The 118,323-nt window shown below is 28.6% G+C and overlaps 6 protein-coding genes across 12 annotated transcripts; 4 read left to right on the top strand and 2 right to left on the bottom strand.

Moving 5' to 3' along the window:
- The first annotated feature begins 6,503 nt into the window (after positions 1–6,503).
- On the top strand, positions 6,504–8,904 carry LOC132918160 (uncharacterized protein KIAA1143 homolog). 2 transcript variants are annotated; one of them, XM_060979278.1, is made up of 4 exons: positions 6,504–7,004; positions 7,259–7,385; positions 7,483–7,658; positions 8,565–8,904. In XM_060979278.1, exons 1-3 carry the CDS (start codon positions 6,897–6,899, stop codon positions 7,638–7,640), a joined length of 393 nt encoding a protein of 130 aa, XP_060835261.1. In that variant the 5' UTR covers positions 6,504–6,896; the 3' UTR covers positions 7,641–7,658; positions 8,565–8,904. The 2 variants fall into 2 exon arrangements, with proteins under 2 accessions (XP_060835261.1, XP_060835260.1); XM_060979277.1 differs by having other exon boundaries at positions 6,512–7,004; positions 7,483–7,645.
- Positions 8,905–13,670: 4,766 nt separating this feature from the next.
- LOC132918039 (mucin-5AC-like) lies at positions 13,671–16,029 on the top strand. Its single transcript, XM_060979093.1, has 2 exons — positions 13,671–14,471; positions 14,511–16,029. Exons 1-2 carry the CDS (start codon positions 14,046–14,048, stop codon positions 14,787–14,789), a joined length of 705 nt encoding a protein of 234 aa, XP_060835076.1. The 5' UTR covers positions 13,671–14,045; the 3' UTR covers positions 14,790–16,029.
- A 5,937-nt stretch (positions 16,030–21,966) lies between these two features.
- Positions 21,967–70,692, bottom strand: LOC132931991 (uncharacterized). 3 transcript variants are annotated; one of them, XM_060998148.1, is made up of 7 exons: positions 70,589–70,692; positions 70,428–70,521; positions 31,751–31,902; positions 24,496–25,741; positions 23,944–24,401; positions 22,891–23,032; positions 21,967–22,221 (listed from the first exon to the last, which is right to left on the bottom strand). In XM_060998148.1, coding segments are annotated over exons 2-7 (2,082 nt in total). In that variant the 5' UTR covers positions 70,430–70,521; positions 70,589–70,692; the 3' UTR covers positions 21,967–22,139. The 3 variants fall into 3 exon arrangements, with proteins under 3 accessions (XP_060854131.1, XP_060854130.1, XP_060854132.1); XM_060998147.1 differs by having other exon boundaries at positions 70,428–70,685; XM_060998149.1 differs by lacking the exons at positions 70,428–70,521; positions 70,589–70,692 and adding an exon at positions 48,316–48,649.
- LOC132918495 (uncharacterized) lies at positions 35,330–36,572 on the top strand (the record flags this gene model as incomplete). The annotated part of the gene is made up of 2 exons (XM_060979746.1): positions 35,330–35,979; positions 36,048–36,572. Coding segments are annotated over exons 1-2 (828 nt in total), but the record flags the coding sequence as incomplete, so codon positions are not given.
- Positions 36,572–37,435, top strand: LOC132918488 (uncharacterized). Its single transcript, XM_060979732.1, has one exon. The coding sequence runs from the start codon at positions 36,572–36,574 to the stop codon at positions 37,151–37,153; it is 582 nt and encodes a 193-aa protein (XP_060835715.1). The 3' UTR covers positions 37,154–37,435.
- A 16,830-nt stretch (positions 70,693–87,522) lies between the features above and the next one.
- LOC132931661 (G protein-activated inward rectifier potassium channel 3-like) lies at positions 87,523–116,831 on the bottom strand. 4 transcript variants are annotated; one of them, XM_060997565.1, is made up of 8 exons: positions 116,067–116,831; positions 105,116–105,157; positions 94,053–94,167; positions 91,125–91,359; positions 90,611–90,885; positions 90,110–90,302; positions 89,224–89,442; positions 87,523–87,902 (listed from the first exon to the last, which is right to left on the bottom strand). In XM_060997565.1, exons 1-8 carry the CDS (start codon positions 116,300–116,302, stop codon positions 87,706–87,708), a joined length of 1,512 nt encoding a protein of 503 aa, XP_060853548.1. In that variant the 5' UTR covers positions 116,303–116,831; the 3' UTR covers positions 87,523–87,705. The 4 variants fall into 4 exon arrangements, with proteins under 4 accessions (XP_060853548.1, XP_060853550.1, XP_060853549.1 ...); XM_060997567.1 differs by lacking the exon at positions 116,067–116,831 and adding an exon at positions 105,532–105,699; XM_060997566.1 differs by lacking the exon at positions 105,116–105,157.
- Positions 116,832–118,323: the final 1,492 nt, after the last annotated feature.

Genomic DNA, 118,323 nt, shown 5'->3' with positions numbered 1-118,323 from the left:
TTTTTTTTAATTATAATTTTATTATTTCAATAGCTTTTTGATAAAATTTTTCACCAAAAAATAAAACCATATAAATATGGTAATATTTCCAGCTTTTTTGTTTTTCCGATATTATGGTGAATTTTTTTTATTTTATTTTAATATTTACCAACCAAAGTACCAAAAAGATCATATTTGCTACAAGAATTCATGGCAGACAGAAAATAAACTACATAATTGTAAAATCATTAAACATTTTTCGCTACATATCCAGGTTCTAAATTCTAAGGGGTACTTATAACGACTTTATTTTATTCTTGGCAATTTCATCATTAATGCATGATCGATAACCTTTTTGAACTCTCAGGCTACATTCACAAATTAAAAACAGTTTGCAGACCAGATAAAAATGAAAAGTTTATATTCTTAAATTATTTACTATAGAAAAAAATATTGTCTAGAACTTTGAAATAATAAAATATTAAAAAAAAGATTTCTAATAATAAATAATATGCTCAGATAATTTGCGATATTAATATATATATAATAAATGCATCTATTTATGGTATTATGCTATTGTTATTTTATACAGTCAAAATATTTTGAAAATTATAATATGTATAAGAAATGCAATTATTAACATTTGGTAAAATGTTCAAATAACTACAGTTATTCGTTTTTAAATTACTACAAAAAAACCAAAATCGGTCGAGCAAAAATAGTTATCACAGAAATATGAAATAAATATCTAATAATGCCATCAAAAATTCAAAATTCAGACAATTATAAAATATTAATGTGTCTTTTCGGAAAACATTTTATTTTTGTTAGGGATAAAAAAAACTTATATTAGTCGGGTACTTGCCGGTTAAAAATGAAAAATGCTATTTATACAATTAATATAAATATAAATTATTATTCTATAAAATAGATCTGGTAATATGACGATTATATATTTTCGGTCTCGCGTATTTTATGCATTGCGCGTTGGGGAATAAAATATGCATACGTATATACGTCACCCGGCGTGAATAGTAGAATAAAATATGTGCTTTCGTCGATTACATCGTCCGGGTAGCCAATTGTTCATATAAATGAATATATTTTATTTTAAGTTTAAAATGTAAATTTAATCCTAATAAAGAATAAGAAAAAAACTTACGTAATCATCGACTGTTCCCGGGAAACCGAGTTGTGTCATCTTCAGTCCATACGGAGTGGTGCACCGCTGCCGAAGAAACTGCAAATTTTCTTCATATGGATCTTCATCGTGATTCTAAATGAGAGTATAAAGATATTTTATGAAAATAAACTGCGCGAAATGAAAATGAGAATACGTGTCATGTACTGAAGACTGTTGTTTAACGACTGTTCATTAAGACTATTATAGAATTGTTAATCGTCTCCGACGAATGTCGTCGATTGTCGTATGCCACGGATGACGAATATTATAATATGATACATTTATATAGAACTCTTTGTGATATTATACGATCTATTTTTCTATTTTAGCTGTTTGACATACGTAAAATTGAAACATATAAACTAGACCAAATCTTTATAGATATTGCAAAGTATTAATATTTTATTCTAATGAAGTTGATTAAAAATTATTTAATTTAATCTATGAAAATAGTGAACTAAATAAAAATAATTATATTATTATATATATATTATAAAAAAAATAATTATGATTAATATCGTTATGTTTCTAAGTTATTATTTCTGCATTATTTTGCTTCTAATCACGCGCAGTGTTTTAACTTATTCTTACTTATCTATTACATTAGATGCAATTACCTCTGTCTGTAGATATTGTATCTGAAGACACCTATCATAATAGAAAAAATTCATACATTTCGTTTATTGTGGTTTCTTGTAACAAATAGTACCTAGTCACTAGTCAATGCTTTAGTTAATCAATTTACTTTTTAAACTTAAAATAAAATATATTCATTTTTATGAAAAACCCGCTACCCGGATGATGTAATCGATGTAGACGCATATTTTATTAATTAATTTATAAATTATATAATATTGAACTTCAAACAGTCATAATATAAGTTTCCAGTGAGCATTTTATTTTTGTTTTTGCATTAAAAAAACTAATGAGAATTCCTATAAAACATTTTAAAATTGTAGATATAAAAAGAAAATATTTATATGAATACTAATGAAAAAAATAATTTGAACATTTAAAAAATTCAGGAACACTGTATTAAATTTTAAATCATATTTGCTATAAATAATTTTTATCGGTTTAAAAAAAAAAAAATTTAATTATTTAAAATTGTTAAAATGTTTTTATAATTATACAATGCATAGAAAATCTTAATGTAGACAGTTGGTAAAATTGTCAACATTCTATGATTAGCATTTTTGAATTAAAACTTAGTAAATTAATTAATTTTGTCGAAATTATACAAGTATAAAGGTAGTGTAATAATTCCAGTTTTTCAATATTATGACAACATCAGAACTTTTTTATTTTATTTTACTATTAACCTCCCAAAGTACTAAATATATCATATTTGCTACAAGAAATCATAACAGATAGAAAAAAAACCAAATAATTTTAAAATCAATATAAATTCATTGCTACGTCCAGGATCCAAGAGGTAATATTGACGAATTTATTTTATTCTTGGCTATTTTTTAACTTTAACATTTTAGAACTCTCATGCCATATTCACAAATTAAAAACAGTTTGCGGACCAGACAAAAATAAAAATTTTATATTCTTAAATAATTTACTATGAAAAAAAATATTATCTAGAACTTTAAAATAATAAAATACTAAAAAAAAGATTTCATCGTTTAAGAATTTAAAACGGGTCGTATACAATAACCCGCCGGTTACCGGCTATCGGAAATAAAATATAGGTATAAGTAATCGGGGTGGCAGCTTATACAAGTCAATGAATATTTATTTAAAGTATAAAAATTAAATTTATTACTACCCTAAAATTATAGGAAAATTAACCTACGTAAGTATCCTTCGACGCTTTTCGACGAAATCAAGCTGTGCCATATTAAAATTCAAACGTGCACATCAGCCACAGAAGAAACAGCTAGCTCTTATTTCTTCATTCGTCTTCTTTGTGCTTCAGAATGAAATTATTGAAATTTTTTATGAAAATGAGAGCACTTGTCATGTACTGAAGGCTGTTGTTTGACGACTGTTCAATAAAATATTAGAATGGTTAATCGTCTCCTACAAATGACGACAATTGATGTTTGCCATGGATGACAAATATTATAATAATATGATAGATCATATGTTTTTTTTATAGAACTCTTTGTGATATTATAGGATTCATTTTTATATTTCAGCTGTCTTGCATACGAAACTTTTGGTATCTAATTAATTTCATACGTAAAACCATAATAATTGTATATCCTGAATTTTTTTTTAAATTATAATTTTATTATTTCAATAGTTGTTTGGTAAAATTTCTCACCAACAAATAAGACCATCTTCGACCAGCATAATTTTACATTGTACACAATGTATTAATGCATTATACATTGAAAATTGAATTCAAATTGTACAAATTCGTTATAGTGACATACTTAACCTAGTCTATATGTTGTATTGTAGTCACCTACTATAGTAGCTATACAGCAGTTTACGGGTTGGCTGTACTAAATGATTAATAGTTTTAAAAATATTTAAAAGTTGAATCATTCAATTAATATTACATACTAAATAGTTAATAGATTATGATCTACGTATAATAAAGAAGGACTTACAAAATCAATAAAATTAATTTCTAAATACAAGTAGTTATTCACATCCGACTCGTTATATACACATGTGACTATATCATTCCCGTTTCGGTACCGTCCTATTTAGGAATAATACATACCTACTCATACTATTTATATAGGTTCTAATGTTAATATGTTCAGATAATTTGCGATATTAATATATATATATAATAAATGTATCTATTTATGGTATTATGCTATTGTTATTTTATCCTATAAGTGTATAGTCAAAATATTTTGAAAATTATAATATGTATAAGAAATGCAAACATTAACATTTGGTGAAATTTTCAAAAAACTACAGTTATTCGTTTTTAAATTACTACAAAAAAACCAAAATCGGTTGAGCAGAAATAGTTATCACAGAAATATGAAATGAATATCTAATAATGTCATAAAAATTCAAAATTCAGACAATTATAAAAAAATATTAATGCGTCTTTTCAGAAAACTTTTTATTTTTGTTAGGGATAAAAAAAACTTATATTAGTCAAGTACTCGGCCAGTTAAAAATGAAAAATGCTATTCATACTATTAATATAAATATAAATTATTATATAGAATGGGTCCGGTAATATATTAATATGACGATTATGTATTTTTGGTCTCACGTATGCATCGTGCGTTTGGGAATAAAATATGCATACGTATACGTCACCCGGCGTGTAGCAGATTGTCCGGTGCAATAAGTATGTATTTATTTTATGTCTAAAAAAGTAAATTAAAGCTCTAAAAGTATAGAAAATCAAACTCACGTAAACATCGATTTTTTTTGTGAAACTTAGTTGTGTCATATTTGATGTCCACATGTTCAGTAACCACATCGCCGACGCAGGAACACCTTTCCTCGTCCGTCTTTACCACGTTTTGAATTGAAGATATTGAGATATTTCATAAAAATAAGTTGAACAGAACGGCATATGCGTGTAAAATATTATATATATTAAAGTACGGTTTAACGATTTGTACGTCAATTTTTTTCTCCGTTAAAATTATTACAACCGTCAATCGTCTCCGACGAATAGCGAAGATTGATGATTACCATAGATGATAGATTAATATGATAGATCCATATCCATAGATTATATACTGTATTATTATGTTGTAATATTATTATTAGCCAGACATTTAAATTTATTCGGGAGTCTGCCGTTCGAGAGACTCAATTGTGTACTTATACAAATTTTATACGCAAGGCGGAGGGCGGGGTAGATTGTATAGATGTTGTTCAGGACATTGAAACTAGACTCTTTCAAAGTTTCTGCCATTGGCATCGCATAAATTAGTAATTAGTTGTTGTTATCGATATTTTTTGCTCGTATTATTATTGAATGACACCCGTCTTCTCATTATTAATGTAAAAATATTATAATATTATCAATAATCAATATTAATATCGAAAACCATCATAATTATTTTCCAACAAAAATATTAAATTATAGGTACTACAATTTTCTTCAAACTTTTTTATTGCTTTACTACCTTTTTTTTATGGTGAGTTCGCCATCTCAAAGACCCCTGACGAGCCGCCACTGCAGGTGTTAATAAATTTATGACATAAACAGCTTAAAACTAATCTACATAATATTTTGAATACTTCTCTGTTAGTGTTAAATAATAATACACGAATTAGTGTCTTTAAATAATATTTTTGTAATAACTTAAAACAAAATAGATAATTATACCTATATAATCGTTATTTTTCGTTAAAATATACAGTTTTGTCAATATTAAAGTTTGGTATATGTACTAACAGTAGCGCCGAACACGGGTATGGACTGGGGAAAATTCCCCAGAAATATTTATGGGTGGGTGGGTGATAATCAAAAATAGTTTGTTATGCAGTATCTTGTATGTATATAGTTAGAAATAAATATAGTACCATTCGATCGTAACTAACTAAACATTTTTTTAGTAGGCGGGTCTAACACCAGCATTTTTTTTCCCTAACATGAAATATAGATCGGCGCCACTGGACTTACGACTAACCTCTGAGACTGGGTGTGAGAATATGAATAAAGTTAAAACTTTTAAGCAATAATAATAATATAATAGTAGCCATAGCTAGTTATATAGTTGTACTAATAGTTATATAGGTTTCTGATTAATATAAAAAAAACATAAGATGGTCACCAGACATGAGTTATGACTATTTTAACGGAGAATTGAAATGTTCAGTAACTTCAGTTACTAAATTTTAATTTTTTATTAGATGTATAAACAAAACCTAACGTTATGAAAGCTTTATTTATGAAATAATTTATGCCTGTATTATTAAAACATTAGGTTATAATAATAGAAAATATTTTTTAATTGTCTATTAAACAAAAATTATATGGTTTATGCTAGATAACAACTGTTATACTAGTTTTACTACGATGTAATAACGTAAAAGCATTTAAATACATTGATAATTAAAAATTAATAATACTAATTACAAAATTAATTAATTTGTAAAATCCTTATGATTATTTTAATTCCCCGTCAATTAGATCCTCATGCGTCATTTTAATCTCGCGTCTAATGGATCCTCTTGCGTCAGTTAGTCACCGGGATCTAGCTGTCGAGGGATCTATGTGACCGTTCACCGTTCTAGTCAGCGACATTATCACAGTTAGTGATGATAATGTTTATCATCGTCCATTGACAAGTTATCAATAACTTTCATAACAGACTTTCGTAATATACAACATGCAGCAAGCTACTTCATAATTAATAATATTATATTACTATTTAACAGTAAAAAGAATGTAAGATTCTAACGTATTGAGTGCTTCTATTTTTTATTAATAAATATTAATAGTTATTGCAATATAATAGTACAGTAGTTATAATATTGTAATCACATGATAGTGTGTTGTATTGTTAGACGATTTACTATTATTGTTATACACATCTTAATAATCAATTATTGATAAATTATTTATTATTCAACTGTTACTTTTCATTATTGAAACTTGACTAATTTTAAACAGTTTTTATTTATTGTGTTCTGTCTTATAGTAGGTATATAATATTTTAAACGTTTTTGAATTCTAATTTCAATATACTTCCCCACGTTATATATAGAAACTTTCTGCTCGAGATAAGGAATTTAATTACCTAAATATTATATATTTCTTATATTTAATAAAATCAGTTTTAAAATGTCAAAACGAAACAAGATTTCATATATTAAGCCACGAGAACCATCATTTTTGAGAAAATTAAAAGAAGAAGCCAACTATAAGGAAGGACCAACAGTTGATACAAAAGTGGGTATTATTATTTATTATTAATAACTAAATATTTCGAAGTATATAAGTTGAGGTTGATTATAATATAAATGAATAGTCGAGTAAATAGTTATTACCATCAATTATAAATACTACTAAATTAATACCTAAACAATTTATTTTGTTTTTATATTATGTAAGTACCTAACTTAACAACTATTTAGTTAATATTTTATAATTCATGTAATGTACACTAAAAAATTTTATTAGCGTCAAATTTTATTTGTTTTTAGAAAATCGAACTTCCAACTTATGAAGATGACGAATCATATGATGATGACAATCCTACTGTGGTAGTATTAACTGAAGGCGATTTAACTTCTGAAGAAGCATCCAAAGAGGCACTAGCCAAAGAACAAGGTATACAGTTATAAAATGTATACTTTATAGTTTATATAATTTTTCTTTTGAATATCTGAAAAATTTAAATGATATATTATATTTAAAAAAATTTCAGAAGAAAATAGTAAACCAGCAGATTTATCTAAGCGTATAATTTTCAAACGTCCAGCTAAAAGTACACCACAATCTGAAGAAAAACATAGAGTGAATAAAAAGAAAAAACGAACAGAAAAATTAGTTTTATCTTTCGATGATGAAGAGGAGTATTCTTGAACCGGGTTTGTTTAAAATGTATTAATTTATAAGAATAGTAAAAACTAGTTTCTAATAAGTTTATAAGCTCAAATTAAAAAAAATAATTAAATTTGTTTATTTTAATATTTGCTATTATGTCAATGTCAGATTTTATTAGACATTAGTTCTAATTACAAATTGGGATCAATCATAATTTTTAATTAAAATTTTGTTTATCTAAAGTTGCGCTTAAATAATTAAGAAAATGTTATAAACATTTTTTTTGTTTTATTTATATTTTTATTTTATATTTCTACTATGCATTGGGGGAGTAGTTTTTCTATTTTGGGAAAATTAAGTTTCTGTTGTGTGTATGACGTGTGTATGTCTATCTAAAAAATATTGGTATTTTATATCTTGTGTGTGTATATATATGTTATATTTTTAAACATATTTTAAGTATTGGTAGTGGGTACCTACTATTTTATACTATACAACTAGTCTGTACCATTAAGATAACATAGGTAAGTTAAATTAGGTGCCTACGTTATTCATTACATTATTCTATATAATACCTTTTTGATGCAAAATCTTGTTTAAAAGTTTTTTGTCTTATTTAGTGGGTTATCTTATATTAATGAAATTAGAGCAATGACATATTTATTGGGAGAGATTAGGGAGATATATCTTTCCCCTTGACCCACCTTTTTTTTAGCTATTTTTATATGGTTATAGTTGTGTTTTTTTCTATTTATCACTATCAGCAGGTAAAACAATTTTGAGCCGTAAGACAATTTTAATTATATCTCCTCTCTTAAAGAAATAATAAATATGCTATTGAATTAGAGAAATATCTTTTTTATGGTATAATAAGTGCAACTAAATTATTTTAAATATTTATTGTTACATTTAATTAAGTAATTATTTCAATTGATATAAATATAATATGTGTATTTTTTTTAGGATACTGCAAAATTACTTTTTGTTTATCAAGCTATGGTTGTCTCAATAGTTGTTTGTACCAATGACTTTTTCAAACAAACACCTATCTATGTATAGAATATGTATTTTAATAAAATATGTACTTATAATGGCAATGTATTTTTAAAACAAACTTTGATGACTTATTTGATTGCCAGATAAATTTTGTAATTTTATTTGATTCAGTAAAATATTTAAGGATAAAGTTATTTTAAGTTATTTAAATTTTGTATATAATTTTAAAAATGTTAATTGACCATATTATAAAATTTATCCTAATTATTTTAATTTTCAAACTATAATAAACAATATTTCTTTGAACTGTATGTTTTTTTTTTTTGAACAAGTGTCATAATTAATAATTAATTAAACCTAATAACTTAAATTATTTTTTAGATTTTTATAATGTTATACATTATATGTATCAATAAATTGTTATTATTATTACTTTTAGTTATGAGTAAAAAAGAAATGTTTTATCATTAACAAATTCTTTTTTTCTCAAATTTTGTAAATATTATAATAGTATTTATTAATAGAGCTATGAATTTAATACATTAAAAAACCTTATAAATGCACTCCAAATATTGAAGAATATACTGTTAGTATACTAAGAAATCATAATTTAAAAAATATGAAAAGCTATCAAGTTTATTTTAAATTAAAAATGATATTAGTTAAGTGTGACATGCAATAATGATGTGTAAAATATTTATAAGACAAAAATTTAAAAAATAGTGGGTATCGCTCTGCTGTATAGTAGAGATGGAGAGTAGGTCACTTTAATGGATATGTTAAATTTGAATGCAATGACAGGTATCATTGTATACGAAAAACGATTCTGAATGGAGATGATTTGTCAGTCTAGGATAATTAATAGGATATATTATATTATTACTTATATTTAAATTGTAATATATTGTTATTTTACTTGATTTCGTAAAAAAATAAAATTTATATGCTCATAAATTTTTTTCTATATTGACATTGGAATTTTTTTTTACAGTTATTTAAAGAAAAAGTTATTTAACCTCAGATATAAATTACAAACATTATATGAATTTTTAATTTCAATATACCTTACAAATTTTCGCGATTTTGACATATTTCGTAAACATTTGAACTTTTAATGCTTATAAACAAAAATTGTGACTGGCTAGGGGTGTGTAGTGCTAGGGGAAAATTGTGATTTAAAAATAAGTAAAAAATGTTGGAGTGATTTTTCTTCATCTATGGTGTGTAAACATGTATGTTGGACCACTTTTCAAAGTTGTTGGACACCAGAACTTAATATTATAAAAATACGATTTTTTAATAGGAACATCATTTAAATATGAAAAAACTAAATTACTGAAGATCGTATAAATTCAGAAAGTGTTTTTAGTATTTATCCAACAAAAGTCCAACAACGTTTCAAAATGTTATGTGTTTATTTTTACATCAGTTTTTAGAATTTTAATTAAATTTGTAGTGCTGGTTGTGAAGTTGGCACTACAAACTTTGAAATTAAATAATTTTTAATATAGCTTCCAACAAATTCCAACAATGTCCAACAATGTGATACGCGTATTGTTGGAAGTGTTTTAAAAAAGTTTTTTGCATTTGTAGTGCTAAGCATGTAGTTACTAATTACTAATTAGCACTACAAACTTTGAAATTGAATAACTTTTAATTTAGTTTCCAACAAATTCCAACAACGTCCAACAAGTCTGAGAAGAGTTTGTTGGAATGGTTTTAGTTTGTTATGTTAACACTTTGTAGTGCCAGGTTCACGTACGTAAATAATGTATTTATATTTTCAGTCAGTCATTAAGAGGACGTCATACCCGCATGTGTTGTCTCTGTCTTACGAACGCAAGACATAGCAAATTTGTGTTCAGCAGATTCAATTTTATGCTGTTAGCTTTAATATTAGAGTCAATTTACTTATTATCAAACTTAAAAGTAATAATATTATCTAGGGCATCTCATAGGCTTTTATTGATTTTTTTTAATTTTTAAGCTAACAGTATACAATTGAATCTGCTGAACGTAAATTTGCTGTCTTATGTTCGTAAGACAGAGACGACACATGCGGGTATGACTCCTCTTAAGTTAATATATATTATGTACATAATAATAAATAGTAATTTAATAATAAAAACGGGTGTTTTAGTCCGAACAAAATTATAAGTGTATAAAAACAGCAGTAACAATTGTATAAAATTATTAAAATTATTTTGGTTAGTCTGCGAGTTGCAATTTGTTTGGTGAGATATTGTAATATGCTTTCACGTATACGAATAAATATAAATTTTTATATTTATTAACTTTTTTCAGAATAGTTGAGTCTTAAAAAATGTTTTTTTTATTAATTATTAATTACTATAATACGATCTTGGAGGAAGAAGACCACCCCTCTAAATTACATGCCTGCCTAGATATATGGTTTTTAAAAATATCATTACCTAGCTAATATAGAAATAATTAAAAAAATTATTTATAGGTACTCTACCTTCATAGTCAGTGTTTTAAAACCTATAAAAATGAAAAATCATCATTAATTTATGAAAAAAATGTGAAATTCATCACAATGTATTAAATTAATTATTCATTGAATATTCTTGGTAAAAGAAGTAGGAAGGACTGATAAATTTTTAATTTTCTACAATTAATTCCTGAAAAAAAAAATTTATATCTATACAGAAAAAATTTATTTTTTTTTTAAGTAATCATAGTGTTATAAACTACTTTAACCATAACATTGTAAGCCTATTATTATTTAACGTTTATTTTAAAGTTTACTTGTATTATATTTTCATTTTAATTCAATATTTTTTGGAAAAACTCTTTATTATAATAGGTGTATTATTTTACACCTTTTTACATTTTTATGTTATAATGTAAGTATTCAGTGGCGTATATAGGAATTAATTTCAGTGGTGGGAGGGGGTATAAAAAATATATGTATTGAATTAATATTAAAAATTAACTTTACTTTAAAAATAAATTTAAAACAAAAAATTTAATTTTTGATGTAGGTTTGCAAAGTGTGCAACGTCTGCTAGCTGTGCCAATTATAAATTGGGAGAGTATTGAATCCCTAATCCCCCTATATTCGCCATTGTAAGTAAGTATACCTTCTTATAAAGTGGATTGCTATTTTTTTGGTGTGCAGCAGAAAAAATGGTTTGCTCCATGGTAACCCTTAATTTCGCTCTGGATACATAATATTATATTATATATTATTCGGCATGACGTTTGGAAAACAATCGCAACACACGCTATATAGCCTTGTAGCCCACAAATAATTGGTAGGTAGAATTTTACAATGTATGCCAGCTAACCGCGTATAATGTCTGCAGTATGTATAAAAACGGGTTCAAATAAAACTATAAATTCGTTTATCCGTAATATCTATACGTTTAGGGCTTAGGCGGCGGTGCAACAACGACGACGGTGCAGACGGAGGAGGTCATATACTTTTTGGCGCGCTTGCAACTTGGTCATCGTCGGTACTCACTACTCGGTATTTAATACGTACATACGTACACTTGCGTACAACGTGGTCACGTCTACGCGCAACAGTAGACCTAAAAAATATATACAATTAATAAAACAATGATGATTGTCATCCGTCCAAATACCGACGACGCCGAGGAGGTTGGCGCCGCGGCGGTAATAAGTCACGATGCGCGCTTGCTACATTATGTGACAATCGCGACGTCCATGCGAGGACAACGACCGCGACGATAGTTCATGTTACAACTAATATACTATAATATCATATTATATTAGTTTAGTAAAAGTAATTATTATTACGTATATTATTTTACGATTTTTACGGTTCGGAAGTCCATTGCATTGCGTATTTTTATCCGCGTTTGACTAATTTTCTTGATTTTTTTTAAACTTGTCAATTATATGTTCAGTTTTTCACCCATTTGTTGCTTCTCTAATCTCTTTTATGTATAAAGTTGAAAGATTAGTGAATCTACTATACACCATACTGGTGAGTGGTGTGTAACCAAATCTTAATGCGGCGCATTAACGAAAATTACTTTTCACATGTTGCTGATGAGATTGCTATGGTTATTGCAACTTGAATTAATTTGTAAAGGTTCGGACATACTTCTAGATTACATGCGCACATGAGAACTTCCAACAAATAATATTTACTGAGACAACTCTCATCTATGCTATTACACTTTTATATGAAGTTCCTAGAAAATCATAAAACTTCACCATTAAGACCTTTTTTGTTGACCAAATTGTGTTGTGGCCTTGTGGGATATATTATATTATAATTATATATACTTATAAGTTATAACAATAAATAAAAACCAAATTGTAAAAAAAAAAAATTATTAATTAAATATTGACAAGTCGATAGCTTATGATGTTTAGCCTGTTTAGGTCTCATTTCCAAAATCTAAATGAGGTATAAACAGCCAAACAGGTAACATAATAACATCGCAAACCCAAATACTTAATATTGTACATGTATTTTATGTAGGTAGGTATATAATATAAAGTATGTACGTCCGTGTCATCAATACATTACCAATACACTCATTAAATTCATTCTTATAAACGCAAAACTACACTTTAAACAATATTTTTAACTTAAAATAAACTGGGAATGCTAGTTTAAGACTAGGGGTGCAAAGACACCTCCGTATTTGCGATAATACTCCTCTCAAATACTTACCTAACTGTTTTTAAATTCTGGAATTTACATTTAATAATTTGTAAGAATTAATATTAATATTATATTTTCCGAAATTGCAGTGCTAAAATGTAAATTATCATTGTCGACGACGACGATGACGACCGTCATCCGAAATAATATTTTTATTGAGCACAACAATAATTATAATACGACAATATTTATATTAATGCCGCTGTAGTACGTTGGTTTTCGGGCAAAATTATTATCAAACAAAAGTCACTGTTTTCGAAACGCCGACACGAATGTTTGTGTACGCTTCGGCTGTCCCTGGCACGTACGATAATATAATATATATGCATAATTTATTATTATTATTATTATTATTATCGCCCAAGTCAAAGCGTTATCGTTACCCTGTGCACCGCAACACAGTTTAGTAATATTATTAGGCACGACGGCGACGAACGGGCTGTGCGAAAATCGTAATCCGTTTCGCGAGAACAGACTTGGCATTAAACGAGGTTGTTCGGCGGTGGCCGCGGCTCAGTCCGCGCCGGGCGTATAAAGAGTTATAAAAATAAACGTGGCGGCGGGGCCAATCGGCGCGCGTATAGGTAATATCAACGCCGCCGTCGTCGCCAATACACCTGCTTGTTATAGGCACCACCTATTTAATATCGTTATAATATATCGCGTGTTATCATATCGTTTTATTGTCGTATATTATTATATCGTAATATCGTTGTATTATTTCGATCGCGCCGCCGTAATAGTATTGTATTAACTCGCGGGGTTGTACCGTTCGAACGATCATGACGGCCGACGCGCGGCGTCACTGCGGCGACCGCGAAAGTGATTGTCGCCGTCCGAAGACGACGTCGACGACCCGCACCACCGCCACTTGCACGGCCGTCGTCGTCATCGCCGCCGTCGTAGCCGCGGTGGCCGTCACCGCGACGCGCGCCACCACGTTCGAGGGCGGCGAGACGGCCACCGTGCCGCCCGACGACACTGTGTACATGACCGAGGAGGTGGCCGCGTGGAACGCGACGGCCGCGGCTAATGGCGATTACGTGTACGACGATTACGACTCGTCCACCGCGGACGCCCTGCAGATGCCACCCGGCAACCATCACTATTCGCCCAAACCGGTAAAGCCCGTTACGCGCGTGGACGCCAGTACCGCGGTGCCCGCAGCCACCATCACCGTGCAGATACACTCCGCCGCCGTCACGGAGGTTCCCGTCACCAATGTGTCCTCCGCCGCCGTCACGGAGGTTCCCGTCACCAATAATGTCTCCTCCGCCGCCGTCACGGAGTTTCCCGTCACCAATACAACGGCTGCAGTCGATTCGACCACGACCACGGCCACCACCGAATCCGGAGTACTGATGCAGATCGCCAGTCCGCCGGGCTACGAAGCGACGACCGCCATCGTCGCCGCGACTGCGCCCACGCCGACGACTCCGAATTCTTCGGCGCCGCTGCTGCATTGCCGCCGGTGGACTGCGTTACTTTTGCTGTCGCTGGCCCTAATCGCTACAGTCGCGCCATAACGACGACTGCTGTTATACGGTTAGCAAAACCAGCTATAACACACATATATATATATATTTATGTATGTTATACATGAGGTACGACGATTCGTATAGCCAGTGCGCGTGCAACGATCGTCGCCACTGGAAATTGTAAACTATATATATAGATGAGCATTACGCTCGTTACGTTATAACGACATATATATATTATATATAAGGTCCGAACGGCAGTGTTTTTAGTACATTTTCGTTGTGCTGATTGTTGAATTTTTTCTTTTTTTTTTTTGCCAAGTAGGTATATCGAAAGATACGATGTCAACTCTCTCTATAATATTATACCATTTTTTCCTTTTCAGACATTTCAAATAGATATTTGCGGTTTGCACTGTAAACAGTTATAGGCGCATCTTTTGTTGCATTTTTCGAATTTATAAAAAAAATAATTCACCCCTTATTGGTGTACCTATTATCTATACAGTTGTAAAATATTATACCTTCCGATTTTAACTGTTACCTACCAAAACCGTTCAAACTGCAGCAACCATTTATAATAGCGATTATACGCGGTTATTATTGTATTATTTATGCTTATATAGATCGACGAACTTGTGAACATAAATGTATAATATTATTATAGTTTAGGTTCTCCGTGCACCTAATAAATAATAATATAGTACTTCGTAGATTGTGCTGTTTTGCGATTACGTTTCAAGAATTCTATCTTCAATTAAAAATCGAGATATAAAGTTTATTACACAATTATCTTTTTTTATGTGCTTGGATTGCCATTAGCCAAAACGTGAGACTTTTTCCCGATGTCTAGCCAAAAGTATTACAACACATTTTGTCGAGTGCGAATTCCTTTTGCTCGAACTACAGAACTCTTCTCTTTCAAATCTTTTTCAGTAGGTACCTACGTGTACAATTTATACGTATCTTTCGATTTTTTTTATAATTGGCACGACATTGTACGACAGAATTTAATTTTTACTAAAACGTAAATATTGTTATATCTAGTTGTTAAAATTATAATATATTTTGATTTAATTATATTATTTATTATAAAAGCTGTTAAAAATACATTTTTAAAATATATAAACCAATGTATATAATTGTAAATTAGCTGCAATGATACTATATTTGTTATTCATGATTAAACTATAAAAATGATTATTTTATTTAAAAAGGGAATTTATTTTTCAATATATCTGCATATCATCTACATAATAATACAATAAAGTAATATTTGTACGTTTAAGCTTGACTATATTTTTAGACTATTGAATAAATTTAATTTGCAAATTCGCAGCTTATATACTGCATGACATTTGCGTATTGATTATTAAAAAAAAAACTACTCCATACTTTTTCCACTGCATCCAAATAACATTGAATTATGTGTATACAATTTTTTTTTTGTTTATGAATTATAAATAAATGTATCAATGAGATCATTATGGGAATATAATTATATTAATCATCATTTGCTAAATGTACCTTACGAAAATTCCAATTATCTGATTAAAAATTAATAATAACAATAACAATTGGGATGGTCTTACGTAAAATTGACAATGTAAAAAAATGTTATTCTGCCCAAAAATATAAATATATATTTTTATTAAAACAAAAATACAATACAAAATTATATATTTTGATTTATCTACCTCATGGCTCATGTAAGCTATATTATGCTTGTGTTGGAGATAGAGAGTTTCAATTAAAATTAAAATATGAACTTAAATTAATATACAAATTTATATATATATGTTAAAATCTTGTCTTGAAAGATAATTGTTTGCACGGTTTGCATAGTTATGCACGTGCATCATAATGCATAATACGTATTATCTTTTATTGATTAACAATTCCACTAGAAAAATTCTCATGCAGTCAACAGCCATTTATATTCAATAACTATTGTTAGTAGTTAGTAGTCAAGACTGCAGATATTACATAATTAATGTTTATATATTATTGTGATTAAAATAATTTATAAGCAATTTACATTTTATTTTTTTCTAGATTTTATGATTAACGTAGAATGAATAATTGTTTTCCATTTATATTGAAATAGTAATACTGGCAATGGTTCATGCGTTTCGTTTATGTTTATTGTTTAAATATTGTATATTATTACTTATTTTAATTATCAATAGTGAGTATTTAATATATAATTATTTACGCCTAAAATCAAAAATTGAGAACATTTTACTTTCTTGTTTATATTATTTTAAGTTTTCTTTAGCATAATTAATAATTATATAAAATATAAAATATTTTATATATTTAATTTTTATGGGTTTGTTTATTTTAAAACAATTGGCGATAGCCAATCAAATCTATGGAATAGGTGGTTATTTTTAGAGTTTTTTTGTTTAATAAAATAAAGTACATAATAGGAAAATCATATTGGAGTTATGTAATTATATATAATGTATATGTGTATATTTGTTATACACTTAGAAAGCAACATTTTATATTGGTTAGTTTAGAAAAAATCATCAGTACTTAAAAATTTATTGATATACCTATGTAAAACGATTTTTTGAAGGCAATTAATAATTTTTTTAATAATATAATATTTAGTACTTATCACATAAATATTTTTAACTATCTTGTGTGTTTTTATTCAATATTGCAATAATTCATAACAAAATATGTTGATGTTTTATATAGTTTTATACGTGCATATTATGACAAATTGTTTAAATTGTTTCTTTTGAAGCGTCGTATATAAGTATGCCAATTGACAACTACTCTCTAAAAGAAGCACGTATTATAAACAAGATAATACTATGTTTCTATTATTTTATATTATGCAGATATGGAACTTGAATTCACAGAAACTAGAATAAGAAATTGCTCTTTCGGGATTTCATACTTTTGTAAGTATTTAGAGTTCAACGAGTTCTTATAGGTTACAAGTAAGTATGTAAATGCTGAATTCGGCTCTGATAAATGATAATTATGATAATAATATACAATAGTATGATCTGTAGTATACTACATTGACCGACGATGATCGTTGCAGATCAATATAATTTTTTATATTATATATAGACATGTAATTCACGAAATTAATCCCATTAATGGCGTACCTTGGTGACAAATATTATAATTATTTAAAATGTCGGGTGCCCGTAAAAATATATTGATCGAAATCATTGAAGTATAGTTTAACGAGAAATAACCAAGCTTTATATCCTATACTCTCCTATATTTTGGAAGACTGATAGGTAATAATTGTAGTCCTGAGATTTGAGAAAATATTTCATATTTTATCTTATAATTTTTAATTATCAGTCACTCAATAAGAATAAGAATACATACTACATAGGATATAACAAAATTATTATCGGAGTTTCGAAGCGCTTTATTGTAAACACTTATTATATTACACAATTCATAACTATAAACAGATTGTTTATTAATTGTACCTAATTATTATCTATTATAGGAATTATCTTTTTTTCTTGTGGTATCGCCACATGGGGTCTGGGGGGTGAACCGCTGGCAGTCTGGCACAATACTTACCCCCATGTGACATCGTTTATTGAACAAACTAGAAATTGTCTAATTCTGTTCAATATGCTACCTAATATATAGTAGTACTTACAATATTCAAACCATATTCTAGCAGATCATTCCAAACCATCTCCAACATATTATCTGTAAAACTATTGTAATTTCTCTATTTTTATTTATTTATTAATAACTCATAATAGCGAGTAGTTAAAATTGAAGCGCGAGTAAAATAATCATTTAGGCAGGTTAACACGATTTTATGATTATACAAATACTGTATAATATAAGTGTAATATAAATATAACATACTACTGAATTGCATCAGTAATTGCATACACACAGTATAACGGTTTAAAAGCGAGTGCCTTTATGTATATCGAAAGGCCCTATTTATATGCCATCATTGTAATCATCCTACATCCATATAACAAATAAAATGTATGTTCTAATCAGTAATGTTATAAATAGAAGGTTATGAGTGACTATTAGTGACTAAACAAACCTTTTCACATAATTCCGAAAAAGAACTCACGTGGAGTATAATGTATACTTTACATTGTAGAGTGATCCGAGACGTCATTGGAAAATGACAAAATCGTTATATGTGTGAAGATTTTTACGGTCACTACGGTGGTTATGAAATATTATCTTCAGCAGTTAGCACAGGAGCTTATAATAGAGGAGATTGGACACAACGAAGGTATCGGTGTTCGAAGCCTTAGAGATCGATGAACAGTCCTGTTTGGTGATTACCGTTTTGGCGACAAAATGACATTTTACGTAACTATACGTAAGCGGGAAGGTCAATCTCGAATGTTGGCAATGCGTAAGAATAATGATACCAATTGACTACTATAGTTACGTGTATATCAACAATATGTTTTAATTGTACATTGTATACGTTTATTATACAAGCATATACGATATATTATTATTATAAATTTATAATAAATAATAACTATAAATTCATCATTCATCTAATAATTAAAATATTTTATTAGAATTTATCAAAGAAAACGAATATAGGAATAAATAAGAATATTTAATTTGTATGAAATGAGAACGGGTCAATGTAACTATCGACTATATACTATAGTCAATAATATACTATATAGGCAAATGATATTAAATGCACATCTAGCGAAATTCTGATGGCTGTGTCTCTGGGAATCTACTACTCGTATATTATACAGTTCAAGTGTAGGCACCATGCGAAATCCCCAATGGACAGCCATGGACAGTGAAACAATAAATTTGCATACGAGGAAATTACGACGAATGCCCCGGACAATTGCGCGTGGCGCGTTGCGGTCATTTATCCATTATTTTTCGACAAGACGTAACTAGATAATTAGCGATAGCTTCCGGAGCTGTATAATACATACATTACACCAGTTTGTGTACGTATAAATACTATTATGAAGTCGCATCGTTATGAGACGTGCGCTTCGTGTTTCCGTCTAATGAATAGCGGAGATACCGATCGTGCGAAATCCGGATCGATCTTGTATATAATAAAACAATGAGACTGCCTATACCTGTCCATAACATACCGACCTATAACTAATTTGAGAACGAAAAATAAAAAACCGGCAACTCGTCTCCGTACTAGACACAATAGGCTTATAATAATATACTCGTATATACATAATATAGGTATATACATTTATATACGCATAGTCTTAAATGCGCGTGTGCGTGTGTCGTAAGCGAATATATAACATACACCGCATTGTGGTACATAGGCATAATTAAAACTGTTATATAATGCAGGTATATATATATATATATATACTGTGTATAGGTATACTTGATTTAATTTTCAAACATACACTGGCAGACGGCTGCGGGTAAAGCTGCGTGCACGCGATTATAATATACAGACGAATGAAAGAAAAAGAAAAATCGACTTCGCATTCGCGTACGTGACTCGATGCATTTTCCTTCTATAATATACCCTCTGTGATTTATCGTTATTCGTCTATGTTATATCTACACTATTTTTAATGATGATCGATTACGTTTTTTGGGACGGGCGAATACCTACGTATAGTAATATTCTTGTGGGCTATACGACTACTTTTCACACATATCTATCACTTATGTACACTCGACAGACAATAGTCACCTTTAAATATATATATATATAGAATTCGTTTACATTTCCAAGTTTGTAAATAAAATTCTTTAATTATGTGGCTGGTTTATTATTATTTAATCTGTGACTGTAAGGTTATGTATGTAGGTATACTTAAAAATATTTGTAAACAATTCGAATACATTAACAGAAGAATCGAATGCAGTAAGTAAGTACGTTAAATACGTTTTACATTTTTCTTATCAAAAATTAACTCAAACCCCTAAAATTTCCTCCATCATTTGTACGACTTAGGACTTTATTAATGACCAGTGAAATCGTACTTTAGTATGACGGCCAGGTGGGTCTTTAGCTTTAGATTAATCGACAACTCGATTGATGCATTATTATTATTTATTCATCATAACTGCACTAGCCTTATAAATTTATATGATCAAGGTCTTGTCGTCTTGATAACATTAATAATTACTCATTAAAATTTAAATGTATGTACTCATGTTACTCATCACACAATATTTACTTACTGCAGAAACCTTTTCTAATTTATTGAAACCAGTGGTATAATAGATATGACTATAATATAGCCGCGAGGACGAATAAAACCATCTCACATCTTATACAATTGTAGTTTAATAATATTAATAAAATGCATTATATTTATTTATCCATATTTTTCATTTCGAGTTTTATTTTTACTTTCACGAACTAACTAAACTTTTGGTTTCGAATTATATTCGAAAAAAAATTTCTATGCGTTACTACTAAAGTAACTATACTTACTTAAAAATTATAAATTGGTACCAATATACTATTATATCATTATAACTACTTCACCAAAATTTTTCAGTTTTTTAAAATCTTACATAGAACTAAACTTTCAAAAATTTGATATTTTAACAACTTTGCTAATTATCATGCTTTATGCGGAGGTGATGGTGAAACGTTGTGAGTTACTGAACTGCATAATTTTCTTGTTTCCATATTTTAATAGACAACTATACTTATAATAGTATGATTGACATACTAATTTTAAAAATCAGCTTATAAATCGGATAGTAGGTACAACTTAAATTTTATCGGGTATAAGTTATACGATTGGGGATTACTTATTTAAACACGTGACGATTATGATTTTTTTTTTTATTTTCTTGTGCAGTCTTCAAATTAATATTCCATAGTTGAAAACGAGGTAAAGATTATATTAGTTATTAGTACTTATTATACTTAATAGTTATTACATACCATTATATTACTTATACTACGTACATAAGTGGACTAAGGGTTTTAAATCTGTAGGGTGGCTTTCACGTTTTATGCTCGTTATGCTCGCTTTACCATTCAAAACTTTCCACTCAGCAATTTATTTTTAGTCTTGTGATTGGGGGGGGAGACACGGAATAATAATTACTGCCACACTTTAGGTATATACGTATTATACAGTTATACAATATAATGTATTGTTTAACAGAATTAACAGAAATGTTTAGATTAGTGGATGGAGACGACGCCCAATCACAAGTCCGGCGAATGATATTATTACACATCATATACAAAAAGCACATGTAAAAATATCAGAAACAACATATTATATATAATAAATGATATATATATATATGTAAAGGTACAATGTTATAATATATTAGATTACAATTTGTCACATGATGTCATGACAATAATATATAGGTATATACACACAAATTATAATAATAATAACAAAAGCATCAACTCCATGACTGAGCTCTTCAAAACGTTTGAGTATTTGTTGTCGTAGTTATCGTCGTTGACGCCACCGTTATCATGTCGTTGTTGAAACTACGACTGTCACTAGAAAAACAAATACGAATTAACCATAGGTAATACATAGAATTCTTTTGTGGACGACATAAAATTAATTGAGGCGCATACTGCATACTGTCAGAATGACCATAAAAAAAAATGTTACATAATTTGTTCTTTAGCTTGTTATTAAATAGTTATTTTTAGTTTTACATTGCTACATATTATTATGCCTAATATTGATTCGTAAGTTAAACACTTCTGACGTTATATCATATACCTATTTAAAATTTTATATTATGAAAAAAATGCTTTGCAGTACTGTGTTATCTAATTTTCAAATTAAGAAGATAAATTTAAGACACCACCATCGTCAACCACCCTCTGTCATTGTCTTACAGTATTACAATATAGTTATCGCAATTCAAACATATTGTTGCAATTTTGTACTTTATTTAATTATAAATTATTTTTTGAAATCCTGTTTTCAATTAAGTTTATAAGATAAAGGAAATTGTTTAAAAGAACCCTTAAATTTTTTTTATTTTACAAAATATATCGTTCGTGGCAACTGACATGTTTGTCTACTACCTCTATTAACGGCGCTACAGAGTTCTACTGTACAAAATATATAAAATGAATATTGGTAGGTTGTACAAAAAATGCTAAACGGTTTTCATACGGGACAAAATAATGGACATCGTTCGCGCAACTCACTTGCTACAGGTGTCTGGAATTATTTTTCTCCGGCATAATTTTATCTCCAGTGGGCCCTGACGCACCTTTTTAAAACAGTTTATGGCCAGCGCGTGCGTCATCCCGTTGACGGATTCGCCATTTACACTCAGTATTTCGTCACCTGCAAAAAACCCGAATAAACGAGAGTTATAATAAATATTATTATATCATACGCATGGAATGTGTATAAGCAGTACTTATTGACATAATGTATATTGTATATAGGGTGAAATATAGAGATGTATAAAATATTAGTTCAACGTAAGATTGTAAAATATTCGTGATACACTCAGTGCAACCGTGACGGGGACTCGGGATTGTGTGGGGGTTGACGAGTGCTTTCACGATTTTGAATTCCTCGTGTTCACTCTCGTATAATCTTTCTCCCTCTCTCCATTACCTATCCTACCTATTTATATTCATTGAAATAGTTTTCTTTTGTGTGTTTAAAATTATACGCGTATACACAATCATATTATGGAGTCGAACGAGTCGCTTCGTCGGTATACGGCGGTAGATTTACCACGTCTTGTTAAACTCGACATGATATATTATTATTCGAACTTTGACCGCTGGCAGTGGAATTTATTTATAACCTATTGCCTATAGTATATAACCCTTATTTAAAGGTAAATATTGTAAAATAAAATGTGTACCTAACCATTGGCCATTATTATATTATAGGATTATAGGAAGTGTAAAACATTTTTATTTTCGATCATACTAGCCACTAGGACTATAAAATACGATCGTGTGTCGGTTATATAGATTTTATAATCATTTACAAAACCATTCTACTCTAGGTAAACGTTTCTCACACTATCAGTGTCCACTGTCCATATGATTTTGTGTTACAATTATTATTCGTCTGTAGTTTTAATTAAAATCTAAAAGGTTTGTTAATATTGTTATAATAATAAAATAAACGTTTCATTAAATTTAACTGGTCTTTTCTTATTTGATTTACGCAGTGTTACATTATATTTTTTATTATATACGTTTCTAATTTCTATAGCAGTATAGCACACATACCTTCCATCAATGACCCGTTTTCGGCGGCTTGGCCACTTGTGAAAATGGTCTTTACAAATATTCCCATCTCGCCTTTCGGCGAATCTGACCCACCCACGATGCTAAATCCCAACGATTTATGACCGGTACCCTTGTAGAACGTTACGGACATGTACACGGTACTCATGCTCGGAGTTGGGGATTTTGACGAGTGACTGTTCATTTTGTTAGCCAGCACTCTATTGATGACGGAAATCGCATTCTGTTTAGACGATTCGGCGGCACTATGGCTATGGTCAAAAGCCATCACGGTCGAGTCCGGTTGTTCGGACCTAGACAGTACGATGTCCACGTAATACTTGTTTGCTATGGAAAAACTGTGATTCAGTATTTTCTCCACCTCATACATGTCGGTGATACCACGCAACAATTTGCCGTTGACGTTGATTATCTCATCGCTGACTCTAATCCTGCCATCTCTAGATAATAACATAAATAAAAACAATAGTAAAAAAAAAAAACGTTATCAATGTCCTCAACAATGGACATTCTTGCGTTGACGTATTCTCATACCTGTACGCTATTTTCCCTGGTTCTAGTTTCATCACGATGAACCGGGTCTCGTTGTAATTTGCTACGTGTTTGACGACCATTTTCAAATAAATGCCGATGTCGTCCTCGTACCGCGACTTGAGCAATCGGACCATTTGCATGCGAGATCGCAGGTTGTTGAGATCGACCGGTAACGACGACAGGTGGTCGGCGGTGGTACTGGGCGGTAACGAACGGTTCTTGATGAACATCCGACGGTGGAAGTTGGGCGTGTCTTTTGACGACTGTCTGTCCGACCTTATGCGATCGTTAATCTCGCGGTTTTTCTTGTAGAAAAGACACATGGACGGTACGTTGTAGTCCTTGTCGCTGTGGCGCCTAGTCGGCGGCTCCGAGTGTTCCTCGAACTCGTTAAGGCTGTCCGTGGCCAGCGATTTGGTGTCCCCGAACCCGCTATCCTCGTCTGCAGCTTTCTGGTGGTGATGATGATTGTGGTACGTGTCGGGCGTCCTGCCGGGACCGTCGCTGTCGTAACCCGACTCGTTGGACGAACTCATGTTGCTAAACACTCGCCGGTATTCCCTGTCGCTGTCCATCTCCCTGAACAGCTCCTCGGTGACCACTATTTCGTGCGTCGGCCCTCCCGCGCAGCTCCGCGGCCGGACGCCCGACAGTGCCGCTGGGCGGCCGCCAACCACGCCACCGCCACCCCCGCTGCCACCACCGCCATTCTCTTCGGGAAGTACCGATAGCCTGGACCTGAGGAACGCGTACGGAAAGTTGGGCTTCTTGGAGGTGCCCAGCTTGGATATGTTGTCGCAGCTTCTGGTCTTCAGCGGCACGTAACCGGGCTCGGTGGGTGATTCGATCTCGGCGTCGTGGTCGGCGTCGGCACGCGTCCGCGGTTCGCCGCGGTCCAGGCAGTCGGCTGGGTCGTCGCCCTTCATGTACGACGTGGCCAGATGGGACGTGGACACGCTCCTGTATAGCTGGCATTCCGCGTGTTTCCTGGACAGCTGCAACTTTTCGCGGAAGCTGTTGCTGTACAGCCGCGAGTAGCTCAGCATGCCGGTGGACCCGATGCGCGTGAAGAAACCCTTAAGTGTGGACGACTTGTCGCCACCAGACGACGGCTGTCCCAGCGGCCACACGGGCTGATGTTTGGTCGCGCTGTCCCTGGACGACAGGCTGTCCAACGAATCGCGAGACTCGCTCCTCCGCAACCCCTCCAGCCGCTTGCCCATTTTCCTGCCCCAAGTGATCAACTCTACAACGATAAAAACAAAATTAAAACGCGAATATACTCATCAAATAATAGTATTATCATTTATCAGATCGTGGTTTCCGGCAGACCGAAAACAACATTCTTGTTATATAGCTCATATATATATTATACTATATCGGTTGAAATTTTCTACGATTTCCGGGGGTGGGGCTGACAGGTGACTGCCAAATTGCTGTACACCTATGCATACATCAAAATTACATAATCCATTCACACCAAGGACTAAGTTGTCAAAAAATTATACTCTTTTTATTAATGTTTTAAATTAAATGTAGTATAATAATCTGTCATAATATTAAATACGCTATATGTTAAAGTAATATAGCTAGTGAAGTATTAATAATAAATGTCAATACATATAGGCATTTTATAAGTAAGGTTCGGATCGTTATAGTTATTTCATATACATTTAAATATAGAAAAATATAATACAAAGGAATGAACTAATTCAAATCCTAAATTTATTAATAATTAATTTCTCAAAGTATACTGAACCAAGTATTATAGCCTATAGGTATACCGTATACCTAACCTATATACGTATGTGTTAATTATTATAAATGTAATATAGCTGCAATAACTATAAAGTTATAAGGATAATCTGTAATTATCGTAATAGTTAGGCAATAAGTTTAAAACTTTTTGGGGGACTAAGTCCTCTCACGACCACGCCACGATTTCTGTCTATTAGTGCACATTATAATAAACGACTGTTAATACAACACCATAGTAAAAGAGTCAAATGTATGAGGTATGTATTCTTCTTGTAGGTATTTACCAACATTCGTGTATATAGGTATCTACGCTACAATGAGCTGTCAATTAACGAATGCGTACTAATCGCCTCTCAAGATTGCTTATACACGCATTGCGCCCGGTGTGGGTATACAACTATACACATGTGGCGTATCTATGTAGTGCGGCAATAATATCGTGACCGACAACAATCGCACTTAAGAAACCTTTTTTTTTTACTTTAGATTCCTTTTTCATAACGCTGCTAAAGTCGTCTTCTGATTTCCCTCACGTCCGCCTTTCCTACTGAGATCAACCACTCGAGTACCACTCAAGGTTGTCCGGTTTACGGTACGTCCGAAATTTCATTACCGCCGTATCCCAAGGTCGTTGGAACGAGACGACGTTGTTGTTTAGTGTTTCTTTCAGACCACGAGTGTATTTTATACGTACGTGCTACTGTCGCTGATATATAATAAAAGGGTTAACGTTTTGCCCCCGGGTCAAGATTTTTTATTTAAATTAGTGTGATTTATTTATAGACACTGACTGCAGGTATTAAAGACGGTTAGAACTTTGAATTAATTATTTTATTGTTATGAATATTGTGATGCGGTTTAATAGCAATGCTGCAGCAAATATACAAAAACGTATATGGGTTCTTTTGATTACACGGTTAGTTTGTTTGTTTAAAGTAATTTTTTTACGCACAACCACGTCTACGAAAGTCGTCGTAAAACTAGTTTCGATGGTCGTATATTTTGTGAATATATATAAGTACATATTGCGGACCAATTTTTTTTATTACGATAAAAAAAAGGTGCGGTTCTTTTTTTACAGTGCACGATTTTGATTATTCAAAAGTGTTAGCATTATAATTATTATTTATAACTTATCATAAGCACGTGGATAGGTATACATGTTTATTGTACTATAGGCGCCTGTGCTAAAAATTGAATATTATCAATCTTGAATGTATAGTAGGTATAAAGAATCGTTTGGGAATCCAAAACGTATTTAACATATTACCTATTGACCACTAGCTAGCTATGCCCTTATATAATATTATAGTATATAGTATAATATATGCATGACTTGAAAATTGATCAGTAAAAAGTTTTTATTAAAAACGTATACGTCTTAATCGTATATTTATTTGTCAAAATAATAATTAGATGTATATGCAGTCAATGAATGCATTATTTTTACTATGACATTTTACAAATATATGTCGCATTGATTAAGCCGCTCGCTTATAATGTAAATAATTTATCAAAATTATTTTAATTATTGTATAGTAAAAATGTTTAATGATAATAATATGTATATGTTTAAAATAAATATCATATTATAATTTATAATTGTTTGACAACGACGTACTGCCTATGTAAATAATACTATATGATTAAAATCAAATAGAATAAACGAAAGAATCATATTAATAGTAATTACATAAAATTTATCAACTTAATTTTTACAAATTATGTTTATTATTATCAGAAATATAATATTATATCGTTTAATTTTGTCTACAGTGTCAAATACATTTTTTAAATATGTTTATTTAACACAAACATGACGCACGGAATAACATTTATTATAATTTAATATAGGGTATTAATTACCACGAAAGTTGCAAATAACAATCGTTATATGAATAAGTCAATACTCGGAGGATTATAAAAATAATAATAAACATAGTAGGTACTAGGTAGTATATCGAATATATTAGAAAAATAGTGACTGAAATTAAGGATTGCCGATTTTCAACGCATGACATTCAAAGTTATCATGGCTGTAATAACTAATTATAACGATAATATACTATATATGTATAGTATATATCTCTAAGTGCTTTAAAGTACGTGTGTATTTTGTTTTATTAAACCATCATCACTATTAAAATATATCATAAGTTTAAAATTGTTAAGAATAGTTTTTATATCGTCTCGCCTTAGTATCAATCAAATACAACAATGTGACCCGTCGTCAGGTTCTACTAATTACGAACTACATTACTCAAATGTCAGAATTCAAATATCTTATATCCGTACAAAATATATTATAAATTATATATGTGCGTATAAACATAATATGTAATATAACTTTTAATCAGGATTGTGTTGGATCAGAATGTTCAACAAAATCAGGTTCTTTAGTTTTCCAGTCGGTCGTGTAGAATAATGTGTTTTAATATTTTAATAGCGGTTCGAACATTATAACATAATAATTTGCATGTTCTTATTATATACTATGTAGTGTGTATATATATATACGGTTAAAAGAAACTACGTGTCTATTTGTGTACATAATTATCAAATAATTCGATGTAAATATAGTAATATTGACAAATTCTTACGGTTTTTGTATTAAGATGTTACTGCACTTTTGAATAAGTAATTAGAGAGAGGTGAAGGAAAAACATGTTTATATTAATTTGAAAGGTGGTTGAATATGTGTTATAGAGGCACATGCATTTCAGGCGGAGCTTTATACCACATATGGTTATCAAACGTGTAATGATCGAACACCATGATTGTGAAACGACATAATCAAGTAAATATAGGAAATTAATTACGGGGCTCCGTTCCTCGCTCTTAAATTTGACACTTGGATTGTGTAATTTTTATCGATACTCGTTCACTCTTCAGGCGAGTTATTTTTATTAATCGTTCCAAAATCAGATAACTGACTTGTGAATAAAAATTATTTATTACTCACAGGAATTATTGAGAGGTTTATTACTCATAGAATTTATCGAGAAGTTTATTATTTAGATATACCTACACGGATACAAGCAAATCGTTTACGAAACTAAAAATGTAAGTATACCAGACTTTTTAGACGCTAAACACTGAACGCGAGGACGTCATAACCAAAAAAATGTAAGTCACTAGACAGACAGACTCATTATAATGTTATAGTGTTCGCAGTTAGGTATGTCAAATATGCGATCGAAAGCAGTGAAGGATGTTTACACAAGGCATTTTGAAATGTTAAATATTACGATAAATATTATGTAAAACGGTCGAGTAAAAAAAAAAATACAATTCAACAAATACATTGACTGGAAGCGTTTTTAACGAGTTTATCTCTTTATATAATATATACATATGCACATTATAGTAAATATAATATAATATAACCTATCTTTTCTCTCTTTTTATCGTTCTTAACAGACGTCTGAAGTCTGCCAGACTATATAGTTCATATTATGTATTCCCTCCAAAACCTATATACCTACACATGTTGATTATATACGATTACGAGTGTGGTGTACACATGCATATTGATCTACAGCAATTAAACGGCATTTCAGTAGTAATTAGAACGTGTGCATATAATGTAAAACGTGAGTTACGTGGCGTGCTGCCTGATGTGCCTCTATCTTGTGTGTGTGTGTGTATATATATATTTATAACAAGTTATACTATATAACACTATATAATATAACACACATACTATATAGGTACTACTGTCGTAGCCATCGTATTATATACATGTATGATATATTATTTCTTTCTTTCTTTCGTTTTATTATTGCCATTTTTTTGCATCCAGCCACACCACTACAAACCATATGTAATACCAGTAACTGAAGCCATAAAAAATGTTTAATGGTCAAGAATCGTGTTTTAGAGATCTACAGTCTAATGGCATTTAAACGCATATACACACTCAAATACGTGTACACAATATTATTATAGTCGGACATAGTGCGGCTGCTTCCAGTGAGATACGACGAAAACCACGTCAAATAATGAAAAAAACCGATCACCACAGCGCTTGTTACTTATTTGTTTATTTACATTTCTTTTCACGCCGCTACCCACTACACCACACCACACCACACCATACCACATCACACCATAATATAATATCTTACACACACTGCACTATGCGACGTATACGTATAATAGTAGTGTAAAATAATGTAATACACTGGTATATTTCACTTAAAAATCTACACACAAAACCGGAATGCTCGGAGGACATTGTAACCGATGGTATTTGAATGATATGTAGTGTACATATAATATATACACGTACAACATACGTAAAACATACGTAAAACACACACACACATACCCACACTTACACATATAAATATATAATATGCAATATATATTTACGAATATTTTAACGATTAGGTTAAATTTTAAATTTAAATGCCTATAAATATGTTAAATTTTCGACCATTCTTTATACCGCGATATCCCATATACCTCTTATTCTCTCAATATATGTCTATATATTTATTATATACATTATACAAAAATGTACTCTTAAAGTATGTTTGGACAACGCGTATGCTAAAAAAATGTATACAATATGTTTATATGTAAAAAGGGTTATAGAGAATCTTAACCTATAAAGGTTTATGACAAATTCGTATAGTGTAGGTACCTACGTGTAGTATGTGTCAACCGCACGGGGAGCTTGCCAAGCCCATAATATTGTGACTGGTGAATGTATTCTAAACGTGTTTGACGTCCTCTGTTTAGTGTTCAAACCACGGTCATTGTTACAAATAAAATACAAACAATTTATTGTATACAATGTAAGGAAGATATAGCGGATTGCGTATACGCACTCCATTTTTAAACTATTAATTTTACGAGAACATTTTATATCGCCAATTTACTGTCTTGTTTCAAAATATTGCTAATGCAATGTTATATGATTTATATCTCTTCGAAAATCTATATTCTTTTTAAACTTAATTCATCTCCGTAAATTAATTTTGCGGTACATTATTAATGTATCAGAATTCAAAATTCGAAAATCTAATAAAAATCAATAACTAACATAAATAACCTCGGAGTACGGTTAAATTATAGTAAATATACTGACCTATAATATTTTTATTTTTTGCCCATAAAAATAAGAAGTGACGGTAATAATGCAGTGACGGAAAGTAATTACTATGTCGAAACGTTGAATTTGGGTAAAAAAAACACAACGCACCTTTATTCAGTAATTTTCAGTTTATTAGTACCTAATTCATAGTTAAAATTTCGTATATAGATAATAATATATACTTTTAATGGTTATCCTAGAAGACCTTCGAAATGGAAATCGTTCAAGATTTACTATTATTGTGAATGTAATTTCAAAATAATTCTATAATGTACGCATTGGCATTAAACAACAAAAATGAGTAAACACAATGTGTCTACAATATAACTACTATATTTATCTAAGTATATTATGATCTAGTTATATATTATATTACAATATATACTATATACATACTTCTTTTGACTTCGGCAGATTTTGGACTCTCTTCGAGAACTATCGCCGGTACGGCGGTAACCGTTTGATAGAAACGACCGTCCATGTCCGGTGTTACCAACGGTTTGCCATTTTTTTCCACGACGTTTGTTTGTTTAAACATTCGCATGGTCCTATAACATAAAACAAAAAAAATTTAATAAATGTATAACACCTCAATCGAAATAAATCGATAACGAATATTATAATAACGTTAAGAAGAAGATGAATAATATATATATCTAATATTGTGTAATGAGATAAAACGCAAATATAACCGATAGGCGCAGCGGTACCCACACCACATACCATATCCCTGGTAAATATGTTACGAAATCGGGCTCATAGATATTTATCGATGACGGTATATTGTAATTATACATTATATATATTATTAAATATTATGTGGTGTTATTATAGCGGCGCAGCTGTGTCCGAAATTCTCGCGAAGTATGTCTCCGAGAAGAAACCTGCAGCAGCCGCGAGGTGGTCTTTCGTAATCTCCTTGACCGGAATATACCTACATAATATTGCCTATATCACATCGATTCGACGTTCGCCGCGTACGTATAATAATTATTACAAGTATGTAGTACATTTCAGTATATAGGTGCGACGAGACAAACTGATCGTCAGACCAAACATCGGTACTTCTGCAGACATACATAATACACATGATAAAATGTAATATTATATATGTATCGAATTTTTGATACAACGTGAATCAGAAGACCAAAAATCTAATAATTCGATTATTATAATATCAGTTCCCTTGTTATTATTTGATTCGCTGTGAAGTATGAGTACTCTTAACTGACCGCTATCGTTTTATTGTTGCGGTGTACATCGTACAAGTTGTAATAATAATATAATATTATGCGCGCGATAATTCGATTATAATATCGAAACAGAAAAAATAGCCTGCAGGAAACCTGGAAACGCATGGTACAGTCTGTCGAGTATATTTTTATTGTGTATGTGGTTTTTCATTTTTTGTTATTGATTTTGGAATTATTAGATTTTGTTTGTAAATCAATTCTCACGCGAATTGTATTCGAATGATCTAATATTAATTTTACAGTTTTATCGATTTAGCTATCCTCTACAACTCGTTATATACTAAAAACATTAAAAACCCGTAAATATAGAATTTTATGACAGTGACTCAAATATCTAATCAGCTAAAATACTGCAGCAGCAGAGAACTTAGCCTTTTTAGATGAACTCCGTCTGCTAATGTCATGCACAACTGCAAAGATATAAGTGCTGTAGTAGTTGTGTTTAGAAGAATACACACGCACACACACGTGTGTGTATTATATTTAATGTATATATAACATATATATATATATATATATATATATATATATATCATATATGCATATTTTAGTGTATATATAATGTATAGTAGCTGGACCGGAGGCAGGTGATCAACATCTGGCTCGTGACTGGCTTGGAGAGAAAAAAATAAAAATAAATAATAATCGTTACATTACCGTTCGTGTATATAATATAATATAATATCCGTATGCCACTCGCAACCCTCTTGGGCCAGAACCGTTCACATGAAACGATATTTTATATTATAAATTATGTATATATAAACCGGAGGTTTAGTCTATAAGACCCGCTATATATACACAAATATACATTATACATAATACATGACGATATAGACACACACCTCTGCTCCTCGCCTGACCGACAATACTCTAGTTTGTTTATAATATAATATACGTCGAACGAGACGCGTCATTGGTTGTCACTAAACTGTAGTCTGCAATAAAAATATTGTGACATATATATAATAGATAGTTATGGGTCGTAAGCTGTATATGGTATGTTTAATATATACAATATAATATATAGGATTATACGAGAACCAAAAACAGATTTTCGATAATTTTCACTAAACCAAAAGTAGAAAAGACCTTTGGATAAATAATGTTTCATATAATGAACTCAATATATATTTACATACTGAATAATTATTATGTATTAATGTATTATGCACATATCAGTCATATCATCATATAGTCGAAGGTTACTATAGTTACTGGTTAGTAGTTATTAGTTTTATTTCATAAAATTTTAAATGAATCTAATTAAATAGGCGAACACAATTGTATAACCACCCCATATAAACTTCTTTATCTTATAAATGTTTTTAGATATAAGTTTACTTTTTTAAAATAATACATATAATTATAAAACATGTAAAAATGACAATTAACAATAACCAAACATAGTATTTCTATAACAGAAAAATACGGAGAATTTTTAAACTTCTATTTTTCTATATTTCGGGATAAAATGAAAGTACAAGGTTGACAAGGGCCCTTTGGGGATGTTTGAAAATTATTTAAGAAAACTTAGCCTCCGTCACCCTGATTTTGACCTATTATTCCTAGTTATATTACGCTTATAATATAGTTGATAAATACACTTCATTATTCATTATATATGCATATATCATAAACATAATGCCTGTATTATAATAAACAGTACAACGATTTACAAAATTTCACCAAAATAATTCAATTGACAATTACCGTCTGCATGTACGTGATAATAATATATTTTATTAAGAATTTAACCCACGAGAATTGTTGTATTTGTCATAGTTCAATATCCGCTGTGGCGAGCTATCCCAGACGCCGGGTAAAAAAAACAAATTTTAAAATTAAATCCGGTTTGATTTTTATCGTTTTTTTTCACTATATAATACGATCGTGGTAACGGTTTTTTATTAGAATAGGTCATTGCGAAAATTGAAATTTCTTACTGAAACTAATTACCAAGAATGTGCAGGGGTTTATATACGTACGTCATTATCTCGCGCGTGTGTTCGTCGATCAATAACGCCGCCGATCATGTCGATTTTTGTATGCATTCTGATATTTGATCGGAACGCGGTAAACTGCAATTGAATATATTATTTAGCGAATTGGCAATAATTTCGCCACAACACGTATTATATCCAGACGAGTACATACTGTAAAATCATACCTATATTGCTGTTTAAAAGGTCGATTGCCGGTAGCATGAACTCTATATATATGTATTACATATGTATAGGTACATTGTACATGGCGTATAACACAAAAACCGTACACGATAAATTTGTTTTCAGTAATTCGAAATCAGCGAAGTTTGTATTCTAGATTCTTTAGATTGTAAATTTTTATTGGTTCGAAATCATTGTGCGTTATTTCACAATTTTGTACATAATACCTATTACAATCAGCCGACTAGTCGATCCAAATAATGCCTTTTATTACCAAATGATCCATAGCACGACATAGAAGAATATAACATAACATGCGTATTACCGGTGCCACTGGGGACGCAGACACGCAGTAATAATTTTTAAGGTATTTAAATAGTAGATACCTACATAATAATATAAATAGGTACTGAAATAATATGTAGAAATTCGCAGTGCGGCGCAAGGTACTCGGCATCAACTGCATACAGCATACTGTAGTTATCTAATCGACGATTGATAAATCGTTGGACATCATCGGTCTAAACGTGACCACTGACCACGTAGGTGTACCGTCAATTTATCGTAAACAATTTACCGCGCGACAATTGACCGTAAACAATTGATCGCAAACCAATTGATTGCAATTGCAATTTACCGCACGATAATTGATCGCAAACTATATAGGTTATTTCAGAGTTATTTTAAGGCCAATATTATTTTTTCGTAACTTTATTCGATCGTTAACGATCAAGTCTTATCTAACATTATATTCGTACCCTATTTTATCAGTCCGTATTTTTCCTTAAGTCGTATAGAATATAGATCACCATGAAACACTATGAAAATATATCAGTACTGACACAATCGTCAATCGGTATATACTAATAACTTCGTCTAGCTGAAGTACTGTACATAGAATATGGCTTTAGAGTACGTATTAAGCGAAAAAAATAAGTATATGCTTATTTATCAAGGTTTTTTACACGTAAAAGAACGAGAACATGACAATAAAACATACTGGAAATGTTCTGAATACAAAAAAATTCATTGTAAAGGTCGTTTACACGTAGTAGACGACAAAATAACTAAATGTATTGAACATAACAATCACGTTCCAAATGCAGCAAAAATCGAAGCGAAAAAAGTTATTTCAACTTTAAAGAAAAATGCATCACAAACAACTCTCAGCACACATTCAGTTTTAGGAAATGCAGTTATGCAGGTAATTCATATTTTAGTTACATATAGAAATGGAAAAAATAATTAATTATTCAAATTAAACTAAATTAGGTGACAAGTGCAGTTTCCGCAGAAATGTCAAGTGTTAATACATTGAAAAGGACAATTCAACGTGTACGCCAAAAGGAGGAAGCTGCACCAGCTAATCCAAGTAATTTTGAATTTATTATACCAGATAAATATAAATATAACTCCAATGGTGAATTATTTTTAAAATTCGATAGCGGTCCTACTGAATCACGTATTTTAATATTTACAACTCAACAAAATTTAGATTTTATGAGTGAATGTAATAATTGGTTTTGTGACGGTACATTTTCAGTGGCACCTCCCATTTTTGCTCAGTTATATACTATACACGGGGTATGTTATTCCAACGTTATTCCTAGTGTTTATGTATTACTGCCAGATAAAAAAGAAAAAACTTACCGTCACATGTTTGAAATTTTAAAATCACTGAAGTCAAATTTAAATCCAAAAAGTATTATGATAGATTATGAAAGAGCAGCTTTAAATGCAATCGAAACGGAGTTTTGTAATACCGAGGTAAAAGGTTGTTTCTTTCATATGTCGCAATGCATTGGCGTCATGTCCAAGAATTGGGCCTACAGACAACTTATCGAAATGATCCAGAGTTTTCATTACGAATTCGAATGCTACCAGCATTAGCTTTTATTCCAGAAGTAGATGTAATAAAATGTTATAATGCATTACTAGTTACAAATTATTACACAGATAATGAAGATCTACTGGCACCGCTGTTGGATTATTTCGAAAATACATGGGTAGGAAAATTAGACAGGAGAGGAAAAAGAAAGCCGCCAAAGTATGCAATCACATTATGGAACTGTTTTTCGAGAGTAATTCAAGATTTGGCTACCACAAATAATGCTATAGAAGGGTGGCACAATTGTTTCACATCACTTATAAATAGTATACATCCTTCAATTTGGCGATTTATAGATGCATTAAAAAAAGAAGAGAGCATTAACAGATTCAAAATCGAACAATATGTTGGGGGCAACGAGCCACCCAAAAAAAAAATTTACCGAGATAGAGCAGCTAAAATAAAAAAAATTTGTACCACTTATAACAATAATACAAATATTGAAGACTATCTTCGTGGCATTGCATACAATTTTCAATTGCAAATTTAATATTTAGTGTTTTTCATTATTATGTACCTACCTTGATGATTTATAATACTATATATATATACTGAACAATATTTTTTAAACATTTTTAATCTAAGACGAAAAATATATTTTTAACCATACATGTAACCAGAATTGTGCCAAATTTATTAAAATTAAATATATATTCAAAATATTTTTATATTACTGAAAATGTTATTTTTCGATCAATTGATGTACGGTAAATTGCAATTGCGATCAATTGGCTTGCGATCAATAATTTGCGGTAAATTGTCGTGCGGTAAATTGTTTACGATCAATTGACGTGTATCCGACCACGTATCATGTGCAGATATGATATAGCAATAGTATACAAAACGGATATTTATCATCCATACGCACGCGGCTTTCATAATAACATACATAAATGGATAGTATGTGATCACTGTAAATCGTGTAAATTTAATCTGCGTACACCGTGTATAAAATAATGCGTTAAAACACACACACACACACACACATATGTAATATGTAATATTTTTGTGTGTGTGTATTATCTCGTATCTGCAGACGACTTACGAGGAAGTTTTCACAAACACCCGCAAAGCCTATGTTATAAGTATGTAGCATATATACGTACGACGACGCTTGCACTAATATATTACGGTTTTCAGGACGCGCTCGTAACATTCTCGAAAGATAACCGCCAAACATTTATCAGTAAATTGATGATACGTATATACTATATATATATTTAGTGATTAGAACCAAGTATATAGTTGTTTTAAGCGAGTTTTCGATCGCTGCACGGTTGTCCGCGGTCGTTCAAATACAACACAATATAACTTGGATTTTCGAAGTTTCGTAATCTCCGGTTCGTAACACATTTATAGTAATATAGTATAACTATATAGATTATAGACTATAATATTACTAAATATAGGTTATGAATATGATATGTTTTACAGTTTTACACCGAAGATTTCAACCGAGAGTCATAAATTCGAGGCCTATTTTCAAAACAATATAAATATACGAACTCGTAAGTGTTATTGACTTATCGTGTTTACTATTACTATTTTGTCTGTTGACATTGGAGACGATCATCAGCATTTGAAACGTTTACGATGTTATACGCTCATACAGGGGTATATATTATAATATATTGTACATTTTGTATGACTCCAATACTCGTTCATTGCACAAGAGAAAATTACAACGATAAAACGCTATACCTACAGCGAATAACGTGATTTGATGCATTATTGTCACAGTAGGGAAATGCTTGGGGTGCAAATCTAACCTTTTATTTAATTTATCACCTCTCTCTAACCTCCGCATCTGTTGACTAGTTAAAAATGTTAAAAAGCAATAATATTTATTTTTGTCTATTACTATCACTAGGTACTTGATCGATTGTAATTTATTAAAATAATACCAACTGACTATAAACATGTATAATGATAATTATATTAAGAAAATATTAAGGTTTGTAAAAAAATCTGTATAAATTATACGCGGCAACGACTGAAAATGTATTATTTATATATATTACATACGATTTTATAAATTGGGGTACCGCGTTAAAGTTTACTTATTAAATTTTTATTAATTAATAAAACGCCAAGACGGAACTACAATTATTATAGTCACACAATTTAACCACAGTATGTCTGTATATAATAATATGTTCATCAGTTCATCTTTATTTAGTGAGCTACACCAGTGCAGGTTATCTCACAACAATTATAATAGGTATATTACGTATTTACATCGTTCTAATAACTAGTTTACGTTTATACAACGCGATATTATAATGTAGCGTGCGCGTTGTGCGCGTTACATAATTTTATAGATTAGGATTTTACCGTTTTACGAATCTTTACCTGGACAATGTTTAAATCATTTCACCCGTTCACTGCTATAGAGTATAGACCATCTATGTGTTTGTCGCGCGGCGTATACGTATTAGGTTTTTTTTTCTTTTTCGGAAATGATATTATACGATTGTCATCAATCGCACACACACAAACACACGCGACTCACGTGTCACTATATAGGTATATTACGACGATGGCGGCAGCAGCCGACTTGACAGACGCGTTTATCGTTGTATCGCGCCGACATTGTTACGCGTATCCGCGAGAACCGGACGAATTATTTCGATCATACCTATACCGCGATACGTCTTATACAATGTAATATAATCTCCATCTCCGTGCTGCAGTCTTCAAGCCAAATCGTTTTTATTATTATATTTTATACTCGTCAGTTTCCTAACGAGTTTGATTCCGATTTGATGTTTCTCATCATATTCTATATATATATACTTCTAGATGTGTTGGTACGTCCTGCAGTTGATTTATACAGGTGCAAATTTTTTTCCATCTTCATTTTTTTCTTTTTTGCTATTCGAATTGTTTTAAACGTACTCGCGCGACCAAGTCGACACCGCTGTAATGCTGCAGTAGTGGCGACGACTATAGTGACTACCGTCGGCGGCGGTTAATGACTTGGATACAATACGCGTTTCTTTGGTTCCCTTCACACCCACCTACCTTCGTCGTGGAGGCGCATATACAATTCGTCCTTACCATACTCTTTACCTCGCCGGTTGTTGCAGCGCGCACACACACTCAAAATAAAATAATATAATATAATTCTTTTTAACGATCGCCAGCGTGTGCTATTTGAATATTCCACGCACAAACTATGCAGTCGGAATGTGTTTATGAATGATCGGCCCCCGAGGTACGCAGTCGCGCGTGTGTGTATAAGTAGAAGTTTTCATCGACGACGACGACGACGACGTCGTAACGCGTTTCTCGTTATGTAAACCGGAGCGGTTGTACTCTCTTTCCGCTGCCGCCGTCGCCGCTGCCTACTGTGTTTGTATAGCCACCGCCACCGACATATTTTTCGATTCTTCCAAGTCGGTAGACGTAAATATTTTCCAAAAACCACCTAATATAAAACATCCGTTGATTTTTACTATCGATAAACATATCAAAAACAAGTCGTCAAAAACCCGCAGCGGCTGTGTAATTGCGAAAAAAAGGTTGATTATGATTTGAAATATACGTTGGTACGCTACAGGACACTTCTTAAATACCCCTCCCGGTAGACTAAGCCACCAAGTATGATATGTGGTTTATTACGTAGTTAAATTCGATTTTATTTTCCGTAAGTCAACTGAAGAATCTGCCGGACTATTCTACCACCACGTTGTTACGCAATAGGATTCGATTATATATAGATAAATAATAATATAATTATAACGAGTGCATGGTGAAATTAAACGAGCTGCATATTATGCACGCGTATACGTAAACTACGGTATCGCATCAGAGTTTATTGTATCAATTATGATGAATACATAATATAATGTAATATAGGCGTAAATAATATTTCGATTACGTCGTCGAAAGTCGTCAGAGACGAGTTGAGTAGAAAATAAGCGGAAAACACGAATTATATTATAAATTGCAGCCCGTGTATACTTATTGTGATTCATCAATTCGACATAGATATTAATTCGATTCGAGACATAAGTTTTGTGGCAATATAGTTTTAGCAGTATATTTCATGAATATCTTTGCCTCTGAGTATATACAGGTGTATTAATATTTAATACCGTAAATTCGTAAATCGCGAACGCAATAATATAGCAGTAATAAACTTGCGGCCATCTAAATAAACTCTGAAGATAATAATATAAATGTAGAAAAATATTATTTAATCTCGATGGGTTAAGAAAGGAATTCGAGGTGAAATCCATATTCCTAATATTAATGCAACAAACTGCAGTTTAGCGCATATAATAGCGCGTGACCATTATCAGTTATCACCTATACACGTTTATACTTTGTATATATAAATTAAAATGATGGCTAAATAATATAAAATGCCGCATACACAACAAACGACAAATGCGCAGTGATTTCCCTTGACCTCATGCACGTAAACGATGATAATGTTATATGTATCTCTACTACCTATAGACTATGTAATATATAGTATATTATCATTTGTCGCTGTCTATTTATATGTGTATATATATATAGGACATATAATATATATATATATAAAGTATATTATAGGTATTATGTTTAAGATCGTTTCATTAAGTTTATAGCGATGGCGCAGTGAGTGTAAGGCTTCAATCGCTGCAGTACACATTTAAACAGCTATCGAATTACTGGAGTCTACCGGAAGGGACATCATCTATATTGTTAAGCATGTATAAAGACTTGACCCATATATTATATATTTTGAACACGCTTGTTTCAATAACGTTCTCAAGTCGCATTCTTTAAGTAGTAAGGTACCTATATATAGTCTATAATTTTAATACTGCGTTGACTTACAAATAATTTAACGTCTGTTATATTATTATAGAGCTATGTATATATTATATGCATTGAGTATAGGCCATACTACTCGTACTCATACAGCGCACGTGTAACATGGGTATACAAAGTATAACATAATATACTAAACTAATATATTATTTTTAACATACCTAATAATTAATAAGTATACGATAATATAATTTAGAAACCGAATAAGAAAAATACATTGACCATTTGGATTATAGTCGCAAATGGACGAAACCATTCTAATATATTCTGTTTTCCTAATTGTATTTTTGTTTTATAAATTAAATCATACTTTGAGAAAGAAAACAACTATATCAAGGATACATTATACCGTGCTTATATAATTATTATGAATTCAACTTATTTCATTACCATGTTACATATAAATATATATTTAGTATACATAATATTTAGTATGCATAATATTTAGTATACATAATATTATGTTTACTAATATTACGTATTATTATAATTAAAAATGTACGTTTGCTGTTTGGTGTTTGGTAAGCCTATTATTAATATTATTATACTCGTAAAATCATAGATATATTATTATTATAAGTAAAATCTTGCAGAATTAATACTTTTGCCTGTTTGTGTACATATATATATATATAAATATATACGAGATTATAATTTATAGTTCTTATATATTATACAAATGTAAAACTGAAACTAAAAAAAAATCCAGTGTACAATCCGACATCCGTTATTAAAACATAATTCAATGAATAATATGTATTACACATATAAGCACGGCCTCGTTTTGATATAATTTATCGAAGCACGTAGTGACGTATACTGGACGCTGTGCGTATTAGGTTATTTATTGAAACATCAGAACGAATGCAGGCAATAAGTTATAATAATTGCAAAAAATAAAAAAATGAAAAAACAATATGTACCGCACCCGAGGCACTCGAGTGTATAATTTGGGTAGGTGCCTATATATGAATATTGTATATCATGGATTGCTGAAATGTGAACAAATTTAAAAATAAATTTGTGATACTCATACCTACTCGATACGCTAGACTCATTATTTTGAAATCGATACTTCAATTATTTTTTACGTGATAGGTATACTCAGTTATTCAATGCACTTAAGACATTATAATATGTTATAATTTGAACCGAATATTCCAAGTACCTATCTTACCCACTATAAATTATGAAATTTTCTAACAAAGTTGACATAGGATATTCTTGAAATAGTTACCTTTACGGCTATACCTACCATTTTTTCAAACACGTGTAATGTAAATGTATAAAAAACAAAATAATAAACAAATAATATTTCACCATTCAGACAATGTGAGTTTTAATAAACAGCGATTTGTTTGTGCAAAGACAATTTTTTTCCATTCGACATACGAGTAGGTACTTTATAAATAATCATTTCGAAATAGAAAATACCTATTATTTAAACACACAGTGGTATAACTTGAAAAATCTAAAAAAAAAAGAATCTACTCCATTATTATTATTATATATTATTATGTACTATCCTCCGTAACTAACTATTACTTTCGGTCATTGACCATATTGTGTATTAATAAACCTACGTGAAATTTAAAAGAATAAATATCATATATATATTATACTATAGTACTATACGTTATAAAATATAATGCATAATAAATAAAAGCAAATAGCAATAATTAAACAAATATTGTTTACCTAATTAACAAGAAATATACTGAGTACATCTACACAATATTATTGAAATGATTTAAAAGACAACATTTCGGTTACGTATTTCAGATGATTTTTTCAGTAAATCGTAAATAAAATATATTTTATATCTGCATTCGTAGAAATGTTTTGACGATTTTATTGAAATTACACTGCACGTGGTTTATCGTTTTCATAATAATATTCAATTATAGTATGGGCATAAAACTATATGTATTATCATAATATTATATGGTAATTGATTATTAACGCAAAAAAAAAAATCAGTCCCGTGAAAACAACTGATCACATAACAAGATTATCAAGAAGAGACGTAGACACTAACCTATGAAGTAATTTTTAACCGGGGGTATTCAAATTCGATTGTGAAATATTATAAATAAAATAAAATAACAATAATAAACACAAGGCGCATATAATATTATCGGTTTTCCTATTACCTATAGGCTATAATAAATGATAATATTCTCCAGAGAAATGCTGGGCATCACAATATTATTATTATTATTATTATTATTATATTATAATTTAAAATACATCTCGTGCGAGCGACCGTGATCACACCGCGTAGTCGGCCGTGATAAATTCGATACGCGCGCCGTATAGGTATATATACAGAGCCGATTTATTGAATGATATCGCGGTTATATAATTTATATTATTAATCCGATCGATTTTTGAAATTGTTTTCGGTCGTGTTCGTGTTCTTCGATGGTCTTAGTCGTCGGGCATTGTCGACTCCGGATGATGACCGACACGTCACCCTAACTACACTTTTCATTAGTTTCATCTTTATATAATGTAATTCTTTACAAGGGGCCACACCTATTGGCTATTGGCTATTATTATCGTTATTTAATATTAGTATATTGTTATTATTTCACTATTTACCCGCGACAACAATAAGATGATGGACACTGCAGGAGAAGTCGAGAACTTGCATCCTCTGATGTCGTGCTCCGGACCGGTTCGCGCGTATTATATTATTATATATTTTATTATCACACCAATCGCACGTGCCCGACCGCGGACCGAAATATTATGTTGAATACGATATCGCGATCGTCTTTTCAAGGTGTCATGTGGTTATTATTTATTAGGTATATTATTTTTCGGGAAATATTTGCTTACACTGCTTACTGTATCAACCATAATATGTGTAATGTCGGCAATCCATGTTACATAATATTTATACTACCATCAGTTTTAGTACGAAATGGTTTTTCTTTCCAGCGAATGAATGCAAAACAAAATTTTACGTTCCAGTACAATAATTTACCGTATGCAATGAATTCTGCAGCAGTAGTCGTTTAAACCATTGTAGTTGTACGAAGCCAATAAAAAAAAATAAAGCGATTAAAAGTTATGAACATTTGGGCAACTGGACAGTTATACTGGTTATAGTAGATATAGGTATATAATATTATAGATAAAAATATATAACGTACTCGTAGATGATATAGATATACTGTATAGCACCGATATTATTCTGTTACCTATAGGCTATAGTACGTATTTATAATGGAATAGCATAAAATAGATGCGTTTTAGATGCAGGATGCAATTGCAGCGGTACATCTTAATCGGTCGTCGTATATATAAATAGTACATGCGTACTAAATCTATTATATATTATATGTAATATTACGCAGCATGTTAAAACAGTAGTGTAACAGTCAACAGGAACATAATAATATAATTATTCCAATTCAAATTATTTTAATTCGGTGATTACGCGCGTGCGCATTATCTGTAGTAATGCGCGGCTGCAGATTGGTATTTAATTTTCGTATTTCGTGTCCACTTTCACTGCACCAAGCGAGTAGCAGATATAGATAGTCATAGCAGTAAAAGAAAAAAAAATGCGTTAACTCAAAACGTGTATGTACAGGTAGGTACAGTATGTTTCGTAATGGTCGTGTGTTTGAGCTAATAACGACACTCTTTTAACAACACACTGAATAATTAATTATAATTGCTATAACAGTGTAATTAATCATTTCAGGGAGCTTCTTTTTTTAAGCTGTTCACGAAGGAGTTATGTCTGCAAAGACCACTTGTTGCGTTTAAAGCCGGTTAATATAAATTATATTCAGTAAAGCTAAGACAGAATTTTTTTTTAAAAATAATTTTTATAATTGTATAATAAGTCTGTGAAGGATTAAAAAAAAAACCGGTCGTCTATATAGGTTTAATATACTTAATTTTTTTCGTATATTAAAAAGAAGATTTTTTTTACTTTTGCGTCTCAACAAGCACGCCCACTTGCCTGACCAATACATGATAAAGTCTTGATAGACCCACAAATGCATTTTACAAGATAGAAATTACCATAGGTCGAAAAGTCAGTAGTATAATAAGTGTTTTTTTTTCATTGTCTGGAAATGACATTACATTAATAGCGTCTTGTCGGAATTCAGAGGGATAAGATGTTGTTCCACACTTCACAATTAATAAACATCGTCAAGAGGTAATTATGTTACTCACGTAACAACAGCAACACTAAATATTCTCCAATACATCGAATGATTCCATATTTACTGCTATATTTTCATTACCTATTTTGATTTTTAACGTGTATTGAGTATTTTTAATTTTTAATTTGTGATATTGTTTATTTATAATTTAGACACATTGTCAACACATCGTGCAAATCAGACATTCAATTATCTAATTTGATAATATTATCATAAAATATAAACTATTATATTATACTCAAGTACCTATACTTAATATTTTGTTTAAACTCATTGATATTAATTATTTAGATCAATTTATAGTTAGCTAAATACTCAAGTATTACGGTATTATTATGATAAATTGGTGTTATTGTTTATTTGAATTTGATGATAATTGATATTTATTTTTATAACAATTAAAAAATAAAATTAATGTTTCCTAATTTTTAAAGTATAATTTTGGTTATCACGGATAAACATTATAACAATATACACTGAAAGAATTTCTTTGTAATAGAACAAAGAATAACCATTAAAATATTATGCTAAATTTTTCAAGTGGTGGAATCAATTTAGTTTAAGATTAAACCTATTGTTTGATTATATTAAAATAATGTTAATTTATTTATACTATAATAAAACACTCTACATAATATTATGAATATAACTATTCAATAAACTGTGAAAAAAAATGTTATTAATAAAAATATAATATAAACTTTAAGATATTATAAGTTCTAAAAAGCTTACCAATAGTAATATAGTATTGTACTATATTAAATATTAATATACATAATTATAATAAAATAATTATACGTTATAATATAGGTAACTACTACATTAAAGTAACAATAAATATAAAGAAACATCATAAGTCTGAAGTAATAATAATTTACATATATAGTGTTATGATTTCTATTTATGAACATTTCAAAATCTAGTAAGTATATTATCTCCAGCGTAGGATTAATTTTATATTTGACAGAGCATGAACATTATGTTTGCGAAAATATTTGCAATACTTTTGTATGGTAAAAAGTGAATGCACTACTAATAATTATATACTTAAAACCTAATTATATTAGTTATATTTCTATTGTTTCTTTCTTTTATATATAAATATATTACATATATAAACTGTTAAATGAATTTACCATCATATAATATTAGACGTAATTCGTTGAAATAAATATTTTATAAACCATATTGTTAATGGCAAGACAATAATATTATTCTTTTTCATTTATAAAAATTTATTTTTACGTTTATTATCGTTACCATACTATATTATTTTAAATAAACAGTACATTTTTAAAGTTACAAACAATATATATATTACGGTAGTAAAACGAATATTATAAATCTAGTGTTTAAATTAATATCCATACCAACAAAGTATGAATAATGGATAACAGTTAATAAATGAGGATCCATGAATATAAAATTATTTATGCTCAACTAAATAGCCCTATATTCGAATGTATTTCATAATTAACTCATTATTTATAGGCTGTAATCTATAACCCTTAATTATCAACGTACGTGAACAAAATACCTACATTTGTGAAGCTAATGATTTTGCAATATGTTTTAAAAACTGTATAATTTAAACTGAAAAGAGGAAAATTAAAATTCATATCGGTACAATATATATATTTCTGTTCACAAAATTATTCACACGTGATTTTAAATGTATTTAATCCAGTATAATATACTATTCATTAAACATAATATATTGCAACAGCATATATATTATCTTTATGGAAGGTAGGTACACAAAAATATAGGCGATAAGCATTTTTATTATGCCATCGGTTGTGACGTTTAAAATAATATCATATAAAATTGATTTATTATAAAAATTATGAAATGTATCTAAATGTTTTTATTAGAAGTTTTGTTTGTTGTGTTTTTTTTCAAATGTGATAAGTTTTGTTAACATCGACAGGTTGTATAACATATATAAAATTATACATATAATTTACTTATTTTTAGAGATAAATAAGTAACTACGATGGTCTTTCAAAATTATAATCACTAATAACGTAGTCAAAAATAATAAATAAACGGTTTTGAACAAATCTGAGAGCAGTATTATAGAAAACTTAAAAAAAATTTTTATTAAAAATATGTCATGTTTTAAAATATTTTATATAAAACGATAGTAAGAAGTTTTAATAAATGATCGATATTCTGTAAGACACAATTGGTTATATTTCCAACCTTATTTCTATGTTGATTTTTTACGAAAAAAAAAATGTTGAATTAATATTTTTCTGCCAATTAAAACTTATAATTGGAAAATTACGACGAAAATTTGATTTTGTATACAAATATCGAGTAGCAAATTATGATTTCTTTTATCAATTGTGGTATGGTCCTAATATATACGTCATTAATACTGCAGCCTCAAAGTTGAGTGGTTCACTGCAGGGGTTGAGAAAAGATACTATATTTGACAGTGTACGCTGTGGTTGCAGATTGCGGAAAACGTTTACAAATAATAAAATATAGAGAACTTCCCTTCTGGACTCGCAAGACCGCATGATGTGGCTAAACAAAAATCCACAAGTCTGCAGTTCACGTCAACGATGATAATAATATAGGCATATAACATAACATTATTTAACGTAAAATATATACAATCATATACCAAGATAAAATCGACTGTGGGCTGCAGAGATCGATTGGCCGCTAATAACCATTGCATGTCCCGTCCGGATATCACGATGAGATTCGCGTGGCGTCGTATTTCCCACAGAAAACGAAAAAATTACACTGGTTAGTGGTTACTGTGTATATATATCTCGCGTAATATTGTTATATTTTTCGTTAATTGTCGTTGACACGCAAAACTAAAGATAATATTATAACTGCAGATACACAGTAAAAAAGAGAGACAGAGAAAGAGAGTGAGAAAGACTGTCCGCTGACGAGACGCGAGTGCGTGGCGGAGGAAACGCGCGACGACTGCGACTCGAGACGGCCACCGACCGGCGGTTGTCGTGATAAACGATAGTAATAATAATAATAATAATACGAACGAGTGTGTTGTATGCGGTTCTCTAGCCGGCGTGCGCGTGAAAACTTACAAGGTCCACCCACGCACCACCCCGCCGGCGCGTCACGCGGTAGGGAGACCCAACACATACTGCACAATCCGTTCGGGATTTTTTTTTCCTTTCCCGTTTCGGGAGGTTTTTAATACTTTACGTAACGCGTGCGCCTCGGTCGATCGGTCAGCGACTCGCCGCGGACACACACTTCCGGGTATAATAATATCGGCTATATAATATTATAAACGCGTGCGGGGCTCGCGGCGACGGCGGCGCCCGAGGCCCCGAAATCAAATAAAACACGTGGTTATTATTATTATGCATATAGAATGTCTATAATATACCTATAATACGTAATATATATATTATTATTATATTACACTGCAGCACCGATCGGATATAAGCGCGGTGGCGGCGTGGGTGTGTATATACGATGTATTATACGTGGTTATAAACGGAAATCGAATACGCACAGCGACGACTCGCGTCGACGATGCCGTCGTCGATAAATAATATCATAACCGAATACGTGTATACCTACCTACACGCTAAGCTTTACGGATATACCGGGTTTATACCGCAAACGGTTTCCGGCCAATTATAACGATATATATTATATATTTATATGGTATATTTTAATATAATATTATGTGGAAATATCGATTTTGGTTTTTCTTCAATAGGTGTAAATATTATATAGGTACACCGCACCGTTTGCATATGTTTGTTAAAAAAAGTGGTTAAGCGGTATGCGATCGCTATTATTGTGATACTTATATAATATGTAAAGTGAATAAAATGTATAAGGAAAATGTTTATATGATACGTCCGTACTCGAAAACACTAATCGATTTTCAGTTATAAATATTAATAGTAAGGTATGCCATTATATATGACGGGCAAATATTATAAATAGGTACCTATCGTATACATGTATAAAAAAAACTGTTTTAAAATATGCTCGTGCATATATTACCATGTTTGTACATTGTGCAGTTGTGTATTTTACGATTATCAGAACATCGCGATATTATATGCAATTTTTTGTATCGTTTTTTCTGCATATCAATGCAGAATATATCTAAACGATATATTTATCCAATCAGCGTTTTATATTAACCTATGGGCTATATTATATGACTATATATTATTGTTTAAAGTGCGTATCATTATAATTGTATTTTTAATAAATATAATATTGCGCTTTTGTAAATTTATATGATATTTATGATTATTATCTCAATGAATCTCAAAAATAATACTTAAATTTTAACGATAAATGTACTATTTAATTACGTACATTTATTAACTTATAATATTTATATATATATATAACCGTCATAAAAGTGAGTATTGAACAAACGGTGCAGGGTAAGTTGCATTTGCTGTAAACACGGATATCTTTAAAACATTTAACCATGATCTGCAAAACACTTTTATATGGGAGCAAAATGAAATTGCGTAATGAAAATAACTAAGCATCTGTAATATAACTCATATATTATGTACTTGTAATATATATTTAATAGTACTTTTTATTAAATTGGAAATGTTGTTTTACTATACCCTATACCATGGAAATTTAATGAAATACACAGTAGTAATATAAATAAAATGCAGTACCTACCTAAAATATATATTAATACAGGTGCTCAAAAGACTGTGGTAAATTTTTTTAGTTCTGTCTTCTATCTAGAGTTCAAGATAAAAGGTATACTTGTAATAAATGGAATTATATATTTTAGCTACTATTAAAATTATTCTACTGGAAATGGTCATCCCTTAATAGTATAGCTATTTACCGTAGTCCCTTCTGTATTTATAAAAATAAAAAAAGTTGGTGTAAGCTTCTCTGTAGGTATATACTATATTGTATATAGATAGAAGTACCTATATATCAGTACGCTGTGTAGTAAAGCGCCACATATTAATTATTTTAAATAACTTATTTGATATATTGTACAGATAACTTAAAATATATTTTTTAAATAATTAAAAATAATATAACACTTATAACTTATAAGTTTTTTTTAATGTAAGAATGAGTATTTTGAGCATTTAAATATACTGTTTTATATCTTTAGTTTGATACGTAGTCTTCCGAGCCTGAAGCTATTAAATTCTATTATCGTATATGCCACTTTTAATTCTAAATAACAGTACAACACAACAACACAACTGAGTTCAATTAAAAAAATAATAGCAATCTTATCAAATCACTATGAATTAATTTTCTACATACTGATAAAATAATTTAGTAATAATTAAGGAATGAAAAAATTTAATTAAACGCGAAATACAGTGCGTTTTGTTGCATGAAACTCCTGTAGCAACACTGTTTACATGTATTGCCTCACTACTATTATAATTAAAAGAAAATTCAAATCGATTTCTTTTTCATTGTTATAAAAAAGTGAAAGAATTAGACATATAATTAAACATAATTTACTATAACGAATAAATTACATTTGATTTTATTCCGATAAGTTTTTAAAAGTAACCTATCAATGACATATAAATGATATGAATTTAAAACACTAAATTATTAATTCGTGAGTATATATTACAATACACGGTATAATATGGAATGCGATTGTGACAAGAATGTAGTTACAGCAAACACACACACACACACGTATAATATATTTATATACATTATTATACACTTAAATAACTTCTGGTTTGTTGCGCCGCAGTTACAAACTACCGCTGATAGTTTTGGATAATAACGTATTTCGTTATTAATTGCCCGGTAAAATATTAATTACGGCCATTTGCATAAACGGATAATCTATTTGAATTGCTTTTCTAATCGATACGCCGTAATAATAATGTAATGGCACGAAAAGAATGCAGAAAAAAATGATATAAAGTAACGTCTATACTCGTAGTTGCTGCCCTAATGCTTGTGTATATATACTGTATACATAAACATAATATAATAATAATAATATAGTCGTATAGTGTATTAGTGTGCGTATAATAACATATAAATGTATATATGTCGGTAACCAGTTTTCCGCGTGCGCTATAATATTATAATACATTAGCGCACAACTGTCTGCGACTAACAGCTCCAAGTGTCAGGTGGTAAGACACGACATAATATAATAATGATAATAATAACAACAATAAGACTGTCTAATAAGGATATGCATTTTCTCAGTTAACGCATTGTTTTTTAACATAAAGTGAATCGTAATTACTAATTACAATATAGGTATATGGAAGTAGAAGACAACGTCGAGGTACTTATAGTTTATTTTTTAACATTTTCAGTTTTTGGAAAATTTTATGTTGTTTAACTACTGATATTTGTAAATTTTCTTTATACTAGCTTTAGAAAAAAAAACATTTCAGATGATAAAAATTACTAAAATAAACCTGCAAAATTGTGAAAATGTAAAATAAATTATTTCAAACGAATAAATACGTATTATATCTTTACATTTTTTTAAACTTGATTAATTGTAATTTTTCTTTATATTTTTAAGGTATTGAATTTTTGATATTTTAAAAGTGGTTATAAAAGGTTTTATAGTGCCATTATGTTCATAACTTAATAAAAACTGAGTAACCGCATAATATATATCGCGCTTATATTACACGCATACAATATATCTTTACAGGATTAGGTTTCTGAAATCGAAACTCGAAACAAAAATATAAACAGTTTTGAAAAAAAAATTTACGCGCCTCTGAAAAACACCTGTGGATTAAACATTTTCTGTCCGTCCAGCATATGTCCAGCATGAGTGTCCCGAGAACATTCTGTCGACTGACCTGTCATGGAACCCTAGCGTGTTGCAAAGCTGATGCCGCCGAATAATTAGTACACGATTAAAGTCACAAGACTGATCACGTAATAATTTAATAATAATAACAATAATACTGTTCAGGCACGCCATCTGCAACGGGTGTTTTCTATGCGCACCTATGTAGGTACTATATATACGTACATATCACAAATATCAGCTAAATAGCAAATGGCATAATATATAATACATAAATACAATTATTCGCCGCTCGTTGACAACGTATAATTTGAACGGATTACGTTTTCGTTGGACAATTTCCGACGATCCTGAGCGGATTTCTGAGGAAAGTGGTTGCAAGTGATTGTATAATATATTATAGTAATCATTTGCAGAATGTAGAATGGTATGCAAAAACGCATCATAGCTGTTACTGTAATATATAATAGTATATTATGATGGTGTGTTTTTTATAAAACACTTTCCGGAAGAATACGTATACTTAATTTCTTACAGCCAATTAAGTCGTCATATATATCATCAATATAATTTTTAAGCCATCGCTAGAGAACATTGATTTTCTTAGTAAAATCTCAAACTGAGATAGTCATTAATAATTTTAACACTTAAAACACTCAAAACGTAGTTTTACAATCTTGCTGCGTATACCTAGTGCGTACGACTGATTCACAGTTCACATACAACTGCTGCAATTGCGGCATCCCGCAGACACAAACTCAATTAAAAAATTCTTTTCAAAGTATAGTACTTCTGAGCATTTTAACATAGGCAAGAAAATCATAAATGGATACATTTAAAACCATGACTACGCCACAAGACATCCTTCTTCCAAGCTCTGAAATAGGAAATACCACTATTATGTATATAGCGATGAACACGTTTAACAAAAATAATATACGTATCTACGTATATTACTTGCCATGTACAAATTTATCAAAATTAAAGTACAATATTCCTATACTTACTGTTTAACTGTTTAACTTTAATTACCTTGTATATTCCCTTATTCCTTATCAAAACAGTTTTATTAATTTATTTAAGACGCGTTGTATAATATAAGAAATACATTTATTTTTACCTTAATCCCTAAACAATCGATTTTGTTCACTCAGCGTACAATTTATTTATATTGAATAAAATAAAAATAAAAATCATTTAATGCTTATTCGAATAAAAATAATAAAAATGACTTGTATCGAGGTTTGTTTGTAGTTTGTATTATATATGATCGTTATTAAAACATATAACTATTGACACTAAAACACATTGCCATAACTCATAAGCGTGATTCCGTAAAACAATGTGGCTTAATGAATTATCATTATCCTAGCAGACCTAGATTATATAAGTCAAATGCATTTAGGTCTAGGATAAAAAAAAAGTAATAGTGAATATTATATAATATTATATTATTGTTTATATACTCGTACCACGATACAAGCGTGTTAAAAATATATTTGCAAATGAACGACTGCTGCAGTTGTACTTAATACCTATATAAAATAATATAAATAAGTTTCATTTTAAACACTTATATAATGTTATAATTATTATGATTTAATGATCGTGTGTGACAAATTCAAGTTGAAATTAATAGTTTATAATCATTTAAATAATTGTTATCTGGGAATGTTTTTATAATTCTCAAGCGTTTCATATATGTACACAGAAACATTAAATAATACATTGAATTTATAATTATCTTAACGCTTGTTTAATGACACTATATATTTCGAAACGAAGTAATTGACATGAATCATTATGCTCAACTGTATACAATTTGATGAATATTGTTTCAAGTATATCAAATAGTATTTGAAGCAATATTCAGGATTTTTAAATGTACATAATTCCATTTGCTACACTTACATATTAACTTCGTGATGAATGATCTAGTACGCACTTGAATATTACATTCAATTTCTGTCTAGCAACACTTTATTACATCGCCTTTAAATATAATGATTATTATTAAGAGTGTTGTAAAATAATTATTTAGTTGATTTAGGCTTAAATCTCACGCGCCTTAGAAATCAAGTTGAAATGTATGTCAATGACAAATTGTTTGATTTACAAATAATGGTCAGTTGTCTTATTTAGATTAGTGTTAAATCGATGTACATGTGTCTTCACGTTTTCCTTATTACGAAATTATCGTAATAGTAATAATTCAACTCAAATATAATATGGCTATGTCTCGTATAACCTTATAAGTTTATAACATAAAACAATATATTTAGTTTAATTCTATATTTTTAAGTTTAAATGACTTGAAAGAAGAATGGGATAACAATTTGGGAGTTACGTTTTATTCGTTTTAGAATTTTAGATGTTATCCAATATTTAATAAATATAATTAATATATTAAATTAAAAATTGTAATATAATAAAACAATGTATTTAATATTATTAATCCTCCAAATCCTCCAGTATAATTTTATGGTCATTTGCGGCGATCGTTCAACAAATATAGGTAACGCCAAAAACTTAGATATAGTTAATAAGATTATAGGATTATAGACATAATAAAGTTTTATCAATCAATCTAAAGTCCGTTTACTGATACATTCCTTTACTACAAATCTAATATGTGATTTGAATTTACGAAAAACTTATACATTATAGGTATATATGGATACGATTGAAGAATTAACAAAACAAAAAAAAAATCACGTATTTTTTTTTTCGTTCTCTCTAGATATCTGTCAACCACAGCTAGTATGACGTACCTATATCAATATGACGTATGTACTGCCAGCAGCGGATATCGTTTATTAATTTTTTTCCTCGTCGATATTGTACGTGCACGACGTTCGTCTCGTACGCCAAGGCAGGCAGATCAGCCGCTGCAGTGCGAGACGACAGACACGAAGATGCGACTTCCTTTTGGAAGTGGCGTTAAAAAAAAACTTTGATATTATATCATTACCCGAAGAGCCGAGTGGAGGGAAGAAAAAAATTGAAAATACCGTCAATACGGTTCAACTCGCGCGTAGGTACATAAAATATATACAGCCTCATTTTTTTCCTCCATACGATCGCAACTGCTGTCGTACATAATAAAGTATTATATACACATTCGCGACACGCGTATTATATATATATATATATATATACATAGGTATTCAAAGAAAAAGTGAGTGTGTGTGAGAGAGAGAGAGAAGTACACGACACGCATTACGAAAGAAACGATATAAAGTTTATGGAAATGTGTATATCGGCGGGACAGTTCATTACAGGTTCCGCCGTTACAGTCCTATGAAAACCTCGACAGTGGCTGCACAGTCTCTCGGCGACAGCGGAGTTCGCTTTCGTATAATATACATATAGAGAGAGATACGTGTGTACACGTATACGTACGTTATGATGATGTCCAGACGGGAGGCTGTTGACGCGCGGCCGTCCAATTAAAAGGTCAACAATACGAGCGAAACATATTATTATTATTTTTATTATTCTTATAACGTCGATCGCCGCGTGATTTATGTACAACTGAGTTGTGCGCGCGATTGCTCAGGATTTGCTCTGCATTTGCAGCGCGACACGACAACCTTACTTTATCGTCGACTATGACCGTTCCGCCGTCCCGTTTCTTTTTACTTTTAATTTTAACTTGGTAATTTTTCGTTTTAGTGTTTTTTGTTTTAAATCAGCATTCAGTTTTTTGCAACAAACTAAAATTATAAGCAATTTAATATTCTATATTAACTCATGAGCATTAATAGTAGTAAGCAAGTACCTACCATTCGAATAATATATGAAGTCATTATTTTTCTCCCAAAAATTACCATCAAATTGAGTCTTGTATAAAAAAAATATCACCGTACATATCACACGAAAAACGACAACTGTCGAACGCGGGACCGGCAATCAAGCGTTTTATTTTCATTTTTATACAACCGAAAGTTTTTTATTCAGGTGTAACACGACACGGGAAACCGATTAACAACGTTTTGACAACGCTTCCTACACGGGTACGTGCATTGTTGAATAAAAAAAAAAATTAAATAAAACACGGTAATAAGTTGAGCTACTCGAATGTCAAACGGACGTATACTATGAAAAATAATATCATTGTTACCACAGTCGTTGTAACCAAAGGAGGACCCTTTAACCGGCACATAAAGCACAATATGGTGTTTTGTTGCACTCGACCGCCCGCGCTTAACGCGCGTTTAATAATATTTCGGGAAAAACTACACACTTATATTTTTTTTCATCCTTGTTACACACGAAGAAACTGTGATCCAACAATTATTTATTTATATTATTAAAAAACGAGAGACGCGATGAGATAATGAGGAAGTCGCGGTCGGTGAACCGTACACCGGTCGATACTTACTTGCTGTCCGATATCCGAACACCGAAATTATCTCAGAAGACTTTATGTTCCTGGTGCCTAAAATGCGTTACTCTAGCTTGAGTATATACTTATAGTATGTACTATAATAAGTATAACAACTATATCTTATGAGTTATGATGGTTAATAATCGCTGAAGCACTGTGACCACATTAAATTTGATTGTGACGACCAACAAGAAAATAATTGACACCTGGTATTATTATTAATACACGTATTCCAGTTATGTAGATCAATTTTTTTTCAAGCATCTATAAATAAACTTAAAATACTATAATAGTAAGTTTTTTTACAACCTTTTTTTTTATATATATTTTTTATTTTACATTCCTCGAGACCTGTTGTATTATTTATATTATATATAGACATATAGTATAGTTACACAGTACACGTAATTATAAAATTGTTAGGTTAGGCGTATAATTAGTTACCATTAATGTCGCATATTGTCACTATAATTTCAACATGACTCTATGTTGTTTGACAATAAAAGCAATACTTATTGATATTCTGTAAATAAGATTAAAATATATTTAAACACATTTACAATTTTTAATCTGGAATTAATTTTATTATAAAAATAATTTTGACAGCTAAGCTGGATCATATACTTTGTAAATATTATATGTGCTACAACTGCAATAACTGAAATATAATAAGGTGGATTTTGTAGATACATTTTTATTTTAACTATAAATTATATCATATTAATTTATAGGTAATAATTATTACATTTACAACAAATCAAAAAAACACGTTTATGTTAGTTTACGATCGATGATAGTTATTACTAATAACTTATATTGTAAGGTACATATTATAATACCTATTGATATTCAATATTCATCGTATCCGAACATCGCCATAATAGATTAAGACACGAATACTACTTTCATTAACATTGGCATACTCGGGATTGTTTTTGAATGACAAATATTCGCATTTTACGTATACATAAATATAAATTACATGGGTTCGTGGTATGCTAATGCTAATGCATCTATTTGAATGAACATAATCTATTATTATCGAGAACATTTTTAGATTCTATAAGTAGGTATCTACGTAACGTTATTTACGATTTATGAATGTTAATTTGAAATTCTTTAAATCACACTTGTAAAATGTAAATATATGTAATGAACTCGAATTTAAAGGTTAACAAATTTTATTAAAATTCGTTCGAGTTATTGCCATTTACCAATGTAAATATTAGGATTCATGATAGGTGTTATTTTGTTGTTATAATATTATAATAATATTTACTACAGCTATTATAGTAAAACCTATATAAATATAGTATAGTCCTATACATACTTTCTACCTATAATAATCACTAATAAGTAATGACTTCTGATTAAATACATTAAAACCATAAAATAGAATTTATAAGGTTACATTTCGCTATGAACATAAGTATCGTTTTTAATCTCACTAAAAAAAAAATCCTAAGGACATTAGTTAAAGCACGACTGTAGTATCATCTATTTGAACACACAGGTATACGACCTAATTACGTAATGATGACGCCTGAATGTAAAACGAATGATAGAAATTGAACAAAATAGTTTTTATTTTTAGCTTTGGATTAAATATGTATTTTTCAAGTAATTGATTTATAATGGCACAAATTTACGATTTACGATTGAGTTGTTATATTATAATATTATACGATGTTACTTATTTTTTAAAAACATGTAAATTATAACAACGAGTAACAACTATTTTATATAATCACATTTATTCACAATAGGCCATAGATACTAGACATTAGTTGGACATTTGTAACTATATTAATATTATCATCATTACGAATTGTTTTTGTACAATTTAGATAATTTACAAACAGTGTTGATTTTTTTTTTAAACTTCAAGCATTACCATGGTAGTACTGTTTACCAATAATAAATAATTTATTATTAGTATTCTTTGAGTACCTATTGATTTTTTATCACAATATTACAATTTATCGAATTAAATAAATAACGATACAAATTAGTTGCTAAAGTATCCAGTATATGTTTTATGTATTGGACCCGTTTAAATTCTATGAGAAAGGTGAAAAGAATTTATGAAAACTTAACTGCAGTTTGCAGTGGAAAATAAATAGTTATCTAATAAATAAAAATAAAAAACAAACAACAATATAAAAATTATACATAATTAAGTAGGTAATAAGAAAATATTAATTATTGTGCTTCTATAAATATGATATAAAAAATATTTTGTATTAAAATAAATAAAAGTTTTATCAGCTTACTGCTTAGATTTAAATTATATTTTAACAAGACTAAAATTATCAATTTTTTTTCTAAAAATGTAGTGTGTATTCATTAACTTAAGAGCTAGATCTACAAGTACAAGTATTGTTTCCGTCTGACAAATGTACAATATAGTAAATTTAATTTTAGAAGAATCAATTTTGTATATATTTATAGTTAAATTTAATATTAAAGTAAACTAATTTGCTATCAAACTTACAGGTGCCAAAAAACATTACCTATATGTGTACACTGGTTATTTAAGATACATATTTAAATTTTTAAGCTAATTATAAACGTGTAAATATAAAAATATAAAAATGATCATAACTCAATTAAAAAATTAAAATACTTCCAGTAAAAATGTACCTATAATGATATAGATGATATCAAAAAATAATAATAATATCAAAAGAATCCTTATTACTTTTATATGGTTTTATCTCAACAATTAGTGGTTATTCAAGTAATCAAGCAACGCTATGCAATATAATACACATCATGTACGATGTATACAAGTAATTCGTTGGTGATAAAATAAAAAATTGTTTAAATTATGTAAACTGTTTGTAACACTAAACAGCTAACAGTATCATAAAAAAAAATTGCAAGAGAATTTTTTAATTTGCAAAAATTCAGTTCAATCGTTTTTCAATGATCTGCCACGTCCGATGTATGCACAAGTATATAACGTCTATTATTATACTGGCGGCGTTTACAGAGCGAAATAACAACAAGGATATTATTATAGTACAAATTGTTTCAGACATAGTGATGAAAATTACATGCAATATAATGGTTCTTATAGCTCGTGCTACTACGGATCGTAATAATATTTTCCATCAAATCGATTCTAACCTGGTTTGTGTCCCATAATAGTTTAAGTAAGACTTCCATTCAAAATAAAAAAAAATTATATATATATACATGTATAATATTAAAAAACCGCTTTTGATTCCGATGTGTGTGTGTGTGTGTGTGTATGTTGTGTTTACCTTGTGATTAACATTATACCGGCTACCGTATATGCATCCAATGCACACACACACACACTAGAGCGTGCGTATTTATAAAATATATATATTTATAAATTTAAATATGTATAAAAAAAAACATATATATATATATATATATATATATACAAAACACACACCTTAGATACGGTGTGCATACTGCAGCACAGCATCTCATCAGGCCATCAGTGTTATTGTTTTTACCTCCTTATTATAAATATAAAAGGTACACACGGAATATTTCTATCCTTCTTTGTTTTTCTTTTTATACCTTATATATATATACACACACACCTAAATAGCGGCCCATAATTATCGTCGACCTTGGGCTCCGTTGGGTGGTCTGCCCGGACCGGTTGTTTTGCTTTTGCCTTCTGGGCCCCCCTCTCCCCACCCCTTCGACAAAGAACGGGCAAGCGTGTGTATGTACGCTGTACGGTGTGTATTATATAATATATATATATATATATATACATAGGTACAAACATCACGTATCCCGAGGACGCTTCGTTTGCACGTCGAATTCGAATTTGTAATGTGAGAGGGGAGAGGGTGTGGATCATTTGCACTCTTTTTGCAAGATTATCAATTGTGAACAAGTTCGGGAAAAGCGTTTTTATTTTTAAAACCGTTGTGTCCGTGTATAATTGCAGAAGGACATCCTATCCTATCCCTCCGGCAGAGGAAACGACAACAAACGAAAATACGAACGTGCACCGCACTAATAATAACACGCCGCACCGGTTTGTTGGCTCATAAAACACACGAGCTAGTATTCTGATGATAACATGCAGCTCGTTAAACAATGCGTGTTAGTTACTCGGAATACAAATTACATTATGCTTGTAGACGCTGATGAGCTAGTCGGAATTTTTTTATACATCTTATAATATATACTTATATATACTTATTGTATACGTCTGTGGAATCTGCTACATTACGGCTAGGCTTTTACTGAATAATATATATATATAGATATACTGTAGCGTGCAGACTGAGCTAAAAATCTTAAGTTCTTAATAATTTATTTATCTTCTAGTGTAAGTATGCGATTTGTTCAAAATTATTAGGCTTTCCGAATAGTCGCTCCGATTATAGTTTTCATTTTCACTTTATTGTTTATTGCTATTCAAAAGTAGGAGTTTCACCGTGATTATTATAAAATAGGCATAAATATTAAGTACGTTATAGATATAGGTACTCGAATATTTGAAATGTTTACGTTTAGCAGATGATCGATGGCTGACTCACGGCTCGTTAATAAAAATCAGATGATGGCATTGACGGCGCCATAAACTGTAGAAAATTATATTTATTATCGTAATAAAATTATTGTATGGTGTAGTTTTCTCCTGGCGACGATAAAAAAAGCTCTTGCAGTGTTCAGACTTTTAGTCTATAATCTACTGCATTTCAATAAGCATATAGAGTCATCTTTGCACGGTAAAAGTTAATTTTGTGCTTTTATTTAAATTTTAAAATTACTAATAATAATATATAAACACATCATAGCTGTTGCTTGTTATATATATATAGTATATATAATATTATATAAATGTACTGTTACAAACTCAATATTTTATGTTATTAAGTACCTTTTAATAATAATAATTGTACACATACAATTTATATTTGTTTTAATTGAAATGTTTTAATAGTTTATAAACTGCATTAATGCAAGCTAAAAATCTTTGCCGTCGAATCCTTAAATAAATTTAAAAACAAATTATAAACTGTAGTAATACTGTAGGTACTTTTATACAAAAATAAGTGATAGATATAACTTCAAACTGTAATGTATCTGTCGGTTTTAAATCTGTAGAATCATTATGTTCAAATTATAAACATCATACGAACAATTAGATAGTAAATAAGTAAATAACAATTCAACGACATATTTTCATTCAAATAACTCTCTCATTAAAAAATAAATTATCTACTCTTTCTTCTCTTCTCTGTATAGACTGTATGGATTTATTGAAGTAGGTATATAATTATTATAATTTATTATATAAACATTGTGTACACGCTAATAACCAGATACATTGTTGAAGTATAGTGTTAAGTTGAATGAAAATATAGCTATATTTCTTCGACGAAATAATTCTCGTGACACTTGATGTTCGTAGTTCTTATAAATTATAAATTATGAAGAGTGAGCTTGATTCTTGAAGAATTTAAGATAGTGTTCAAACGATTGCGATAAAAAAAATAGAATTTTCTCATTTCAAATATTTATGGGTTCGAAAAAACTTTTTTTAATATTGTTGTAATTTAAAAATTTTACAACGTAGAATTTCTAAATGTTTATGTAGAAAAAACCATGATTGTTTTGAGATATGTTTTATTGTAAAATACTTTTTTAATCAACTGACGTATATATATATATATATTAATAATTTAACAAAGATTTATTCGTTGATTGCATTTTTTTCTAGCCAAAAGAAATGCCCATTGTAAGAAAATAATAGGATTATATTAAAATATTATTGGAGGGTATAATAAGGCATAAAACCGCTTCCGGGGTTGAAGGTAAAAACAATAAGAGATTACACGAAAACACGACGTGTGACGCTATATTATAATATTTTCTTTCGTTTAAATTCGAACACCGCACAAAAAGAAGGAAATGCGATATTATGGTCCAGTGAATCTGTCATATTGCAGTTATATGTATATTATATACACATAAATATATATATTCTACGTCACAGCGTGCGGTATACCACTTTCCAGGTACATATTATGTATAAAACACAAATGCTTTTCCTCCTGTCGACCGTTCCCTGCGAACGACCACACTGTACGCAATATACTAATAATACGATATTATAAATGTATATACAATATACATATAAATATAATACATAGGTACGGTAGTTCGGTGAAAACTTCTAAAAAGCCAATAACGATCGAACGTGCGAACCAGTGGACAACGACAGTCGACAATAGAAAGCAACACGAGCACATGAGGTGAATGTTTTTTCTTCTTTTTAAAATGACCACTGGTGAAAGTTTTCTCAAATATAGCCATATAGGTATATAATATTGAATATAATATTATGTATACAGCGAATGGGACACTTTTATTACGGTTGATTATTATTCCACACGCGTTATCTCACGTATTGGGTTGCGGTACGACGACTGCAACAGAGAGAATAAGACGATAGAAATAATATAAAAAAAACATCGACACCGTCGAAAAACCGAAATTATTATAACACGACGAAATACCTGTATATATTGTAACCAGTGACAAGACGTTAACGCGGTTACGAATAAAATAATGCAGCGGTTAATACCGTTAATAACGTTGGGGGAGGAGGAAGAGAAGAAAAATAAAACACTGACTAAATATAAAACCCGTTTTCGATATGTTATATTTCAATATCACTATAATATATTATAGGTAGGCAGTACTGCAGTAGGCACTATATATATAATACTCGTGCATATATATAGTATTTCTGTTTAATTAGCCAGTGTATTAATAATTGTTGCGTCCATATAATATTAAATAATCCCTGACCGGCTTGCCGCGGCCGTCGATAATAATAATAATTGCTTTCGGTGGCTGAATTATGTGGCTACCTGAAGTTACGCCCGGTAGACAGTAGTCCCGAAAGGTGGAGCGTATATATCGGCCCCGGGGAAAGATGCACTCCAAGACGTGTTTCTCCGTGCTCGAGAGTACACACAAGCCGACGGGCGGCGATCGGGTTAACGTGTAGTGAATAATATAGTATTATATTCTATAGACGTTGTATACACATTGCCGAACCATAGAAGATTGTCTTCGCTTCGATTCGGGTAGTGCGTTAAACCGCGAAGTAATAACGTTTGGTGTGACGCGGCAGGTACCTACCTCGCACAAGACACGGAAAACGATTTTATTTTTCGTATAAAACATTAGAAACAGACGGGCGAAAGGTGAAGAAAAAATAACCCGCAGATGCCCAACCGCTTGTATTATAAATTTATAAACGTCGACTCATGCAGGTTTCTGACAAAGTGTTTTTTCAACAAATCGTATTGCGATATACACACCTTATATAATAATATTATGATAAACGTAAAATATTATACAGGATGTTTCATCAAGCATGTTCACCCCCCGTTTTTCATTTAATAAGCGATTTAATTTTTATTAAAATTTTGATGTTTGGACTATTAAAAATATATGGAATATCGAATGTAGTACTTATTATTATATATGGACTATATAAATTACAAATATTGATAGATTATTATTAATTTCTATGGTCACGAAATTTTCCAAACTTATTTTTGTGGATCTACGTATTATTCTTAGTACACTACTACACTATAAAATAACTCAAAATTAACTTGTTCGAATATTGATTTTGATTCCTCAGCATTTTCAAAAGAATTTTACGATAAATAATTTATGGTATAAACGGGAGTTATCATTAAAATGTCATTTGAAAAAGAAAAGTTTGTATCTTCGCCGAATATATTAGAAAAAATACAAAAAAAATCATAAGAATTTGGAAATAAGGTCCTTAAGTATAATAGATATATGTAAAAATGACAAAAATTAGATTTTGAATCACTGTACTATTTTGAAAGATATAGGAGGTGAATATACTTGATGAATCACCCTGTATATTAAATTATGTTATATATTTGTATGAGATCAACTGATGCGTGTGTGTGCTAGTGCGCGCTTTTTCATGAGCTCCGCGCGCGTCAGTGTAGTGTGTAGTGTGGACTGCATATAAGACATAACGTTACAGGAAATATTATAATATTGACGACCGCAAACGTCCAACGCGCATTCCATTACAGCCGACAACGTTGTACACACCTTATAAGAGCTGCACATACTGCAATACGACAGAAATCAAAATTTTACCTCGATAAACCCATCATGTGTCTAATATAATGTGTATACTAATATATGTATATTCATATCGTACTACACGCCTTGCATCAGGTGCCTACTTTTTCAGAAAGACCTTTGCACGGATAATCAAGACGCTAATCGGCATGTAATTACATCGTTATTAATTATTGTCAGTGGGTAGACTGAAATGTAAAATAAAAATAAATACACCGTCTGCATCGAATGCATATATGAATATGGTAGTTAGGTGGGAAATAATACCTTATACGTGTTTGGACAAAAATGACTGTGGGACGTGTATGGTAGCTGCTGCAGTGATAGTTGCATAGATTATAGATCTCCATCGGCGGGGGCGTCGATTTGAATTCGTATTAATTTTGGATTTAATGGCTGCGCGACTGCAGTATAATATAATATAGTGTGCGTATACGCGTATACCGTAAAAAGCGTTCACATCGACAAAAACGGATTGCCCGGTGTTCGCCCTTTGGTAATGAAAATATAATACGTTACAACCGTATTATAATATTAAATTGTATTTGTGTGTTCGATAATGTGGCTTTGCCATTCAGTGTATATATGCGTCTGCTGCAGGTGGCAGTAAAAACGTTCGAGTACGTATATAGGTATGTTCCACGACAATCGACGTCCATTGTCCCTTGTCCGATCATTAGTGGTCACAGCACAACGATGTATAATATTATGTACCTAGCTATATCATGTAAGTATAAACTATGTATAGTGTGTGTGTATATATATATGACATCAGAAACTCAGAACTCGGAAGGTACGCGTCTTAGATAATTCGGTATAAATCCTATACGGGAAACTCGTTACGAGTTTTAGTGTTTATATACGTCCGATCGATCGATTACGGTTGTAGCAGACAGCATCGAGTTCCGTTTAAATATACGTATGCCAGGAATAACGTCATTTTTTTAGTTATAATTCCGTTACACACACAACAGGAGTACTGCAGTATCACACACACAATCGCGCGCGTTTCGCGGAAATACGAAACGTGTACAACACCTCATCTATATAATACGAGCAATTGATGTAATACACGGGAAGATTAATTCGGCGTATGCATTTTTTTTTTTATTTTGTCCGTGTCGTGTAAAATAATATACTATAACATTTATAATATTATAGGTAACTGTCAAGCGATAACCGCCGTATTTACTACGGTACATCCGCGGCGTATAATGTCGCGTCGTAGCCGATTCTGATTAATCCGGAAGTGACAATCGTAGGTGTGCGCGAGACGCGATGACGATAAAAACAAGGAGAAGAAAAAAAGAGTCGGTGGACCGTGTAGTGATGAACGGGGGAAAAAACCGTATCGGCCGTGTATAATAGTAATCGTCTCGCGAGGTACATAATATTATTATTTATGTCGTATATATATATATATATGTACATGTATATTTTATTATATTATTATTGTCGTGTTCCAGGGCCAGCGTAATAATAATAATATATCTTCTCGCCGCCGAGTCGCTTCGTTGCGGTTGTGGGAGGGTTTATAATTTAGACACATAGAGGTACGCGTACATCACGCTCAACACCACCGAGGGGTAGGTTATACAAGACGTACTATGTAATAATAATGAGAATCGGTCTTTTTCGTTGTCGGCTGCTGCAGCGGCCGTCAGGACGGTCGTGCAGTCGTCGTCGGTCGGTCGGGCTAATGATGACCGCGCGGTCGTTACCATCGTTATTATTCTACATACGTATTATACCTAGGTATATAGTGTTCGCGCTGGGCGACGTGTGATCTATAGCGCGCGGGGTGTACGCGCGGAGATCGATCTTTGACCGACCGTATCCGTCGACGTATGCACACCGTATTATATATTGTGTTATAGGTACACGTTATTGAGCGTAGCCAGTATAGGTATGCGCACTGTACCTACATAGTCTGGTTGCACCACCGCGATGCGGTTATCCACGCGATTATACCTCCGCCGCAAACGCTTAATACGATATTATATATAAATATATATATGTATTATGTATATACCGCAAGTATGTTACAGGTACAGCCGTCAGTGCCGATCGTGATTCGTGGCTTATATATATTATTATATACCTACGCGGTCTTACTAATGTAAAGTAATGCCGCCCTCATAAGTGGAGATGTGCAGTAATCTATTGACAAATAACGAATTTGACTTTTGGAAAAACGAGAATTTCCACATTTTTTTTAATCTATGCAGTCACTATAATCTTTTTTTGTATTTTTTTATTTTCTACACGTATTATTCGCCCTTTTATTGACGATGGATAATGTATTTTTACCTCTTCAGTGTAATATAGCTATTTAATTTAAAATAATATATTATAACTGATCATAGCCTGTAGGCCTCAAGTGGGTCTCGGGTGCATCAGGACTCGGGCGCCTATAGATAGAATTGGTTTCTACAGCAAAGCGCACCCGTTGCATTTATATATTTTTTAAATCAAATATTTTCTTTGAGCATAGCCGAAATAAATATATTTAAAAATGTGTTATATTATTAACGTAGGTACTTGGTAGATAGAAAAATAAACACCACTATACATTTAAATACCTTAACATTGTTGTTATTATAATAAAACTTAAGTACCAAAATATTTTTAGTGTATAAATTACAATGATGTAAACAATTTAAGTATACATTTTTTTTTCATGGGCATTAATTGGTTTTTTATAACTTGATATCTTCTGTGTTATGAATTATGAAGAACCTAGCTTTAATTGCCATAAAAATACTAAAAAATATCTTTGAAAATATCAATTTAATACATTATACATTAATATTTTAAAAAAACTCTAATAATTATGAAAATAATATTGAAAATAACTTAGTTTTTATCGATGAAAAATATCTTATTATTACTTTAAAACTGACAAATATTCAGTTATATTAAAATTTACTATTTTATAACTGTTAAATTATGAAAAATGCAAGATAACATTTTAATTATTCAAGTATCTGTTACAGTGTTACATAAATCAATGTATGTACTTGGAATGCATTGTTCTAGAGCCACCAAAATAAAAACAAAAATGGATTAAGAATTTAAATTCAAGTCCTAATAATATAATGTATATAATTTTAAATGTGTATCAATGTATATAAATTACTTATCATATACGAAATGTAAAGTGGTTCACGATACTACATTACTACGACATGGTTAAATCTCATATTACATATTAGGTAAATATCCAACTAAATACACATACTACATAGTATATATTATTAATATTCAATATCTACACGTACAATACATACAACTTTATTCCTCGGCTAAGTCGGCTAGGGTGTATTCTTTTATATGAAATACATTGTACAAAACTTCTATACTTATAACAACTGGTCCATATGGACAGTATATTTTGGTGGACATTATATTTTATTTTAGAACAATTCATTTTTACAGCACGCGTTAAAGTATTATTTCAGAAATAATTATAACCGTCTGCACTTTTCCACTATAAAAGGGGGCATACTGCACCCTTTGATGCTGCAATGCGGTACAATGCGACAGGAAACATAGATCCGATAACCGCCGAGTTATAATCGTATAGTATAGGTATATACTACATAATACATATATACATATATATATATATAGTACGTAGGTTGATGACAACGCCGCCGCGGCCGTATAAGTCGTTTTGCGGTTTTTTCTTTATTTTATTATTATATTTATATACATATATTTTTCCCTTCAGGGGGGCGTGGCGCGTTTGGAATAAAATCTTGGTTTATTTTCCAACCTGCTACATTCGAATTCCACTGGACCGGGTCATCGCGTTATGGGCCCACCTGTCCACCTGTTAAAAGGTGTACACACACACACGCATATGGTAGGTACGTGAACATGCGCGGTCCAGGAGACATTCGATATGTTCGTCGAGTGGTACCACGCAGCAGCCAGTCAGCTCGGCGGTTCAAAGATGTTACTGCGCCGCGATAACGTTGTAGCTCTCGTAATACACTCTTGTCAGAAAAAAAAAATCTTCAAATGCGATAATTATAGTAATAATTATAATGTTATATAAAATTGGCCGGAACATTAGTACGTAGATGACGCAACGCAGACCGGAAGCGTCAATCCGCATTCTTTAAATCGGATGTACATAATATTTATTCGGCGTGTATTGTAAAACACTATCGTTCTCCAACACAGTTTTATCTCCCTTTTTATATATATTCGTCTCTCTTCTCGATGTTAACGCCACACGTTTGTATCTATATTTATGACCACCGCGATATTCTAGTTATTATTTTAAGTGCCTAGATTACTATTGTTAATACCAGGGTTGTTATTATTATCGGCGTTTAGTTGACGAGTATATTATGCGCTACCGACTTTAAGGTTGACATTTTTTTTATTTCAAATAATAAAACCAATTTATTGATTCTCGTGATAGACACCAAACTGTTTTGCCAAAATGAATGAACGCAACTATTGAGAATTCATTAATCGTTTTGGAATGCATACGTGCAATACAAAGGATACCGCCGAGAATTGTTTCGCCCTCAGACATCAACGAAAAAAAATTGATCATCGATCAACTGACAAGTACAAAATAGATTTTAAAAAAAGAGCCAAATCACCATTTGTATTTCTTTTTTTTCTTCAAATTTTGTATGTAAACATTCAGTTGTCCAGTAGTAAGTTCTTCTTTGTCGTAGAGAGTATTTTTATTTTATCTTCGCTACTCTAAATGATTATATACATGAGTACTCAAATAACACTACGTCATATAAATGATGTATTTTTTTATATCGAAAATGGGTAATTGATATTTAATTTTTTTATGTAATCAAATTTAAATGGTTTTTGTGTTTGACAAACGTGTAATTCGAAAGTGTAACAACATTAAGCGGGAATGTTTCGCACTGGTGCAAACGAATGCACATATATTTTATCTATATAGATTATAAAGCGTTATAAGAATAACAAATAATTAAGTCTATAGTAAAAAGGAAAAACGTACACCGACATTAGTTATAATTAATTAGGAGATGTAGGTGCTATAACAGTTAATAATTTTAGTATGAATCAACAGGTTTACTGGACTCACAATGCTTACATATTAGGTACATATTATACATTTAGTTGATAAATATAAGCGATTGTTTTAAAGTTACAAATAAATTTACCTTTAATGATAAGTATTATTTTACCGAGTTATAAAATTTTTAAATGTTCTGTCTTTATTAGAATTCGCTTATACCTAGTGTTTAGCTTAGTGTCCTAGTGTTTTGTTATAATACCTACCGTTGATACTATTTGTTTATGAGATTACTTAATTAGAAAACATGGTTCGCGTTCACGGTCAAATAATTATTCTAATAGCGCCTTTAAGCGTTGTGCTTGCCAATCGATTATATACTACAACTAAATTATAAATAAAAGTACTTACATTTATGCAGTAGTTATAGCTTGAGTTTTGGCATTCGTTTCATTATCAGCACATTGCACAATTTGATTTTAAAATTTATTACACTTCAATGGTACTATAAAAAAATATATATAAAAATAAATATTTGAAATTAAAGCACTTGGTCAGCGATATTAAAATACCTCGTATTTAAATTGTTTATAAACATTAATGACACAGACACAATCGACCGTGACAGACGAACACCGCCGCGCCGGTGCGTGTGGAAGACTCAGCTCCAGACGCACATGCCACTATGAGTGTACATAATATTAGAGTTGTCGAAGTAACAACCTTCGCGCCATCTGACGGATAAATATAATTGAGAATATCATCTTTGACGAAAAGCATTTTAGTCTTATTTATACTTCCAATAATTTCGTTGTTTTTCTTTTCAAACTAGTGTTGTTTCATACAAAATAAATCCTATTTATGGTATAGAAAAGGTTAATAAAATTAAAATGTTTATTATAATGTTGGCAAGTATTTCAAATATTATTAAAATAATAATTATACCTTAACATAATACATAATATTAATCATACAGTTCTTTTAAAATTCGGTTAATTCATAAGACTTCAAAATATATATTCGTAATAAATATGTATATTAATATTCCTAATCGCTAACAAAAACAGTTAAACATTAATCTGTGTGTTAATAATAAATATAACATTTTAGTAAAGGCTATAAACACGATTTAAATTGTATTTTAATTTATATGTGCTTCTATTAACGATAAGCTACACATTTTGATTAATTATTTCTTTACAAAAAAAAAACAGTTAATAGTTATAATATAGTTTAGTCATCATTATAAATAATAGTATCAAGTTTAATTATTCGAACTATGTACATAAATTAAACAACCGATAACAATTAAGTACTGATAGGATTGATATGAATTATATAGTTTATCAAAACTGGAATAAACGGTTAATAATGAACTAATACTAAAAATTGTATATTATTTATTTAATTAGAATTGATTAAGTTGTAATATCCAATAGCTGATAAAGAAACGACTCTTACAATTTATATATTTGTTAATTAACTATGTAATTATTTTAATTTTGTGATTAGGCTTTAGTTTTTATTGTTTTTAATAGACGCATTTAAAGATTTAACGTAAGAAAGATCAAAACATAATATAACTACCGCATAATACAAATAAATTGATGCATTATTAATTATTACTAATTAACATAATGTTATTTCATTTTATATAAGTACAAATTTAGGTAGGTACCTATTTATAAGACTTCAATAATTGTTATATTTAATTTGTTGTACCTCCCTATTCATTATTATTATTATTATAAATACAAAATATAATTTATGAATACTACCATTATGTTTTTATATAGGATTGATGAATAAATCTTGATATCAATACTTAAAATAGTTATAACTATATGTAAACATCAGTTTATCATGTTATCAGTACTAATTGTTTTTTAAATTATAAAATTAAAATACTTTATAAAAATGTCATAGTTAATTTATTTTATATATATAAATATCAATTTATTTATTACTAAATAGTAAATATAAATGGAATGTCGAGAATACTAACTAGTTACTTGTATCGAATAATCTACATTTTTTAATATTTTAGAGTAAATATCTTTGTAGACAATCAAAAAAATTATTTTTATATTTTAAAAATTCTTAGTTAAAGTATAATTTAATTTATCTAGTATATAATACTATTGGCTTTATCGTAAAAATGTAATATTTTATATTTTTGTTTATCATATTTTAATCATTAAGAAACATTAAAAGTTATTAAAGTTTTAAAATACAAAATTAGCTAAAATCAAAGTATGTACCTATCTACTAACTACTTGGTAAATTTTAGAACTTATTAATCACCTATCTCAAGGTAGAATAGGTAGATATACCTAAATCTAATTTATTTTATGATATATAGGAAACAAATTATATTAGGGTTACAAATTACCGGTTTAAAAGAAAAATCATAATACATTTATTAAAAGATTGAGCTTTTAAAATAGGGGAAAGCAGAGTAGTTCCGAACGTGAGGCAAAAATCGTATAAGGTTTTCTGAATATTGAGTCGAGATAGAAAAAAAAATGATTGATGTTTATTTATCCATAACCGTATGTTTATTGTTACCAACTACTATTGACCTCATTTCTAATAAATTCCCGCTCAAATTCCTACTATCATAAAATATGTATATAATCACTACCTATTTTTTTCACATATTATAATAAGAAATGTTTATAAATCATTTTGAATGATCTGAACGAAAAGTGTTTTAAATTACAAAAATGTAAGTACAGATCATTTAATAATATAATTTGGAAGAATATTACTAATACGTTTTACTTAATTACTGTAAATTTAAAGCCACATACTATGGGGCAAAACCGTTAGGTCAAAAACGTATGCCATATGGAACTATAAAAAATTCAAATTTATTAACACTAAATATTAATTAAATATGAAAATTACTTTTACAGTACCTAAAATGAATCTCTACTCCATATTCCCCTCCTTAGCTACTGCGTGAGAACGCCCATGATGCTTGTAGAATAATAGGTACATGGACGTCATAATTATTTTATAAAAGATGAATTTATTAACAATAATTTATGTTATTAAACATTGTTTTATGAAGGGTATTATGTATCACTGATTATATTTCTACTATTTTAGATCATAAAACTATCATACGGTCTCTAATACGGTTTTACCCCACGTCCCCAAACTGTATTTTTAAGTACTTTCAAAATTTGGATTTTTTTTAAGTTTATGTTAACATTTTTTGAAAATGCTTAAACATTATTGAAGTTAACAATATTTGTAATTTAATTAAGCAATCCTTAAATTTTTGTAAGTTTTACAGTGCTCATAAGTTACCTAGTAGTACAATTCTGCCACGCTTTCCTCTACTTGTGTACATGTATATAATATAAAAAAATTATCGAATTAAACTTTTTTATTAAAATTTAGAAAGAATACATGTAAAAGTAATACATGTAATTGTATTTATTTTACGTTAAAAATTTATAATTTACAATGGCAATTTATTTTTACAATAAGAAATGTTTTTAACTCTAAGCTTTAAAATACTCGTATACTGCATAATAGGCTTCAGGCTTGATTGGAGAGAAAACATCCATTAAAATTGTTCTACGGTTTTGTTTTTTTTTTAGATATATAGGTACTTTTCCCTCGACATTTATGTGTGTTTAAGTAATAGTTGTTTATTTTAATAATTGATTTAAGGTAGAGGAAATCGTTTTAACAACAATATTCTGTGAATTTAAAGATCCGGATTTCGGCTTTGGGTCATTGGGAATAATTCTAGTATACTGAATATTATGTACTTTATATTACTTAGTTTCTAAGGTCGGAATTGGTCAATTTTAAAATAATGGCAACGGATGTAATTACCTAAATACCGGACGTCTCTGGCCTTCTTTGGTCAGTAACCGACATTGATTATAATAGATTAAAAAGAGAATAGCTTAGAATAGGTCCCGGATATATATTGTACCACGAATTGTTTACAGCATACCTACCCCTGAGCATACGCCATGATATACTATTGTTATAAATTTATTAGTATTAACTATAGTCTAATTATCTGCTTTTATGCTATTATAATTAATGTATTGTCTGAGCATTGAATTATATGGTCTGACATAATGAATTGGTGATATTTAGTTAGAAATCTACATAAAACTATTTTTAAGATAAATACTTAGAATAAATGCTCATATAATTTTTTCAACTATGTATTCATAAAAAGCATCTACTTATAGTATAATATTCTTTACGAAATGTGTTTTAGTGTACGTATCATAATATTTCTGTCTAAAATTATTTTATGAAACATAATAAATATTAATACATATATAATATTATGTTAAATAAAAATATCTCTACGCCATATTTTCTGATAAATATAACACCACACACACATTTAAATATGTGTAGGTAATGCATACATCATATATGATACGTTTCTTTTCGATTTTCATTATTTTTAACAAGAGTATAAAGCAATATATAACTATCATCATTTAGTCATGTTTTAGAGGCTATTCTTATTTATTATATATAAATATATATGTATAAAGAACAGGCGTTTTTTATGTTCCAATTTTGTGACGATACTATAAAAGTTTTTTCCAATTTATTTTCACATATATTTTTCAAATACTCTTCTGAATGTCATCAGTGTCATCACGTTGTCTAATTTTTCATTTTTTTTTTGTCTTGGGTGAGGGAGAGGGTGGTTTGTACTTAAAGGTTACGGTTATTTAAATTTTAAATAATTCAACGATTTTTTTTTTTCACAAGGGTGTACCAAATGAGCCTACGAGTAAATCACTCTTATTATTTTTAATTTCATTTTATTTGTCATTTCAGTTATAAATATCATAAATTAAGTTAAATTATAAAAAATATTATATATTACGTGGCTAAGCTTTAAAAAATTTAATTATAATGAAAAAAAACAAGTTATATACGAATCGATTATTTAACACACGAGCGAAATTGTGTTATTCAGCTAGTATTATTAATTATTATATATCTTATTCTCTTTTTTATATTATGTCTATTATTTTTGCAGATCATATCCACTTCAATGAGTTTCTTATAGCCTATGATACGTTTAACAATTCTAACTAACACATACGAGAGTTCAACGAATGTATATTGAAAACCATTGAATAATAAGGTTTATAAATTTTTATTGGGGGTTTTATATTTTTTGCGCTCAAAGTAGACATTTATTTCGATAAAAAAAAATATAAATATGTATCACCTTTTCTATTTTATATTCGAAAAGTCTCTCGTTATTATAATATAAAATAAAAAAAAAAATATTTCTTACAGTAATATTATTAAAAATATAAAAATGTATTTATTTAGTTACAAAAGATCTCTTTCTTATATTTTGACCTATCTGTTTTTAAAAATTAGGAATACCTGCAGTTCAATTGAACTTCATAATAAATTAATTAAATTTTAATTTATGTATTAAAATAATTATAACACGTATAGAAAAATCTTAAAACAAATATTTAGTGAAAATTGCAAATATCTATGTATTTGTTTTTTTAATTACAACAAAATAAGGAAATAGATTTTGTCAAAACCTGGTTTTGCGTAAAAATAGTCGTTTTTTTCCGAATTAAGAAAAAGACTGAGGAATATTTTTAGATCAACTACTAGATTTACTTCCCTAAATCGTAATTATAAACTAAATAATAACTTTTATTTATACAATAATTAGAGGTATTAGAGGATTTTAATTAAAAGTTTAGCACAAATTAAATTATTATTATTTGTCTAACTTAATTTTTGTTGCTTAAAGAATATACCTAAATATGTTTAAAATGACAAATACTTTTATTAATTTTATCATGCACATATTGTAGACATGTAAGCATGAGTATATTTATATTTACTATTTTTTTTTTACTTTTATTTATAAAATCGCTGGAAATACCACTGGGTAGGTATAATATTATGAAGTTTTAGTTAAAATTCTGTTTAAGGCAATGAATCGAATAGAATTCTATCATTCTGCAAAAGAATCTTAGAATATGTGTAGGAAAAAAACTATTACATTTATTACGAACCGGCAGTAATCAGCAACAGTAACGTACCGCTTCTACTGTATAGAAATTCAACTCCTTAGATTTATGACCAACCGCTTGGAAAATGTCACAGGCACGACATGTCTATGATATGCCCCGTTTTTTTTTTACCTGCCGTTATTGTGGCTCCCCCTCTTTATCGTTTTTCCTGCCGTATATGCGTCTCTATAATATACTTAAACGCCAATCTTTCTGCGAAATCATTACCTACGAGCTGGGGTAAAAACCTGTTTAATCATTATATGAGTACCTATAATACACTATATTTATATAATGTACATATATACTACTAAACTTCAAGTCACTATTTGCAGTTCTCTTACAAAATTTTATCGCGTCTTTTTTTTCGTACTACCATCAAGTTTGAAGCGTATAGGTACATAATATTAATTTATTGATATTATCGCCGGAAACATATGCACCGAAGAAATTTACATAGGTGCATGGACCTCCTATATAATTTTTGTAATTTTCTTTTGTCAGATTTTATTGGAATGATTATTATAACATTATATTTTATGATATATTTATTGTTTACGATACGTTTATTTTTATGCGTAATAACGGATTGCAAAATTGCCCTCAATCATCACACAGTTCATCAAAACCCCGTGAGCCTATCTACCGTGCGCCCAAGCACGCTGCAAAAAATATGGGCATTTTGCCACACGTTCTTATGTATCTCGAAGCTAACGTATCAGCACAACTTATAAAAATTAATTTGAAGATATATTTTCGGGCACTTTGCCATGTTTTTTATAATATTTCATTGCACGGCTATTGGTTTATACATATCGTGTTATGTGGCTGTTAATTATAATTTACTGAGATCAAATAAATTATGATATATTCAGAAATACTTTTAATATAAATTATCGAGTGTACATTGATCTACCTATATGACTATATAGGTCCTAAATACTAATATTGATGACCTGCACTTAGCAAACTGTGAATGTGTTAATGTGTTATGTAATAACCAACGTAATTTGTTGGGTTCTGAATAATTCATTAACATTTTACCCTATTTTTTTTTAACATCCAGTAATAGACGTGTAACAAATAAATCAGTTTTTAGAAAGATAGTACCAAATAACTGTCATAAATAAGTATATATTTTTTCATAGTTATGATATTTTTTATTATATAGTAAAAATATTTAATAAAATACTCTATAACAAGAATGAATAATATTAATTATAAACTATTTAATTTATAGATACCTACTTTTTAATTTAAATCGATAAATGTGTGGTAATCTGCACTAGTATTTATTATAAACTAACTACATTTACTTAAAAAAAAAAAAAAAATAGTGATCTATGTATTATAACTTATAAGCATAGGTACTCAATAACTTGTTTCTATAGAAGAAGAGTTCATGGTTACCGCTATTTCAATCGGCAAATAAAGACTACTGTTGTTACTTGTCCTTTATAATGGGCCTATGTTATATGAAAGCTCACTTACAATTTACAAAAATACATTTTATTTTTCATGATTCATAACTTTTAAGCACAGTTGCTTGTTAAAATAAATTATTGTAGTAAAAAAAATAATTGTTACTACTCATGTGCTGTAATAACTACAATAGCTAATATAAAATAATATAAGGAATTTTCTCGTGAAATCGAGGACCTTTACAATTTGAAGAGGATTATATTTTATTGTCGATTTTATGAAAACAACGTATTCATAGATCATAAGTGGCATTTACAAATGTACCTTTTTTATAAAGTACCGATGTTAAATATATTTATATATTATTATCTCTCCGAAATCATCAAATTTTCATCATACATTTTATATTTAAGTTTTAATATAGATACATATATTATATACTGATACGTAATTGATGTTCATTAAGTTAGAAAATCGTTATTGTTGATAGTAAATCAATCATAACTATTATAATTAAGATATAATAAAGTGCACATACATTGATATATTTACATTTGGTGATTTTATATGTATATTTATTGCGTATAATACTTTAGTAGCTTAAGAGATAAATATTGGAATACTTCTGAGTATTTTATAAGAAAGTTATTAAATAATAATGTTTGCATTATAGATAATATAATTATATAAATGTATATTACTATATTTTATGTAGTTATATATATCTTAGTTAGTTATCAAAATATAATTAATACGTATTTTGTAAAATTAAACACCTTTTAGAGTTTTAAGAGTTCGAAGAATAATAACTATAATAATATGTTTGATTCCCAGACCAATGATTTATTTTATCTTTTTTAATTCAAGTAATAATTTGTATTTAAATGTATTGAATACAAAAGTTATTATGATGAAAATTAGTATTATATGGTTAGCAGCTTATGTTTTAATAACAATTAATAAATAATAACTAAATACCCAATACCTCAAATTCTAATAAAATAAATGTAAGACTAATAATATTATTGCAATAGCCGAGCTTTCTAATTTTTCTAATTTAAACGTTAAAAGACTAAATATAAAAATCAGGATTTTATAATTTATCAAAGAGCACTGTTTTAATATTTATAATTTACCATAGTTCAGATAATATACTAATATTCTTGTATAAATTATCTTTTTAACTAGACAACCAAAGACTAAATTAATTTCCGATTAAAAATTGTAGTTTAAGAATTATTTTCAACTATCAAATAAAAATATGAACTTAGTACTTACTAGTATTTAGTTTAAACAATAAGAACAAATACTTGTTCAGCTACAATTTTATCTAACTACGCTTCAAAAAATAAATGGTGGAAATTATTTTGCTTCTTTATATAGGCATATTATAAGAAGTAATAAGTAAGAACTAAGACAAATATTTGCCGACAAAGAATGTATTAACAGTTATCTCAGTAGATAATGGGCTGAGAAAATTGTTATGAATGTCCCACATGGCCACATTGCTATTAATTATTATATGGTTGGATAGTTTATAAAATTGTTATAATTAACACATAATCGTTTTAATTAATTTAATTTAAAACATTTAAATAATTATTTAAAAACAGTTATAGAAATAGAAAAAATTAAAAAAATTAAAAACTAATATAATAATAGATGGGTATCCTCTAGGATGAATACCGAGATGAATAAAGGTATATTTTATTATGCGTATAATTTTACTATTTAAATAACTTTTCTTCTTGTCTTAAAATTAGATACATATTACTGCAAGTGCATATAATATATATATATTATAATATTATTTTTTATAGATGTATAGTTCATATAGGTATATATTAATTATTATCAGAATCTAAACTGCTTATACTGGTTATAATGGTGATTAGTTTAAATACAATACTTATTATTAATAAAAATTGTTATTGTACCTAGGTATTATTAATAATTGTATACGCGTTAGTTAACTAGTCATTCTCCCGTTTATTCTTTAAATTCTTTTAATTTCTTTAATAACGTATTTATTAAAATGATTATTTTTGGAATTTTTAAGCAGGTATATAATGTAATACATAAAATAACGTATTTTTAGATCCTTAGATTTTTATACCATTTAAACATTAAAGACTAAAGAGTGTCTCGTGGTGATATTAGCTTATTTTTAAAATTATACCATAATTTACTAGTGTTTTTTTACCGTGAATTATTAAGCAGATTATTTTTTCCGAAATATTGAAGTTTCTTAATCGTGTTTAAATGACATTTAATAAACTTCTTGTACTTAAGATGATAATCCTTAATAATGGTTTATAAATGGTTTGTATAATTTAAATATAAGTAGATTTAATGTTTAGTTTAGTATACCAACAATTATTATAATCACATAATTTTTACAAATTAAAAGATTTTGAATTAATTATTATAATTTTTAAATCATGATAAATCTACAATTATATATTGTATCACTATCATACATGTATCTTTATAGTTTAATATATTATATTATACGACTATAATTAAATTTAATGGATATTTGACTCGGGGTGGGGGAGGGGGTTGATTGGAAAGGCCGTTATAAATTTATGTGTGTGTGTGTGTACCATCTGAAAAAATAAATTATGCATACCTACACATAACTAAGCACGCATTTTTTGTGATATTTATAATATTATAATTAAAACGTTGTAAATTAACTTCACAACTTTAAAAAAAAATAAGTCTTAAATCCTAAAACTAAATATTTAATCAAATCAAATACAAAAAAAAAAGAAATCAAACCTTTGTAGAGACAAAATGTCTGATTAGAGATTTTAAAATTGTAGTTATAAAATCAAATAAAATCATCTTACTATTAAAATTAAAATTGCCAAAGTTAATCTATAAATTTTAATTTTATGATAGTAAGTGAATATTACTTCGCTACATAAACATATCTAACCAAAGTTGATTGTTAAAACCGTCGCTCCTATTTTATCCTCTAACGACACAAATTATTTTTAGGATTAAAAATAATTGGATTACAATAACTTCAATCAAACATTCGGTTGACTATTATATAGTTAAATACATTTTCAAGACTCGTAATACGTACCTATTGGATTTTTTTTCCCAGTGACTAGGATATAGTCATATAGATATAATATATTTACAGGCTAAAATATAATACTGATTTAGTATTATTGAATGAAGTCAGTAAATGAAACTTCTTGCAATTGTATTATTTTTAAATTAATTATGAATAATCATATAATATTATAGGTGGTAAAATGTTATCATTTTTGCTTTTCAATCGAGATATTATAGCGATAAAATTAAAAATTTCAGAGGAAATGGTCGCTTGCGCTGAAAGTGATAATAATATTTTTAGCGAAGGTAACAATATATTAATTGCCGATACACCGTACAGGTATATTTAGTTATATACGAGTAAAAGACAAACGGCGTGACCTGGATTTCATGCGAAGTACAAAATATACGCGTTTGTTGCAGACGTTATGGCGCTAATAAAAACAACACACTAGCTGCAACTGCTTAGCGCGAACGAATGCGTCTGGCCATCTTCCGGTGGCACGTTTGCTGTCAACCTTTCTATACTGGTCGGCCGAGACCAATACAATGGTGTTGACACGGTTTCTTTACCTCGACGACGATGTATTAATATTTAGCATTAACACTTAACAGTACCTACCTAATTAGTTGCTCGGCATCTGAATTCCAATGCTATAAGCCTATAATACATAATTTTAGATAAATTAAATTTTTCAAATAAAATTGATTGTATATCTATACGACTATGCACCTATCTATACACATGGAATATAAAGATGTAAGCGATTAACAAGCTATTCAAATATTTACTATAAGTACAACCAACTCTATCAAAAATCACTGATTTAAATATATATATATATGTACATATATATTTGAAATATATTAGCTTAAGCCATCTAAGAGCGTACAACATGGCTTTATGTAAGCGATAACTATTATTAAATTTTTTTTTTAAATATTATAGCTTATATTATGCTAGGTGTTAATGTGTAACTTATAGTATTAATAGTTTAGAAATTGGCTTAAGACTTAGACTAAAAACTTTTAATGAGATCATTAGGTTTACCAATATACGATTTATTATATGCTATATTATTGCATTACTGTATATTACTATAAATAACTTCGATTTTTAAATCGACTAGTTAGTAGGTAAATTTTTTAATGTATATTTTATTGAATAATACAACTTCTGTAAATAAAATGAATTGTTAAAAACCAAGGCTTAAAGACTCAGTATCTATCCATTTATTAATGAGAATAGTGATAAATTAGTAAAATGTGGGTTTAGTACCTTATCAAGTTTAATCGTTAAACTGAAAATCTGAACTAATTTATTCATTTTATGCAGATATAAAATAACTGGGCTCCAGTAATTATGTTTAGTGATTATATATTTTATGATGGGTATTAATACAAATATTAGTGTTGATTGATTGCTGAAAATACTTAATAATATATTATGTATTAATGTATTCTAATTTGTAATATAAGTAACTTCATACAATTAATCAAATATTGTAACTAAATGTCCGAAGTACGGAAATCTATACTAACCCAATTTCACTATAACACACATTTACCACTTACGAAACTACAAATAAACTCGGTAACAATATATGTTAATTTTCATAATATAAATTTAAGGGAAAAAATGTTATTTTGTTTATATACACCTAACTTTTATATTATCTAATCTAAAAGTAAGCTAAAAAAATATCGCTGTACAAGCTTTAACAGCTAATTTAAAATAAGAAGGTTGGTAAGTAAGTACCATTCTGTTGTACAGTATAGGTGTCAAGTGTGTCACAATAATAGATAGATAAATTTTTAATTCAATAATATATTATTGTACACGAGAAAAAATTCTGATCGGAGACAGTCTGTCTATACTCTGCCTATGTCACTAATATTATATTTTATGATGTAAGAAGTGATTAAAGTAATAGGTATTGTATAATATTACTATTAGTATTAGCAGTTTTACTACTATAGTACTATTACTGCAATAGGTCAATTTTAATTTTCCAAAAACATTGCATTTATTATATTTTTAGTATTTAATTAGTATTATAATAATATATTATATTTCTAACATATTACAATATTATTTTTATTAAATTTTGGGTTAATATTACCTTAAAGTATGATAGAGTGATTAAAAAATATAAATAAATATATTTAGAATAATCTGCATATTTATAAAACATAATTTGCGTATAGTAAAATGTATCATATTATATATAAAAGTTTTAACTGTTTAAATCCCAACAAATAATATTTTTAAATTATAACAAAATAAATAAATTCGCTATTCATTGTTAAAATACGTAATTTCGTCCACATTTAAACTACAATCTTTAAAATATCAAATACATAAAAAATATGTGCTTATGTACCTATATTTCTAATTTTTTTTTACAGATATAGAAAAAATTATTATGAGATCTTGTATTAAATTTTTAAGAATTTTTATCAAGCGAATAGAATAATTTTTCTATTATCATTTAAATATTAAAATCAAAAGTTTTTTAACTAACAAGAAGCAGTTTATGATTTATTTAATACTGATTTGTAAATTGTAGTTATTAGTATAATTAATCTATTAATATTTATATTTTTTAAAAATAGCCCAAGCATAATAAATCCTAGATTTAGTATTACATTCATCTAGTTCTACATACTGTAGAAAAAGGAGGTTCCCATTTGAAAAATAGAAGCTTGTTTCGCCACACTCTTAAAATTGATATATTTAAAAATCCCAAAGATGAGAATTTTAATAAATTCATTATTAAAGGAAATATGAGGGTAAATATGCTTGATGAATCATCCTCCGTTTAGGTACTTATAAGTTATAAGTCCTGTTAGGTACGATATTTAAATATTCAATACTCTATGTGGTTACTTGTATTTATAATTTTTATTTTTAACAATATTACAAAATGTAATTTTAATTATTATACGTTATTAAGCGGATTAGTATTTATTGAGTTTTCAGTTTGTAAAATATTTAGTTGCTTCTTTTTAAACTTTGTAAATACATATATATATATAAAGCAAGTACATTTTAATGCAATTTAAATAGAATTAAATTATATTATATATTTGATTTTGTGAAACCAAAAAAGAGTAATTTCTTTATGTTTGTAGTAAAAACCTTTTCGCTTTTTAGTATAAAGTTTATGTTTTCAGTTATATTTATACTATTGTAAATTTTAATATAATTAGCAAATTAGATTATGATGGGTACCTATAGATAAAAGGTTTTGTATTGGCTTAGAATATTTTTAATTTTTAGACATCAATCGTTGTGCATAATCATAATTGTTAAACTATTAACAATTGATTTATTATTTTGTATACTACAAAAGTAAGAATATTTAGCTACACAAACCACAGAAATAATTTTTGTATTTTAATTTATAAATTATTATTTTAATCACTATTTACTTGTATCACACATTGATACATGCACATTAACACAATTTACTACATTATTGAATTAAAATTAATTTTTGTAATTCCTGATAAGAAAAACATGATAATTTTTGTATTGCTTTTTTCAGACTATAGAATGAAAATTAAAAATGTCATAGATTTTTAATGAAATAAATAATTTGCATGTTTTAGTGATTTTATTAAATTTTAAACCATTGAAAAAAAAATATAATTATGTTTTGGATATTTTTTATTTTCTGTATAAAACTATTAAACATATATGAGTAATTACTAATTACCTATTAAAATTTCATGCTTTTGTTTTGAAAACTACTCTATAAATAAAAATTGATAAAAAAAATAAAAATGCTTAAAATTTCAAATGATTACACAATTCAAAAATTTAAAATATTTTAAAAATTATATCGCATCTCGAAAATGATAATATAAAATATTGGGTGAAACTTTTAAGTTTTAAGTATATACACCCTACAGTAATTATTTATTAATACATTACACGATTAAAACAACATTTATTTTGTTTAAAACTCTATAGTATAATTGCTCAATTATTCTATTTTCTCGGAATTATAATAAATACTAACTATAAATACAATTTACTAAATATTAGCACCAAAGTTCTTTTGCATTTTTAGCACTCAAAAAAAAAAAAAATTTAATACATAATATAATCATTGTCGTATTACCTAATCCATTCGAAAGTCAAAATCCTAATATGATAAATATTTTAGAATTATTAAAAAATAATGAATTCAAATTATATAAAATTTACTTAAATACCTACCTACTGAATATTTATAATGAATATAAAATTACTAAAATACTATGTAATAATATTTATTTTCAATAATTAAAAAACAAATCATCTAAGTGATGTTGGAAATATTAATATAACGTTAATTCTCTATCTTAAGTAGGTACCTTAATTACATTTTGTATAGTGGTAATTATCAATGAACAATATTATGATAAAATTAGAATATTTAAGTAAAGATATAATGTATACTATACATTTATGGTTGCGAACAAACCGCGTACATATTTATTTAATTGATAAGTGATATATTGACTGTAGTAGTCTGTAATACAACATACGAATTGTATATGTTACGGCCGTTATGGGCAAAGTAGGAAGTCGGGCATTGTGCACTGCAGTGACTAGGTTGTGTCTCTTTTAATCATTTCATGCGGTCACAAAAACTAATCATTATTTTTAAGACCACATTATAGAATGTCAGCAATGTATATTTATTATCTACACATATAATTATTATAAAACGTAATTTAAAATAAATTATTATTTATTTTATTATTTATAATAAATTAATAGTAAACATTCGTTTTCACGAGATCGTACTCATGCATTCTTATGGCTCACTCGTGTGTTTAATTGTGACCAGCCAACTATCAACATTTATTGACCGCAAGATCGCGCCAACTAATCAGTTCGTAAGGATTATCGGATTTTAGTAAAATGGATTGTTGACATAAATAAATTACTACCCATCTATATTCTATAGAATTAGGTATTAGGTATTAGAATTAGTATACGTTAGGTTATGTTTACCCCTTTATTATGTACGTTGCCTAAAGATTATTAGCAATTTATCATAATGCTTATTGCTTATAAGTATTCGGCCAATATTCATATTATAAGAAATCGTAATAGGTACCTACAGAAAACAGGCAATTTTATTGTTGTCTATTAATTCTCCAGTGTCTAATTATTATAATTGCCGAATATTCCAAAAGCTTGTAATATCTTACACGTTTTGATTAAATTTCTGTTGGTAGATATTTTATCTTTTAACAAGACAAAAAAAATATTTATTTTCATATTTATTTTGGTAGATAAATATCAATTCAGTTATCGTTTATATGTATTTATAAATATTTTAGTTATGTTATATTTATTGGTATTAATGCAGATAAAAAAGTTTCTAATCTCAACACTACAGTTATACAAAACGCCATGTAGGATATACCTACAATAATCATATCACACAGTAAAACTATAGGTGATGGTATAATTATTATTTTTTATTATATAAAATAAAATCATCAGGAAATTTAAATTATGTCTTTTATTTAAAATAAATTATATACAATTATGTAATGTTCATTGGCCTTCATTGCTCAATAATTTTAATAGATTTTGATTTTAAACATAGGAATTCATTATGTAATCAGTCATTGGTATAATGTATAAACACATACAAACACATATACAAATATAAATACATATTAATTTGTAAAATTTAAGTGTTAAATTAACTAATACCTATGAGGAAAATTATGACATTTTTCGTGGATCATAATATTTTCTACTCTGCATTCAGTAATTGATTGCATTCTAAAATATAATTTTAATAGTTTGAATCATTTTGAACTATTTTAAAAATAACAAAAAACTATTAACATGCGTAAAATATTATAAACAATAATTGTGTACTTTAAAACATCAATAGATTTTCTTATAGTTAAAATTGTTTTTATTATGTTAAGGTTTTGGATACATATTTGAGGTAGTGGGAACAAGTATGCTGCTATGTTATAAACTTTATACTATATTTTAATAAGAAGTTGAAATCAATTTAGTCGATATTAAATTATATGTACAAAAGTTTAAGACGCTAAGAACCAGAATATCAAAGTAATGTTTTTGATTTTTATTCAATTTTTTTTCAAACTATATTAAACTGGTGAAGCTGAATAACGTATATACGTATAGTGTCACTGAACTCCCTTTTCATCTAGCGTCATCCAATTTTTGTAATCCATGTAAACTATTTATTCAGGTATTTTTTTTAAATTGTACAGATTGTAAATTAAATGATCATATTTATTACATTTTATTTTTAAGCAAAATATATTATACACACTGGACTATACATGAATCAAACTTGTGTATTTTTTTTTGTATCTTTGTAGTAATATATGGCTTCATAATAATTTAATAATTATTTTTAAAACCATATAATTACCATGTATTACACAATATACATGGATGTATATATATTGTCCGTATGCCATTATGTGTTATATCAAGGTATGTCTTAAAGTTCTTAGACAGTACTTTTTTTACAGTATAGGTAATTGGTAATACTATTCATACATTTTTGCATAGCTAGGTAGTTTAAAAAAAAGTTTGATGTTATAATGCTATTACATTTAATTTCTATAACATTATGTTTGACGTAGGTATCTACCTAATTTTAAGTACATTTTGTTTTATAAAACTATTTGCCCTTATGGTTGATTTGTTTTAGTAACTAAAATTACCTACACATTAAAAAAAAAAAACATAGATTTCGATTGGTATATTTTTTAAGTTGAAATGCACATAACAAGAAGTAGTGATGGAAAAATTAAAAAATATACTAAGTGACAACTACCGAAAGGATTATTGGATAAGGGCCTTCCAGTCAATAAAAGTACCTAATTTGTTTGAAGATAAAATAATATGTATAAAACGAGATTACGTTTCTAACTAATATCACATTAGAACCATGACATCAAATTAACTAATTTTATTAAAAACCAAAGTACAATAAATTATAATAACCAATAACGTCTAAGAAGATCACAATAATTTTGGGAGTGGAAGATGATTGGGATGCCTCTGCTTATTACAAAACGATGGCGATTCTAGCGTTCAGCTTAGGCGGCAGAAAATGATCGTTGTAGATCATTAATCGTCACAGGAATGATTCTGGCCCGGGCAGTTCACCGGGTTTTATGAGGAACGGCTCCAGTTGGGCCATCATCAGGTCACTGGTAGACAATTGCTTGTCATGTAGTTCACTACGGGGCTTGTAAGTCCTAGACCCGGAAGTACTGTCCGACGGGTCGCTGTAGTTGGTAGAGTGATCCAGGGGTTGCATATGGTGCATCTCTGAAAGTAAACCGACAATGACAGTTTCTAATAAGGATCGAATATTTGATAATAGCTTTCTTTCAGATAAAACCATGCATTAACACAAAATTACCACCATAGTTTAAGGAAGTATCAAATTTTCAAGAATAAAAGTCCAGTAATGAAATACATAAATAATATTATAGGTATAATTTATTATTACAAATATAGAAAATGTAATATTTGTGATCCAATGTTATAACTTAAAATTGGTTTTTAAAAATTCAAAAGTATATATATTTATATATATAGTCATATAGATAATTAATATTTGATTAAATATAAGAATGAATAACAATATTATATTCTTAACAATTAGGAAATAAAAAAATAATAACAAAATAAAAATTATTTAAAATGTATATTGTTTTTAATAATTAATATTTATTCATCGAAACAAAAATACTTGTCAAATAGTTTAAAAAATGTATAACTTTAACAAGCAAACAAACATAAAGTCATATTATAATTTATTAGTAATGAAATATTAAAATATACAATGTGATTTTAACTCTCTAGAATTTTAAAAACTTTTATTGAGAGCATACAAAGTATAGTAATATAGTTTTATTTTATAATAGAATAATTATTAGGTTTTAGATGTTTTAGTGCGTGAAGATAAAAATTAAAAGTTATAAACTATAGTTTGGTTAAATCAATAAATATGATAAATAGGTATTCGTATAGCATATGCATTATATTATTTAGGTATACTTAAGCAAATTCCCAATCAATAGTTATGATTAAGTTACTTATTACTAATTAAATTATAAGTATGATAATGTTTTTATTTTTAAGATAATTTATGTTTTTATGTTTTATGTAGTATTAGACCCGATATCTATATGGCTATATATCAAAAACAAGTATAATTAAAAACGATCAAGAGTTACTTACTAAAGCCAAAATTAAATTTATTTTGCTTACATAAATATACTCTTATCAACATAGATATGATATAGATTAAAATAACACTTATGTAGTTATGTTATTTCCTCGATATCGTATTATGCTTACCCGCTGTTTTAAATATATGTAGGTAACTATAGGTATAGTGATAAAACTTCTACTTATCGTAGTTATGGAATGTTTAAAATATGTACGTACAAACAGTTAATATTTTATATAGTATGAGCATTAAATAATAATGTACAAACTTTATATAGGTAGGTACTTATAGTTTTAAAACGATAATGATATAAAATGTATATCATGTAGCATTAGTTAATAGGTACGTTAAAAAGCTGCAAGAAGAGGTTAATTTTTTTCTTTTTTTCTAAAAATGAATCGTCAATTTTACCAGTATGTGCCCGAAGCGAAATGAGCTTTTTCAGATCGTGTGCACTGCAAAGCGGCGTGTCAACAACATAAGTATTATTGAATAAACTATAATCCACTTCGTGTTCGCCGGTTTCTTTTTTGAATGACACTAATGTATCAAATCTATGTCCCCAAAGTATTTCATTTGGTAGGTACGATGACCTAGCTTGTGTTGTCATTCCCGTTGACTCGATTACTCCTTTAAAATTAAATAAATGTTTAAATATAAAAAAAAAAACCTGTGTACTTTAAAGAAATAATTGATTTTTTGTAATTTAAAGCACATAAGTACTGTGTTAATTCAATTTTAATAATATATATTTTAAAAATATTTAATTAAACGATAAATGTACATATTTATATTTAGTGTAATAACTACAGTTAAAAGCGTCCATGACCTAAATCTAAATAAAATTACTATACGTAGTTAGATGAGTATGTATTGTTGTGTAAATATTATTTAAAATAAATTATTGAAATTTGAATATTTAATAAAGTTCTCTGATTAAGTGCTAAACGCGTTTAGTACGTCTAGTACGGAGTTAAAATCTAGTTGATATTTAAAGATATTTAGTCTATTTTAGAGAATTTGAAATAAAATCAATAATTATAAAATTAAAACTAAAATTAAGTAATTAATGTATAAAAACTAATAAAACAAAAATTTAGTATGCATAGTGTTAAAGGTGTTAGATGTGTATTGTATATGAATTTTAATAATAATTTAAACTATTAAAACTGTTATATAAATATTATCTCTGTACAATAATAACTAACAAAATGTTGTGTCAGAAATTGTAGTCATTATAAGTCAAAAGAATATTTTCGTTAGCATATTTTATTTTTCTTAACAAAAGTAATGTTACCTTCTAGGACAACGACAATTTCAAACTTCTCTTGTAAGAAATCGGCAGCCGAAAGCATATACAGCGGTGACTGTGGAGTAATTTTGTGAACAATAGTCGTAGGCCATATGAAAAATATCCTGTCCTCTTCACCGTCACCGCCGACTTTGAGTTCCTGTTGATGGAACGGTAACAGCTCACCTTCTATTGTCATCTAATGCAAATAAAATTCTTTCCTTAAGTAATTTGGCAACTTTTGGTAAATTTTATCATATTTGTTCCACAATATTGAATGTTGTAATTTAATTATTACACCTATTGATTTAAAATTTTCAAAAAATATTTTACAGTAAAAAGAGGGACGAGAGTTTTCATTTTAGAAACAAAAGTTCACGGAACACTCGTTAGTCCTTACGTAGAGCAAAAAAAAATCAGAATTCGAATAAATTCATTATTGAATAAAAAGACGGGGGTGATTATATTTGGTGAATACTGAATCATCTTATACTCGTATATACTCACTTTTTTCTTTATTAGCTGCGCCCTAACGTGTGCCTCAATAATATGCGATTTTCTCATGTCGCCTACTCGGAACATGAGACACAGAATGCCATCCCTTTGGCATATTACAGCGTTTCTGCTGAACAACAGTGTCTGCGTTCGTTTTTTCGGCCTGGATAACTTAGCGAACACTACGCCCACCATAAATGCCTGGATCATAACGCCTACTATGCTCTGTAGACACATAATGAATATTGCTTCAGGACATTCTTCGGTTGTGTGTTTGGAACCATAACCTGATATATACAGCGCAAACAAGAAGTAGGTATTACACACTAATTATGATGTTTTGAATGTCAAGAGACCACAAAACATTAACGGTTGTGTACGTTGGTCAGCTTTAGTCAATAGTCAAGTACATATATATATAACAATATATGTGTGTATACATATAAAAAAAAACGCCGAGTTTTAAGGAAAACGATGAGAAAATAGCATCGTCTATCCGTCCAAACAATACAGTTTAGATTTTTACCTATTGTGTGCTGAGTTTCGACGCTGAACAGAAAGCACGAGGTGAAAGAATACATTTCTCGAACACATGGTACCCACGTTGAGTTATTATCCCTTACCGAGAATTCCAAATCTCCGTGGTTTAGTGCGATCAGCCACCATACAATGGCAAACCCTAACCAACTGAGCATGAAATTCATTGAAAACACTAACAACGTCCATCGCCATTGAGCATCAACGAGTGTCGTAAATATATCCTAAAACATAAAAAAAAAATATAAATAGATACATGAATGCATATTATCCAAAAATTTCAATAAGGAAATTATAATTATTATTATTGATATTATTTCATAAAATGCTGTTATCTAGGATCAAAATAATTTTTTCTTATAGCTGGACTATAGAAAGGAAAAAAAAAATTAAATTCTACAAAACTATACCATACGTATGTTGTATAATATTATCTATCAATTAAAAATAATAGGTGTATAATGAATAATGATATTATCAAGCGGCGTGTAAAATAATTATTATAAATAAAGAACATTTTTTTTTAAAAAGAAATTTGAATAATACATTTTTTAAAATAATTAAAAATGATTATCCTATTAATAAATAATTTGAAAATAGTATCATGTAGTTATAGATTATGTAATTTATATTAAGCAAAACTATTTGCGTTCAAGGTGAATCCGTGGGAGCATAGAAAAATGTCATCGAAATAATTTTTGTTACTATTATAAGTACACAATAAGAACAAACAAATTGTTTTAAAACAATAATGTGCAATGTGCAATGAATACAATTTATATTCATTTAAAATTCAAAAATATAGTATCTATTTATTATGATGTTAATAATTTTTCTGCCAGTGTTTTTTTAAATATATTTTTATTTTTAACTAAATTTTAGCAAAGTATTTATGTTTTTCAAACTTAAATTCGTTAATTTAAATAAACTTCAATAAAGGGTTGTGCAGAAAAAAATTAGCCATCATTATGAAACCAATAATATACTTCCATCGTTAAAAAACTAAAAACTAATTTATAAGATAAACCAAAACATTATCCTCCTGATTTTGTGTAATACAAATCAGTCATCAGTGTAATATTAGTTATAATTTATAAACAAGCAATTTTGGTTTTAATGAACGGTGATTTATTATATTGTACAAAGTTATGAGTGTCAAGAGAAAGCTACAATTCTAACAATAATTATTATGTAGGTAATTTTAATTTTAAAATCTCTCATAGCATCAGATAATATAGATGTATTCATAATATTTATTATCTTTATGGTTTTACTATTCCTCTGTATAAATGAAACGTAAGTACTTCTAAAAGCGTATATGAATAACGGCAAATTATGGTAATAATATTTTAGCGGTGTAGGTTTAAATATTGGGACATCGCCACTATACATAGTGTACTGCGTTAAGACATATTTATTTTCCATCGTGTCAATATAAAGACGATTGTGCTTAACCATTAGAAGAAAAAATTATTGGCTCTTTTGATAAATTTTCATTTATGTGTATTTTACGAATATACTTGTGCACGGTTGGTATCCATTTTTGGGGTTTGACGAGATAAAATCACTTTTATTACACACGGCCATTGTCACGCTCTAGATTTCAAATACAGCAGTGACAGCAGGCTGGTAAAAAAAAATACATTTAAAAAATAGTGTACTATGTCAACACTAAAAATAGGCTAGTGATTTAGACTCCAAGATGACAAGGAAATTGGTGTGCAGTGTACGGCCCGCTGCATTACTTAGTCCGGAGACAACGTTTATTCATCAAAATATAAAGAAATTGTAAAACAAAAAAAAAAAATTATGATGCTAAGGGTACTTGAGTTGAGAGCAGTCTATTAGGACGGGTTTTTTAAATTTGTGTTAAAAAGTCAAATTTTAAAACAATGTGAAAATATCACATTCCAAAACAATTAGATCAAAACTTGTATATTCGAAACCGCATATTTTGCGTTACACTTTTTCAACAATTTTCTTTAGTTTTATGTAGTTTGACTTTTTTTTTTATAAAAATAATGTATAATAATAAAAGACAATATTATGTATTATATTATATACTATACCTAATATAAATTATTATTGAATATGTGTTTTTTTCATTATTGAAAATAAATCAAGGGAATGTAATTTGATACCTAATTAGATCGATAAATTATAACTGAATGTTAATCATAGTCAAGCAAATCCATATATTTCATACGTGCTCAGTATAATATGAAATAAAAGATTGATTAGGTTTGGTGTAATTTTAAAAACAATTCATTTTTCAGCTTATTTGTTAAACTTAAAAATGAAAATAGAAAATATTGTATTATATAATAAATGAGGTCGAAAATTGTTAAAAAATTGTTTAATAAATATATATTATAGCATAGTATAATTTTACTCAAGGTCATTTTTTTTTCAATAATATTATAACTAGTTTACAGTAACGCATTTTATTCACATTGTTTTATTTGGAGCTCAAATTATGAAAAAGAAAAAGAAAATTAAAAATTGCGATGTGTATTAATCATGCATACTAATATTAATTATTATAATTATAATATATATATATATGTATATATAAATATATTATACACATACATTTTTTTAACCAAAATAATAAGCATATTTTGAAATGTTTATTTTACTTTATATTTTTAATTTATTTATGTAAATATTTGCTCATTTAACTAAATTGGTTTTAAAAAATAAGTACATATAACTATGTAGTGTCTACTGCGCAAGTGTGCAACTATTTCAAAATAGAATTGAAAAATTATATTTCAAATTTCTTCTTTAAAAAAAACGTATATATTTACTAAAACTAATATTTAGATACGATAATTAAATACTCAACTAAATAAGCTAATACTACCTATATGGCCTATAAATAATAATTTGTGTTTAAAATTCAAATGATATTCACCTGTAAATATTTTCTTCTTCTTTTAGCTACTTTTCCTTGAACAACATTACATTCACCGTGCTTGAATACTACTCTTCTGTACTGTCTCCTAGAGCTGAATCTTGGTTGTCTGTACCTAATAATACCAACAATATAATATTGTATTAAAATTACAATTTAATTAAATACAAAAAAAGAGAACAACTTTATTTAAGACTGTATCTATAGTATTAAAATAAAATAGAAGTCCAGTGTCCATAAATTATATTATTTAAACTAAAATATTATAAATATATATTAGAATCTTTGTTAAACTAAATTTTAAAACTATTATTCAACAAGCCAATACTCTTTAATCAACAGCTACCATATAATTAATAATTATTTATTTACATAGTACTATTCTTGAGATAATAAGTAAATTAAATCATAAATATTAGAACTACGTTTGTATCAAAGTGTAATACACATGTTCACCATTTTTATTGAAACCTATATTCATCAATAAAGAGCATAGGTAAATCATCTTATCATTGACTGAATTTTATTGGTAACTTGCCACGTTATAAACAAAATTTTCCCACGTTTTTCAATAGTTTATACACAAACTATTAATCCAGTTACATAAAATATTAATTTGTCCTCCCACAGCCTATTTGAATGAAATTATGCATTAATCATACACGGGAATTAACAAAGACATCGACAAAACTGTCATTTTTATTCTATCCTAGTTCATATTTTGTATATACTATGAGAGTGAGTATATTTTTAAATATGTTTTAAAGGCTTAGTGTAATAGAAACATACAAAATTACTTTACAATTTTAAATGAATCGAGACAGTTACATTATATTTATTTGAGTAAGACCCAACGAACTCATTAAGTCATGAATAAAAATAAAAATGTTACGTTTCTTGTAAAGTTATTAACCTTATCTTAACATATTATGTAAGTACAAATGTCTTGGGCAATGAAAAAAAATTACCTAGATATAAATATAATGTAGCGATGTATTTGTTGCTTTATTATTTATAATAGATTAAAATAAAGTTATTAAAATAATATACATTTCACTTTAATTTTTTTTATTATCTACTTTAATCGCAATATTGTTTTTTTATACAGTTTTTTTTTTTTTTAGAAATTGTTTATATGCACATCTTAAATTATAAAGAATTTGTCAGAATATTGTTTTTAAAATAATCATTATAGTTTGTTTATATACCTGAGGAAAAATTTATTGAGAGAATGATTTTCATTATTGTTTATTCATATTTTTAACTATCTTCACATTCTTATATGATAATATAATAAATAATAATGTTTGATGAATAGGCTAAAGTATGTAATATTCATAGATATAAAACAAATAAATAAGGAAACTGTCAATGAATGCAGAATGACACATTAATAGCCATTACATAAGTTTTGAATAATTTAATTTTTTTGCGATATCTGTTATTTTTCTTCTCATTATGAAATGTAATTACTTTTGTTGGTATAAATAAGGTTTAAAGTAAATTAGAGTAAGTTTTAAGTTTTAATAGAGCACGAATAACTTTTTACTGTGTATATATATATCATAGTTAAGTTTTTTAGTCAAATATTGTAATTATAATCATTTTACAAATTTACATCTAAATATATAATTTTATAAATTTTATAATTGAGGTTGTCTTAATCAATAAATATAGATTTTATTCTCGAGGACACAATTAATGTAATGACATAAGATTTATAAAATTTATTTAGATATTTTAACATTGTTTATATAATACCTACAATTTACAAGTTTTTATTTGATATTTATTTAATGAAAATATTCTAAAAATAACATTAATTAGATACTAAATTTAAGTTAAACTACCCATGACACGTCTGTATTATTCTTCAAATTAAAATAATAGTATATCAGTAGACGCTAATTTTTAACATTATATTCTATGATAAAAATGAGCTATTTATAAAATAACAAATATATATATATATATACCTAATATATTATATTATACTAGGTATATGTTTGTATGTCACAATGTTGCATCCATCTATACGTGTAATGCGTTCAATTTTTTTTGTAAACATACATTTTTGATCAATGGAAATTACAGCAGAAAATAAAACTAATAAGCCATATATAAATGTGGTCAACCTAATAAAACTATAATATTACATTAAATTCAAAACTTTTTAAGAAGAATAGAAAGTTTTGTTCTTGTATAGATATGATATACTGTCTTACCAATATATGATATTTATATAAATATAATTTTAATAATTGTTATTATCAGGTCTGTTAATTTATTAACTACAAGAACATCGTACCTACATCTTAAAATAATTGTATCACAGCAAATTACTAATTTCTATATGGTTTAGTTAAAAAAATACTAAAAACAACAATAAAATAAAATATTAAGTGCAATATACTGACTGCTTCATAGAATTATACAAGATATCTCTTTAATCGTAGGTCGAAAATTTAAAACAAATGATTTTTTTTTTTTTTTTTTGATTAGTTTAAACTATAAAGTAACATAATTAATACTATAAATATATCGGTAAATATTTAGGATAAAACGTTCTATAATATAACCACTTAAAAAATTTAAATAATTTATGCACACGTTTACTTATGAAAATTAGAGATATTTATTACGCACCATCCTTGTATAATAGAATAATTATTAAGTGTATTACAAATAATGGTCTAGTTTATGTTATTTAAAGTTATTAATTATTATATATTTTATTGTAATGATAACTTCATAAATTTGAATCTATTATCTATTCGTGTTAAATACTTAAATGCGTTATTTTGTAATGATTCAATAGGAAAATATTTTATTACTCAGTATTACACTAAAATGTATTAGCTATTCAGTGTATCACTCGTTACTCATCCGGTATTCCCTATAAATCATATGAGAATTCTTTGAACTAAATAATTATACTCAAGTTGAGGAGATTTTAAATTGTTCAAACTATATATAATATAATATTTGTAATGTTTTTTTATAGTTAACATTATAGTTACAGTTTGATAGTTATAAACGGTAAATTATAGGTGCGAGAAAAAATAACTTTTAAAAAAAAATATGAAGTGAAAGGACAAACTTAATTTTATTATGATGCCGGAGGTATTTTATTACAATGTCGAAGATATATTAAACTTTAGTGAGATCACCCATTATAAACTGTATAATGAAGTAATTAAATGGAAATTAAAAAAAAAAAAATTCGTTTAACAAATTATTTTATTAAACCATACATTTTTATTGAAAAATCGAATGTTGATACTATTATTACCTATAATATTAAAATAATATAATATATTAATTTGAATTTCGTGAATTCAAAATCGTTCGTAGTCACGTTATCCGCAGGATATCACGTAAATCTTTTACATGTATATGTTGTTTTACTAAACCAGTTAATTTATTAAAACGCTATATCATATGTAATTCATAAGTTTCTTCTGTAGTCAATTATATGGTTTTGTCGTGGTCTAAAAATGTGCAGTATATAATAAATAATATAATACAGTTTTAACCTGCAGTCAAATGTATATTATTATAATGCAAACAATTTTGTAACATATTTTTATACTCTTTTACTCGTTTAGCCCGTTTAGGATAATAGAGTTTTACTTATACTTGATATGTAAACGTCAAATATTTAAAGTTGAATATTTTTAGTTGTGCAAATCATTAATTTTGTAAAATAAAACTTTGTGGCGCATTAACTATATAAAAGCAAAGAAAAGAAGTTTATAATATTTAATTAAAAAATAAGTGGTTAAAATAACCTCAATTCAATTGCAATTGCAATTTTGATATTTCTTGTCTCCCACGAGAGAATCAATATCAGGATTAAAACTGAGTAGTTTTAGACTCAAATCATTCTCAACATTCAATTTATTTCTATATTTATTTTTCATAAAAAATTCAAGTTGAAAAGGCTCGTTCACATGGATAAGTTGTTGAAAAGCCCATCCAGTGTCTCAATACATTTTTTGCAACGGTTGGCTAGTCTTACTAAACAATTATCCAGAACGTGATCTAATATCTAATATAAGTATACAAACAGAATTATAAATGTTTGTAAAACGTCTGTATTATATGCGTCTAATATTTTTAAGTATAAAATATAAAAACCTTGACGTTGAGTCAATCAGCATAATTAATTAAAATGTACTAACCTTTGACTTAGGTTTGGAAACCGATTTGGTATATAATTGGTATTAAGAGTGATCGTTTAAAAAATATATTTTACTCTTTTACCTCTCCCAAATATTTATTGGAGCAGAAGTTATAGATAAGTTTTAACGTGTATATTGTATGAAGTCATAGATAATAGGGACCGATCTAAGCACGCTCAACACAATTATTTGTCTGTTTATCGTATTCTAATTGGCCGTTGTAATCACGGTATCATTCACTAATAATAATAATATAATAATGAAAAACTTTATATATTTTAATAATTGATATCTAATATATTATAATTAATGCATTATTTTCGTCGAAATTTAATTAATTTAATACTGTGTAATAACGCGATTACGACGGATCCGACATACCAAAATATTATAGTTGTCTTCCGAGTCCATCAAGTCTTGACTTCAACAAAAGTGCCATCGAAATAATCGAATACATAGCTATACTAGGTAGGTACTCATTTTACCGAAAACACTATTTTTGACTACCCGCAGTGGTACAAATTACTTATCTTTTTATTTTGAAGCAAATTACAAACTTCCTTTTTTTTTTGTATACAGAAACGAATTCGATTACGTGAGTTGATTACTATATTCGTACATCGTCGTATGCGTAATGATTATAATAACAATTTATAAAATACGATATATGCGAATCACGAGTGCATGTATGCAATGCACGCGCATATTTCTCCGGACGTTCTGCACACATCGTAATAATAATAATATACACACATATTGCACATTCGCATAAACGTCAGCCGCCGTTTTTTTGAACTTTTTTTTTATTTATTTTGTCTCGTACTGACTTAAATAGTAATAATAATAATAATAATAATAATAATATGCAAGGCGCACATCAAAGGGGGGTCGACCTAGTTCACGCTCAACACTCGATTTATGATTAACCTACAATCCGATATAGGCCCACTGTACTATGCGCGCGCTATACTGCAGTCACTTCGTTATATAGCACTGCGCGCCGGTTGCCAAATTGTTATAATTTCGAGACTCTTGGCTTTCGGAAACGGGACAAACGAGACAGCCTGTGACGCACGCAATGTCGCGCATATCCTGGATGGTGGCCAGAGGACTCTGCGCGACTTCTCCTCTTACCCAGACCGACAAAACACCCCTTCGCCGCACTCCACCACTATAACCACACATGCTCCATTCTCACCCACTGCGTGCGCATATGTATAGTACGGTAGACCTATACTGTACACATGCACATAATATGTTACGCGTATATATATTATATATATCTACGATAATATACAATTTAGTAATGTTGTACGGAGTGATCCGTTACAGTCTATAGAATCGATTTTCGTGATTGTATTTATTTAAAAATGTTTTTCAAAAATAACGCACAAAAAGTGTAGGACAAAAAAAGAATTAAAACAAAAATAATAAATTATAATATCAACAGTTGAAACTGTTGACCTCCACTCGATTTCAGTGTCATAGAAAAAAATCAAAATTGTTTCATTTATCACAAGATATTAATAACCTATTAAGTGGTTACTCAATCCAAAAGTAATATATCTACAAAGATGTTATGGTGTATAGAAAAAGTTAGCAGAATGAAAAGAAAACTTTAGAACATTAATTGGTATCAACTCCAAGGTTTCAAAGCAATTGACGTCATAATTTAAAAGATTATAAGTCCATGATACATCAATAAACTTTTTTCTTAAATCTAGATTTTCCAATTTAAATTCAATAGCAATAACATATTCTAAACTCTCATCTGACTCATCTGACTTCTAGTATATAACAGGTACAGAAATAGAAAAATTCTCTGAGTATGTTCAATTTTTCAAGTAAAGCTTTTTCAATGAGAGCCTAAACTGCATGGATCTGTATCCTATTTGGAACCATAATAACGTAGAATATAGAATACAACATAGATACATTGGATAGTTAAATTCCAAACAATTCCTCCCTATGAATTCCCAAGTTTACATAGTTTTGTTCCTTATCATATTTTTGCATTGATTAACAAAATATAACAATAGATAAATTACTGGAAAACAGTATCTCTTAACTAGTATCTCTCTTAAGTAGAACTTTTAATTGTGATACAACTGTTAAGAACTGATCGCCAATCTAATAATTGAAAACCTTATAAACTCTACGGCGAGTGAAAGTTATTTGGGTGCATTGTAATGAAGATATAATACGTTGTTATATTATTCAAATTTGAAGTATTTAATAAATTAAAACTATGAAATTTCACAAAAAATCTATTATTTTTTTAATAACATTATATTACTAATAAAATATCAATTAATATATATATATATATAACGTAGATGAGCGACATTTAAAACAGCAAGTGGTACTTAGAAAAAGTTGTGATTCGTTTATCTGAACTTTAAAATGCTATTATGAATAAACAAAAAAAAAATAGTATTCGATATTTAAACATTAATATTTTTAGAAATTTAGGTAAGTAGGTAAGCTATAAGTATATCTACTGCAGCTTCCGTTTTATAAGTGCTTAAAATTATTATTTCAGTCGCTGAAAGAGTTAGTGACTGTCAGTTAAATGGACCACTCCGTATGAATATATATATATATATATATATATACTATAATATATATTATAGTATACACGCGTGAGACGCAAATAAAAATATATATTTCGGGCTTGAAACGTAATCGGGAAACGTCCGCGGTGCCCGTCTACTGTAGCTGAGGCCGGACCAAGCGTCTGTCCCGCGGCTGTTCAGCCGTAGCGCGGACGCCCGTGGAACCTCGAAAACCGAAAAAAAAATGTATACCTACCTACGACAAATAACGAATATTAAATAAATTTTATATTTTAATTATATATCGTGATATTGTATCATACTAGCGATGTGAGTTTTACAGAAAAAAAACGTGCAATACATTTTACGTTAAGCTTACGTATATTTTTTTACAGTGTATAATATTTTTGTTCAATGGTATTAATATTATAAAAAAAATTGAACGAGAGATCACTCGATTTTATGAAAGATACTGAGTAAAAAAAAAAAAAAAAACAACGGTAAAATTTACCGAGCTCCCGTCTTTAAATTAATACCATTGTACAAAAAGATTTCATACAACAACGCGGTGTCTTTATCACCCACTATGACATTCATGAACAGAACATGCCTACGTCACCACGGCACGTGGTCGGATTTCCTCCCCTCCCCCCACCCCATTTATTGATGACCGGTGTTCCTCGCGGGCCTTCGTTTTATTCGTTTCACACTTGAAATCTTATATTCGCATTGTTTAAGTATAATGTACCGACCACATACGCATAATACACAACGGGGCAATCAAAATCGACTACAGTGTCACATTGCCGCGAGACCTCAATAACGCGTAACGCGCCTGTCGGTTTCGTTACGCAAAATTTGATCGCGTCCTGATGTATAGAATTATAATATGCTAAGGTATAATGGGCATATTGACATCGTTGACCTCGAAACGGTTTCTCGAGTCTACGAGTCGGCGAGACGACGTTCGTCGCGGATTTAGACGAAAACTCCCGCGCCCACACTGCAGCAAACATACCATGCACACTAATACAACAACGATACAGTGGGTATTGCCAGTAAAATGTTGACAATAATTACCATAGGAACCTCCCAAAAATGATCAGTACCTATAAACGCCTAAACTTTACACCTAACCATCATCCTTAATTTTTACATTATATTTAGGTTCTGGGAACTTGATTAAGAACATGAATTAGTTCATAAACCTCAAATCGAGTTGTAGATTTTTTTTTTTTAATGAACTTATGGGTTCTTTTTTTTAGTAAAATTAATTAGCCTTACCTCGTTTCAATGATATTATAAAATTAAGTATTAAGTTATCACTATATTATTACTTAAATAAATATGTATACATACACACAATCACGTAATGTAAATACTAAACATCTTGATTAATAATATAATATACTTTTTTCAAAAATTAACAATAAATCTTTATTTATAAAATATCAATATTCAATATTATGATTTATGGCAATGGCCTTAGTAGTTAAAAATAAGAATTTTTAAATGTGCCGACTTAAGGTTGATGTAAATGTTAGAATAGGGCAAATTCCCAAGTTGCCCCCCCCCCCCCAATGACGCCACTGTTTGACACATTAATTCATTATCACATTTCCATTAAATTAAACCAAAATAATAAGTATTTTAATATGAACTTTGGCGGCTTTTTAATCTGATATCGTAGAAAAAACAATGCAAGTCTATAGTCACGTTTCACAAGATTGTGTTACCTATGTGGCATGTACCATATTGCAACAATGTAATACACTATTGTAATCATTCTATAGGCAGTTTAAATATTAACAAATCTCACATCTCACTGATCTCGTAAACAGAACTGTGTAGGTATTATTTTATGACATATACCTACCTATTGGTTTTGACTTTTGAAGACCTATCTGGCTATCTATTATTATTGTACGTATTGTTATATTCGCGTTGTTGAGTACAAACGAACTGCCGAGTGCAGATTGCGAATGAATATGATCAATAAACTTATACTGCGATGAACATAATGGTCAAATTCGGAATTTAATGTACCAATTTAAAATGGAAATAGTATATTCTAGAAATGCTTTTCAATTTTATTGTATTATACAGGTTTTATATTATTTCCTGATAAAAAAAAACTGTTAACATTACAAAATATTGTATTTATATATTAGGTATTATATTTATATGTCTACCTACCTATAAATCAAATTGCACACATATATAGATATTTAAAATAATAAATAATTTATCCAGTTCAATGCATGGTAACTTATATCGAACGTTTATTTATCAAGTTTGCCTAATGCTATACTTATATTTCGTAGCATACATTTGAAATTGTACACTTGTATAAATGTACCCAGTACCCACCTATATGCTATATCTATTGTAATATATTTTACTCATTGTTAAAGCTATAGAAATATAATAGTTGTACGTTTTGAATTTTTTAATGTATAACTGAATTTTCAAATAAGTGTATTATCTATTATTATAAATATTAAGTATTACAAATATATTATAAGAAACCACGTACTTATCAACTGATGGTATATTAATTTTACTTTTTTTTTTATTATCTTGATATTATTCAAAACGATGAATAATTTTGCATCACCTACTAAGAAATAATCATGATTTATGAATATGAATGCAACATAATTAAAACCTAATAAAAAGGGTAATGTATAATTATATTAAACTGCATTTTCCTCTCTTCTTTAAACTTTGTTCAATTGAACGTCAATGCCAAGGTTAACAAAATTTTATCACGCACATCTGCGTTTTAGTATTAATGTTCTGCACCGTATGTAATGAATTTGAATTTAAGAGAAAAAGATCATTAACAAATTTCATCAGTAGTTTTATTGACGTTTCGCAATACAATTTGTATAATACTTAATATAAAATTAAATTATATATTTTAACAAATTTACCTACTTTTCAAACCAAATTCTATAGTAAATTTAGCAGGCAATTTTATTATCAGAAAAAATTTGTAGCCATAAATTAAAAATTATAAATAATAAATCAATGTAAATTTATATTATATTGGATTTATTAATAAACTCTATTTAAATTATGTCATTATATTATAATTTATAATCCATACCATCTTTCTTCATTTATTGTCGACATTAACAGAAATTCAAAACTCAAAAAATGTATAAAATTATGTCATACATTGTTCAATTACTAAATTTGACTTTAAGTTGTCGGCATTTTATTAAATGCATAATTTTTCAAAAATTAAAATCTATTAAAAACGTATGTGGCTTATATTTAGAACATATATAAAGTCTGTGATTTAAATCAAGCCAAATCCTTAGATTATCACCATTGAATAATTGTAAGTAAAATATAGAAAAATATTAGTCATTTTGATACTGATATACATTTTTGAAAAGAATCTTGAATAATTTAATAGTATTATTTTAATATTTTAAAAATATAATAAGTAGATAGTTACATAGTGAATGGTTTCAAAATAAAATTCATAAATCCAATTTAATTTTATACAGTTATATATTACTTAACATATTCCAATTTATACTTAAATGAATTATACATAATAGACGCTAATAATATCAAACTATAAAATTTAATAGATCAAGTAATAACAATAATACTGAAAATTAGTATCAATAACTGTGTGTAAAATATCGACCTGTAAACAAATGATTGATATATAATAGAATATAAAATAATAAGTGATAATATGTGAAATTTGAATACGACTATTAATAGTCGTAACTAATAAATGGTTAGAAGGTTAGAACTGAAATACATTTTTTGACCCAAATAAAGTACCTAGTTAGTCTACAAATAAATGATATATTTTGTATTTTTTTCAAATAGCTTAGACAAATAACATTAAAATTAATCAGTATTGGTATTTATTAAGTAATAGTATATCTTATACAAAAAATCATTCATATTTTTGATTTATTAAATTTTTGTAATATTTATTATAAGATTATATCATTCGCTTAAAAAATGAAAATTTAATTTAAAATTTTAGTTAATTAAACATAAGTTAAAATAATGCAAACCTATAATAGTGTTTATAACGTATCTTTAATGAGCTAAAATTTGTAACTGAAAGTGTAATTTGTGTATTATCTAATGTTAAAACTTAAAAAAATATATGTATATTACAATTACAAATGAGCTTGTACATTTTGTAACTTCAACAGCAGAAAAGTTAAAATAAGATATATTTATAGGCAACAAGATAATAAGCCAGTCGTACATACATAATTTATCATTTTCAAGCATGAGACAATATAGACAAAATGCGCAAAACAACTGAAAGCGGACTCACATTGGTTGAGATTGTCCATTACACTTGACGTGATCCACATTTCTGAAACCAGAAAATAATGACTTTTAAACAAACATCTATATGGTTTTAATGATAATTCCTGTAATTTTTCTATTGCGACCACTCAAAAATGAAGTACAGTTTTTAAATATATTTATTATCGTCTATTCTAAAAGCTAACATAAGTATTAGAAAGAACTTTTTTATGATGAGTTCATAGAACACTAGAAATTAGCGTAGGCGTAACGATTCAAGTTACATCGTGATCTAAATAATCAAATGGAAGCTGAAAATATAAAATTGACAGACAATTTAAAATCTAAGTTGAAAAAAATGTTAAATTTTTGTTTTAAATTCGTATTTCTATAAAATATGTAATTAAAATAAAATAAAATAAAAATATTTTTTAAACTCACTTAGTCCCATTCATGTTTCAAGAAATTTTATTTACCATTTTTTCAATTCAACATCAATCATTTGTGGGCACAAAACACTAATTAATCGTAAATAACTATAGGTATGTATAAATTAATAATGAAACACATATGTGGTGAAATCGGCGGAAGAACTGATACTGAGTTAACAATATTTCTTTGTACAAACATTTGTAAATACGGACATGGTTATCTCTAATAAGTTTCTTCAAACAAGACCAAGGACCTTTCATTAAATATAAATTTAATATACCTAATACCTAGTGGCTATTAGGCTATATAGCTAAGCAATTCAATGATAATATTTAACGTATGTAGAAAAACATTTTCTTTTACTTGAGAATATAGATAACTAATTTAAATGAAAAACAATATCATGAGTAAAAAAATGCAACCACAAAATAATAATAATAACAAGTTGATAATAAAAACACATTTTTAAAATAATTGTATTGAATTGAAAATATATTTTTACTCGCGCACCTATTTTTAATCATTCCTATGTGCGTGCTAGAACTAAAACTTGCTATCAAGTTGTAAAGGAAACGAAAAATTTGAATGATTACAAATTATTATTTTGTATCGTATTCAATTGAGTAATTTTATTTTTGGCGCAAATACCGCTGTGGTTTATTATGACTATTGCACAAGTAGATACAGTGAATGGATAATGATTAAAAAGAATATCAAAGCTCAACTGACTAAAGATTTTGTCAGATAAAGTATTTTGACCAACAAGTAGGTTTTTTTTAACTACATTACATTTATATATTATGTGTGTAGAACCAAAAATCTGAAATTCAAGAAAAGATTTAAAAATTGTGAAATATGCATACAAAGGCTCATATAAACAAATAATTATATTCATAAATGATATAAATAGGTACTATCTATAATATTACACACACGCACGTACACACATATATATATACCTAACCTACACGCTATAATATTATACTATATGTTTGACGTTAGTCACAAATGCGTGGTTAAAACACTGGATGTATATTGTAATAATTGTACGTATCCTGTTTGGTTATCTCGTTGGATGTTAAAAAAAACTAAAGAAGAAATATCCATAATTGCACATTACAACTCACAAGGAATACATCATCAAATACCTGTATAATATATGTTATTATTAAGTATAATATTATGTATATAGTTTTGCGTTGCATAACAAGTAACAAACGCCTCTTTTATAATGATTATAAACTAATTCATTCTTACATAGGAAGGTATAGATTCCTTAGATACTCTCGTTTTTCTTAGGTTGGATTATTTAAATACATATGTATTATAATGATAGCGTTTAACTGTGTGCACGTACAGAGTGATTCAACGAGCACGATAAACCCCATTTTAACATTTATATATTATATAATATGTACCTATTATTGAATTTAGTCAAACTAATTCTTTTTAAGTATACTAGTCGTCATTTTTAAAATAATATAAAGCTATGGAAGCTATAACGATTCGAAGATTAAACTCATATTAATGTTAATCTATTAGTATTTAATTATTTGTAAACTTCGTCCAAATATAATAATTATTATATATGTACTAGACTAAATAATGTATTATATCTATTTTATAGATTATTAAAGCACTCATATTATATTTTGAAACAAAATATTGTAGATTACTATCCTTGTTATATAAAGATTAATAACTGAATTACTGAATTTTTATTTAGATAATTAGATAACTACACAAAAAAAAAATGACATAAGACATAAAGACATATTCAAAATATTTTCAAATGAAGTAAGGAATATTATTGTGTCACAGGGCACAAGGTACATTCTTTAAGTAGTATAGAAATTTTTAATTTTAAAGGTTTTTAATTTTTTAAGTTGCTATAGATGTACCTCATACATAGTTAAAGGATAAAATGGCGTGCTGGGGGAGGGGGGGGGTAAGCACGCTTAGAAAATCACCCTGTATATGTACCTATATATATATATATATACAATTTAACTGCAGTGGCGATGGCAATGATTGGAAGTGACACGCAGACCGTAACACAACGTAGGTATGTAAAATATTAAAATAAACTCGTGATTGATCGTATATATAAATAATTTTTTTTATGTACCTTGCGCGTTGTTGTGTGACTTGGCGGCAAACCTATCACCATTATCCGCGATCGTTCGTCTCTTCAATATAATATAAACAATATATACATATTGGAATATCAACATATTAATTAGCAAGAAGTATAATCGTTTACCATAAATTATAATTTCATTAACGGACTAGTAGGCGAGAAAAAAACGCATCACATTAAAGTAGTTCTATTTTTATTTGTTGTAGCCTGTAGGATATAACAGATCGATATGCACCTATTATACAGTTACACCAGCGGTTCTCAACCTTTTTAGTTGTGCGGACCACCAATTCTGTAACCACGATGTGCCTGTGGTCTATAATTCCATGTGCTGGGAATCGTTGGTTCACACTATACACATATTATATGATATGTGTATACTGTGTAGATATTATCAATTATTGCTAAGTAAAAGAGGTAAAATATTTTTTCATGTAAACCTTTAGAAACGAAAATTTTATTTTTCATAATAATATATAATATTTAGTTTATTTTAAAATAAATATTTTACTATATTAATTTATTTTTATGTTTGAAAACAATTTTTCAAGTTTATGTTCCATGTGTTTGTAATAACATTATGCTAAAATCTAGGTACCTATATTTTTATATTTTTATACAGTTACCAATGAAGGTAAAAGATAAGAAAAAAATAAATAGTAACAGAACTCTAATTCGAAAACTCGTTAAGGTCCATCTTTGTTAAGAGGGTAAGTACATAAAAATATATAAATACTAACAATTATATGTGTCAAACAAAATACTTTAAATACGTTATAATCTTAGGTTGTAATATATATGTAAAATATACGATTATTGCAGACCACGCGTACATCCATATCATGTTAACTTTTTATGAACGATAGCGAATCATATAGGCTCGTGGCCCAACTAAATACGTATTATGGTATAGGTGCAAAAAAAGAATTTTGAGGAAGACGAATAGGTACGCAAGTAAAAATATTGATTTTTTTTATTTTATTATTACAAATCTAATGCAATTTTATTAATTTAAAAAAAAATATGCATTACTAAAAAACGAAAAATGTATTTAATATAAAACAATAAATTTATGATATAAAATTTATATGTACCTATATCAAAGAGACAATAATTAAAACCATAATTTAACTTTTCATGAAAGCTCTCGTCGCGTACCTAATATAATACTACATCACGCATTTTCAATACTTTACAGACATTTTTTTTTGGCCATATTTAATAGACATTTAACATTATAATATATATATATAATACATATCAAAATATTTTGTATTTTTGTAACATGTATTGTTGTAATTCTGCAGCTAATTACACTAAAACAGTAGTAGTTTGCACATTAGTGGACCACCGAACTTAATTTTTTTTGTCAAAGTTTTGCACAATGAATTTTAATTTACCTCAGTTTATAGATATAACACTAAGAAGTATAAAATGACAATAAACCAATTCACTGAATTCCATGTCAATCAATTTTAATATAAATATGTTATATATATTATTATATAACACATTATACATTTATACATAACATTTTAATCGAAATGTTGATCTTATAAGTGACATTATTACTCAATACGTGTAAGTTTTATACTTATTTCAGCATTTGACTTATTTACTTATTAGTTATTACCTACTAATCGATAGAACGAGAGTAAATTAAGAATGAAGCAATGTCGTTTGAGTGTCCATTATGCGGGGCGATCGTTTTGACACAAATTACTAATTAGTATAATACGCTCGCCACAAGGAATAAACGCATAATAATATGACATATGCTAATTTTATTATAACTCTGCAGTCTGCAGTTAAAACTAATAGAGCGAGGAAACATCTACAGCAGACGTTAAAAAATGTAAATAAAAAACAAACTGATGCGTTTGAAAACAAAACCGAAACCGTGAAATATCCTATGGTCGTAGACAAGAGAATAAAATTAGAAATCGTAAACTGGTATATAAGTATATCTATATAATTATTATCACATTATAATAATATGTAATGTAGGTATAAATATATTATCATATTGAATTCATGTACGTGGGCAAATGGTATACATTAAACCTATACTTAAATATTTTCTGTGAACGGATTATCAAGTATTACGCGTAATAAATATAGACAGCGGTGATAAAAATTCTATTTTTTCGTAGCTAAGATAAAATATAAGACATAGGTAACATAAATATTGACCGCCAATACAATAGGTAATCAATATAATATGTAGTTGATTATTTTTTATTGACTGCAGAGAGCAAAGTCTACAATAACAAATATCATTGTAATAATACATTGAATTGTATCTATACATGACTTATAAATACCTACGTATTAGTTATTCTAATTGTTTAAAAACATGCTATCTTAGAGATTGAATAATTGTATATATTTTCGCTGTATTGCGTATTATGAGGTACATGCGTTTTTTTAGGTAAATGCTGATTCGAAAATGTTACTGTGCAGTAAACGTATATTATAGAAACATAGAGTATTAGACAATTGGAATTTTAGGCCGATAAATTAAAGCAATTGTATGACTTTATAATTGTTTTGGCTCAGACGCCCAATTATTGTTGTATATCATGAAAAAAGTCAAAATTCAAATTCAAATACATTTTAATTTCAGATAAAATTTTTATCATCTTGTTGGTGTAAAATAAATAGAACTTATATCGATTTGAAAGCATAGGTACTTATAAATAGTGAATATTTAAAACGTCGCCTAAGTACAATGTCTAGACTCTAGACTATACGCAATAATCGATTTTGTGACTATATCTCTTTGCTATTCTGATAACTCATGTTTTTCATTTATCCAAATAACTTAATTCTAAATATAAATTATAAGATTAACTAATCAGTCGGTTTAGAATTTTAAGTGAGAATTTAAGTTCAGAGTTATTTATTTTCGCTCTTAATATTATCTAATGAAAAGTAAAATTATTTTTTTAATAGAATATCCTTAATCAGACCTTATTTTAATGTTTTTAATACATAATACTTTTTTATATATAGGTAGATTTATTATTTTTTGATCTACGTTAATCACAAAATTTTATCAATTTATCACTATAATCACGTACAATTAAACTTTTAAGTAGGATATTTTTTATTTTCATATCTACAGTATCTGAGAAAATATATTATAATTTTTTTTTTTAATGAGTAAAAAAAATAGTAAATATCTAAGTGCTATTACTATTATTATTGTTATTATTTATTCCTTATAGCTATATGTGCGAATATAATAGGATGCTTACTGACATCAAATTTTAATAAATAATAACCCTAAACAATCACACAATAATTGAAACCAAATTATGTACAGTTTATATTCTATTATCTAATGAATTTGATTTAGTCCCTACTCCCTATGAAATAAAAGGATGATAAAAAGGTATTCATTATCTAAAGAAGTAATTAGATTAAAAAATAATGACCATTATTTTTTAATTTCATAATTTAAAATAATTATTTACCGTTAAAATTTTCTAAAATTACCCATTTATAAAGCTAATGTGAACAATATAAATATAAATAGTGCTTATTATTAATCATTTTTAAATTTGTTAAATTTTTCAGTGTTTACAATATTTTGAAATTGGATACAGACTAATCTAATTAAGTATTTAACATAATATTGTATAATGTATGTCTGAGTCCTAAATTAACTACACTATACACCACCGCAATCGATTGGTAGATCTATGAATATGGGTTAATCTTATGTTGCGAAAATAAAATGAAGAATTATGGTTTCCAGCAGAATCTACACTTTAAGAAACAACAAAAAATTATTTAGGAAATACTTACAATCTAATAAGCTTCATAAATATAATGCGACATTTATGATTTGAAATCTGAATTTTAAAAAAGGTTCAACAACTATAAAATACTTAAGTTAGTTACACAGTTTATATTAAATCTATTTTATGTGAATATTGAGATTTAAGTAAATTAAATTGGAATTTTTTTTGATCTGTATTAAATCATTGTAGAACTGGAAATATTAAAATTACAGAATAATTTAGTAGGTACTTATATTATTATCTCATAATTTTGGAAGCATGCATATACTGATATACCTACTCCAAAATACCCAAATCTACAAAACGTATATTTTCATATTTTGAATCTACTTGATTATGTGTGAGTCAAAATTTTCAAGTACGAAATACTTAGTCAAGAATGAATAACAGAAATTTTTATTCAAGTTTAAGAGCAACTATTAACTTAATTATTTACCAGAATTTTCAAAACTTGTAGAAACCCAATGCCAACTATTACATTAATTAATTTACATCATTTTTTTTCAAATTATACAATTTATTATTATTCATACTATAACACTACATGCAATTCCTGGAATAACTTAACTTTTAAAATGTATATACAATATACATACATTATATGATATATTCAGGACTAGATCTTTGAGGGTGAACTGAAGCACTTGCCACGGAAGTCTTGGTCAGAGTGCGTTAAATTACAAAATAACAGTGGCATAATAGCGGGGTGTTGAATTATGAGAGGGTGATAATTGATAAAATATTTCTATTCTAGACCAGTGTGCAAGGAGGAAGGGTTTAGGGGTCAACCCCCTCACTATTGCCTTTTTTTAAAATCTATATCATTAACTGTTATTGGTTTTATTGAATTAAAATGTATTTTTCTGCCAAAATCGTGAACTATAATGTATGATTGAAAAACCATAATTAATAAACACTTTTCATATACCTACCTACTCAATAATTTAATATAAATATTAAAATACTAACTTTTTTTCATAACCCCCTCCATGAAGAAATTCTACGCACAGACCTGATCAACTCTATCGTGGCTGTATAAAAAATATAAAAAGTACTTCTAAAATCTAAATAAAAAAATATTGATGACTAAAGACTTAACATTTTGAATGTAGCTCACTTGTTAAAAAATTTTGATTAGTGATAACCTCTGCTTTACACTACACACGTTTGGTATAAATAATCAATTTGGTACTATATATTTTACATGTATCATGATTTTAATTCATTATTTATTAAGGATTTCTTCCAGTATATGTTTATGAAATAATGTACGTTTAGCATTTGAAATAGTTAACCTAGCACCATACTATTTGAAGAAACGTGTTAAGAGACATCCCAAATCTTCAAAAATTAATAGGTAGTATAAATATAAAAATTCAACTCGTATGTAAAAACCAAAAGAGCTTCTAAAAATGTAGAAATCGCCATTTTTTAGCTGTTTTAACCTAATATAAAGAGCCTGTTGACTTATTAGAACGTTAATTCATCCACGTCTCCTGCATTCTCCTATTTACCATACTAGCAATTTACTATTTATACTATTTATATTTACGACACACAATATTTACCTTATCGTAATTTTATACCTATTTTAAACATTTGATTTGTAATAAAAACAAAAACTTTTTAATTAACTACAAGTTAGTACTTGAGTAGATACCAAAATAAAATATAATGGTTAAAACAATAATTGTGGTGAAGAATTATAATCTAAATATGAAATAATAAGGAATAGTAATATCAATTAATAATTATATACAGTTATGTATTATAGTACATCACGGTTAGATCGAGAATTTTGAATTATTTTTCAATATTATAAATAATAAATATAATAGTTAATTAGGTAGGTACCTATATAATATAATTTAAGAAGTTATTATTTTATTATATACCTACCACAATGAAAAAGTGATGATTTAAAATAGTGTTATGTTAAATGTTTGTTAAAAAAAACTAATGTTTTATACAATTTGAAGTGCTTATATTGCTTATAATAACATGCATTTTGTTTAACATAGTATTTTTGAAAATAATAAAATAAATGTTAGTAATTTGTATCATTGTGATTATTTATTTATCTTTTTGTTTCATGATAATACGAAATTAAAAATATGGTTTGACACGTGTAAAAAATAAAGTAAAAAATCTCAATGCATATGCAAAAAATAAATATTTATTATAATACAAAATTATTTATTCCAAAAATTTAAAAATAAATAGAATAACGAGTGTCTTGCTTTAAAATAATCACTTTGTATAATAATACCATACACTAAATTACTAAATTTACGTATTTGATGTGTCAATTTTATTACTTCTCCAAGTAAAATTAATATGTTTTTAACTGAAAAACGCACATAGGCACTTACACGTGTCAATGACCTGAAAAATCAAAAAACACACTGTGTAAAATTCATATATTTTACACATCATTAATGTCACTGAAATTTATTTTTTGGACATGTTTTCAAAAAAAAAAAGATAACGATAAAAAAAATAGGTACATATTATATAAAAAAAAAAACAATGAAATCTTTACTACAAGCTTATACACATTATAAATGGTACGTTGTTTGAAAAACGAATTTAAAATTTAATGAGTTTACTACTAATAAATAATAATAATAAAAAAAACAATACACAATAAATCAACGTCACAACGGAATTCGTAATATTCACCTTATAGATATAATGTTGTTAATTGTTATACCCTATAGGTCGTCCAGAAGTCAATTATTATTATTATGGAACACGGAAGATGATTCTTTTAAATTCAATAAAAAGTTAATTCAAATCAAATAAACGTATTTTCTTCATTAGTATAGATGATGTATTAAAATTGGAACGATGCAGAGACGATTGCGCATGGTGGCCCCCGCAGCGTAGGTTTGAAAAAAATGATTCAAAGGAAACCCGCTTTATTGTTAATACTTACATTTTTTTCAGAAAATCTGTATTTTAATTTTGAAACATAGGCTAAGATACTATAAATATAAGAGTGGCCACTTATCATTTTGTACATTTGAATTAAATCAAATTATTAATGACATCAAAATGTTAGGTGAACAATTCTGACTGATAAATATATTATTAGTTATACCTTATAATATAAAACAGTTTTATAAAAGATTTTTATGGTTTGTATTATGTATTATAGCCTATAGATTGTACTTAACTGTTGACGATTTATTTGATTTTAAATTTTTAAATATAATTACAACTAACCTTTGCACCGATACTTTGTAACTGAAACACATATTATTGTTGGCTTACAAAACTACAAAAGTGCTGCACTTCTCTGGTTGAGGATCAATAAAATATCTTATATTAAACTATTATAGTATAGATGTTATTTGATGATAAAAAAAGGGGAGAGCGTTAGATTCATTGTAATGCATCACTATCACTGTCATCGTGTTTTAGTAAATTACATCACACACCATAGTGACGGTTATACAAGTTTCCGGTTTTACAATCTGCATGATTTAACTATCAAATCGTAATTCACTTGACGGAAATCAATCACTATATAATATAGTATATATTATTTATATATATATATACCTATCATCACAAATCTGCAGTATGGCAAAAAAAAATGTACTGCTAAGTATTTTAAAAATTAATTTAATATATTAATTATTTTAAATGATACTGTTCAAATATAACACCGAAATTATTTTACAGTCATGCGCCAGCTTTAAAACCAAGCATTTGTTTTGTACATTATTATAATAATGCAATGTTTCGTAGGTATAGTAAGTACAATAAATAGTTATTAATTTTTCCCATTAGTAAATATTTCTATGTATTAATAATATGTTATTAGTATTGCATAATAGAAAATAAGTAATACAAAGACAATTATTTAGTATATAATATAAATAATACATTTCATCGGTATATGATGAGTTATTGTAACGAATGAGTCATATTATTATTATATTAATTTTTATTAGATTTAAGTAACTAGAAACATTATCTCGTTTCCGAATTTTAATGTGACATATAAAAAATAATTTAACATTACATAATACATGGTACTGTATAGTGGTTCAATTAACCTTTTTATACCTTACAGTATTGAGAGTTTATGTTTATGGTCAAATTTACTTTTTTTTTTTATCAGTTTTGATTTTATGGTGCAAATTACAAACATTAAATTAATGAATCCCAAAAACATGTATTCTAATGATTTCAGTTTTGCTTGCAGAAAGTCACACAGCTGTGGCTTCTCCCCCATCAACGATCCTGCATATATTTTATGATCAAAATTTAAACAAAAAAAATCCGCTTATTAAGGTTAAAATGTAAATATGAGGAGGGGTTTGAAAATCATTCGGTTTTGAATTCAAACCGACAAACCTCATACTGAATGTATCAACACAATGAATATTATAGTATAGTTTTTATGATTGATGAGAGTAATAAAAAAACAGTTTAGAATAATATAAAATTTCATAAATTCTAACGAAAACCAATAGGTGAAGGGAAAAAAGATGATAATAAATTTCGTCACAGACTTTGGTCGTCGTTGGTTGCCGGACTAGGGCAACGGGAACGCGGTAGGTATGTAGTAATTACCTACTAACCTGCAGTGCGCCTTGTCGGACTTGTTCAACGACAGCCTGGACAGTATGGGTATGTGCCTGTGCAGGGTGCCGAATATGCCGCCGGTCGTGCTGGTGGCGGCCGCCGAACCGCCGGGCAGCACGGTGCCGTTAGGATCCGTCGGTTCCGGCGGCTCGTCCGTGACGGCCAGCTTGACCGCCACCGCAGTGGTCGGCGTCATCGTCGAGCTGATCAGCTGTTCCCATGGCGTCGACATCCGGCAACCGGTGGCCGACCGCGGCCACGCGCATTTACCGCGGGTCCGCCTGCACGCGCGATCCGCACTGCACGCGGCGGCCGGGAAGCGCGCTCGCAAAAACGCACAGCTTGGCTGGCACGCACGCACGTGAACGCACTACACGTTGATATTACACCGGCGAACTGTATAATAATTTATCGCAATAAAAAATAATTATTATTATTGTTATTGTTATTATACCGATGTGACCGCGACACCGCGCACTACGACGACGGACACGTCTTCTTCCGGCCGTCCATCGCGACGAAAAATTAATAACAACTCATTAAGCGATAATATAATAATTTTTAATAATAACAATAAAAAAAAATTAACGGTTTTTTTTATTATTATTATTATTATTATTTGACGTGAAATTTTAAAACATCACGACTGTGCGTGTGTGTGTGTGTGTGTGCGCGCGCGCGCGTGTGTGTATTATGATGTGTACACGCGACGTGACGAACGGATTAACAAGACCGTCGACCCGAGATTAACGTGCACTAATAACGCGCGGCGACGGATTCGCGCAGCAGCCGACGGCCAGCATTGGCGGCGGCCCCCGTATATGCATGTGCGTGCGGGAGTGCGCGCGCGCCGCCCGGCTGGAAGTGGTCGGGGGGGAAATAGAGCCAGCCCCGCTCGTACGAATTATATTATTATTATTATATATAGGTAGTGTGTTTAATACCTATTTAATAATATAATATATATAATATATTATAATATTATGTTACGCATTACACGAGGTAATATACTGTTATAATAACAAGTATTATAACATACACAATGTACGTAAATATAATTATTATAATATGTTTCATTTTATATTATTTGTTGAGCTTTTGTTATTTTTGTAACCGATATGTATTTGCAGAGAAGCCAGCTGGTGGAGATTTAATCGAACTTCAGATGGGCTTAATTATTTTTAAAACAAACCTCACATTAAACATAGGCAAACAAATCCGCATAAACATACGTCAGTGGCGTATCTAAAACTCAACGACGCGAAGAAGATGAACATTTTTTCAAATTTAAAAAAAAATGTGCATACGACTTTTTTTTTTAAATTGTATTCTACGTAATTTAACTACTTTAGTATTATAGATACAGTAATGAGTACATAGAAAAAAAATTAATTCCCCACATCCCAGGGGATATGGGGTAATCTGCCAGTATCCACTTAAATGCTGCTTAATTATACTAGCCCTTATCAACTTTTTCAATGATGCTTTAACTGCTTTAAGAGCAATCAAAAGCTGTCGTTAAAAAAAATTAAACACTCGAAAAGAAATTATATAATATTTTCTTTAAAAACATTGCATTGTGCGTTTTGCAATAACTTCAAATCATATACATGCAAATATTTACAAACACACAGAAATTATAATGTACGGAGAAGATGAAGAAATTCTTGGTACACTGCACAGAATTAAAAAATAACAGGGGATGTGTTTCGTATACGTATTATATAGATTACCTGGAGCGAGTAATCGTGGTCCGTATAAAATACTATACGAGTATACATCCGAAATATAGGAAAATAGTTTTTAATGAAAAACGCGACATATTTAGTTTGATATACATTACAGCATTGCTGTGTATTAGTCATTTATAAACGGTCTATTATAATAATTTTGTATGTGCACATGTCAATGCTCTGAATATAATGTATTACCTATGTGTGTGTGTGTGCGCGCACGTGTGTGTGAGTGCCAAGAGACGCCGCCACCTAACTCCGTAGGTGTCTGGTGTGCACATTATTATAATAATTTATAAGTTACGTTTTTACGGCCAAATTTAGTGGCGTACAAAATCGTAGCTGATGTGGAAGATTCCGCAGCTGGTTCTTTGCAAAAAATCGTGCATATAAGTTGTATTATTAGTTAATATTATGAAGACGTTCAAGTTAAAAGTTAATTTATTTATATCATTTTGTTATGATATGAAACACCGTTATTACGTCATTCTACTATAATTCTGTTCGATTATTTATACAC

Source organism: Rhopalosiphum padi, chromosome 1 (assembly GCF_020882245.1).
Source record: "Rhopalosiphum padi isolate XX-2018 chromosome 1, ASM2088224v1, whole genome shotgun sequence".
Classification (NCBI taxonomy): Eukaryota; Metazoa; Arthropoda; class Insecta; order Hemiptera; family Aphididae; genus Rhopalosiphum; species Rhopalosiphum padi.
Note: the sequence above shows the minus strand (reverse complement) of the source record. Positions and strands in the feature narration are given on the sequence as shown.

What these genes read in the sequence shown, in the direction of transcription:
- LOC132918160 (XM_060979278.1), top strand. Translation starts at nt 6,897, where the DNA reads ATGTCAAAACGAAACAAGATTTCATATATTAAGCCACGAGAACCATCA. An exon ending in GACCAACAGTTGATACAAAA is followed by an intron (nt 7,005 to 7,258) that starts GTGGGTATTATT and finishes ATTTGTTTTTAG; the next exon opens with AAAATCGAACTTCCAACTTA. An exon ending in GGCACTAGCCAAAGAACAAG is followed by an intron (nt 7,386 to 7,482) that starts GTATACAGTTAT and finishes AAAAAATTTCAG; the next exon opens with AAGAAAATAGTAAACCAGCA.
- LOC132918039 (XM_060979093.1), top strand. Translation starts at nt 14,046, where the DNA reads ATGACGGCCGACGCGCGGCGTCACTGCGGCGACCGCGAAAGTGATTGT. An exon ending in ACTCCGCCGCCGTCACGGAG is followed by an intron (nt 14,472 to 14,510) that starts GTTCCCGTCACC and finishes GCCGTCACGGAG; the next exon opens with GTTCCCGTCACCAATAATGT.
- LOC132918488 (XM_060979732.1), top strand. Translation starts at nt 36,572, where the DNA reads ATGCATTGGCGTCATGTCCAAGAATTGGGCCTACAGACAACTTATCGA.
- LOC132931991 (XM_060998148.1), bottom strand. An exon ending in ATCTGCCGAAGTCAAAAGAA is followed by an intron (nt 25,742 to 31,750) that starts GTATGTATATAG and finishes TTATCGTTGTAG; the next exon opens with AGTTGATCACTTGGGGCAGG. An exon ending in CCAGGGAAAATAGCGTACAG is followed by an intron (nt 24,402 to 24,495) that starts GTATGAGAATAC and finishes GTTATTATCTAG; the next exon opens with AGATGGCAGGATTAGAGTCA.
- LOC132931661 (XM_060997565.1), bottom strand. Translation starts at nt 116,302, where the DNA reads ATGTCGACGCCATGGGAACAGCTGATCAGCTCGACGATGACGCCGACC. An exon ending in TCCGACAAGGCGCACTGCAG is followed by an intron (nt 105,158 to 116,066) that starts GTTAGTAGGTAA and finishes TTCTGGTTTCAG; the next exon opens with AAATGTGGATCACGTCAAGT. An exon ending in GAAGAAGAAAATATTTACAG is followed by an intron (nt 91,360 to 94,052) that starts GTGAATATCATT and finishes TTTATGTTTTAG; the next exon opens with GATATATTTACGACACTCGT.